Genomic DNA, 123,615 nt, shown 5'->3' with positions numbered 1-123,615 from the left:
CACTACCTTGCTAATTTCACCCTCCTCTCTCCGTCAGCTGCTACAACGTTTTCTTGGCACGACGCCTTCTTACACCTTCTTTCGGGTTTATAGTAACCATCACGAGAATCTTTAGCACCCTCAGGGTCTATCGATACTGTGCTATCAGCTATATCTCCATAGCACTTCACTATACTGCACATTATTTTCCTTCCCTCGACTTCAGTTCCTTTCCTCTTCTTTCTTCCTCCTTTCTCTCCCTTCGTTTCCTCTGTCTCTGTCTGGGAATCTCCGGGTACCTATCATTAACCACAACTTGGGTTACCAAGCACGTTACGTTGCCCCCTTATCAAGCCCCCGTCTAGGGTCAGAGAACTGGCTATCTAGGGTTAGGAGCTGGCCTCAGCTGTACGACGTAGCTGGTCCCGGTGAGGCCAACTCCCCAATCTCAACACGGAGATTTTCGCCCCTCGGCCCAAATCATAGTTAGAGCCTCGCATTCACCCACCTATCGGGTTCATAGTTAGGGCCTCACCTGACTCGGCAACACGTTTTTGGATCTTTACTGTCACCGAGAGGCCACCACCCCGCCACCACGCTAGTGGCTCGAGCCCCACGCCCAAATCATAGGTAGAGCCTCTCACCAGCCGCTTGGCTACTAGCAGGGCCTCACTTGTTGGGTAGTGAGCTTTTCGCTTCGGCACTAGTTAGCCACCCAGTTCTATTTTACTTAGCCGTATTGTTGTTGTTTGAGTTCATTGTTGTTGTCATGTTCTTTTTCAGGATGTCCTACGAAGGCTACATCGGACAAGGGATTGCAGCATTTTCGTATCTATTAGGGCCGACTAACCAAGAGTCGCTCAGTCTCGTACCTCACCCAACTCACATCTCTCAAGCATAATCCGCATTTTAGCATCCCCTTCCGGTCACTCGGCTGTTGGGGCTCGACACAAGCTATCATCTAGAACATTATTCGTTTGCTCTAGGATACATATAACAGACTCGTGACATTCTTCCTAGAATCAGTGGAGCATGACTTCCACAGGCATACTGATCACCCTGTAGTCTTTTCTACATTTTTGCCACCTTTTATTCAAACCTTCATACGCACACGGTCGCACTATTCCGAACTGACATACACGTTTCTGACAAGCCTTTCAAACCATACCCCGTTTTTTTTTTTTTACACAAGATATCAAAAGATAATTGGTTATCGCTCTACAGTAACGTACGTACACAGATGGGAATACCGGGCAGTATCAGACTCCCTAAACAGCATTCGCGCCACACAACCAGGTCTTAAATCTATGTGCCTGCAACCATACAAGGGTTCGGGAACCCTACAACTCCACGATCACAACTAATCAGACTGGTAAGTCATGTCTACCCAAGGAAATTTAAGAAGGTACAAACACTACACCGCGTCACGTCAACATTCGAACAAGACAATCAAGACACTTGACCTACTAATCATTCCCTAACTACTTCTAAATACGATTCTACATTCACACTCCTGTCATTAGAGTAAGTAGGACCACCGGCTCCTATTTTTCACATCCATTCTATAAGCACGACATCCAGTAGCAGTACGCCGGAACAAACAATTAGAGGCACTAGGAATCAGCTCTATTATACAGGAACATTCCCAACGCATGAGTAGTAAGACAACGGATTTTATATAGTGCTATAAGTGTGTTTTTCTGGCATTTCCTTTTGCCCTCTTTTTCAGGCCTACCCTCTACGTCGGTTCCAGCACACCACACCGACTTAATTCCAATCACAAGGTATTTCACTATACGATATTAACCGACCACAAGTTTAAGGCCGTAAGGCCTGTATTTGTGGGAGGAGTTAAGCGTTCCATATAAACGCTACTCCCCCCCTTCCTACCTGCCGTACGCACGCTGTTCACCCCACCCACCTCTCCCTCTTATACAATTCTTTCAGGGGGGCCCTCTTTTTCAGGCCTACCCTCTACGTCGGTTCCGGCACACCACACCGACTTAATTCCAATCACAAGGTATTTCACTATACGATATTAACCGACCACAAATATATATATACGTGTGTATATATATATATATATATATGTGTATATATATATATATGTATAGAATTTTTTACAATTATTTTTATTTATATATAGTGATATATACGTATATACTTATGTACATAGATATATATATATATTTCGTTCTACATGTATTTTGATATCAATATATATATATATATATTCATTTTAAAATACAGTTAGAACGAAATTACACATGTATATATATTTTGTATTTATTTTTTTTATTTTATTTTTTAACGTATTTACATATTTATTTATTTTTTATTATATATAAATATATATATAATTAAAATTATATATATATATTTAGTCACTATCATTGTACGTGTATTTTGATAATATATATATAATTATGTATATAATAATATTAAAATACACTTAGACAGTGTATGTGTATTTATGTGTGTGTGTGTATATATACTTAGATCATATATATAATAAATATATATATGATTTAAGTATATTTTATTTATTTTTACACTGTTTTAACATTTATTTATTTTATTTTCAGACAGCAGGGGGAGTACCTGTCATTACAGGCACTCCCCCTGCTGGCAATGCCTTGGGCGGCTATGCCCTCCATGTGATGGCGAGGTCCTCGCAAGGATGTGTCTTTCTTCAAGCTATTAATGGTAGACTGTAACGGACACCTTCCGTTGACGGATGCTCCTAGCGCTTCCTGAGGACTCCCAGCACTGCAGACAACACCACAACCACCGAGACTCCACAACCGCCGTAGCTTAACTGGAGCCGCGCCATCTTCCTTCCACCCTGAATGAACCTCCAGCATCCAGGACCGTGTGGGAAAGACCTCTCCACCAGGAGAGCGTAACAGGAACAAGAGTTAAGTGATTGAGGGTCAAGAATAACTCTGAAGTTTAATGACACACACTCTGCTTTTATGCAATTCTCCCCTGCAAGGGAGACGCCCACATCAAATTAAACATTACCCAATCACACAATGGTTACCTCCCACAGATTCCCTCCCCTTAACCTGAGAGGTAACCTAATTATAACATACAGTTTAAACATACATTTTTATACATTTTTATAACTTTAAAACTATACATCCGATATTAATAAAAACCACATATTAATAATCAGCATACTTTACTTACAAACATATCCAAAATTCAGCTAATTCCATCCAGGGGTTAAAGAGTTAGCTGGAAGTCCTTTATGACCGACCGCAAGCACATTTCCCTGCCCAAAACAGTTCCACAGATTCAGGCTGTGCGGTCGGTCTATTTCTGCCCTGAAAAGTTACAAAGTCCCATCCGAAGGCGCAGTTCGAATCGTCGAACTCACTTCGACTTTTGTCGAAGTGTCGAAGTGAAACCGGGGTTGTTTCCGTGGTGTTCTATTGTCTACCAGAGGTCTGTTTTACACCCAGAAATGACAAAGTCCCGTTCGAACGTGTGTTCGAATCTTCGAACGGGACTTAGTCTCCAGCCGCGGTGTCGAAGGGTAGGGGAAGGTACAGATCATCACGTTCGACTGGATTAAAATGGCCGCCGCCACGTGTTCGACTGTAATGGCGGCCACTTTGACGACTTCGGCACTTCAACGGCTTCGGCACTTCGACAGCTTCGGCACTTCGACTGCATTCGAAGTGCCAGTTCAAAAGTTGGAACACTGCTCCCAAGTACTTAAAGGGCCAGGAACAGCATACAAACATCCATTGGGCCCAAATACAAGTCTCAAAGGGCAATACCTTCCAAGGCCATAGTCGCAGGGCAAGAGGCTAGCAATAAGTCCTCTCCAATGCCCAGTGGCAAATGGCAGTTTGTCACACACGTCAATCTGTTTACTTCCCTGGATAAAGCACAATCCTCCATTAAGAAGGTATTTCGGCTGCAAACATCCTGGGTTTTTGGACGTGCTGGACGATAGCGGGGTCGTGTCTCCAGCCGTGGCTGGTCTTCAGGCCGCCACAGATCCCGTGGTCCTTCCTTCTTTCCGTCATACCAATCCAGAACCCCCTACGCTCAGAGGGCGGATAGAGGTTGTGGATACCGCGCCAGAGGACGGGCAAGATTTCCTACAGGTGAGTGCAACTCCTGCCACTTTCAATCACCCTACATTGCATGCGGGCAGACTGTTTCACTGCAGAGACAGGTGGCGGGAGGTGTCTTCAGATGTATGGGTCCTTCGTACGGTACGGGGTTATGTCATAGATTTCCATTCCCCTCCAATGCAGGTTGGACCCCCAAGGGTCCCCATCATCGCAAGAGAACAACAGTCCTTGATAGATACGGAAGATCGGGCACTGTTTGTCAAAGGCGCAGTTCAACGGGCCCCGGATTTGGGGGGCTTCTTCAGCTCGATTTTCCTAGTGAAGAAAAAGTCCGGAGAGTTCCGCCCAGTGATTAATTTACGAGAATTGAACACCTTTGTGGTCTACAACCACTTCAAGATGGAGGGCATTCATCTTCTTCGGGACCTTCTCCGGCCGGGAGACTGGTTCACGAGGCTGGACCTGAAGGACGCTTACCTCTCCGTCCCGGTGGACGAGGACTGTCGCAGATTCCTTCGCTTCGTCTGGAAGGGCGTTCCGTGCCAATTTACATGCCTTCCCTTCGGCCTCAGCTCGGCTCCTTGGTGCTTTAGCTCCTGAAGCCGGTGGTCGCCCGATTCAGGTCGGAGGGCGTTCGCTGCATAATATATCTGGACGACTTGCTGATCTTTTGCGAGGACCCCTCCAGGCTCAGATATCAGACTCGCTCTTCGATCTCCTTATTGGAACACCTGGGGTTCGTGGTCAATCTGAAGAAATCAGCTTTGGAGCCTTCCCAGATGGTGGAATTCTTGGGTTTCGAAGTCGATGTCCGAAGATGGACTTTACGGCAAGACCGGATTCCCTTTCGAATGTTAGCTTGTGTGGCGAAACCAACCTCGCCACTGGGCCCTGGAGAAGCCTGTTTGCTAGCCTCCTACCTGCTGACTATGGCCCCTGGGTTATTTGGGGCATATTGTACTTTATATTGCTGCTACTGGCCCTTTAAAATCAGCGATGGACATATTGGAACTTTTGGGACTACTGTCCCTTTAAGACTGTGGAGCATATTCCAGTATACTGCCTTTAATATTACATATGTATTTATGTGTTGAGTTTAACCTGGGATATGTATGCAGCATTCAACTGATTGTTCGGTAGAATCACTCCATTCATTATATTGAGTGAAACTACCGAACAACCAGACCACCCAGGAATAAGTGTGCCTCCAATTACAGTTTGCAACAATGTTGCAAACGGGTAATTGGCAATCAGTGTAATGTATTCTTTGTCCTCTGGGTGGCCGCCATTCGGGAAACAAACACGTGGCGGCGGCCATCTTAAACTACCGAACAGCGGTGTTTTGCCGTCGAGTGTCTGGAACTAAAATCGGATACTTGACTAGGCAAACACCGCTGAGACCTCCATACTTCCAGAAATTCGTATAGAAACTACCGAATGACCCGCCGTTCGGTAGAAAGAACCCCACAAACAAGGGAATTCATTCAAACCCTCTCCAGGCTCTATAACACAGGCAATTCACCTGTTTTCATTCCCTTGTTTGTGACCGACCGCAGGGCCAAAATGCATGGAACTGTTTTCGGATACTTTACCCATGCGGTCGGTCAAATCTTTGGAACCTCATATCTCCCGAACTGTTCATCCGAATGACTTGAATTTTGGATATGTTGTCCCCCTGAATAAGGGCTATCCAGCGATGCTGGATTTAAAGGTGTACCCCCGGGTTTTGGGGTACATCCAGAACTTGGCTGAAAAGGTGTACCGGATAATTGGGTTTAATGTTATCTGAGGGGAGGGGATGTGTGGGCTGAACCATGTATGTGATTGGATATTTTATGCCTCCCCCTGGGTGTGGCCTGTATGTGGATTATTGTAATAAAAGCCGGGCTGGATGAGCCAGTCCAGAGTTCCTGTTTTACCCTCAAAGTGATGTGTCGTCTCATTATTGGGGGAAGGATTTATTGCATGCTGTTCCAGTTGACTGCTAGGAGTACAAGCCTATTCGTATGGTTCCTATTCAATGGTCTACAGCATTCATATGCTTGGGAGAATTTAAAGGTTTCTCGGATTCGGTGATTGTGGTGTCTGCCAGAGTGCCCACACAGTCGGGGTGCCAGGCGATCCGTTACAGCTTGCGTGGTGGGTCTCCTCTCGGCCTCGATTCAGGCGATCTTCCCGGGCCCACTACATTACAGGGCCATGCAACGGCTGAAGGCTCATTTTCTACACAAGAGACCCTCTTACGACCAGAAGATCTCCCTGTCTCCGGACGTGAAGAACGAACTCCGCTGGTGGCTCCTGCATATGTCCGCCTGGAATGGCAAGGAGATCTTCGGACCAACCCCGGATTTCGTGCTGGAATCAGATGCGAGCCTTTGGGACTGGGGTGCCACGTGCGCGACCGGGTCCACGGGGTCCCGTAGTCGGACAAGGAATCGGAAATCCACATCAATTGCCTGGAGTTGATTGCGGGTTCATTTGCGATTCGGAGCCTGGCGAACCACCTGTCGGACTGCTGCGTCCTCCTTCGGATGGACAATGTCTCAGCGGTGCAGTACAGCAACCGCTTGGGGGGCACTCGGTCTCGAGCACTATCGAAGGTGACGAAGGAGATTTACAGTTTCTGTTTCCAACGCAACATCAACTTACAAGCGAAATATCTTCCGGGGGAGTCGAACCTGGCGGCGGATTGGTTCTCCAGACATTGGAGGGATGCCAGCGACTGGAAACTCCTTCGGACCGTCTTTCTCGGACTCGGGTATCAGAGAGGTCCATTCACAATGGATCTATTCGCCTCCAGGACAAATCACCAGACCCAGAGATACTTCAGTTGGCTCCCGGATCCAGCGTGCACAGCGGTGGACGCTTTTCTCCAGGTGTGGCCTTCGCAGGGAGCGTATGTGTTTCCTCCGTTCGCTATGATTCCCAAGGTATTGCTACAAGTTCAACGTCAGCGTGTGTTCTTGGTGTTGCTGACTCCGCTATGGCAGAGTCAAGCCTGGTTTCCGGAGCTCCTGGATCTCTCCTGTCGGGATCCTCTTCTCTTACCATCCTCTCGAATGCTCCTCTCGGACTCCCGGGGCGTCCCTCATCCCCTAGTGAGGGACGGCCACCTACTTTTGGTGACCTGGACTCTTTCAGGGGTATCTGGAATGTCGAGGCGTTATCGCAATCGGCTAGAGACCTTCTCTGGTATTCCTGGGCTCCCTGAACGAGGAGGTGCTATCTCTCAGCATGGGGTTCCTGGTGTCGCTGGTATTTGGAACGGGATACCGATCCCTTTACAGGCCCTGTAACTAGCGTGCTGAATTTCTTGTCTCACCTCTTTGACCTGGGTCGGTCATCCTGCTCGGTTAACGTGGCTAGGTCAGCTATCTCGGCGGCACATGTTCCGGTTAGAGGTTTTCCCATCGGCCAGGATCCACTGGTCTGCAGACTTCTACGTGGGATGAGGCTGGCACGTCCTCCGGCGCCTAAGTACTCTTCCCTCTGGGATGTACGTATGGTTTTAGCGTTTCTTCAAGAATGGCCAGATAATCAGGATCTTTCCCTTCGCCAGCTTTCAGCAAAATTTGCCCTCTTGTTGTGTCTGGTTTTGTTCAGATGTGTTTCTGATGTCCGGGCCTTCGACGCTTTAACGTTCTCACCAGAAGGGGTCTCCTTGAAGGTGGTTAGACGTACCAAGTTGGATTCGACGGTCGTGTCGTATCCTTACTTCGAGAATTCGCCTAAACTCTGTGTGGCGAAGACACTGGCTCGCTATGTAGCGGTTACCGCTCCACTTCGCTCTTCTCTTTCTGGACAGTTGTTAATATCGTACGTCAGACCCCACAAGGCAGTCTCGTCCCCTACCCTGGCTTGTTGGATTAGATGGTTATTGACACTGGCGGGGATGAATGCGACCTTCGGAGCGCATTTGGTTAGAGGCGCCGCAGCTTCCGGAGCTTTCTTGGCGGGCGCTTCTCTTCGGGACATTTTGCGTACGGCGGACTGGTCCCATGAGGAGACTTTTCACCAATTTTACTTTAGACCGTCGGACCATGCTTCCTTGGTTTTGCTGTCGGAGCGTTAAAACAGAAAATATGAAGCCTCCTGTCATGTTATAAAATTGTAGATTATACTAGCTTTAGTGTAACTATAATCTTAATTTTATTAATGACAGGAGGCGAATATTTCCCACCCGGTTTTCTGTCCCTCCCTTTGTTTAGATTGATTGTTTGATTGGTTTTCTGCTGGTTGTTGAGTCACCTGGGCTCGATTTGGTAGTCTGGGGTGATGTCTGGGGAAGTTAGGGGAGGTGTCTGTTATATTTGTATTGTCGGTAGTTATATACTGGGTTTTATGTTTTTGTACTATCAGTACTGTTCCGTGGGATTTATGTTTTCTCAGTACATTTCATTCACTAATCAGTGTTTTCGACTCTGTTTGTTTCGTTTCAGTGTAATGGTTCGACTACATTTCATAGAATCAACCGTTTTGCTGGATGAAGAGCAAGTTTCCTTCTGTTATTCGAAGTCTTCTTACAGACAGCATTCATCGTTGTGTTATGTTTCTTCCTTTAATTGGTTTATTGTCATTTTTGTATACCTTATGTTTTGTCGCAGCGTGAAAGAGGAAATGGTTGGTTGGGAGGAGCCTTTACAGATGCCTTATGTTTTTGTCTTTGGTGTTTTTCTCTCTATGTTAATGTGCTGCTGTGGAGTTCTATTAAAGAGAGATTTAAGCAAATATTCACCTCCTGTCATTAATAAAATTAAGATTATAGTTACACTAAAGCTAGTATAATCTACAATTGTCCATTCCCACAAGAGAGCAGGATGTTTCGCATACACAGTCTGTATGAACCATGCTTTAACAGTGTACAAACTTACTCGAAATTATATCCCTTGGGGAGATGCCAGGTTCCTATTCTGGCGTGGGGATTCTAGGAACCCGATTTACTATCATTTGGACAGAGTCGACATTTGGCAGTGTGATGTAATTCCAGTAAAATACAAGTTTAGCAGGCTAAGATTGCCACAAGGCATATGTATGTATATGTGTTTGTAGTATCAGTTAGTTAATTACACGTAGCTAAGATACTGTTATCACTGTACTGACCAGGTGCAGGAATGTAAGAACTGGAATTACGCGTCCCTCTCCTTTGTATCAGATGAGCCACGTGGTTAGACCGGATGGATGAGTTTAGACTCTATTTATTAAATAGGTTAAGGGTATGTGTGGGTGTAGTTAATTGTGGGAGGAGCTACAGTGCTATATAAGGAATGTACTCTATGTATTCAGTACTCAGACTTTGCTGTATTTTGGTGACGCTAGTCCCTCTGAGTCCCGATCGGTGATCCAATAAAGAATCTCTTCCTTCCTGAAGAAACCTGTGTCCATCTCTCTGTGCTTGGCTTCCGTCAGTTTCTCCGGTATCATTTGGTGCATTGGCCGGGAAGCTCATCGTTCAACGGTAGCTGAGAGGCAGAGGCGTGAGACGGTCTATCTTTGCCCACGTTCTCTACGGCTGCACCCCTGAACTTCTGCGTGGACCTCCCTTCGTCTCGGCGCCACTGGTCTGTTGTCCAGGAGATCATCGGCCTCTACGTGAGAAGTGCTGGGGTGTCCCCGTCGATGAGTGTGAACTCAGGTTCAGGAACGAGGAGGTAAGACAACTGCTGTTTTAGACGGCAGGACCCACTAGGGGTATACCGATTGTGCGGTAGGCCCAAAGGGGTTTTGAATCTGTGTATCTGCCCCCTCTGTCGGAGGGAAGGAGCGAAGGCGCACCGCTCGATCGAACGCTCTTTAGTCAGACCGTTTGATTTGGTTAGTCAGGCGGGGTCCTGGTGTAAATAGCCCTAGCCGGACACCGGTGTCTTGTCTAGACTAGCGTTCTAGGGTGTATATTACGTTCGCTAGGTCGGAGGGACCGGGAGACTAAGCGGCGCCTGTGTAAATTCGGTTCGCTAGTTCTCATCCTATCTGGGCTAAGTGGGAAGGCGTGTAAATTTGGAACCCACTAGACTTTTGATAGTGCGACTAAGAGGCGCCTGTGTAAATTCGGTTCTCTAGCTCGCTATATATGTGGTGATTGGGCAGTGTGGCTAACCAAAACGGGTGTATATAGTTTTAGGTAGTCCATTCAAGGTACTGGCCAATAGTTTAGTTGGGAATTGTAAATGTGTTAACGATTGTTTTAGTAAAGTGTATATCTTGTTAGATAGCGCGAGCTCAGCCGTCTAGCGAGAGTGTTAATAGTGTGTTGCTGTATTATAGTGCACGGTACCATAACCCTGTATATTTACTGACATTATATAATAAGTACTAATCATTGTCGTCCATTGCATGTTTAACACCATAACCACTAATAATTGTATTGTGACCTTAACTTGTGCTTTGACCTATGCTAACCGTACTGTAACCGCTATTTGTAAAAGACGATGTTACTGGGGTGTGTTATAGACGGGTAATTCGTATATAGAGAATTATAGCGTGGGTGACTGTATAGTTACGCCAAAGGGCATAATATTGATTATATAGTGACTGGTGTAACAGCTGTGTGTGTACGGGAATTCCCTGAGTGTTTATTGTTATTGTGTACGTTTCACTTGGTAACCGTACCACGTGGTGCTGTTGCCAGAGGAAACGGGTGTGACTGTTGAATAGTACGCGTGTATAGTATTCGTTGTCGACGACGTTCCATTGTTAAGTATGGGTGCGTCGCAGTCAACGATTCCGGATCCCTTAGGATGTATGGTTAAGAATTTTAAAAAGGGATTCAAAGTTTGTGATTTTGGGGTAAAGATGTCTCCTGTACGTTTGGTCACTTTGTGTACTAGGGAGTGGCCTACTTTGGTTGCGGCATGGCCGCCACGTGGCAGTTTGGATCCAACTCTGGTACAGCGCTTACACGTGGCTGTATCGGGTAGGCCTGAACTTTACGGCCAGTTTCCTTATATTGACTGTTGGAGACAGGCCGTAAATGACTCGCCAAAATGGCTCCAGACATGCCACGAGGAGCAGTGTCGCCTCATGGTAGCTAGGACTTGCTCGTCCACTAGGACTGGTGTTAGGCCCATTTTGGACACGCCCCCTGAGTCCGAGATCCCTTTGCCGCCCCCTTACTTTCCGTTAAGAAGAAGTGACGCAAACGCAGGAAGTCCTGCACCCCTCCCCTCATTACCCTCATCCACTTCCGCTTCCTCCTCCAGTACAGGATCCACCCCCCCTCGTACTAAATCTCCCCTTCCGGAACCAGAATCCACCCCCATTAGAAACGAATATCCTGATTTGGCGCCACTTCAGACTTCCGGTCAAGCTTCATCTAGCTCGGCTCGAAGTGTTTTATTTACGACCTTTTCCCAAAACCGACCTCCCACATCCCCATACCCTATCTCTCCCCGACCGGAACCCATGACTGACGCCTCTCTACGTAGCCCCATCCAAACCCGACAGTTGACTGGTGCCCAACAATTAAAGCACTATCAGATGCCTCTTCGTCTGAATCCCGGGTCAGCTTATATCGATGCCGCAGGTCAAATGGCACACGCTGACCCAGTCTTCGTATATGTCCCATTTACCACAACCGATCTTTTAAACTGGAAGACCCATAATTCCTCGTATACTGAGAAACCACAAGCTATGACTGATCTGTTCACCTCAATAGTACAGACGCATAATCCGACATGGGCTGATTGCCAGCAGTTACTAATGACTTTATTTAACAATGAGGAAAGGACAAGAATAAATCAAGCAGCCATTAAAGCATTAGAGGATAGAGCCCGTGCTTTGAACCAAGCCAATCCAGCAGCATGGGCCGCGACACACTATCCCAACACCGATCCCGATTGGAACGTAAATGGTGCTGATATGGTTCAACTCAGAGCCTATAGAGACGCTATAATTGCTGGCATGAAAGCCGGAGGAAAGAAAGCCATTAACATGTCGAAGACAGTTGAGGTGATCCAGAAAAGCGATGAAGCGCCCAGTGTCTTTTATGACCGATTATTGGAGGCATACCGCTTGTATACCCCCTTTAATCCGGAAGACGCAGACAATTCCCGAATGGTTAACTCCGCCTTTGTCAGCCAAGCATACGGAGATATTAAGCGCAAGCTACAAAAGTTAGAAGGGTTTGCAGGTATGTCCATCACCCAACTAATGGAGGTAGCAAATAAGGTCTATATGAACAGGGATACAGAAAGTAAGAAAGAGGAAGAGCGCAAGATGCGTAAAAAGGCTGATATGCTAGCGGTAGCGATCGCAGGCGTAGATAAACGGGGCCCAGATAGAGGCAATAATAGATGGAGTAGGGAGCCTTTGAGTAGGGATCAATGCGCGTATTGCAAGGAAGAAGGGCATTGGAGGAACGAATGTCCGCAAAGAGAGCAGTACGAGAGAGACCAACCCAGGGCAGGCTACGGAAACTTTAGAGGTAGAGCGAGAGGTAGAGGAGGCCCCGGAGGGAGTAATGGTTATAGAGGGAGTAATGGGAACAGAGGAAGTGTTAGGGAAGACAGGTATATTCCAGCAGCGCAAAGGTCCCGCGATAGAGAAGGTAGGGACTTTGTAGGATTGGCTGACACTGTCATGGAGGACTATTGATACCGACCGGGCTCCATCCCCCTTGGTCGAGCGGAGCCTATGGTCGATGTATCAATAGGGGGGAAAAGGAGTGCGTTCATGATCGACACTGGTGCTGAACATTCAGTGGTGACTAATCTAGTTGCTCCTCCATCTGGAAGGACTATTACTGTGATAGGAGCAACTGGAAGAAGTGCTGAAAAACCGGTTCTTAAAAGTCGACTCTGTACATTGGGAGGCCACGTAGTAAAACACCAATTCCTTTATATGCCTGAATGTCCAGTCCAATTGCTGGGACGTGATATGCTATCAAAATTACAAGCGCAGATTACGTTCCTACCAAATGGAACAACATCCTTAAAGTTTAATGGACCTTCAGGTATTATGACTTTATCCGTACCAAAGGAAGAAGAGTGGCGACTTTATACAGTGTTGACTAGCCAAAACCCTAGGAGTGATGAGACATTGTTTAACATACCAGGAGTTTGGGCAGAGAACAACCCACCAGGACTGGCCCGCAATATTCCACCAATAAAAATTGAACTGAAACATGGGGTTTATCCAGTGAGCCTAAGACAATATCACATTCCGCAGAAGGCTAAGAAGAACATCCAATCCTATCTGGATAAGTTCATACGGTATGGTATCCTAAAATTCTGTACTTCCCCCTGGAACACCCCATTGCTGCCTGTTCAAAAGCCCGGTACAGATGAGTATCGACCTGTACAGGACTTAAGAGCAGTCAATGATGCGGTTGTTAGCATACATCCAGTTGTACCCAATCCATATAACCTGCTTGCTTTAATTCCGGGCGGGGCTACTTACTTCACAGTCTTAGATCTCAAAGATGCCTTCTTTTGCCTCCGAATTGCCGCAGAAAGCCAATGTATTTTCGCTTTCCAATGGGAGAACGCTGTAACGGGCTCAAAACGCCAAATGACTTGGACAAGACTGCCCCAAGGGTTTAAAAATTCACCTACCCTATTTGGTTCAGCTCTAAGTCAAGATCTACTGGATTTCGAGTCTATCCCAGGAGAATGTGTATTGTTACAATATGTAGATGACTTGTTGATAGCAGCAGTTACAAAAGAAAAATGTCAGCAAGCAACGCACGATCTACTACATATTCTCTGGAAGGCAGGATACAAGGTGTCCAGGAAGAAGGCTCAGTTGTGTTTGCCAACTGTCAAGTATCTGGGATTCCATATCTCTGAAGGTCAAAGGATTATGGGGCCAGAGAGAAAAGAAGCTGTCTGCCAAATACCAATACCCAAGAATAGAAGACAAGTGCGAGAATTCTTGGGGGCAGCAGGCTTCTGTAGGATATGGATTCCCAGCTATGCGATACTGGCAAAACCTCTGTACGCAGCCATCAAAGGTACAGAGCACGACCCCTTCTTATGGACCCAAGAACAGCAAACGGCATTTGAAGATGTGAAGAAGGCTTTGATGAGTGCCCCAGCATTAGGTCTACCTGATCACACACGACCATTCTACTTATATGTACACGAGCAAAGAAGAATGGCTGTGGGAGTATTGACACAGTACTTGGGATCATGGCAAAGACCTGTTGCCTACATGTCTAAGCAACTGGATGCAGTGGCCAGCGGACTTCCACCTTGTCTAAGAGCCGTAGCTGCAGCCGCCCTGCTAGTAGCTGAAGCCGATAAACTCACTCTGGGTCAAGAACTTTATGTACGAGTCCCACATGCAGTACAGACGTTGTTGGATTACAAAGGAAATCATTGGTTTAGTAACAGCCGTATGACCAAGTATCAAGCAATGTTGTGTGAAAACCCAAGAGTGCATTTAGAGACTGTAAACACCTTAAATCCAGCTACCCTTTTGCCGCAACCTACTGAAAGTCAACATGATTGTTTGGAAGTAATGGATGAAGTATTTTCAAGTAGACCAGATCTTCGTGATTTTCCCATCCAGAACCCCGATGTTCAATATTACACCGACGGCAGTAGTTATGTGAAAGAAGGGATCCGCTATGCAGGATATGCAGTGACAACAATAGACAAGGTGATAGAAGCTCGGCCACTGGCGAAAGGAACATCAGCACAAAAGGCAGAATTAATAGCACTAACACGAGCGTTACAATTGGCTGAAGGTTTAAGAGTAAATATCTATACGGACTCTAAGTATGCGTTTTTAACCACTCATGCCCACGGAGCTTTGTATAAAGAAAGAGGACTACTGAATTCAGAAGGCAAAGAAATCAAGTACGCAGCTGAAATCCTACAACTATTGGAAGCAGTGTGGGAGCCGAAAGAAGTCGGTATCATACATTGTCGAGCGCATCTGAGAGGAGATGGTGATGTAACCAAGGGAAATCGGATGGCAGATAGTGCAGCTAAGCGTGCTGCTGAATCAGGAAGACAGGAGTATGTGGGGCATATAGCTGCTCTTATACCAACTCCACTGTCCCAATGGACTCCAGTTTATACAGCTCAAGAAGAGGAGTGGTTAAAGACTGAACCGGGAAAGTATTTGGAGAACAAGTGGTATCAGCTAGAAGATGGAAGAATAGTCATACCAGCATCACTAGCGGTAGAAATTGTCCAAAATTATCACAACGGGACACATTCTGGGAGAGACAGTACTGAAGAATCTCTCAGGAAACATTTCTACATACCAAGATTGTCCAACTTGACTCAGGCCATTGTACGCAGATGTGTAACGTGTGCTAAGAATAATGCAAGACAAGGACCAGTAAAGCCACCAGGAGTCCAGTTTATGGGGGGACTCCCCATGTCCGATCTACAAATAGACTTTACAGTAATGCCTAAATCGGGTGGACATCGTTACCTGTTGGTAATTGTGTGCACCTATTCAGGCTGGGTAGAAGCATGTCCTACTCGTACAGAGAAAGCAGGAGAAGTTGTAAGATTCCTGCTACGAGAAATAATACCCCGATATGGACTACCCTGTTCTATAGGATCGGACAATGGTCCAGCTTTTGTTCATCAGTGCCTACAACAACTGACTCATATGCTTGGTATAAAGTGGAGGCTTCATACTGCATATAGACCCCAGAGTTCTGGTAAGGTAGAGAGAATGAATAGAACTATAAAGAACCAGTTGGCTAAAATGTGTCAGGAAACCCAACTTAAGTGGAACGTTCTCTTACCCATAGCTTTATTGCGAATCCGCAGTACCCCTACCAGAAGGATGGGCCTCTCTCCTTTTGAAATCATGTATGGGCGACCACCTCCCGTACTTGGTAACTTAAGGGGGGACTTGAGTCAGTTGGGAGAAGGAATTACCCGGCAGCAGGTTGTAGAGTTGGGTAAGACTATGGAGGAGGTACAGAAATGGGTACAAGATAGATTACCTGTGAATATTTATCCCCCTGTTCATAGTTATCATCCAGGAGACCAAGTGTGGATTAAAGAGTGGAATAATGTACCGTTAGGGCCCAAGTGGAGAGGTCCTTATGTTGTTCTTTTGTCTACCCCTACAGCGATAAAAGTAGCCGAAGTAACTCCGTGGATACATCACTCCAGGGTTAAACCAGCAGCAGTCGATTCTTGGCAAATTACAGCAGATCCAGAGAATCCCTGCAAGATCCGGTTGAAACGCACTACTCAGTCGGAGTAACGAGGAATTATTGTGGATTACAAATTTTATTGTTACAGGTGTGAGTGAGAAGGCCATAATAAAGCCTGTCCGCTTACCAACACATAGTGTATAAGCCAGGAAAGTCTCGAAGGGACACCTGTGAAGACGAGCAGAACTCCATTCCCTGCAGCCCTCACATCCTGGAAGCTGAGGTTCCATCGCACGGACGAAGACTGAGGATGACGGCGAAAGATGTGCTTTTGATTGTGTTTATTTATATGTGTTTTTATATTCAGGAAGGTAGAGGTACCGACACTCCTAGCTGTGAGGTATGCATTAAGACTACGAGAACAGGTAACCATATTTCCCAAACCCTAATTTGGCATTCACAATACGAATGTAAAGGAGAGGTATCAAGATGTAGATACCTAAATATAGACTATAGTGTGTGCCATTTAGGAGTAGGAGAACCTAAGTGCTTCAGTCCAGAGTATCAACCTCGTACAATTTGGTTGACTCTCAGGAATGGAGATCCTCAGGGGACCCTAATTAATAAGACGGTGTTAGAATCCGTACATTCTTCGGGTGTTCTGCTATTTGATGCATGTAAGGCGATATCAAGTGGTAGAAAACCGTGGAATGTATGTGGGGATCTTAGATGGGAGAGGACGTATGGGTCTAATGATAAATATATTTGTCCCAGTAGTAAAAATAAATATGTGAGTCCTAGATGCCCAAATAAAGACTATAACTTTTGTCCATATTGGTCTTGTGTGGGGTGGGCGACTTGGGGACAGACAGTAGATAAAGACATGATAGTGACTAAGTTGCCGACTAGCCCTTATTGTAAGTCTATGGAATGCAACCCAGTCCATATACTTATTAATAACCCCGACAAGTTCCTAGATAAGTATGGAAATTTATTTGGGTTTCAGATATACGGGACGGGTTTAGATCCTGGGACATTATTGTTTATAGGAATAGAGACTGATACGGTATCCTCCCAGACTCATCAAGTATACCATTCCTTTTATGAAGAGATGAGTATAGATAATAAGATCCCCCATAACGCTAAAAACCTGTTCATTGACCTAGCTGAAAGTATTGCCGGTAGTCTTAATGTTACCAACTGCTATGTGTGTGGAGGTACTAACATGGGAGACCAATGGCCTTGGGAAGCAAAGGAGGTAATGTCCGGTTCTGAGGCAGTTGACCAACTAATATCTACACAAGCCGATTATCATTTGAGTGTTAGAGGTAAATCTGAGTGGAGATTAAAGACCTCCATCATAGGTTATGTTTGCATAGCAAGGAAAGGAATAATGTATAATACTTCTGTAGGAGAATTAACTTGTCTAGGGCAAAAAGCTTATGATGATGATATTAAAAATACAACTTGGTGGTCGGCTTCAAATGTCTCAGAACCATCTAACCCGTTTGCTAGATATGCCAGTTTAAAGGATGTGTGGTTTGATTTATCCATCACATCTACCTGGAGAGCCCCAGCAAATTTGTACTGGATCTGTGGTAAGAAAGCCTATTCGGAGTTGCCACAGGACTGGGAAGGGGCATGTGTGTTGGGTATGCTCAAACCATCCTTCTTCTTGTTACCGATTGAAACAGGTGAGACTTTAGGTGTTAAAGTGTATGATGTGAATCATAGGAAGAAAAGGGGACCCTTAGAGATAGGCACCTGGGAAGATAATGAATGGCCTCCCCAGCGTATCATAGATTATTATGGGCCAGCCACGTGGGCAGAAGATGGTACCTTTGGTTATAGAACCCCAATTTATATGCTCAACCGTATTATAAGATTACAGGCGGTGGTTGAGATTATTACTAATGAGACCTCACAAGCACTCAATCTTCTAGCGAAGCATAATACCAGGATGAGGACAGCAGTGTACCAAAATAGATTAGCCTTGGATTACCTTTTGGCAGTAGAGGGAGGTGTATGTGGGAAGTTTAACCTGAGCAATTGCTGTCTTCAAATAGATGACGAAGGGCAAGCAATAGCTGAGCTTACTAGCCATATGGTTAAACTAGTGCATGTGCCTACTCAGGTATGGAAAGGGTACAATCCAAGTAGTTGGTTTGGTAGCTGGTATGAGTGGTTTGGAGGGCTTAAGGCAGTGGTAGGTGGAGTCCTACTGATTTTACTGTTGTGTCTACTCCTACCGTGTCTTATACCCTTAGTAGTTAGGTCTGTGCAAAGCCTGATAGGAAGTATAGCAGAGAGGAAGGCTGCTGCACAGATAATGGCGATATATAAGTATAAGGCTCTAGATCAAGGAGAACCAATGCAGGAAGATGAGTGTTAAAAGATTCACATCATAAGATAAGTCTGGTCTGGTTCATGGTAACCTGAGGTATATGCAAACCAAGGTTAAGTGATGCCTCAAGTAATTGTGAAATATCAGAGGCATCAAAGGGGGGAATGTGATGTAATTCCAGTAAAATACAAGTTTAGCAGGCTAAGATTGCCACAAGGCATATGTATGTATATGTGTTTGTAGTATCAGTTAGTTAATTACACGTAGCTAAGATACTGTTATCACTGTACTGACCAGGTGCAGGAATGTAAGAACTGGAATTACGCGTCCCTCTCCTTTGTATCAGATGAGCCACGTGGTTAGACCGGATGGATGAGTTTAGACTCTATTTATTAAATAGGTTAAGGGTATGTGTGGGTGTAGTTAATTGTGGGAGGAGCTACAGTGCTATATAAGGAATGTACTCTATGTATTCAGTACTCAGACTTTGCTGTATTTTGGTGACGCTAGTCCCTCTGAGTCCCGATCGGTGATCCAATAAAGAATCTCTTCCTTCCTGAAGAAACCTGTGTCCATCTCTCTGTGCTTGGCTTCCGTCAGTTTCTCCGGTATCAGCAGCACATGTGAAAATAAAGAGTTTAAGTAAGAAAGTCATTGACCAGCTATAATTAATTCAGGACAACCTGATACTATTCCAGATTGATCTGTACAAGTTTATTTTTTGAGATGCTTCCGTTTTGTTGAAGAGCAGTAAAAATATCATCCAGAGAGCTTTGTGCCTCACACTTGGCATCTTTGACTCTCAATTTTGAAGTTCTTTATGGAGTTTGGGAAAGGAAGAGACGGATGTCTGTTTTATTCTTCTTAGTTGAAACTGGGATCTTGAAGTGTGCTCTAGTTGTCTAGTTTAAAGCCCAGATTAGCCATTGCCCACAGTGAACGGAGCTGTACAACAATGGATTCATTCTGACATTTTATATCGTTTTACAGGGAACCTGGATTTGGCAAGTTTTATCACCGGGAAACGTTAGAGAAGACACGCCATGGATACGTACATCTGGTGCAGGAGTTGGGGTGGGGGTCTTACTATATTTCTTTACGTAGTGGTTTCTTAACACCAGGGGACTGCGCGACCACCACATTAGTATTGGGCTGGGACATTCAGGGTCACTGATGTTCTCTGACAATTCGAGGTACAGGTTTGGGAGAGGTAATGAGAGCTAGCTCAGTTTGGAGGGGTTTGTATGGCGCTGATCTTGCTTATAGCACAGGATAATAAATGTTCTGTTTTGTTGTGTGTTTTTTTTGCCAAAATGTGAATTAGCAGGAATTGTACTTAGTGTGAATTTGAAATGTTAGGAAATAGTAGCTGCACTGAAAACATAGCAATGTTTTGCCTAAAAATTCACAATCCAACTTTAGTAAATAGCTCTGCTAGTTTATTACTCCTGAATTGGTGACACAATCTGACTTTTCTCCTTCCAATTCAGAGCTTGGTAAAGGTTTCCATGAGTTCCACGAGGCACAGAGTGATGGGTACCTGTAATAACAAACAATGCATAGTAACCTTATAGACGTGTATATCATGGGTGCGTGGCGTGTACACATATCAGCTGGTTACAGCAATGGTACCATCACTGCCTTAGAAATCCCATGTTTAGATCACCCAGGGCCGCACAAGGTGTAATGACATGGCAAGAGGGGTGCCAGGTGGCCGCACAGCTCGCACAACACAAAGGCCGGAGTTCTGACAAGTCCAGTCCCCCATTGAGATGTCATCCCCTCGCCCCGTGCTTGGCAATAATTGGCACAGTTACATGCGCCTGCCCATTTCTGCTCCCGCCCCCTCAGTCTGAATGTGTGGCTTCAATCATAACCCCTTCCACCCATAACATATTAACTCAGCCCCTGCGCACACGTCTAATACCACTGTGCCCTCGGTTTATTAGCTCCGCCTACCTACGGCTAATACGGTGTCTGTGTGTCCCTCCTGCAGCAGTTCATTAATCATTGTACAATGCGTGTTGTGTATATGTTTGACATTGTGTTTGTGTATGGGTAGCCGCGTGTTTAAGCATAGGTTAATTTGCACTTTACTTTTAATAAGTAAGAGCAGTTAGCAAAAGCAATATATAATAGTGTTATACAGTCAACGTTTAGATGTCTCTGTCCCATTACGTTGATGTATTGGGGCTGAAACGTTGGCTGCATACCTACATACAATAAAGCAGTTGTTTGGTTTATTTCAAGTTCTGATACGAGACTCGCCCAGGGGCCGTGACATCTGTTATTACTGGGCTGACCAAGCTAATTTAGACTGGAGGAAAAAAAGTGAAACAGAATACTTTTATGTTGGAATAAAGTGTTAGAAAGATTGGTAAATACACTGTATCACCTAAAAATATGGTGTATAATCAAAATGAATGGTTAGGGTCGTTATTCACACACCTGTTAGAGGGAGCACACAGAGGGTAAGACTCTGCACACAGCAACTCACAGCACTCGCCAAAAGGTGGGTGGTACCACCAGGAGCGGGTCAATGGCAGTCACAGGGGGTTCATGAGGTGGCCGGCCCTGAAATGGGAAGCAAGAGGAGGCAGCCGACAAGGGCAACGAGTGAGCGCTGATGTGTTCCCAATTCCTACCTCGTGGGCCCTCTGTAATGATGCCTGGAGACGGAATATGATGTCACTCCATCGGCATCACAACAGAGGGTGCGCGAGGAAGCAGAATGGAACTGGAAGATCCATTCCCCACTGGACCCCAGGGAAATGATACCCACTGGACCCCAGAGAGACGATCCTCACTGGACTCCAGGGAGACAATCCCCACCGGACCCCAGGGAGAAGATCCTCACTGCATCCCAGGGAGAGGCCCACACCAACTGGATGGGCCTAAAAATAAAATAAAACAAAAGGAAATATAATTAGTTTGTCTGTGTGAGTGCATTAATGTGTAAATGTGTGAGTGTGTCTGTCTGTCTGTCTGTCAGTGTGTGTGTGTGTCTGTCAATTCCGCGTTTTCCCCCGATCTCCAGACTCATCATAGGTGCGTGAAGCAAGTATTGCAAACTTTGCTTAATAACGGGCTTTATTGCAAAGTCGAGAAATGCATATTTGATCAGACAGAGGTACAGTTCTTGGGATATAATATTTTGGCCTCTGGTTTTCAAATGGACCCTTGCAAACTAGAAGCCGTTCTACACTGGCCATTACCTAACGAGTTAAAAGCCATTCAAAGGTTTATTGGGTTTGCTAACTATTAAGTAAATTCATCAAAGGTGTCCCTACTGTGATACCCCCATCACCAATATGGTTAACTGTACTATATATATATATATATACACACACACACACACACACACACACACACTCTCTCTCTCTCTCTCTCTTTACACTTTTTTAACCACCTCCCTGGGGTCCAGTCTGCTGGCTGAGGCTGTTGGGAGATAAGAGACAATCTCTCCCAGCCCGGACTCTCCTCTCCCTCCCACGCAGCTCAATCTGTTATTTGGAAGCAAGTGACAGGCACTCATTTCCTCCCAGCTCTGCGAAATGAGATATCTCACTGGTAAAGGCCCACAGATCATGACCGATCATGATCAGCCGATAGGACCCCTTAGCGTGCGGGCCCCAGTGCAGCCGCACAGGCCGAGCCGGCAGTAGTTACGTCACTCCATTTATGGTTGCAAAGGTACAAAACACAGAGTAAAAGGAATATTGTGCAAGATGGCAGGAACATGGGAAATTATTACTGCTTTATCTTTAAATTTGAAATTTGCTTAGAATTCCCAGCACTTCTCACCTCTTTTAACGGCGGGAGGTATTGGACGAGGGGGTGTGGCCATGGAGGGGCAAGGTGAAGATTTTCTCAGACGCCTAAAGGTTTGTCCTGAGAACCCCTCACCACCAGTAAGTTTCCCTGGCAAGGCGCCTAATTATATGTATCACTTACCTCACATCCTCACAGATTGCAAGCTTGTTTCTATCACTGTACAGCGCTGCACCCTATGTTGGTGCTATATAAGTGCTATCGCTTTGCTGTAATAAACGAGGATCAAGAAATAAAGAAATTAAACTCTGAGCTGAATAAGGATACTAATTATGAAGTTAGAAATGAAATACGGCTGCTCTGCATGCTGATATAATGATCCACTAAAACTAATTAAAATATTGCATAAATGCAGTAGGTGCTACATTGTGCGTACTAAACTGCGAGCATGGTGAGCAGTTTAGTTTGTATTACCGCTGACTGCCGTGAATTGGATTGTACATTTGAAATACTAATTGTAAGAATTCAGTGTACTAATTCACAGACTATGCGCATTTACTGCAAGCTCGTGTGTAAAGAATCTCTGATTCACATGTGTATTCCGCTGTCAGACCATTATACATCCCAGATATCCGGTGTGGGCTCTGCCCGAATACCTGTTATAGTTTGTGCATTTTTGGCTTTGCAGACCCCTGGACCGGAAGGTCCACAAACGATTACAGGAATGACCAAGGCAAGGCCCTTTCTACCAGATAAGGTTGCCCTGACAGTCTCCACTTTTTTGGCCAGGTCCAGTCGGGATTGTAGGAAGGGCATTGAATTTAGTCTGAACTTCGCCCAGGACAAGCTCAGTTTAAGTTCCGTTTTGGGTTTGGGTATGTCTTCTTGCTTACTTGATGATTCTATTATTTAACTTACTGCTGTTTTGCTATAATATGCATTTGGTGAATACTTGTGTTTTGCTGATTTATACGTATAGTGTTTTCTATTAGTAACTTTGTTATTTACCCTGGCTGTGACTTACAGAGTCTTCCTAAACACTTCCTGAAAAAGTCTGAATATTCCCACTTCAGTTTCATGATAGACGAGGCAAAAATGATTATTATTATTATTGCCATTTATATAGCGCCAACAGATTCCGTAGTGATTTACAATATTATGAGAGGGGATTTAACTATAAATAGGACAATTACAAATAAACTTACAGGAACAATAGGTTGAAGAGGACCCTGCTCGATCGAGCTTACAGTCTATAGGAGGTGGGGTGTAAAACACAATAGGACAGGGAATATCAATCAAATAAGGTGGGAGTGAAGCAGAGCTGGAGGAGAGAGTAGAGTGCTGCCCAGTAGGAGAGAGCAAGAGACAGCTATGTGAGGCAGAGGTTAGTCTGGGAGATTACAGCCAACCAATCGGAGCTCTCTTCTGACATTTCAGAGCATTGGAAGGCCTTTATAAAGGCTTTCCCCTCATTGAAACGACAGGCTGTGTGGAGCCCTTGCAGGGTGAAGAAGGATTATTTTTATAATGGCCCAGTTTGTATTTTTTTTCTGTGTTTCTTTTTGTGATTTGTTTCTTTTTTTTTAAATTAAAAGTAGCATTGGGATATAATGAAAAGAAGAAGGTAAGTTTGGATTTTTTTAAATTTTTACCGGTATTAGATTTATTGGCCTCCTCTAACTATCAGTATGACGAGAGTTGGGGACACCAAGTTACTGTGAGTTGGGGACACCAAGTTACTGTGACCCCATCTCTGGGGGTGAACAATGGCAATGGATGGACTCATATCATGGACGGGGTATGGATTATAGCAAGTCCACCCTTCTTTGATTAAAATATCGGCCCCAGCCACCACCCATAGGTGGGGTTGGGGGAAGACAGTTACAGTATATTAGCCGCCACCATTCTCATGAATGGTGAATGTGACCTGTCCAGCAAGCAGTAAACTGCACATTTTAAACCACACCACATGTCAACGGGTAGTGGCACAGCGAGGAGCAGTGTATTGTCCCAGCAGTATTGCAAGGGCCCCACGGTTTTATAGTTTACAAGGAGCAGCCACCCGCAGCGTGCTGGGCTCTGTTCAATGCTCCAGCTCCTTGGCTGAGATCATCAATGTGACGGTAGTCACCATCGCCTGGACCTTCAGACAGACTATTTATGTAGGTTGCAGGACTTTTCTTATATTTTAGTCACCCTGCACCCATTATAGGTGCAGGGTGTGTGTAATGTAATTGTTTAGTGTTAAATGTTAGCGTGCTCTCCTGTATTGCTAATGCTGGAAATCAACTAGGTGGATTGGGCTGTGGAGCCTGTACAGCGCCACCTGTTGGTTGCAAGGATCTAACAACTGCTGTATGCACTAGCTGAACAGCAAGGATTGCTAATTTGCATATTCAGGTAGATTTGCATATTGCTATTTCTGCTAACAGGAGAGATGTTTTGTGTTAATTATTGTCTTTCCCACCCCTTTATAAATATGTTATTATAGGTTCCTGTATGTTGTCTAATGTGATTTGAGTGTTTGTATTTTTATTGGGTTGTCACAGTAAGCCTAATGTACAAAAAAGAGAAGACCACAGGCACTCAAAATTAAAGCCGTATGCAGATTTATTGGGAAAAAAATGCAACGCCAAGCAACGTTTCGACCAACAGAGGTCTTTTTCAAGCTTGAAAAAGACCTCTGTTGGTTGAAACGTTGCTTGGCGTTGCATTTTTTCCCAATAAATCTGCATACGGCTTTAATTTGGAGTGCCTGTGGTCTTCTCTTTTTTGTACATTATCCTGGGATTGCTGGTCCTGATCCGGAGCACCCTTAGCCGTTGGGATTTAGTGCGGTTCCCACTATCCACTCTGAGTAAGCCTAATGTAATCATCATATGGGCTAGTCCCTTAAAAAAGTTTTGTATATCAGATCCTTTTGGAACGTGTGTCCTGTGTGGATTTGTAGAGATCCCAGTGACAGAGTCTTTGGACCTGTTTGTTGGTTGCAGGGTCCCTCTAGCCCTGGAATAAATTAAAAAAATCTAGGCCTGAGAGCTGCAGTTACCTTTGTAAAGGCAATAACTATAATCACTGTAAGCAGAGGGGACGATATTTGCAGCTCCGGAAGGACCCCAGTCAAGCCTCGATGACTGGGGCTGAATCGTTCCAGGGTTCCTGCAAGCAGCTAGGAAGTGGACTGGGGGGAGGTACTCGGTCGGAGTACAGGAGCTCTGTCACAATCAATTTATAGCTGCCATTGGAAAAAAATGTGGATGTTAAGAATCTGGCCCTGATTTCAGCATCTGAGTCTGGACATTCGTCAGCGTTCGGTCCAGCTGAAATCTGCTCTGTATTCAGGCTCGTTCAGAACCTGGTTTACAAATTCCAGTCATTGTTAGATCTTATAAACGTATTTACAGTGCGAATGGCCACGTACAGCACCAGATGCTTTTGCCCCATTCAGTCTTTATTGAATAAAGTTGGTATTTGGTTTAAAAATAAATTGAATGGTGATTTATTCCATCTACTATCACCACATGATAATATAATCCCATGTTAGTAGTATGATTATGGTAACTATTAACACGACACGTGGAAACCCAATAATGTATGAAAACCTGTTAAACATTCTCCCAGGTTACAGATTAAAAAGCAGCGCTGAACACATTTCTTGGCAAAAAGTTTCACTTTCTGCAATGGCACCTGATGTGTTCACCAGTTAGACAACTTGACCCCAAGAGCTTACACTTACTGTTCATTGTATATCTTCCCTTGTGTTACAAATTGCTATTTGTAACTGGCCCTTCAAATGAGATATTGCCCTGCTTCCCTGGATTGTGGAGAAGCCTGTTTGCCAGCCTCCTTCCTTTGGACTATGGCCCTGGGAGATTGGGCCCTTTAAAAACAGTATTCGGCCCTAACAGAGTGCATGTCACTCATTCTAGCCCTTTAAATACAGTGGGGTCATTCGGTACTTGCCCTGTGTGTGCGGTGATACCCCAGATAGCTATGCCATGGAGCCCATTCATATAATGAAAGACTATGGGAAAGACTTTAGCTCCATGGCAATTGAACTGTGTGAATAGGATCTGCGCGCTATTCGGTAGTTTTGTGCGCTCAGATCCCAGCTATCTGGGGATATGTGAAATGTCTGTGTGTTATGTGTAAAAGGTGACTTTATGTATTTTAAAGTGTTTTACTGTCTTTGTGTCACCATGTGCATAATGGAGTCTTGTCCCTGTCCTGGGAGGTAATTACATTACTTCTCCATTGTCTCCAGGAGAGAGGGCTCTGTAAAACCGGTCTGAGCCGGAAAGCCATGCTGGCAGGGGTTTTAAAAGATACTTTACTAACTTTTGAACCCCTGGTCTGATTCATGCCATTTTTCAATATGTTGTTCCCCTGAATGGATTGATTGTGGATATGTATTTTTATGTGAATGTGATGTATGGTTTTAGAGTTATGAAAGTTGGGTAGAAAGTATGTTTTAACTGTATGTATAATTGAGTTTCCTCTCAGGATAAGGGGAGGGAATATGTGGGATGTAACTGATGTGTGAGTGGTTGTTTTATACCTCCCTGTGGGCGGACCTGTATTTGTAACAACTGCAATAAAAACCAGGCTGGGTGTTCCAGCACCTCAGACCACTGCTTGACCCTCAACACGGAGCCTTGTCTCATTATTGGAGGGAACTGCTATATCACACTGGGGATTGCTATGCTCTGAGCTTTAATCACTTAGCTCTTTTAAGAGCTTGTTCTGGATACGCTCTCCTGGAGGAGAGGTCTTCCCCACACGGTCCTGGAGGACAGAAGCCGATCCAGGGTGGAAGGCTCCAGTTAAGCTTCGGCGGTTGTCGAGTCTGCTGTGGCTGTGGTGTCCGGTGTGGTGCTTGTGGTCCTCGGCGCAAGCTAGGAAGCGTCCATCAACGGAGGGTACTCGGTCGGAGTACACGGAGCTCCGTTACACCTTGTGTCTTTCACTAAGGCTGTTCGGATGAATAGAATTTACAGAGTTTGGTTCACCCGACCCATGGACAGCCAATCACTTTCCCGCTCACTTATGGGGAAAAAAGTGTCAGGGGTACATTAAACCAGTACCAAGCTACATGATGCATTTTCTAGAAACATTTCTAGACAAAGAGAATGTATTTAGTTTTTATCATAACCGGATTGGAGAAGAGGTTTATTTGTTGCCAATAATAAGTCATGCATGTGGTGAAGCAGCGTCAAATACCTTTATTATTGTCTATATTTATATATTAAGGGTGGTCCTTCCTGGTATAACGGACTGTGGGGAGGTGCAAACTAAATAAACAGTCCAGATAAACACAGAGAGTACTATTATTATTATTTATATAGCGCCAGCTGTACAATGTGCGGGTTATAGCGAGAGCACAGTTTGTCCTCCTTGTTTTTCGGACTGTTTTTAATGAATACTTAGGTTGCGATTGCAGGTAGCTTGCCCACAGAGTTAGGTCGAATGGCTGCTATGGGTTCCTGTGACAGGTTCAAATCTCGTAAACGTTTAATTTCTAGTCTTTGCATTTCCATAATCCGGGCTGTTTCTTCTTCAGCGTTTAATCTTAGAACTCGAGGTGAATGGCGATCGTCAGTGGAAGATCCTGTAGAGAGGGAGATGTGGTAACAGTTGGTGGATCTGGGAGTTTGGAACTTTATAGAGAAAGAACTTTGTGATGTTTCATGTTATTCCCTTATGTTAGGGTTTTTTGAATAATTCGGTTTAATCGAATTCCCTATATAACATTATTAAATGTTGTTTTTTTTACCTGATCTACATAGCTTATTTTCTGTGTAATACATCTAGATACATTGTATCCTCTTTCTAAGTCATTACAGCTAAATATTGCATTCCAATATAGAATCAATTACTTTTCATCCCAAGGAGGCTACGCTGTAAGCTGCAATTATCCATCTAAAATAGGACTTAATGCTTGATATTCAACATCTTGATTTATTGCCTCCCCCTTTTAATCTCACCTCACCTTACACTTGCTTATTCTTTACGTGTACACTTTATATGTGTAGTGTGGCGTGTTTATTTATTATTTTCTTCTATGTATTCAATAAATGAGAAAATAAAGTTAAGTTACAATTATGAATGATGTTACATTGGTGGTAATTTTCTAGAGACTGGTTTCTAGTGGGACTGTCGTCTATTGGTTTCATTTAACGTTTCATTTTGCATTGACTGCTCTATAAAGGAATGACAGATTTAAGAGTTACAATCTCCTCATTACCTTTGGAGTCTGCAAGGCTGGACTTTCTATCCTTCCGGGTTAATCCCAGAGCTTCCTCGAGGTCATGGATCTTGGAGCGACTTACTTTTAGCTCCCGGCGCAAATCATTTATCTCCTTTATCAACGTCACATTTTCCTGTGAAAACAAACACATCCTTTTACAGGCACAATATAACCTTAAGATAAAATGGACTTCCATGTTTCATTACCCCCCAGTTACCTTGAAAAAAAATAAATCTTCTTTGTAAGTGGCTGTATAAGTCAGGGTCCCAAACACTTACCTAGTATCCCGATCCTGAATGTAAGTGGCTGTATAAGTCAGGGTCCCAAACACCTACCTAGTATCCCGATCCTGAATGTAAGTGGCTGTATAATTCAGGGTCCCAAACACTTACCTAGTATCCCGATCCTGAATGTAAGTGGCTGTATAAGTCAGGGTCCCAAACACTTACCTAGTATCCTGATCCTGAATGTAAGTGGCTGTATAAGTCAGGGTCCCAAACACTTACCTAGTATCCCGATCCTGAATGTAAGTGGCTGTATAAGTCAGGGTCCCAAACACCTACCTAGTATCCCGATCCTGAATGTAAGTGGCTGTATAAGTCAGGGTCCCAAACACTTACCTAGTATCCCGATCCTGAATGTAAGTGGCTGTATAAGTCAGGGTCCCAAACACTTACCTAGTATCCTGATCCTGAATGTAAGTGGCTGTATAAGTCAGGGTCCCAAACACTTACCTAGTATCCTGATCCTGAATGTAAGTGGCTGTATAATTCAGGGTCCCAAACACTTACCTAGTATCCCGATCCTGAATGTAAGTGGCTGTATAAGTCAGGGTCCCAAACACTTACCTAGTATCCTGATCCTGAATGTAAGTGGCTGTATAACACTTACCTAGTATCCCGATCCTGAATGTAAGTGGCTGTATAATTCAGGGTCCCAAACACTTACATTCAGGATCGGGATACTAGGTAAGTGTTTGGGACCCTGAATTATACAGCCACTTACATTCAGGATCGGGATACTAGGTAAGTGTTATACAGCCACTTACATTCAGGATCGGGATTCTAGGTAAGTGGCTGTATAATTCAGGGTCCCAAACACTTACCTAGTATCCCGATCCTGAATGTAAGTGGCTGTATAACACTTACCTAGAATCCTGATCCTGCATGATTTCCAAATTCAATGCCCTAGCGTGCAGCATCATTGTCTGATTGGCTCCCCGTGTTTAGCTATTTATCTCCAGTCAGTTGTCATTTATTATCACCTTTCTTAAACAATGACTAGCTACACATTCACATGAAATACATAACGTTAATACAATCCTAAGGTTTCTGTAGATCCCACCTTTACAGGGGTCTGCAATACTTTGTTTAATCTCTGCACTCCGTACAAGTCACTGTTCATAATGTACACGGGGCAGATCTTGAAGGAGAATTTAGGAGACAAGTGTCGGCAGAGTTCAGAATCCCACCGCTCTTTCCATTAAATCCAGCTCACAATGACGTAGAATAGTATTGTGTGTTTTGTTGTGCTAATCAAAATGTGGGTAAAATGTGTCATTATTAAAACAATTTCTAAAGTCTCATGTCCCAGGGAAGGCTGTTATTGGCAGAGACTGGCAGGGTGTACATTAGCGATGGCAGACACCGAGCTTGTCCTGTTTACCATCGTTGGAGCATGAGATGTTTCATTGTATCTGAACAGGGAGCGCTGTTCATTTAAAGTGAGTTCATTGAGCAGGTCTGCAGAACACGTTATATTCATGTATGTTTTAATGGATATGATGGAATTAATACCTGCATAACCCGAACATTATCGGCACGGTGAATCTCGGTATCCTTTACAAGTTTTTTTTGTAAAGTGCTGAGACTGCGCTCAAGGTGTTCCCGCTGTTTAGCATATTCTCGTTGGATGTCAGCGTCCACGCCAACTATTTCTGCCTGAATAATAGCAATAATATGAATGGATTAGAAATTGAATTGTATACTTAAAGTGAACTTGTCAAGACAGATATAGGTTTGCAGTTTTCTAACCATCTGGCTTAACTCATGTTATACAATTAAGTGTTTTTGTCCCCTAATACTATTAAAATCTCATTTGTTAATTTATTTCCATTAACCCTGTCTCCTGCTGAAAGGCCCAATTGCTTCTTATAACAGGTTAAAAGTCCTCAACATTTTAAGATACTGAATGTAAATACAACTTATCTGTTCACTCTCTTTATTCTCAGATTGCCTTCCAAAGCTCCTGCAATAAATCATTCTGGCTGTTTCTCTCCTCTCTTGGTGATTGCTGCTGGTGCTGCTCTCAAACATAGGCTGCCACTCCTACCTCCTTGCCTTTGCAGGCATTGCTTTACCTTAGGCTGAATTCAAGCAGGAGAGACTCCCAGAGGAGGGTTCCCCTGCGAAGAGACATGCAGAGCACAGTCTTCTTATCTATGTGCTGATTGGCATAGTCTGTACTTACTTACAAAGGGTTGTTTTTTAACCTCTGATTTTATAGATATCTTGAAATGTGCTAGCAATTCAGCTAGTACAAAGTATAGGTGAAGTTCGACTCTATGTCACTCAAGATTAAGATGTCTTTGTCATGACAGGTACAAGTACACCTGTTAGCGCTATATAAATATAATATACATACACTGTATACCTACTGCACTTACTGTACCTTCCTCTACTGTAATGTAACCTGTAACGTGCTGAGTACACCTGTTAGCACTAGATAAATAAAATATACACACACTGTATATCTACTGCACTTACTGTAGCCCCATGGAGCAAAAGCACAGCTTAGCGGAAAAGGGCCTTGACAGGGGTTAGGAGGCGGGCTTAGGAGGAAGGAAGATAGGAATGGAGTTATGGGTAAGTGGGCTGTCTATTTAAATAGGCAGCCATTTTAGAGCAGTCACTTTTAATTCCTACCTGGCTAAGTTTGTGTGCACTCCTGTGCTCATAGATTTGGCCTGGTGGGTTTTCTCTTTTTTCTCCTTACTGCAGGGACATGGACGAGGTGGAGAGACTGCTGGCGGGGATCCGGTCGGCGGCCCAGAACCAGGGAGCGGATTGGTTGCGGGCCCAACTTGGACCGGCCCTGGTGTTGGTGGCGGATCCGGAGAGAGGACGTCCTGTGCGGGCCAGGAGGCCACCGAGGAGGCTGAGCCCGGGCGCTGGGCCCGGTGAAGACACCCCTGGGACCAGCGGAGCGGCTGAATCGGGCCGCGACGGGACCGGCGGCCGCATGGTTGAGGCGCTGCCTCCCAGCGCGCCGCGGGGTCCCGGGAGGATCGTCGCCCCTGACCGGGGCTCCAAGGCTAGCTGCAGCAGGTCCGGCAGCCGCATGGTCGAGGCTCAGCCTCCCCGCGCGCTGCCGGAGCCTCCGATTACCACCACGCGGCGGGCGGCAGCCAGGACTGGTGCCGGCGCGGCTCCCTCGTTAGGTGAGGCCGCGCCTGGAGCGGGGACTGCGGCTGAGGTCGGGCGGTCCCCCGGAGTACATGGAGGCATGGGCTCGCGGCCCAGGAGGGCGCCCCCTCCGACGGGAGCCGTGGATGTCGGTAGCGGAGCGGGGCCGTCGCACACTGGACCCCTGGACATGCAGGCGAGTACAGGGGGCTCCGGCAGGGGCCCTCTCGGAGGGCACGATAAAGGGGGTGCACAGCAGGGGAGCCATAGGCGGGGGGAGGGGAGAGGGGGTAGTCGGGGGCCTACTGGGGTTGTAGAAGGGGGGGGGGCGGGAATAATAAGGCCCTAGTGAATTTAAGGGGACAGGTGGCTGGGCAGACCACTCAGGAGCACGGAAAGAGGATGAGTGAGGAGTTGCAGGGTAGGGGGGGGTCCTCTTGGGGGGGTGGGGGATGGGCCAGTAAGTCACAGTCTGTCGGGTTCGCATGGGGTGGGTAGATCAACTTATAGGGCAGGGGCGTCGGGTCGGGGTGGGTCCGTTGGCCACGGGAGGAGTTCATCCTGTAGCAGTGGGCAGTTAGGGGGGTGATCCGGAGTCTAGCGGGGGTAGTATTTCTCCCGTTAGGGCTAGGGGGTCTGCGGGGGCGGGGGGTAGGCCACAGGTCAGCCGGTCCACTTCAGATAGCTCAGGCGGGGGCAGGGGAGGAGCTCCCAGACGAGGCAAACGGGGGCAGTCATCGGGTATGAATCGTAGGAGTCGTAGTCCCCGCGGCGGGGCTGCCCGTAAGGCGCGCGGCAGGAGAACCAGGCAGCGGGAGGCTTTGGTGTCCAGCAGGCGCTCCCTGGGGCGGGACGGGAGGGTGGCGCAAGGACAGTTCACCCTTCCCAGGACTTCTCCTCGTTGCAGGTCTCGGAGCCGCTCCTCCTCAGTGTTGGCGAGGCACGGGGTTGGCTCCCCGGTCGGCGGGGCATCGGCGGATGTCGCTCATCCTGGTCCAATGGCGGTGGATACTGCAGCCCCAAGGGATCCCGGAACGAGGGGCTTGGCCGGTGAGTCCTGTGAATCATTACACTCCTGCACGTTAGTTAACACACTACAAACACTTCTCCACTCACTGGGAGCGGGGGGTGGTACGGGTGGGAACGTAGGTCAGGTGTGGGCGCAAGGGGCTGTGGTCGCGGGTTCGGGGGCCGGGGTGGCTGCCGGGACCGGTTCGGGTGCGGACGTGGGGGAGGTGGCTGGATCGTCGGTCGCGGTGAGCGAGCGGGCTGAGTTGATCGGAGGTGGGGTCTCCGAGGCGGCCCGGCAACACGCCTACGTGTCGTTTGCGGGTCCGCTGGGGGTGCACCTCAAATCGGAGGTGAAGGAAAAGATCTGGAAGGGTGAATTCTGCGAGATCTTTTCCCTCCTCCCTCTGGAGGAATTTATCGACCTCAAAGAGGAAGATAAAAAAGATGAAAAGAAGGAGGAGGAGGAGAAAAGGAAACGGTATCGGAAGATACCAAAATCCTTTGGGAACTGGTTACGGGCGTTTTGCGTGCTGGCCAGTGTATTGGGCGAGAAATCCCCCAGTTTATGCTCATCCTTATTTTGCTACCTGGATGGGATCTGGGAAGCGTACCGCACCTATGGCGGATTGGCATGGTGGTGGTACGACGAGCAGTTTCGGCAGAGACTGGCGGAAAATCCGGGTATGAGGTGGGACCAAATGGACCTGCCTCTATGGATGAAACTTATGATGGCGCAAAAAGCGCAGCCCTTTCAGCAAACGGCCGGCGGAAAAGGGCAGTCCGCCTCATCGGCCGCCTTGCAAAAGGGCTTCTGCTGGCTCTACAATGAGGGCCAGTGTAAATGGGGGGCGACCTGCCGCTTCAAACACGAGTGTTCGGGCTGTGGCGGCGCCCACGGGCTCCACCGATGCTTTAAGAAGGGGAAGTCAGGGAACGCCGGAGTCCCTACTACAGCCGGTGGTGGGGGGCGTCCCCTGCCTCGGGGCTTCACTCCGGTGAAGCTCGACGCGATGGGGCCGTGGCTAAGCCGCTACGGTAACAGGGCGGACGCCACGGTGCTCAGGGACGGTTTCGAGCACGGGTTCTTCATCCCGTTCCGGGACAAGGTTGGGACGGGGGGACTGCGCAACCTAAAGTCGGTGGCAGAGTTTCCGGGGGTGGTGCGGGAGAAACTGATGAAGGAGGTGCGGTTAGGTAGGATGGCGGGACCGTTCACGGCACCGCCGTTGGAGGGTCTCAGGGTTTCCCCCTTAGGGGTGGTGCCCAAGAAGGAGCCGGGGAAGTTTAGGCTCATTCACCACCTCTCCTATCCGAAGGGAGCGTCGGTGAATGACGACATCGACAGGGAACTGTGCTCGGTCTCTTATGCATCATTCGACCGGGCGGTCGACCTGGTAAGGAGAGCCGGGCGCGGGGCACTGATGGCTAAGGTGGACATTGAAGCCGCATTTCGGCTTCTTCCGGTCTACCCGGTTTGTCATCACCTGTTGGGGAGTTTCTTTGAAGGGGGTTATTACGTGGACCTATGTCTTCCGATGGGGTGTTCCATCTTTACTTCGAGAAATTCAGTTCTTTTCTCGAATGGGTAGTGCGGGTTGAGTCGGGTAACGGTGCATTGGTGCACTACCTGGATGACTTTCTCTGCGTGGGGCCGGCAGACTCCCCGGCGTGCCTGCACATGCTCAGAACGGTCGAATGGGTGGCGGGTCATTTTGGTGTACCGCTGGCAAGGGAAAAGACGGAGGGCCCGGCAGCTTGCCTTAGTTTCCTGGGTCTTGAGATAGATTCGAGGCTCGGGGAATGTCGGCTGCCGGCTGCGAAGTTGGAAGGTTTACGGGGCGTGGTGGCTGCGGTGGCGCGGGCTCGCAAGGTGACCCTGCGGCAGCTGCAATCTCTGGTGGGAATGCTCAACTTTGCATGCTGGGTGATCCCGATGGGTCGGGTGTTTAGCCGCAGCCTATCGGCTGCGACGGCCGGGGTGCGCTCCCCACATCATTTCATCTGGGTGTCGATGGCCATGCGGGCCGACCTGGCGGTGTGGGACACCTTCCTGCGGGACTTTAATGGGACAGTGTTTTTCCGGCAGGAGGGTGTATCGGCGTCAGAGTTGGAATTGTTTACCGACGCGTCGGGTAGCGTTGGCTTTGGGGCCTATTTTGCGGGTCGGTGGTGTGCGGAGCAATGGCCAGAGGCATGGAGGTCGAGCCCCCTCATGCGTAATCTGGCTTTCTTGGAACTCTTCCCGCTGGTCGTCGCCATGGCGCTGTGGGGAGATGGGCTGCGAGATCGTAAGGTGATCTTCTTCTCAGACAACATGTCCGTGGTGCACGCGGTCAATAACCAGTCCGCAGCGTCGAAACCGGTGGTTCGGCTGCTGCGGCATCTTGTGTTGATGTGTATGTCACTAAACGTAGTCTTTCGCGCGCGCCATGTGCCGGGGTATTTGAATGAAGTGGCTGACGCTCTGTCTCGTTTTCAGTGGTCCCGATTCCGGATGGCGGCTCCGGAAGCGCTGGAAATGGACGTGCCCAGACGAGATGTGGAATCTAGGAGCGTCTTGCTTGGGGGATTAGTGAAAGCTTTGCTGGCGCCGGCCACTTGGGCCGCCTACGATAAGGTTTGGAAATCTTGGGAACGCTACGAGGGCTGGATCAGGTGTGGGTGAGAGAGTCGCGCTTGGACGCCTTTTTGTGGTTTGCCTTTCGGCTACTAGCGAAGGAAGCGTCCCCCGCGGTGGTGGATAGGGCCATGGCGGCAATGGCGTTCTGGTTCAAACTCCGGGGGGAGGAGGATCTGACCAAGTCCTTCGTTATTAGGCAAGCGCTCAAAGGGTACCGGAAGGGCCGGAGATCTCCTGATACCAGGCGCCCAGTGTCGGTGCGGGTGCTTGGGGACCTAATACGGGTCCTGCCGGAGATTTGTTTAGACGAGTTTGAGGTTTCCCTGTTCCGGGCCGCTTTCCTCCTGGCCTTTTTCGGGGCCTTCCGGGTTGGGGAGTTGGTGAGCACCAACCGAGTGGTTTCCGGAGGGTTGCAGTTTTCAGGCATCTGGGTACTGGAGAACAAGTTGGTGGTGCACCTGGCCAGGTCCAAGACGGACGTCTTGGGAAAAGGCCGGGACGTGACGCTGGGGGCCCTGTCGGGCTCCGCGCTATGCCCGCTAGCCGCAGTGGCGGGGTACTTGGCTAGGAGGCCCGCGGGGGGGGGCTCATTGTTGGTACACGCGGACGGGTCTTCACTGTCCCGGTTCCAATTTACCAAAGTCTTTCGGTCGGGCCTGGGTAAGCTGGGCCTGCAGGCGGATAGGTTTGGGACACATTCCTTCCATATCGGGGCGGCCACGGAGGCCACACGCTTGGGGTTTGGAGACGATTTAGTGAAGCGGATTGGGAGGTGGGAGTCGGTGAGGTTCCGATCCTATGTTCGCTTGGGTTTATTGGATTGAGATTTGGGGTCCCGGATGGGGACGGGGATGTCTGACAGTCTGTTTATTTCTTCCCCAGGCCGGGTCGCATGGATCGTGGGACACTCTTTTGTCGTTGGGGCTGAAAGGAGGGCCGCAGCTCGAGCTCAAGGCCAGCAGCTGGGCTTTCCAAGGGAACACCTGTTAGTGCGATGGTTTGGGTACCGGGGAGGTTGCTGGGGGGATGTCTGCGGGGTCGTGTTCGGGATGGTGGCTGGTGGGCGGAGGCCCGATTTGCTGGTCATACATGCCGGGAGCAACGACTTGGGTCTGACGCCGCAGCGTCGACTGGTGAAATGGATGAAACAGGACCTCAACAAGTTGAGGGACCTGCTTCCGGAGGTGATGCTGGTCTGGTCGGAGATGGTCCCGAGGCGGCGGTGGCGCCACGCTCGGGACCCAGGGGCCATAGATAGGTGCAGGAAAAAAGTGAACAGCTTGATGGCAAGCTTTGTTCGGAAGTTGGGGGGGGTAGTGGTGCGGCACAGTGAGTTGGAGGATGGGCTGCTAGGCTACTACCACCCAGACGGTGTTCATCTCTCGGCTGTGGGCTGGGATCTATTGAACCTGGGTTGGCAGGAGGGGATGCAGAAAGTACTTTTTCTTCCGGGTGGCGGAGCTCAGACGGCTTAAGGGGTCAAGGTCTGAGCTAGTGGCGGGATGGGGAGCTGAAGGAGAAGAAATAGGGTCCCCAGGAGGAACCGGATGGAATTGGAAAATGGTGGACATTGGTGGTTGGTAGGTTTCGAGTCCTGTCGGTGGCTCAGAACCTGGTGGGGTAGGGGTATCCGGGTATACCCCTGCCGTGGTTAATTAATGGTTTGGCACTTTAAATTGGTTCATGTTGGAATAATTTGATATGTTATGTATTTGTATATACGTGTTATTTATATTGGGGTCATTGCCTTTTATATTGACAGAAGGATACGGGTGCAAGGGCAGAGTATGGGGGGCAATGACCCATGTTTTACATGTTAAATTATTTGGTTATGTTATATTATGATATTATTATAATGGTTATTAGTTGAAATTGTTAATAAAGCTGTGGACAATTTTTCCCATATATCTCTAGTGTCAGTGCATTATTGGGTAAGGTATGTGGGTTGGTTGTCCTGGATTCCGACTGCCCATATGGCAACTATACACCGGTCATGTACCTTCCTCTACTGTAATGTAACCTGTAACGTGCTGAGTACACCCGTTAGCACTATATAAATAAACTATACATACACTGTATACCTACTGCACTTACTGTACCTCCCTCTACTGTAATGTAACCTGTAAAGTGCTGAGTACACCTGTTAGCACTATATAACTAAAATATACACACACTGTATACCTACTGTACTTACTGTACCCCCCTCTACTGTAATGTAACCTGTGAAGTGCTGAGTACACCCGTTAGCGCTATATAAATAAAATATACATACACTGTATACCTACTGCACTTACTGTACCTCCCTCTACTGTAATGTAACCTGTAACGTGCTGAGTACACCTGTTAGCGCTATATAAATATAATATACATACACTGTATACCTACTGCACTTACTGTACCTCCCTCTACTGTAATGTAACCTGTAACGTGCTGAGTACACCTGTTAGCGCTATATAAATATAATATACATACACTGTATACCTACTGCACTTACTGTACCTCCCTCTACTGTAATGTAACCTGTAAAGTGCTGAGTACACCTGTTAGCGCTATATAAATAAAATATACATACACTGTATACCTACTGCACTTACTGTACCCCCCTCTACTGTAATGTAACCTGTAACGTGCTGAGTACACCTGTTAGCGCTATATAAATATAATATACATACACTGTATACCTACTGCACTTACTGTACCTCCCTCTACTGTAATGTAACCTGTAAAGTGCTGAGTACACCTGTTAGCGCTATATAAATAAAATATACATACACTGTATACCTACTGCACTTACTGTACCTCCCTCTACTGTAATGTAACCTGTAACGTGCTGAGTACACCTGTTAGCGCTATATAAATAAAATATACATACACTGTATACCTACTGCACTTACTGTACCTCCCTCTACTGTAATGTAACCTGTAACGTGCTGAGTACACCTGTTAGCGCTATATAAATATAATATACATACACTGTATACCTACTGCACTTACTGTACCTCCCTCTACTGTAATGTAACCTGTAAAGTGCTGAGTACACCTGTTAGCGCTATATAAATAAAATATACATACACTGTATACCTACTGCACTTACTGTACCCCCCTCTACTGTAATGTAACCTGTAACGTGCTGAGTACACCTGTTAGCGCTATATAAATATAATATACATACACTGTATACCTACTGCACTTACTGTACCTCCCTCTACTGTAATGTAACCTGTAAAGTGCTGAGTACACCTGTTAGCGCTATATAAATAAAATATACATACACTGTATACCTACTGCACTTACTGTACCCCCCTCTACTGTAATGTAACCTGTAACGTGCTGAGTACACCTGTTAGCGCTATATAAATATAATATACATACACTGTATACCTACTGCACTTACTGTACCTCCCTCTACTGTAATGTAACCTGTAAAGTGCTGAGTACACCTGTTAGCGCTATATAAATAAAATATACATACACTGTATACCTACTGCACTTACTGTACCCCCCTCTACTGTAATGTAACCTGTAACGTGCTGAGTACACCTGTTAGCGCTATATAAATATAATATACATACACTGTATACCTACTGCACTTACTGTACCTCCCTCTACTGTAATGTAACCTGTAAAGTGCTGAGTACACCTGTTAGCGCTATATAAATAAAATATACATACACTGTATACCTACTGCACTTACTGCACCTCCCTCTACTGTAATGTAACCTGTAAAGTGCTGAGTACACCTGTTAGCGCTATATAAATATAATATACATACACTGTATACCTACTGCACTTACTGTACCTCCCTCTACTGTAATGTAACCTGTAACGTGCTGAGTACACCTGTTAGCGCTATATAAATAAAATATACATACACTGTATACCTACTGCACTTACTGTACCTCCCTCTACTGTAATGTAACCTGTAAAGTGCTGAGTACACCTGTTAGCGCTATATAAATAAAATATACATACACTGTATACCTACTGCACTTACTGTACCTCCCTCTACTGTAATGTAACCTGTAAAGTGCTGAGTACACCTGTTAGCGCTATATAAATAAAATATACATACACTGTATACCTACTGCACTTACTGTACCTCCCTCTACTGTAATGTAACCTGTAAAGTGCTGAGTACACCTGTTAGCGCTATATAAATATAATATACATACACTGTATACCTACCGCACTTACTGTACCTCCCTCTACTGTAATGTAACCTGTAACGTGCTGAGTACACCTGTTAGCGCTATATAAATACAATATACATACACTGTATACCTACTGCACTTACTGTATCTCCCTCTACTGTAATGTAACCTGTAACGTGCTGAGTACACCTGTTAGCGCTATATAAATAAAATATACATACACTGTATACCTACTGCACTTACTGTACCTCCCTCCACTGTAATGTAACCTGTAAAGTGCTGAGTACACCTGTTAGCGATATATAAATATAATATACATACACTGTATACCTACTGCACTTACTGTATCTCCCTCTACTGTAATGTAACCTGTAACGTGCTGAGTACACCTGTTAGCGCTATATAAATAAAATATACATACACTGTATACCTACTGCACTTACTGTACCTCCCTCTACTGTAATATAACCTGTAATGTGCTGAGTACACCTGTTAGCGCTATATAAATAAAATATACATACACTGTATACCTACTGCACTTACTGTACCTCCCTCTACTGTAATGTAACCTGTAATGTAGCCATACTGATTAATTTTACAAATAATTCCCTTTTTGCTCCCAAAAAATGATTTGAAAGAAAACATGCAACTGTAGAATTTCATTATGTAACTATTAATAAATTGATATTTCTGTTTAATTTGTTATTAGAGACACAGATACAGATGGCTGTCAAAACTTAAATAAAAAGCCACAATTCCAAAAAGATTTTAAAGATGTCAGCCATGTAGTGTGTTTAATATATAAATAATGGGAATTGTTCCAAACAGCGAGAAACGTAGGACTGCGGAGGCACTGAGCGAGTCCTGAATTAACACTTACCACGTCACTCTCCTGAACGTATTTTGAATAGAGTTCTCTAATGCTGTCTTTCAGTTTTTTGGGTTCTTGAATAAATCCCACGCAGTTATGTAAATCTGTCTTAAATCGTTTAACAACGGCTTCGATATCTCGTACCTGAGGAGAGAGATCACAGATATTTACGAACGCGTCAAAGTCAGATGCATCTAACCTTATCCCTTATTTCACAAATCATATTTATTAAGTAGTAAAAGGAAAAAAAAGAGTTGTAGCAACCCTTTAAGGTCAAAATCGAGTAATAGAAATATTATCTAGGGGGCATGGTCTGGGGTAGGAGCAAGATGGACGTGTCCGTGTAAAGCTCCGCCGGGATCGCCGGACCAACAGCTGATAAAAGCCACAAGATCGTAAGTTAATTGTTAGCTACCTGCGGGGGAACCCAAGGTGGACAAACGGGCCCCGAAAAAGCAGACGAAAAAGCACACTGAGCAGGGCACTACGGTGTCGGATCTATTCGCGGCCTCCCGTGTTATGAGGAATACCACCCAAGATTGCGGACGGGAGAGCACTGGAGGGCCTCGATCTCCGTCCAGCCCAGGCTCCAGCGTGGCACCTGGACCCCAAGAGCCGGACATTAAACAGATACTGGCAACCTTGGCGGAGGTAAGGACTTACCTGGCAACGGAAATAGCCAGGAATACCGCCGAAGTCAAGGTGGAGATTCATGCGCTGGGGACCAGAACTGCAGTCCTAGAACAATGTGTGGAGTCCACGGTGAAAGCCCACAACACGGCCGCCGCTCAAATTAACCTATTAACATCCAGGTTAGCGGTGGCTGAATCTGCGTTGGATGACCTGGGCAACCGCTCGCAACGGAATAACATCAGGCTGCGGGGTCTGCCAGAACAAGACGGGGAAGGCTCCCCGATTGAGGTGGTCTCCTCCATATTTAAACCGCTCCTCCCAAATATACCTGAAAGCCACTGGCATATTGAGAGAGCGCACTGCGCACTGCGAGCCCGCCGGGCAAATGATAACAGGCCCAGAGATGTCATCATTAAGTTTTAATTTTTTCAAACGAAGGAAGCTTTGATGAGACACGGAAGAGAAGGCCAAATTAAGTACAAAGGGGCTGAATTGGCCTTGTATCAAGACCTAACGCCAGACACCCTGAGGTAGCGGTGGGAATGGCGGCCAATAACGGAATTGCTCCAGCGGCATTCCATTAAATATGCGTGGGGACATCCGTTTCGGCTGATGGCCTTTAAGGACGGGCGCTCTAGGATCCTACACCCGGGCGGCGATCCGGTGTCATTTCTACACGAGCTAGGGGTGCAGGACACGGGAGGAATCACGGTTCCAGATGCAGCGACAGCAACAGTACATCCCCTCCCCCGAGACTGGTACACGGTGGGTGAGTGAGGTCAGAAGGGTATTCTTTTCCGTTTTGGGGCCAGTTCCTCGAGGGGATGGCACCCAAATGGGATGGCTGGCAGGGGGGTGTTCTGCATCCTGATTTTGGGAGGAGGATTTTTTTTTATATCTGCGGGCACGTTTTTCTGTTTTTGGTTTAGGGGTTCTTTTGCCCGCTGAGACCGGGTTCTTATCACTCGGCCCGAGGCTCTCTTTCGGGGGGGCTCCGATTTGTCGTGGGGAGGGTAAGGGCTTATGTCTCCTTGCGAAGCCTCCTTGTGATGAGGAGTGGGGTAGTATCCCTATTTTTGGGCCCCTTTGGGGTCATGTTTTCAGCGCTTATCCATGCCCGCACCCAGTTTATAACCGAAGCATGGTGTAGATACTAGCTTGTATGTGGATGCTTAGAATTTTGAACAGGGGCCTGGACTTAAATCTTCCAAAATAGCCGACGGGTGGCGGGAAGGTTGTTGTGGGCGGCTGGGTGGATTGCGGCGGGGAGATAAAATGTTTTTTTTTTTGTTCCACAATGTATGGTTTGCTTTTATCTCCCTAAATGTTTCTATTTTTTGAGTTTTTGCTATCAAGAGTAAGCTGAGGCTAGCTGTTGAGATATGTGGTGGTGGGTGGCTGGGGGATACCATAATCGATCTCTAGCTTTTTGTAAGCGTCACTCGCGCCACCTAGCAGAGCAATAGCTCAGAGGGCCCCTCAAACATGTTGTAAGGAGTGGGATCTGTGATTATGCGAGGGGAGGGGGGGGCCTCATGGGTCTTAGCCGTCCCACTTCCCGTTTCCGACTAAGGGGAATGTACCATACTTTATGGGCTTCACAATATTCGCAAGGTGAGAGATAGTGCTATGCCGTACGCACCATAGTTCTACTGGTCGGGCTTACTTAGACGTTTATATCACTACTATCATCTTTGGTGGAACCATTAAGCTTTCTAGGGGATCGGGACGACTAGGGAATCGTGGGATGGGCAAATTGATGGGGGATGGGGAGAGCCCGGGACGGAGTGCATGTATAATAACCCTCGGGAGATTGTAGTGGGATGTCCCTACTGGGCAACTGTACCGGCAACGGAGGCTTACGATGATGTTTTCTAGGATGCGGTCTCATTAAAAATTTGGATTGGTCTGAGTCCCTGGTCCTGTGGGACCTGTGAGGAGGGCTGGAGGGACAGGGACTCACACCCCACATAGGCCTGGCTATTGGTAAGACCAGGCACCAGTTGTATATAATATGTTTCTCAATTCTTTTCTTCCTTTTTTCCACCTTAGTCTTATTCTTTCCCCTTTGCATTTCTTACCCTATCTTTCCCTGGAGGGGGACGTGGGGGAGGTACCCCTAAGGAATGGCCGGAGATTAACTGAAGTTCACTTGAGGGATGAGCGAGTCCAATCAAGGAGAGGGAGCAGGACGACTAGTAAGAATACATTGATTGGTGCCACGTGCACTAAGCAGGCTGGAACTCGCTGGCAAAACATGTTCCTTCCACCCGCAAGAAAGGTAAATGAGGTCAATTTAGAGCGCATGCTTAACAATATGCCTTATCATAGCGAAACCAATAGGGCAGGTCCATGCCAGTGAAGATATTGTCATTGAATGTTAAGGGACTCAACGCACCCAAAAAAAGGCGCCTCATGTTTAGGGACCTCAAGAGATTAAACCCAGATATAGCTTTCCTGCAGGAGACACACATCCCGGCATCGGCGAAGTTTGCGCTTAGGGACCATGCGTACCGCACCACATATCTAGAGTCTAGAGCTCTCAATAAGAGGAATGGGGTAGCTATTTTGATACATCACAGATGCTCACTCACTGTTTCAAAGATACACACAGACTCGGGAGGCCGCTTTGTACTCCTGTCGGGAACGCTATACTCCCATAGTATACATATTCTCAATCTTTACGGCCCGAACGACCCTTCTAAGGAGTTCTGGGCGGAATTGACTCAGGTAATCAATGCATTGCCACATGGAATTGTAATAGTAGGGGGCGATTTCAATGCAGCTCCATGCCCAGCAAGAGATAGGGGACCTGGTAAAAATCTCCTATATCACACAAAAGGGGCGGGCAGGACAAATTATTACATGTTTTCATGCAAGATACAGGCATCGTTGATGTTTGGAGGGCGCAACACCCGGATGATAACGATTTTACATTTTACTCAGCACCCCATGATACCTATTCGAGAATTGATTTGTTTTTGGTTAATCCCTCCTCAGTCCCCAAGGTATCGGAGTCGACTGTAGGCTCCATCACTTGGTCGGATCACGCAGACGTTTCCCTAACACTGGATAAACTAAGTGTGGCGTCCCCGTGGTCCTGGAAATTGAATACGTCTCTGAGATCCTGAGGTTGTCGAGACGGTGAGGAGGGAATTAACTGACTATTTTGCTAGAGAAGCCGAATCAGACCTGTCAAAGGTGACGGTGTGGTCAGCTCATAAAACAGTGATTAGAGGCATTTTGATTTGTGAAGCTACATTGAAGAAAAAGCCCTATTGCTATCATCCCTTCTGGAGTCTTTGCGTAAGGCTGAACAAAGACATAAGACTGATGCTACACCCACTAATTTACAGGCGGTTCAGGACCTGAGGGCCTCGGTCAGAGGAACGCTGCTGGACGATACGGCACGGGCTATCATATGGTCTAAACAGACCTACTTTGAAAAAGCTAACAAGATGGACACCCTACTGGCGAGGTCGCTCTGACCACGACAGCAAAGGACTCACATGTCCTCGGGTCAATGCCGCACAGACCCAACAGACATAGCAACGGTATTTACAGAATTTTTCACTAAACTATACAATCATTCCACAACAGACCCAGCCAGAATACAAAGTGAAGGAGACAGAATACACGCTTTTCTTGCCGGGCTGGACTTAGCAAAACTAAATGACGTCGGAAGTTGAAAACTTGAGAAAACCAGTCTCGGCGGAGGAAGTAGATGTGGCAATCTCCACATTGAAGAGTAACAAGGCACCGGGACCAGATGGCTTTTATTATAAAACTTTTAGGGAAGAACTGGTTCCGCATATGGAAGCTTGGCTCAATGAATTACTGGATGGATGTTCTCCTGATAGAGACATGTCGCTAGCCGATATTGTCTTACTGACGAAACCGGGTCGGGATCTGTCGATCCCAGAAAACTTTCGCCCGATATCCCTTATCAACCACGATTATCCCTTATCAACCACGATTCCAAAATACTGGCGAAAATTCGGGCCACCAGGATAAACCCGATGCTGCCTCGATTGGTTCACCTGGACCAGGTGGGGTTTATACCAAATAGACAGCTTTTTGAGAATACCAGACGTAATGTAGACCTCATATGGAGACAAACCACCAGGAAAATACCGACAATGTTACTGTCGTTGGATGCCGAAAAGGCGTTTGACAGGGTTAAATGGCCTTATTTACAATGCTGGATCATTTTGGCTTCCCAGCCCAGTTTACGACGGCGGTGCGAGCCATGTATACCAACGTCAGGGCGCAGATTCGCATTTCAGGCGCAAGGATAAATCCATTCGGTCTGAGCAACGGCACTAGACAGGGCTGCCCGTCGTCACCCTTATTGTTTGCTTATCGTTAGGCAATACGCGCAGCTTCGGACATTAAAGGGGTAGATGTCGGAGGGCAAAGTGACAGCCTGTCACTTCCTCCCAGCGTCATGCAGAGGGACAGCGCGGGAGGGAGAGGAGGCAGCTGCAGCATGATGGGAGCACAAAGTGCTCAAGACCCCTTTCACTCCCCCCAGCAGGACCAGGACTCCAAGCCACCCTCCTGGACATACAAGGTAAGCTAACAGGAGGGTGTCTGGAGATATTAAAAAATAACTTGTGTGTGAGTGTTTGTATGAGTTTGAGTGTGTGTAAGTGTGCATATGAGTGTGTGTGTGTATGAGTATGTGCATGTGTGTGAGTGAGTATGGGTGTATGTGTGAAAGGGTGTTTGTGAATGTGTGTGTGTCAGGGTGTGCATCTGTGTGTATATATATGTCAGTGTGCTTCTGTGTCTGTGTGTGCGCACACATCTGTGTATGTGCCTCTGTTTCTCAGGGTGTGTGTGTTTATGTTAGTGTGTGTATTAGTATCATGGTGTGGGCATTTATCAATGTCTGTGTGTGTCGGGGTCTTTATATGCATCTGTGTGTTAATGTGCATGAATATCTGTGTAAGTATGTATGTGGTAGTGTATGTGCATACATCCAATCAGTCAAACACCAGCACAACATACAAGTACACTCCTGCAATCTAATACAAATATTACATAGAAACATAGAATGGGACGGCAGATAAGAACCATTCGGCCCATCTAGTCTGCCCAATTTTCTAAATGCTTTCATACAAACACACCCCGGCAATCAAACACAAACATTACATACAAAAACACCCCTGTATTAAAACACAATAAATGTATACAAGCACCTCTTCAAACACCAACACTGTACATTACACTATAGCGCCAGTAAATGCCGCAGCGCTGTACAGATATACAAACTAGAGATTTTGACTTGGGGTGCCTTGGGAAAATACTGAAATATTAAGGGCGCCTTGAACCTAAAAAGTTTGGGAACCACTGGACTAAGGCAAAGAGCAGTAAGAGCAATAAGGATATGGAATTCTCTGCCTGAAGAGGTGGTTTTATCAGAGTCCATACAGATGTTTAAACTGCAATCGGATAAATACTTGCAAAAACATACAACAACATAAACTTTAATTTGTGGGGTAATAGTTTCTTGATCCAAGGATCTGACTGCTATTTTGTGGTCAAAAATTATTTTTTTCCTAGTTTGTTGCAAAATTGGAAGCGCTTCAGACTGGGTTTTTTTTGCCTTTTTTTGGATCAACAGCAAAAAAAATTTAAGAAAGGCAGAACACGTCTCTTTTCAGCCTATGTAAGTAATGACTCCGAAAGTCAGCCAAAGCCAGTCTGCTGAACTAGATGATCTCACTGGCTGCCTCTCTGATTTACCTTCTGCCTCTCTCTGTGCATCTCACGATCAGTAGCTTTTAGTTTCTGTTTCAACTCAGTGATGTTTAAATCTAGTAGTGAGTTCTGCTTGTGGAAACGTTCGAGTTCAGCTTCCATCTTGAACAGAAAAAAATAAGAGAAACTTAAAGTGTTATAGAGAGAGACGAGTGGGAGCATTAATAGCAGGAAACACGATCAGATAGTAGATGAATGAGACGTACAGAGAACACAAATAGAGAGATGTGTGCTGTGGCAAGCAGAATCTCGCCACGGGCTCCAGGAGGAGCCTGCTTGCCAGCCTCCTGCCTCAGGACTATGGCCCCTGCAATATACCTTGTCTAAAACACTTTAAACGGCTCTCTTCGTGTGGTTTGGGTTATATGGTTCGAGAACCGAACAGCCACACGAACCAGAGACCACCCGGGAGCTTGTTTAGCCTAATTGACAGTTTGTAATAATTTCCTCCGCAATGTTCTAAGTGTTCCTCTGGGTGACGGCATTTCGCGAACGCAGGCAGCGGTGTTTGGGCATTGCTCTCCTGGAACTAAAATCAGACACGGAAACTTCCAAACACCGCTGGACTTCCATAATCGCCTGCATTCGGTTCTATACAACTTAGAAGGGCACTGTTCGGTAAGATCATTCGTCTGGATAAGGGGAACAAGCTCCACGGTATGAATATTGACTACGTTCGGTAGTTTGTTTGTTTTTAAACTACCAAACTTGACAGACCGTTAGCACTGATTTCATGGAACTGTTTTGGGCATAGGACCATGTGCATGGTCGGTCAAATTGTAACTTCCATGAAAATCCTGAACCCCTGAACTGATCCGGGTGATTTTTGGATATGTTGGTGACAGAATCGGGGCTATCAGGGGATGTGTAATTTTTAAAAGCACAGATTTCAATAGAAATTGTCACTTTTGTTAATTAACCTTGTTATACCCCGCCCCCAGCTGTCAAGCAGAGAACCATTCCAGTTACTTCCTGTTTTGTTTAGCTCAGTGGAGATAAAAAACGAGGCAGCACCTGCCTTGCAAAGACTTCTCATTGAGCTGCATTGGGAAGCCTGTGATAGGACAGACACCGAAAGTCTGGGCGGGGTTAGAAGTTTCTACAAGCTGTTTTAGATATATCTCCAATGCATGTTTTCATTGGGAGTACATCTATTAAACAGTATTTTTTTATTTGGACAGTGCAGGGTTAAGAGATAATGTTCACCTCCTGAATCTGCTCTTTCATCTCTTTGATTTCATTCTCTCGTGGTTCGATTTGTTTCTTTAATTCTTTGATTTTATAATCCAGAACAAACTTAAATTTCTCCAGTTCTTGGTTCTTTTTCTTCAGATCATAAATTCTCTTCTCCTGCATCGAACACAATGAAAACATTAAGTGATGCATATACAGTTCTCCCATATTTACCATACATCAAATCACACAGCAATGGACAAGCCTATAGTGAGAGCGTGAAATATTAATATTCATTAATCTCTTTAAGGATCAACAACGCTCTGCATCTTTATCACAATACTCTCCTTAAATTATCATTAAACATCCTAATGAGAAACATCAGGTCCCTTCTGCTGCTGCTAAATAAAACGGACCCTGGATGAGTGTCTTCCATTCTCTGATTGTGATGCCAGCAGAAAACGCTGTAGGGCCGTATGATGGTGGGTGCCATAGGGCGCAGTCCGTGGATACTGTGTCTGTTTGGTAACACGGAGAGCCAGTAGCAGAACTGAAATATCTGGGACAATTAGCACTGGGCGAGTGCTTGCTCATGTCCCATCACAAAGATCACAAGACACCATGTCTCTCCATGACTAGGCCCAGAGCTCACCTTGTCCTGAATAGTTTCATCTCTCTCCTGAATCTCTCTCTTAAGCCCTTGGATGTCCTTTTCCAGGGATTTGATGACTCCCTGCAGCTTCTGTTGTTCTGCCTTCATCCTATCAATGTCATTTCCACGTTCCTCGATTTCTTTTTGCAGGCTGCTGAACTACATGAGGGAATGGCATAAACATCAAAACTCAGAATACCAGAGGTTCCAGCGACACATTGAGAACATATATACAGTACAGGTAATATCACTGTCATCGGGGGGGGGGGGGTCCAATGCCAATTAAGAATGCCATGCACTCTATATCAGAACTACAGGAAAGCTGGTAAATGGGGCAAGCCAGGTAAATACATCAAACACGCAAGATAACAGGCAGGTAGGAGCCGAGAAATTTATTTCTATTCAGGAAACTGATTAAAAGCCTGAAAAAATGTAATAAGGAAGGAAAGATATCAATAAGATACGGAGCAAGTATTACTAGGAGTACAGGGATTTACCTTTTTTCTCATGATGCCAGTTTCTCCTTTCAGACGAAGCGAAGTCTCTCGCTCCTCCCTTAGACGACGCTCGTAACGGATTTTTAAATCCTGTATTTCAAGGTCTCCATCTTCCTCAATTTGTTTTTTTGTCTCCTCATACTCACGTTGATGCTGACGTGCCTCTTCTTGAGTCTGCAAGAGATTTCAATAAAGCATCTGTAGTAATTGTGTGGCTAAAGCCCTACATTGAAGACCTCCATGCCTTGAATTCATTGATAAAAAGACACGGCACAATTTCTCATCTCACAATCCCCCAATTCTAGGAGTTTCAGTTTATCATTGTGGCGAAACCGCTGCCTGTTCGTGGATTTTCCCTCTCTTTTACATGTGTTTCCCCTGTCTGTTCATTTATTGTGCCCGCTCCCCGTTCGGGAGTGCTTCCACGAAGGGAATTCATTCACTTTCCGAACGGGGACCACCCCAATAGCTCATTTAGAATGTTAGGTTAGAATGCTCACACATTGCAACATAGGTGTCAAAACTGCAAGGGAAGTAATTAATTAATACTTCCCTCCGTAGCCGCCGTTCGTATAGATGGACGGTGGCCAGGGAGAGCATTCATACCCCGAAAGGAGACGCTTCCCTTGTCTGGGTTTCACCCTAGGACCTCGCGAGCAGAGATTGGTCGGTTGAGGGACCGAGGGTCTCTGAAATTGGTGTGGGCACTTTTGGGGCACTGGCGAGTTTGGCGGGCTCTCATTAACCTGAGGGACAAAGGGACCTGCCCTTTTCCCGCGGGCGGGCTTTTTTGTGCATGGGAGACAAAGGGACAGTCTCTTTTTCCCATGCCTAGGCTCCCAGACACAGAGGCTCTTGGGAAGAAGACCCCCATGGTGGCTAGTAGGGATACCCTGTACTTTTAGTGGCGGGCTTTGGGGACAAAGGGAACAGAGTCCCTTCTCATGCTAGGGACCTCGGGAGGGGGAGGATCCTGGGAGGTGACTTTGTATGTTTGGTGTGATCCACCCCTTGTATGGTGTTATGCATTAAAGCCGTTTGTGGCCAATAAAATTGTGTTGTACCTCCAAGACTGTGTGTTGTCCAGTTACTGGGGGGAAATGGGTCTCTTTGTTCTTTACATGGATCCTCCACAGCTGAAGGAAAGCAATTAGCGGAGGTAACCAGCCGGGTTACCCTGGGTCCGCTACAATCACCAGCTTGAGGCCTTGTTATGTAACTAAAATAACAGGCGGAGAAGCTGCTGGTAAGAAAGTCCTAATACCAGCACTCAGTGCCAGCAGTAGGAGCATAGAAAGTAGATAAAGTGGTGGACACCCTCACCCATTGCAGCTGAGACATCTTGTCCTGCAGTTTGGCCTCGTAGTGTTCCGTTAGTTCCTCCAGCGCTAGTGTCTTACTTTCCTCCAACTCATGGAGCTGCTTCTCGTATTCCTCCTGCATTCGCTGTGATTTGCCTTGTAACTCTTGGTATTTCTCATATTCCAGGAGCAGCTTCTGGTTATTGGAGGTCTCTGTGCGGGATATACAATGCAGTGTTAGAAGAACAACCTACAACGCTACAAAAAACACAACAACCACTTCATGAATCAATTACCAAATCTCTAATAGCTGCTTGGGAAAAGTTATAAAACTTAGGGTCACAGCCCGGCTATTTCAGTCTAAACATCATTCGTATTTTAATTGGCTACATTTCAGAATTTAGTGAATAAACCGGATATATAACACACACAAGCTGCTACTTCGATGAATTTAATCGGTTTGTGTTTCTGTTACCAATAGTGCGGTTATTATATATACACAATTTATTACAATCACTGTATACCATACCCAGGTCCTGCACCTCTCGAACCTGCTTCTCTATTAATTCACTGATTTCATCCTGATGTTTCAAATCATTTTTCTCTTTATCAGCTTTTAAAATCTGCAAGACAACAGGACGTATACCTTCAATAACACGTGTAATAATTGTTCACAAGGATATACCGGAGTCACAGCCTCCAACTCCTCCCTTAGAACGTTATGTACAAATCGATTGCAAACTCTTACACTTTGATACCGGCTAAAAGCTCTATGCAATAAGTAGAATGACTCATAGCCCATGTATGTAATGTGATCGATCAGTTTAATCATCGCCCATGTATGCAATGTGATCGATCAGTTTAATCATAGCCCATGTATGCAATGTGATCGATCAGTTTAATCATAGCCCATGTATGTGATGTGATCGATCAGTTTAATCATCGCCCATGTATGCAATGTGATCGATCAGTTTAATCATAGCCCATGTATGCAATGTGATCGATCAGTTTAATCATAGCCCATGTATGCAATGTGATCGATCAGTTTAATCATAGCCCATGTATGTAATGTGATCGATCAGTTTAATCATAGCCCATGTATGTAATGTGATCGATTAGTTTAATCATAGATCACATTACATACATGGGCTATGATTAAACTGATCGATCACATTACATACATGGGCGATGATTAAACTGATCGATCACATTACATACATGGGCTATGATTAAACTGATCGATCACATTACATACATGGGCTATGATTAAACTGATCGATCACATTACATACATGGGCGATGATTAAACTGATCGATCACATTACATACATGGGCTATGATTAAACTGATAGATCACATTACATACATGGGCTATGATTAAACTGATAGATCACATTACATACATGGGCTATGATTAAACTGATAGATCACATTACATACATGGGCTATGATTAAACTGATCGATCACATTACATACATGGGCGATGATTAAACTGATCGATCACATTACATACATGGGCTATGATTAAACTGATCGATCACATCACATACATGGGCTATGATTAAACTGATCGATCACATTACATACATGGGCGATGATTAAACTGATCGATCACATTACATACATGGGCTATGATTAAACTGATCGATCACATCACATACATGGGCGATGATTAAACTGATCGATCACATTACATACATGGGCTATGATTAAACTGATCGATCACATCACATACATGGGCTATGATTAAACTGATCGATCACATTACATACATGGGCTATCAGTTTAATCATAGCCCATGTATGTAATGTGATCGATCAGTTTAATCATAGCCCATGTATGTAATATGATCTATCAGTTTAATCATCGCCCATGTATGTAATGTGATCTATCAGTTTAATCATAGCCCATGTATGTAATGTGATCTATCAGACGGAAGCCGACTGTCGCTGACTCTACGTTATTGGTTTTTTGCATGGAGATATTATTATTAGCAGCACTTATATAGCATCAACATATTCCACAAAGCTTTCCAATTTTAATATGAGGATATAACAGGAAATATGAAACAAGTAATAACAAATGAGGGACACGAACCCCACTCAGTGAAGATGATGTAACTGTGTCATGTTTTTATGTTATTGGTGTAAATGTTTGTTTATGTTGTATTTACTCGCTGTTCAAATCACTTTCATTTTCCTGATATCGAAGGTTTTGCTTTTTTGTACAGTATAACCCGCCCCTTAGCCACACCCCCATGAAACACCTGTGATAATCTTCCTCAATCTTCTCCAATTGCGTGTGATGTCACTCAGCGCTGGCGCATTGCGTGAGAGAGAGGAGTGCACTATACGCCGCTATTTATTACAGAAATAATTATAATATTAAGACGGAACACTTACGGACCTTGCTACGCTATAGGAAAGAACAAATAATACCTGATTTGTGGTCTTTAACACCTCCATCTCCTGGATGAATTTCTCCGTCAGTTCCTTCAGTTTTTCATTATAATTCATGTCCTTTAACCGCAGCTGATACTCGTTCTCCATTTTTAGCTCCTTGACGCGCGTCTCCAGCTCTGACATCACCTGATTCTGGAATGAATAAGATCCAAAAACAGAACAGATCAGAGTTCATGAAAAATCCATATAAACTGTCCATCACCCAGCTTAATGTGATGCCAACCTCATCAAATAAGAGGAAAATGAAAATAAAGCAAAGTGTCTAAATAGGAGACAAGAAAGATGCGGCACTGCCCAGGACAACCCTTTTCCATCGAACCGCCTGTAATGGATCACCTGGTACCCCGACTGGGTACCTCCGTTATTGGATGCTCCTAGCGCTTCCTGAGGGCTCCAAGCCGACACCATAACCACCGTAGACTCCTTCCGAGAGCAAGACAGAAACAAGGTCTTAAAAGAGCTTTGAAGTGATTATCCTTGTAATGAAATAGCAATTCCTCCAATAAGAGACAGGACTCTAGATTGAGGTTGAAGAAGAACTGTCTAAAACTTTATTTTCCTTGGACTAGCCCATATGGTCATTACATTAACATTGCTGTGAAAACTCAATAAAATTACAAACAGTCAAATCATAGCAGGCAACATACAGTGACTTATTATAACACAATGGCATATTTTTAAAGAGACAATAATTAACAGAAAATATCTCACATAGAAACATAGAAACATAGAAACATAGAATGTGACGGCAGATAAGAACCATTCGGCCCATCTAGTCTGCCCAGTTTTCTAAATACTTTCATTAGTCCCTGGCCTTATCTTATAGTAAGGATAGCCTTATGCCTATCCCACGCATGCTTAAACTCCTGCAGAACATGCCTGCAGAATTAGCAATATGCAAATCGACCCGAATATGCAAATGAACCAGTCTTGCTATTCAGGTAGTGCATATTGCTGTTGCTACCAATAGAGGGCACTAGACAAGCTCCATAGCCAAATCCACCTAGTTTGTAGCAAACCTCAGCAGTACAGGAGAGCAGGCGATACATCCAAGGGGCCATAGTCACATAGCAGGAGGCTGGCAATCAGACTTCTCCAATGCCCAGTGGCGAGGCTGTTCCGCAACACCGCCTAACTATCGAAATACTTATAAATGTTATATCATGGACTTTATCATTGTTCCAGGTGCTTGTGATTACCAACTCACCATGATTGGGAAACATTGAATAAGTAAATATCATTGCTATGAGTTACAGGAACCACCAGTAAAAAGAGTTAATTAACAGTTTTCTTTTTTAACACCATATTAATATCAAACTTCCACTGGATTTAATCTAAAGCTACGTGATTTTTAAACTTCCACTAATACGCCCCCTCCAACAAACAGTATAATTCCTCATGTTTGTTACTAAGCACTGCTTCGTCTTCTCTCCGTAACATTCTATTGTGTTTTGTCTCCATCTTATTTAATTCTTCTAACCTTCTACAACCTGTACCCCTGTACCCCTGTACCCACATCCCAAAACCCAGCAAGCTGCGTCCTTTACCTTCTCCTCCAGGTCAGACTTGGTAATCAGCACTTCCTCTGCATAAGCCAGTTCTTTGTCTCGTTTCAAGCCTCGACCCTCTTTGTCGGAGATTTTCCAAAGCATCAGACATCCATCCTCCGATATGGACAGAAGATACTGGTCATCACAAGTCACTGCTAACTGCAAGAAGGATGCAATGTGCAATATGAGGCTAAAGTTGCTTAAACTGTATGTGTATTTAATAAACACACGGCTAGAGACAAAAATACTACTTTATTTTCACTGAATGCATGTCACCCAAAATAACCTTTATCACTATTACAGCCTGGCTGTCCTAACCTGGGATTGTTTAAATACTGGCCAGGGATATTTACTAAAGAGAGAAAAATCGTCACGAAATCAAAGTGATTTGAAAATGAATTAGAAAATTAGGGCACAGTAGTGATGTGGAAGCACAGCTGATTTCAAGAATTTTTCCAGTTGGCTATTTTGACCTTATATTTAAAATCCACTTAGATTTATTATTGGACCAAAAATAATTGGACCAACAGAAAAGGATTTGCAACAAGACAAGTTGGTCGTACAGGAACGAAAAGTATTGAGGGCCCTGTTCAAACAAGCCTAAATTCTATTCAGTTTAAATACCCAACAATTATCAGTGAAGAATCTTGGCAGTGCGTAATAATGCTGTATTAACATTGGCTGGGTGTAATAATGTTGTATTGGCATTGGCTGTGTGTAATAATGCTGTATTAACATTGGCAGTAAGTAATAATGTTGTATTGACATTGGCTGTGTGTAATAATGCTGTATTGGCATTGGCAGTAAGTAATAATGTTGTATTGACATTGGTTGTGTGTAATAATGCTGTATTAACATTGGCAGGGAGTAATAATGTTGTATTGACATTGGCTGTGTGTAATAATTCTGTATTGACATTGGCTGTGTGTAATAATGCTGTATTAACATTGGCTGTGTGTAATAATGCTGTATTAACATTGGCAGTAAGTAATAATGTTGTATTGACATTGGCTGTGTGTAATAATGCCGTATTGACATTGGCTGTGTGTAATAATGCTGTATTGACATTGGCAGGGAGTAATAATGTTGTATTGACATTGGCTGGGTGTAATAATGTTGTATTGGCATTGGCTGTGTGTAATAATGCTGTATTAACATTGGCAGTAAGTAATAATGTTGTATTGACATTGGCTGTGTGTAATAATGCTGTATTAACATTGGCAGTAAGTAATAATGTTGTATTGACATTGGCTGTGTGTAATAATGCTGTATTAACATTGGCAGTAAGTAATAATGTTGTATTGACATTGGTTGTGTGTAATAATGCTGTATTAACATTGGCAGTGAGTAATAATGTTGTATTGACATTGGCTGTGTGTAATAATGCCGTATTGACATTGGCTGTGTGTAATAATGCTGTATTAACATTGGCAGTAAGTAATAATGTTGTATTGACATTGGCTGTGTGTAATAATGTTGTATTGACATTGGCTGTGTGTAATAATGCTGTATTAACATTGGCAGTAAGTAATAATGTTGTATTGACATTGGCTGTGTGTAATAATGCTGTATTAACATTGGCTGTGTGTAATAATGCTGTATTAACATTGGCAGTACCGTAAGTAATAATGTTGTATTGGCATTGGCTGTGTGTAATAATGCTGTATTAACATTGGCAGTGAGTAATAATGTTGTATTGACATTGGCTGTGTGTAATAATGCTGTATTAACATTGGCTGGGTGTAATAATGCTGTATTAACATTGGCAGTGAGTAATAACGTTGTATTGGCATTGGCTGTGTGTAATAATGCTGTATTAACATTGGCAGTGAGTAATAATGTTGTATTGACATTGGCTGTGTGTAATAATGCTCTATTGACATTGGCTGTGTGTAATAATGCTGTATTAACATTGGCTGGGTGTAATAATGCTGTATTAACATTGGCAGTGAGTAATAATGTTGTATTGACATTGGATGTGTGTAATAATGCTGTATTGACATTGGCAGGGAGTAATAATGTTGTATTGGCATTAGCTGTGTGTAATAATGCTGTATTAACATTGGCAGTGAGTAATAATGTTGTATTGACATTGGCTGTGTGTAATAATGCTGTATTGACATTGGCTGGGTGTAATAATGCTGTATTAACATTGGCAGTGAGTAATAATGTTGTATTGACATTGGCTGTGTGTAATAATGCTGTATTAACATTGGCTGTGTGTAATAATGCTGTATTAACATTGGCAGGGAGTAATAATGTTGTTTAAATATTAGCAATGTACAATACAATTTATAAAAAAAGGCAATGTGTAATAATGTATAAGTATTGGCAGTGTGTAATAATGTTTTTTAAATATTGGCAATGTATAATATTGTGTAAATGTGAGAAATAGCAGTGCAGAAACAATGTCAGTGTGTAATAAGTGTGTATAGATATTAACAATGAGTAATAAAGATGTAAAAAAATATTGGCAGTGTGTAATAGCATTGTATAAAATAATGGCAGTGGTAATAGCACTGTATAAAATAATGGCAGTGTGTAATAGCATTGTATAAAATAATGGCAGTGGTAATAGCACTGTATAAAATATTGGCAGTGTGTGATAATTATGTATAAATACTGGCAGTGTGTAATAATGGTGTAAAAATAATGGCAGTATGTAATAGCATTGTATAAAAGATTGGTGGTGTTTAATAATGCTGAATGAAGATGAATATTTTTTCTGATTAAAAATGTAAAATTGTTCTTTTTTTCTATAGCCTTTCTAGAATGTGAGTAATTATTAAACAGGAACAAGAGATAAAATCAAGAGAAATTTACTAAGTCAATATCTACTGAAAACCATTAGATTATCCCCTGAGTGGGGTGCTGAAAATTAACCTGAGCAGTTAGGGTGGGCTCTTACCCTGGTGACTGGCCCGGCGTGGCCTTGATATTCATTGTACTCCTTGTACTGGGTCACCGGGTACTTCATGGAGCGGATTGTGCCAGTGGTGGTGCCAGTGAACAGCATCCGCCCAGAGTGAGAGATGGCTACGGCTGTGTATGTCACATCAAGTGCCGGCACTTCACGGGCAATCTGCCATAAAATACAAGATAGAATTAGTGGGGAGAAAATTCCCAGATAGAGATAGCGGGGAGACAATTCCTAGATAGAGATAGCGGGGAGACAATTCCCAGAAAGAGATAGCGGGGAGACAATTCCTAGATAGAGATAGCGCGGAGACAATTCCCAGAAAGAGATAGCGGAAAGATTAATTCCCAGATAGAGATAGCGGGGAGACAATTCCTAGATAGAGATAGCGGGGAGACAATTCCCAGATAGAGATAGCGGGGAGACAGTTCCTGGATAGAGATAGCGGGGAGACAATTCCCAGATAGAGATAGCGGAGAGACAGTTCCCAGATAGAGATAGCAGGAAGACAATTCCCAGATAGAGATAGCGGAAAGATAATTCCCAGATAGAGATAGCGGGGAGACAATTCCCAGATAGAGATAGCAGAGAGATAATTCCCAGATAGAGATAGTGGGGAGATAATTCCCAGACTCGTTTTCCTGACACTATATACTCCTTAGGACCCCCCCACCCTCAGGGCCCCCCTCTCTTGGCGCTGACGGGGTTAAAAACCCCTTAAATTACTTACTTTAATACAGCACTGGGCTCCCTTGGCACTGGCGACCTCTCCTCCCCGGCCGACGTCAGCGCCCAAGTGGAGCGGAATGCGCAGCAAGAGCCGCGTGGATTCAAAGAGTCCATAGGAAAGCATTTCTCAATGCTTTTCTATGGACATTCTGCACGCTGGATGCAATTTTCGCATCCAGCGTCGCAGAAGCGACTCTAGCGGCTGTAAGAAAGACAGCCACTAGAGGCTGGATTAACCTTGCCATTTCTCTGAAACTGCTATGTTTACATCTGAAGGGTTAAAACCTGGGGGACCTGGCACCTGATTAGATTCTGCGATGATGGAAGTATACGTGAAATTCATTGATCGCCTGCATCGGTTCATTATTTCACAAGTTTATTTCTGTATGACTAAGCGTTTCACACATTTCTTTTTAGTTTTACTTGATTTGGAAGACTATTTGCTGTCCCGGTTCGGTTGGAATCCTTGTTCTGCGGGATGCTGGCTAATGAGGTCTAGTTCTATTTTGCCTGTGATGTCGCATAAAGAAAGAGGAGATGCTCGGGTTCACTGTGCCTCCTATATACATTGCTTGTTTCTGATTGTTTTTTCTATATGTTTCTTTGCTGCTATGGAGTTTTAGCCAAGGAAGCTATGCAAAACACTCGCCTCCTATCATTACTAAAATATTAGTACACTACAGTTTGCATAATCTTCAGTTTTCTACAGAAATGTGTAAGTTGTATGAGGTATCAGCGGTGCCTTGCCAATGAGATCGGAGTCACTGTACGTCGTGCACTGGGACCTACCTGGTATTTTGGTTTGGGTTTTCCCGTGAGTGGGATCAGCCTGATAAGTATTGGGGGACACTAATCTGTCTGCTCTCTGCGTCTGGTTTTATTGGCCAACACTGCTTCAGCTACGGCTGGAATGTAACCCCTCGTCTGAGAGAGCTGGGAGTTGTAGTGGTAATCCGGTGGCATGTCACATGGACACCTCTCTGATAATGAATGCCACACTCTGGTCTTTATATCAGACAAAGTCAAAGTATACTAAAAAATGCTAACAAGATGAATACAAAGGGAAAAAAGTGTTACATATAAAGGAGGTAAAGTTATTTAACAAAAACAGAGATAAACGGAAGTTGGCTTTTTATATGAATGAGTATAAAAAGGATATGACTGTATAAAGTGTTACCTGAGAATCACTGATTACTTTAAGAGTTTGGTCAGATCCAACAGCAAAGATGGTTTTGGAATCCGGTGAGAGCGACACGCACGTATAACTGCAGGATTTGAGCACGCACTCAGATTCACGCTTTCCCGAGAGTGAGTTCCACTCGTACACAGCTCCATCCTGGCCACAAGATATCAGCTTACTGTCATCCGCACTCCAGGCCACAGATCGGACCTACAAAACACAGGAAAAGTATTAGAGGAATTCATTCACAGAACAGCACAGCACAGCAAGAGGCAAACTGGGGCAGAGCACCCAGAATGAGGGGTACAAGAGGCAAACTGGGTCAGTAACACACAGAATAAGGAGTACAGGAGGCAAACTGGGGCAGTGACACAGAATGAGGGGTACAGGAGGCAAACTGGGGCAGTAACACAGAATGAGGGGTACAGGAGGCAAACTGGGACAGTGACACACAGAATGAGGGGTACAGGAGACAAACTGGGGCAGTGACACACAGAATGAGGGGTACAGGAGGCAAACTGGGGCAGTAACACAGAATGAGGGGTACAAGAGGCAAACTGGGGCAGTGACACACAGAATGAGGGGTACAAGAGGCAAACTGGGGCAGTAACACACAGAATGAGGGGTACAGGAGGCAAACTGGGGCAGTTACACACAGAATGAGGGGTACAGGAGGCAAACTGGGGCAGTTACACACAGAATGAGGGGTACAGGAGGCAAACTGGGGCAGTTACACACAGAATGAGGGGTACAGGAGGCAAACTGGGGCAGTGACACAGAATGAGGGGTACAAGAGGCAAACTGGGGCAGTGACACACAGAATGAGGGGTACAGGAGGCAAACTGGGGCAGTAACACACAGAATGAGCGGTACAGGAGACAAACTGGAGCAGTTACACACAGAATGAGAGGTACAGGAGGCAAACTGGGGCAGTAACACACAGAATGAGCGGTACAGGAAACAAACTGGGGCAGTAACACACAGAATGAGGGGTACAGGAGGCAAACTGGGGCAGTAACACACAGAATGAGGGGTACAGGAGGCAAACTGGGGCAGTGACACACAGAATGAGGGGGAGAAGAGGCAAACTGGGGCAGTGACACACAGAATGAGGGGTACAGGAGGCAAACTGGGGCAGTGACACACAGAATGAGCGGTACAGGAGACAAACTGGGGCAGTGACACACAGAATGAGCGGTACAGGAGACAAACTGGGGCAGTGACACACAGAATGAGAGGTACAGGAGGCAAACTGGGGCAGTGACACACAGAATGAGCGGTACAGGAAACAAACTGGGGCAGTAACACACAGAATGAGGGGTACAGGAGGCAAACTGGGGCAGTGACACACAGAATGAGGGGGAGAAGAGGCAAACTGGGGCAGTGACACACAGAATGAGCGGTACAGGAGACAAACTGGGGTAGTAACACACAGAATGAGAGGTACAGGAGGCAAACTGGGGCAGTAACACACAGAATGAGGGGGAGAAGAGGCCAACTGGGGCAGTAACACATGGAATGAGAAGTAACATGATAAAATAAAGTGGGACAATTAGTTTCTATCTGCAGGGATAAACAGTTTTTCTATGTAATACATATGTGTGACACTATTAATGGTAACATGCAGGTTAGTAACTCCATAACACTGACACATGTTAAGGATTAAGGGAGGTGTATATTAAACAGCTATAATTCAACATACAAATTGTCCATGGAAAAAAGGACTTCCACTGAACACAGTGAGTATTATCCTGTATTACACCGCATTGCTTGCACTATATATTAATACGCCCTCTCTCCCCAGATTCCAGGGTTAAACATGACAGGCATGGAGATCTGGGGCAATAAAACCAAGATACCATTTACCTTCCCATTGTGGCCTTTCAGATTCAAGACATTTTCGAATGTTGTTGTGGAGTAAATGTGGATGACATTGCCATTCACTGCAGCGAATAAATGCCCACCGTGGCTAAACGCACACTGAAAGAGGAAGAAGAATGGATCAATAAAACATAATATATTTCATAGTCTGTATTGGGCGTAGAATTCTTACCATCTGACTCCCAGGACACATATCTAGACACTGGGCAAGTGTTTTGTTATTTTCATTTAACCATGCCACGGGCAAGCACTAAGGTCAGTACATGGGGGCCTGAGAGAGGGGCTAGGGCCGCTCAGCTTTTACTAATAACTCAGACAGGGGCCGCCAGAATCCCCAGCCTGCGCTCTGACCTATCGCTGAGCACCAGGACCAGAAAGAGAGATTACGTGGACTGAAGGTGCAAGCGCCACCACTGGACTAGCAGGAATCAAAAAAGTAAACAGGAAAAGGGTAAAACATAGAGCATGCCCACACAGCCAGCCCACACACACCACACACAGCCAGCCCACACACACCACACACAGCCAGCCCACACACAGCACACACAGCCAGCCAGCCCACACACAGCCAGCCCACACACACCACACACAGCCAGCCCACACACCACACACAGCCAGCCCACACACACCACACAGCCAGCCCACACACACCACACACAGCCAGCCCACACACACCACACACAGCCAGCCCACACACACCACACAGAGCCAGCCCACACACCACACACAGCCAGCCCACACACACCACACAGCCAGCCCACACACAGCACACACAGCCAGCCAGCCCACACACCACACACAGCCAGCACACAAACAGTCAGCCCACACATAGTGGGCACACATCACAAACAGCCCACACACAGCCAGCCCACACACACCACACACAGCCAGCCCACACACACCACACACAGCCAGCCCACACATAGTGGGCACACATCACAAACAGCCCACACATGGTCAACACACACTGTCAGCACACACAGCCCACACACACCATAGACAGCCATCCTACACACAGTCAGCACACACTACACACAGCCACACATGGTTAGCACACACAGCCAGCCTGCACACCACACATGGTCAGCACACACACACTACACACAGCCAGCCTGCACATTACACACAGTCAGCTTACACAGCACACAGAGCCATCCCACACACAGTCAGCACACAAATCACACACTGTATTTGGGGGACAGAGGGAGACACACTGTGCCCTGCCAGGCTTCAAAAAAGGGCACTAAATTGTTTAATTGAAATCTTTATGTGTGTCAGAACAAACATTGACATGAGAGACAAGCAGATTCAGCTACTGCATTAGTCCCGTGGGCTGTTAGATTTTTTCTTTTTTAATTTCCACATCCACACGGACCATAAAATATTGCATGGAATGGAGAGATCAATGCAAGCTCACATTTTAGGGAATTTCATACAATTCTAACAGCAATAAGATTCCACAGCCTGGGCAAGTGACACACTCCCCGCACTGACACTCACCTGTACAGAGAACTGGTGGGACCATAGAAAGGCTCTATGCATTGTGGGACTAACCTCTGACACACTGACAGGGACAGTAATGCTTTAGTTCCAGTTATGTAAAAAGCATTTTATTAATGCAGATATACATGCATAGTGTGTGTACACATATATAAAAGCTTCTCGGCTTCTGTGCAGGGAGCGAAGCAATGGGTGAGGTTAAAGCATCTGAAAGCAGTAATTAGTAGGATAGTCCACATACTGTTGGCCTTATAGTGGAAAGACAGAGAGATAACATTCAGAGCTAAATGGAAATAGTGGACAAATGGGAAAGGAATCACAAATTTCAGGACAAAATAGTCGCAGGTGAAACGTTAGACAAACTGGTGACATTTTCAGATCAGCTATTTTGTCCTAAAATGTGTACTTTCCTTGTCAGTTCTCCCCAATTCCCAGTTTAGAGATGAAACCTCACTGGGCTGAGAAGGAACACAGACATACCTCACGGCAGCCACGGACGGTGAATTCCTTGAATGTGCGGATATCATCAATTAGCAGGTTCATTAAACGCAACTTGTCTGAAAATCCCACCAGAGCATAGAGTCCGGATGGATGTAACGAGACACTGTATACCTCCTCCTGGTATTCTCTGTACAGTTCTAGAGAACTTGGATTGAAGAGAAGCAGTATGAGACCCCGAGCACTTTAACCAAGTGATAGCAGGTCATTGCCATTCCAGCTGGTTTCTACCATGCAAACCTAGACATCTGGCTGGCTGGGCGTCATGAGACCCCGAGCACTTTAACCAAGTGATAGCAGGTCATTTGTAGATATTTCCATTATATATTGTTATAATACTGCACCAATATACAAAAATCAATCAATAAATAAATCACGTCTCTAAGCTTCCTTATTCCTGTGTCAAATTCCCCCAAACTCTGCATGCGGCAAGAGGACTCCACACACTGCATGCAGGAAGGGTATCTCCCCCGGAGGTTTATTAAGCATTTTCACTGAATTCAAAGTGAATTTCACATTTTAGGATAAAAAAAGTAAAAATTGAAGCGGAGCTGACTTAGAGAATGTTTCCATGTCGGCTATTTTTAACATGAAATTCACTTTAGTGAAAACCTCTGTATGTGATGAATGGAACTTGGATGGGAGACAATAGTAAGCCATAAATTCTTGCTGGGCAGGGTTTATAGGACACGATTAGACCTCACAGATCAGAATAAGAGGCATCTGACTGATACAGAAATAAAGCAATATTTTTGTGAATATTAATAATTTTTAGCTCAGCCAGTAAATGGGGAATAGGTGTAAATACTATGGGCGGGAAGAATAAAAACACATACTGACTAATAGACAATGATTATAGCTATATTAACATCCCTATATCATATTCTTCCAAAATAAAAAGTGACAATATTGATACGATAAGCAATAAGAGAATGATGGCCCTAGATGGGAGCACAGAAAACATAAAGAATAAAAAGCCAGTACTTGTTTTCATAATTCCAGATGCGAACTGACTTGTCCAGTGAACAGGTAGCGAGGAGCGGTTTACGGACACAGATACCCAGTCCTGTTATAGGGGCGGAGTGCCACTGCTCGGACAGATACTCAAAGTAAGCGTCGTCACCCTGCAACAAGGGACATCAAGGGTTAAATATTACAATAGCAACAAGGGAGAAGGGGAGGGGTTAAATATTACAATAAGCAACAAGGGAGAAGGGGAGGGGTTAAATATTACAATAAGCAACAAGGGAGAAGGGGAGGGGTTAAATATTAAATATAAGCAACAAGGGAGAAGGGGAGGAGTTAAATATTACAATAAGCAACAAGTGAGAAGGGGAGGGGATTAATATTACAATAAGCAACAAGTGAGAAGGGGAGGGGTTTAATATTACAATAAGTAACAAGTGAGAAGGGGAGGGGTTTTATATTACAATAAGCAACAAGTGAGAAGGGGAGGGGTTAAATATTACAATAAGTAACAAGTGAGAAGGGGAGGGGTTTAATATTACAATAAGTAACAAGTGAGAAGGGGAGGGGATTAATATTACAATAAGCAACAAGTGAGAAGGGGAGGGGTTAAATATTACAATAAGTAACAAGTGAGAAGGGGAGGGGTTAAATATTACAATAAGCAACAAGGGAGAAGGGGAGGGGTTTAATATTACAATAAGCAACAAGTGAGAAGGGGAGGGGTTAAATATTACAATAAGCAATAAGTGAGAAGGGGAGGGTTTTAATATTACAATAAGCAACAAGTGAGAAGGGGAGGGGTTAAATATTACAATAGCAACAAGTGAGAAGGGGAGGGGTTTAATATTACAATAAGCAACAAGGGAGAAGGGGAGGGGTTTAATATTACAATAAGCAACAAGTGAGAAGGGGAGGGGTTAAATATTACAATAAGCAACAAGTGAGAAGGGGAGGGGTTAATTATTACAATAAGTAACAAGTGAGAAGGGGAGGGGTTAAATATTACAATAAGTAACAAGTGAGAAGGGGAGGGGTTAAATATTACAATAAGCAACAAGTGAGAAGGGGAGGGGTTTAATATTACAATAAGCAACAAGTGAGAAGGGGAGGGGTTAATTATTACAATAAGTAACAAGTGAGAAGGGGAGGGGTTAAATATTACAATAAGCAACAAGTGAGAAGGGGAGGGGTTAAATATTACAATAAGTAACAAGTGAGAAGGGGAGGGGTTAAATATTACAATAAGCAACAAGTGAGAAGGGGAGGGGTTAAATATTACAATAAGCAACAAGTGAGAAGGGGAGGGGTTAAATATTACAATAAGTAACAAGTGAGAAGGGGAAGGGTTTAATATTACAATAAGCAACAAGGGAGAAGGGGAGGGGTTTATTATTACAATAAGCAACAAGGGAGAAGGGGAGGGGTTAAATATTACAATAAGTAACAAGTGAGAAGGGGAGGGGTTAAATATTACAATAAGCAACAAGGGAGAAGGGGAGGGGTTAAATATTACAATAAGCAACAAGGGAGAAGGGGAGGGGTTTAATATTACAATAAGCAACAAGTGAGAAGGGGAGGGGTTTAATATTACAATAAGCAACAAGTGAGAAGGGGAGGGGTTTAATATTACAATAAGCAACAAGGGAGAAGGGGAGGGGTTTAATATTACAATAAGTAACAAGTGAGAAGGGGAGGGGTTAAATATTACAATAAGCAACAAGTGAGAAGGGGAGGGGTTTAATATTACAATAAGCAACAAGTGAGAAGGGGAGGGGTTTAATATTACAATAAGTAACAAGTGAGAAGGGGAGGGGTTTAATATTACAATAAGCAACAAGTGAGAAGGGGAGGGGTTTAATATTACAATAAGCAACAAGTGAGAAGGGGAGGGGTTTAATATTACAATAAGCAACAAGTGAGAAGGGGAGGGGTTTAATATTACAATAAGCAATAAGTGAGAAGGGGAGGGGTTAAATATTACAATAAGTAACAAGTGAGAAGGGGAGGGGTTTAATATCACAATAACTAACAAGTGAGAAGGGGAGGGGTTTAATATTACAATAAGTAACAAGTGAGAAGGGGAGGGGTTTAATATTACAATAAGTAACAAGTGAGAAGGGGAGGGGTTTAATATTACAATAAGCAACAAGTGAGAAGGGGAGGGGTTTAATATCACAATAAGCAACAAGTGAGAAGGGGAGGGGTTTAATATCACAATAAGCAACAAGTGAGAAGGGGAGGGGTTTAATATTACAATAAGTAACAAGTGAGAAGGGGAGGGGTTAAATAATACAATAAGCAACAAGGGAGAAGGGGAGGGGTTTAATATTACAATAAGCAACAAGGGGGAAGGGGAGGGGTTTAATATTACAATAAGTAACAAGGGAGAAGGGGAGGGGTTAAATAATACAATAAGCAACAAGGGAGAAGGGGAGGGGTTTATTATTACAATAAGTAACAAGTGAGAAGGGGAGGGGTTTAATATTACAATAAGTAACAAGTGAGAAGGGGAGGGGTTAAATATTACAATAAGCAACAAGTGAGAAGGGGAGGGGTTTAATATTACAATAAGCAACAAGTGAGAAGGGGAGGGGTTTAATATCACAATAAGCAACAAATGAGAAGGGGAGGGGTTAAATAATACAATAAGCAACAAGGGAGAAGGGGAGGGGTTTAATATTACAATAAGCAACAAGGGGGAAGGGGAGGGGTTTAATATTACAATAAGTAACAAGGGAGAAGGGGAGGGGTTAAATAATACAATAAGCAACAAGGGAGAAGGGGAGGGGTTTAATATTACAAAAAGCAACAAGTGAGAAGGGGAGGGGTTTAATATTACAATAAGTAACAAGTGAGAAGGGGAGGGGTTTAATATTACAATAAGCAACAAGTGAGAAGGGGAGGGGTTTAATATTACAATAAGCAACAAGTGAGAAGGGGAGGGGTTTAATATTACAATAAGCAACAAGTGAGAAGGGGAGGGGTTTCATATTACAATAAGCAATAAGTGAGAAGGGGAGGGGTTAAATATTACAATAAGTAACAAGTGAGAAGGGGAGGGGTTAAATATTACAATAAGCATCAAGTGAGAAGGGAAGGGGTTTAATATCACAATAACTAACAAGTGAGAAGGGGAGGGGTTTAATATTACAATAAGTAACAAGTGAGAATGGGAGGGGTTTAATATTACAATAAGTAACAAGTGAGAAGGGGAGGGGTTTAATATTACAATAAGCAACAAGTGAGAAGGGGAGGGGTTTCATATTACAATAAGTAACAAGTGAGAAGGGGAGGGGTTAAATAATACAATAAGCAACAAGGGAGAAGGGGAGGGGTTTAATATTACAATAAGCAACAAGGGGGAAGGTGAGGGGTTTAATATTACAATAAGTAACAAGGGAGAAGGGGAGGGGTTAAATAATACAATAAGCAACAAGGGAGAAGGGGAAGGGTTTAATATTACAATAAGCAACAAGTGAGAAGGGGAGGGGTTAAATATTACAATAAGCAACAAGTGAGAAGGGGAGGGGTTTAATATTACAATAAGTAACAAGTGAGAAGGGGAGGGGTTAAATATTACAATAAGTAACAAGTGAGAAGGGGAGGGGTTTAATATTACAATAAGCAACAAGTGAGAAGGGGAGGGGTTTAATATTACAATAAGCAACAAGGGGGAAGGGGAGGGGTTTAATATTACAATAAGTAACAAGGGAGAAGGCGAGGGGTTAAATAATACAATAAGCAACAAGGGAGAAGGGGAGGGGTTTAATATTACAATAAGCAACAAGGGAGAAGGGGAGGGGTTAAATAATACAATAAGCAACAAGGGAGAAGGGGAGGGGTTTAATATTACAATAAGTAACAAGGGAGAAGGGGAGGGATTTAATATTACAATAAGCAACAAGTGAGAAGGGGAGGGGTTCAATATTACAATAAGCAACAAGTGAGAAGGGGAGGGGTTTAATATTACAATAAGTAACAAGTGAGAAGGGGAGGGGTTTAATATTACAATAAGTAACAAGTGAGAAGGGGAGGGGTTTAATATTACAATAAGCAATAAGTGAGAAGGGGAGGGGTTTAATATTACAATAAGTAACAAGTGAGAAGGGGAGGGGTTTTATATTACAATAAGCAACAAGTGAGAAGGGGAGGGGTTTAATATTACAATAAGCAACAAGTGAGAAGGGGAGGGGTTTAATATTACAATAAGCAACAAGTGAGAAGGGGAGGGGTTTAATATTACAATAAGTAACAAGTGAGAAGGGGAGGGGTTTAATATTACAATAAGCAACAAGTGAGAAGGGGAGGGGTTTAATATTACAATAAGTAACAAGTGAGAAGGGGAGGGGTTTTATATTACAATAAGCAACAAGTGAGAAGGGGAGGGGTTTAATATTACAATAAGCAACAAGTGAGAAGGGGAGGAGTTTAATATTACAATAAGCAACAAGTGAGAAGGGGAGGGGTTTAATATTACAATAAGTAACAAGTGAGAAGGGGAGGGGTTTAATATTACAATAAGCAACAAGTGAGAAGGGGAGGGTTTAATATTACAATAAGCAACAAGTGAGAAGGGGAGGGGTTTAATATTACAATAAGCAACAAGTGAGAAGGGGAGGGGTTTAATATTACAATAAGCAATAAGTGAGAAGGGGAGGGGTTAAATATTACAATAAGTAACAAGTGAGAAGGGGAGGGGTTTTATATTACAATAAGCAACAAGTGAGAAGGGGAGGGGTTTAATATTACAATAAGCAACAAGTGAGAAGGGGAGGGGTTTAATATTACAATAAGCAACAAGTGAGAAGGGGAGGGGTTTAATATTACAATAAGTAACAAGTGAGAAGGGGAGGGGTTTAATATTACAATAAGCAACAAGTGAGAAGGGGAGGGGTTTAATATTACAATAAGTAACAAGTGAGAAGGGGAGGGGTTTTATATTACAATAAGCAACAAGTGAGAACGGGAGGGGTTTAATATTACAATAAGCAACAAGTGAGAAGGGGAGGAGTTTAATATTACAATAAGCAACAAGTGAGAAGGGGAGGGGTTTAATATTACAATAAGTAACAAGTGAGAAGGGGAGGGGTTTAATATTACAATAAGCAACAAGTGAGAAGGGGAGGGTTTAATATTACAATAAGCAACAAGTGAGAAGGGGAGGGGTTTAATATTACAATAAGCAACAAGTGAGAAGGGGAGGGGTTTAATATTAAAATAAGCAATAAGTGAGAAGGGGAGGGGTTAAATATTACAATAAGTAACAAGTGAGAAGGGGAGGGGTTAAATATTACAATAAGCATCAAGTGAGAAGGGGAGGGGTTTAATATTACAATAAGTAACAAGTGAGAATGGGAGGGGTTTAATATTACAATAAGTAACAAGTGAGAAGGGGAGGGGTTTAATATTACAATAAGCAATAAGTGAGAAGGGGAGGGGTTTAATATTACAATAAGTAACAAGTGAGAAGGGGAGGGGTTAAATAATACAATAAGCAACAAGGGAGAAGGGGAGGGGTTTAATATTACAATAAGCAACAAGGGGGAAGGGGAGGGGTTTAATATTACAATAAGTAACAAGGGAGAAGGGGAGGGGTTAAATAATACAATAAGCAACAAGGGAGAAGGGGAGGGGTTTAATATTACAATAAGCAACAAGTGAGAAGGGGAGGGGTCAAATATTACAATAAGCAACAAGTGAGAAGGGGAGGGGTTTAATATTACAATAAGTAACAAGTGAGAAGGGGAGGGGTTAAATATTACAATAAGTAACAAGTGAGAAGGGGAGGGGTTTAATATTACAATAAGCAACAAGTGAGAAGGGGAGGGGTTTAATATTATAATAAGCAACAAGTGAGAAGGGGAGGGGTTTAATATTACAATAAGCAACAAGGGGGAAGGGGAGGGGTTTAATATTACAATAAGTAACAAGGGAGAAGGGGAGGGGTTAAATAATACAATAAGCAACAAGGGAGAAGGGGAGGGGTTTAATATTACAATAAGCAACAAGGGAGAAGGGGAGGTGTTAAATAATACAATAAGCAACAAGGGAGAAGGGGAGGGGTTTAATATTACAATAAGTAACAAGGGAGAAGGGGAGGGGTTTAATATTACAATAAGCAACAAGTGAGAAGGGGAGGGGTTCAATATTACAATAAGCAACAAGTGAGAAGGGGAGGGGTTTAATATTACAATAAGTAACAAGGGAGAAGGGGAAGGGTTTAATATTACAATAAGCAACAAGTGAGAAGGGGAGGGGTTAAATATTACAATAAGCAACAAGGGAGAAGGGGAGGGGTTTAATATTACAATAAGCAACAAGGGGGAAGGGGTTTAATATTACAATAAGTAACAAGGGAGAAGGGGAGGGGTTAAATAATACAATAAGCAACAAGGGAGAAGGGGAGGGGTTTAATATTACAATAAGTAACAAGGGAGAAGGGGAGGGGTTAAATAATGCAATAAGCAACAAGGGAGAAGGGGAGGGGTTTAATATTACAATAAGCAACAAGGGGGAAGGGGAGGGGTTAAATAATACAATAAGCAGCAAGGGAGAAGGGGAGGGGTTTAATATTACAATAAGTAACAAGGGAGAAGGGGAGGGGTTAAATAATACAATAAGCAACAAGGGAGAAGGGGAGGGGTTTAATATTACAATAAGCAACAAGGGAGAAGGGGAGGGGTTAAATAATACAATAAGCAACAACGGAGAAGGGGAGGGGTTTAATATTACAATAAGCAACAAGGGGGAAGGGGAGGGGTTAAATAATACAATAAGCAACAAGGGAGAAGGGGAGGGGTTTAATATTACAATAAGCAACAAGGGAGAAGGGGAGGGGTTAAATAATACAATAAGCAACAAGGGAGAAGGGGAGGGGTTTAATATTACAATAAGCAACAAGGTGGAAGGGGAGGGGTTAAATAATACAATAAGCAACAAGGGAGAAGGGGAGGGGTTTAATATTACAATAAGTAACAAGTGAGAAGGGGAGGGGTTTAATATTACAATAAGCAACAAGTGAGAAGGGGAGGGGTTTCATATTATAATAAGTAACAAGTGAGAAGGGGAGGGGTTAAATATTACAATAAGTAACAAGTGAGAAGGGGAGGGGTTAAATATTACAATAAGTAACAAGTGAGAAGGGGTGGGGTTTAATATTACAATAAGCAACAAGTGAGAAGGGGAGGGGTTTAATATTACAATAAGTAACAAGTGAGAAGGGGAGGGGTTTAATATTACAATAAGCAACAAGTGAGAAGGGGAGGGGTTTAATATTACAATAAGCAACAAGTGAGAAGGGGAGGGGTTCAATATTACAATAAGCAACAAGTGAGAAGGGGAGGGGTTTAATATTACAATAAGTAACAAGTGAGAAGGTTGAGGGGTTCAATATTACAATAAGCAACAAGGGAGAAGGGGAGGGGTTTAATATTACAATAGCAACAAGTGAGAAGGGGAGGGGTTTAATATTATAATAAGCAACAAGGGGGAAAGGGAGGGGTTTAATATTACAATAAGTAACAAGTGAGAAGGGGAGGGGTTTAATATTACAATAAGCAACAAGTGAGAAGGGGAGGGGTTTAATATTATAATAAGCAACAAGTGAGAAGGGGAGGGGTTCAATATTACAATAAGCAACAAAAGAGAAGGGGAGGGGTTTAATATTACAATAAGCAACAAGTGAGAAGGGGAGGGGTTAGAGCGAGAGTTAGAGCTGGAGAGGGAACACAGCGTGTGATGGGCCCTGTGTGCAGCGGCTGCCTCCTTCCACCGGACCACCAGGCGATGGGGGGGAATAAAATAAAAAAAACAAACACATAAAGTTAAAAAAATGCTTCACCCCCTTATCATCCAACACACACACACACACACACACACACACACACACACACATCATCTAGCACACACACACACAAACATCATCCAGCACACACACACCATCCAGCACACACACACATCATCCAGCACACACACACACATCATCCAGCACACACACACACAAACACCATCCAGCACACACATCATCCAGCACACACACACACATCATCCAGCACACACACACACACATCATCCAGCACGCACACACACACACACATCATCTAGCACGCACACACACACACCATCCAGCACACACACACACACCATCCAGCACACACACACATCATCCAGCACACACACACACACATCATCCAGCACACACACACATCATCCAGCACACACACACACACACACACACACATCATCCAGCACGCACACACACACACACATCATGTAGCATGCACACACACACACCATCCAGCACACACACACACACACACCATCCAGCACACACACACATCATCCAGCACACACACACACATCATCCAGCACACACACACACATCATCCAGCACGCACACACACATCATCCAGCACGCGCACACACATCATCCAGCACGCACACACACACACACACACATCATCTAGCACGCACACACACACCATCCAGCACACACACACACACACACACACACCATCCAGCACACACACACATCATCTAGCACACACACACACACACATCATCCAGCACACACACATCATCTAGCACACACACATCATCTAGCACACACACACACACACACCATCCAGCACACACACACATCATCCAGCACACACACACACATCATCCAGCACACACACAAACACCATCCAGCACACACACACCATCCAGCACACACACACCATCCAGCACACACACACATCATCCAGCACACACACACACACATCATCCAGCACACACACACACACATCATCCAACATACACACACACATCATCCAGCACACACACACACACACATCATCCAGCACACACACACACACACATCATCCAGCACCCACACACACATCATCCAGCACGCACACACACATCATCCAGCATGCACACACAATCATCCAGCACACACACACAATCATCCAGCACACACACTCACATCATCCAGCACACACACTCACATCGTCCAGCCCACACACTCACACCATCCAGCACACGCACACACATCATCCAGCATACACACACATCATCCAGCACACACACACTGCATTCATTATACACACTCTGCACTCACTACAAACACACGACATTCACTACACACACTCTGCACTCACTGCAAACACACTAAATTCACTATACACACTGCACTCAATACACACACTACATTCACTATAAACACTCTGCATTCACTACAAACACACTAGATAGACTGCATTCATTATACACACTGCATTCATTATACACACTCTGCACTCACTACAAATACACTACATTCACTATACACACTCTGCATTCATTATACACACTCTGCACTCACTACATTCACTATACACACTCTGCATTCACTACAAACACACTACATACACTGCATTCATTATACACACTCTGCAGTCACTACAAACACACTACATTCACTATACACACTACATTCACTATACACACTCTGCACTCTCTACACACTACATTCACTATACACACTCTGCATTCACTACAAACACACTACATTCATTATACACACTCTGCACTCACTACAAACTACATCCACTATACACACACTGCACTCACTACAAACACACTACATTCATTATACACACTGCACTCACTACAAAGACACTCTGAACTCACTACAAACACACTGCATTCATTATACACACTCTGCACTCACTACAAACACACTACATTCATTATACGTACACTGCACTCACTACAAACACACTACATTCATTTTACACTGCACTCACTACAAACACACTGCATTCATTATACACACTGCACTCACTACAAACACACTACATTCATTATACACACTCTGCACTCACTACAAACACATTACATTCACTATACACACTCTGCACTCACTACAAACACACTACATTCACTATACGCACTTTGCACAAATCAGATGCATCTTATAAAAGATATAAGAAAGCAAATAATGCGTGCAAAAAGGCAATTAAACTTGCTAAACTTCAAAATGAAAAAATGATAGCTAAAGAGAGCAAAACCAACCCCAAAGCATTTTTTAAGTACATAAATTCCAAAAAACCCAAAAATGAAAGTATAGGTACACTTAAAACTGAAACGGGGGTGTTGGTTAATGAAGACCAAGAAAAGGCAGGAATTCTAAATAACTATTTCTCCTCCGTATATATTAAAGAAGAACCCATGGCAATAGATGTGCAAATGATTGCTACTAAAAACTTGCAGAATAATTGTAATTGGTTAACTCAAGACAATGTGCTGCAGCAACTAAAGAAAGTTAATATAAACAAAGCTCCAGGGCCTGACGGTATCCATCCACGTGTACTTAAGGAACTAAGTGTAGAAATAAGTGAACCTCTGTTTTTAATCTTTCAAGATTCTTTTCTTTCAGGAAGTGTTCCGGAGGATTGGAGGAAGGCAGATGTGGTTCCTATATTCAAAAAGGGTTCAAAATCCTTGCCTGGAAATTATAGACCTGTGAGCTTAACTTCTGTGGCTGGTAAAATATTTGAAAGGTTATTAAGGGATAATATTCAAGAATTCCTTGAGAAGAATATGGTTATCAGCAAAAATCAGCACGGTTTTATGAAGCACAGGTCATGTCAAACTAACTTGATTGCTTTCTACGAAGAAGTAAGTAGAAGTATAGATCAGGGTGTTGCAGTGGATGTGATCTATTTGGATTTTGCCAAGGCATTTGATACAGTTCCACACAAAAGATTAGTGTTCAAACTCAAGGAAATCGGTCTCGATGAAAATGCTTGTTCTTGGGTAGAACATTGGCTTAAAAACAGAATACAAAGAGTTGTCGTTAATGGTAAATTTTCAAGCTGGACAGAGGTGGCAAGTGGTGTCCCTCAGGGGTCTGTTCTGGGACCCCTTCTATTTAACATTTTTATAAATGATCTTGAAGACAGCATTGAAAGTCATGTTTCAGTGTTTGCAGATGACACAAAACTTTGTAAAATAATACAATGTGAGCAAGATATTACTTTGCTGCAGAAGGATTTAGATAGACTGGGGGACTGGGCACTCAAATGGCAGATGAAATTTAATGTTGAAAAATGCAAAGTTATGCACTTCGGCGTAAAGAATACACAAGCAACGTATACCCTTAATGGAAGCGAATTAGGGATAACAACACACGAAAAGGACTTGGGAATTGTTATAGACAACAAACTATGCAACAATGTGCAATGTCAATCAGCAGTGGCCAAGGCCAGTAAGGTATTGTCATGCATGAAAAAGGGCATTCATTCTCGGGACGAGAATATCATTTTGCCTCTCTATAAATCACTGGTAAGACCACATATTGAATATGCTGTGCAATTTTGGGCACCTGTTCTAAAGAAGGATATCATGGCACTAGAAAAAGTGCAGAGGCGGGCTACAAAATTAATAAAAGGAATGGAACATATCAGCTATGAAGAAAGGTTAACAAATTTAAACCTATTTAGTTTAGAAAAACGTCGCCTGAGAGGGGATATGATAACATTATACAAATATATTCGGGGCCAATACAAACCATTGTGTGGAAATCTATTCACAAACCGGACTTTACATAGGACACGAGGCCATGCGTTTAGACTGGAAGAAAGAAGATTTCGTCTAAGGCAAAGGAAAGGTTTTTTTACTGTAAGAACAATCAGGATGTGGAATTCTCTGCCTGAAGAAGTGGTTTTATCAGAGTCCATACAGATGTTCAAACAGCTACTAGATGCATACTTGCAAAGACAGAATATTCAAGGATATAATCTTTCAATGTAGGGTAATAACTGCTTGATTCAAGGATAAATCTGACTGCCATTCTGGGGTCAAGAAGGAATTTTTTGTCCTAGCTTGTTGCAAAATTGTGCTTCAAACTGGGTTTTTTTCTTTTTTTTTTTTTTTTTTTTTTTTTTTCTTTTCTTTTGGATCAACAGCAAAAAACAGGTGTGAGGAAGGCTGAACTTGATGGACGCAAGTCTCTTTTCAGCTATCTAACTATGTAACTATGTAACTATGTAACTATGCACTCACTACACACTACATTCATTATACACACTGCACTCACTACAAACACTTCATTATACACAATCTGCACTCACTACAAACACACTGCATTCATTATACACACTCTGCACTTACTACAAACACACTACATTCATTATACACACACTGCACTCACAACAAACACACTACATTCATTATACACACTCTGCACTCACTACAAACACACTACATTCATTATACACTGCACTCACTACAAACACACTGCATTCATTATACACACTGCACTCACTACAAACACACTACATTCATTATACACACTCTGCACTCACTACAAACACATTACATTCACTATACACACTCTGCACTCACTACAAACACACTACATTCACTATACGCTCTTTGCACTCACTACACACTACATTCATTATACACACTACATTTATTATACACACTGCACTCACTACAAACACTTCATTATACACAATCTGCACTCACTACAAACACACTGCATTCATTATACACACTCTGCACTTACTACAAACACACTACATTCATTATACACACACTGCACTCACAACAAACACACTACATTCATTATACACACTCTGCACTCACTACAAACACACTACATTCATTATACACTGCACTCACTACAAACACACTGCATTCATTATACACACTGCACTCACTACAAACACACTACATTCATTATACACACTCTGCACTCACTACAAACACATTACATTCACTATACACACTCTGCACTCACTACAAACACACTACATTCACTATACGCACTTTGCACTCACTACACACTACATTCATTATACACACTGCACTCACTACACACACTACATTTATTATACACACTGCACTCACTACAAACACTTCATTATACACAATCTGCACTCACTACAAACACACTGCATTCATTATACACACTGCACTTACTACAAACACACTACATTCATTATACACACACTGCACTCACAACAAACACACTACATTCATTATACACACTCTGCACTCACTATAAACACACTACATTCATTATACACACTGCACTCACTACAAACACACTACATTCATTATTCATCCTCTGCATTGCACTATTTGCATAGGAGTGTAATTTTTTTTTTAAGGGGGGGGCTGGAATCTTGGGTGAGTTCCCACACTTTTTTCCCCAGGACTTGACCCCTGGCATACCCCCTTTAATTTCAGGGGTGTTAGTGGGAGTGTGGCCAGGGGCCAGGGGTGGGACTGTTCTGAGAGATTTTAGGTGACTGAGTTATAATAATTGTAATAATAACATAATGTATCTTATTTATTTACACTGATTTCTAAACACATTTAGTGTAGTTTACAGACATTACTGAGAGTATAATCACACCGCCCAACATCGGCAGAATCAGGACAGCGGTGAGAATCAGGACACTCACCCAAAAGGAGGTGGACCCACATTGCCTGACAATCATTTTAGCAGATCCACTGAGGGCTGGCCCTGTTTCAGTACTCCCTTCAGGGTCCTTTTGCCCTGAACTTGAGTTCCGGGCACTGAAGCTACGATTTAGGGACAGTTCCCAGGTGTCCCTAAAAGCGGGGCTGCAGGGAACTAACGCGGGAAGGTGAGACAGAACCCACAAATCAAGACTGTCCGCCAATATCTGTACTAGTGGGAAGCATGTATTATTGCTGTGGAGCTCTGTTATACACTCAGACACATTACTGGGAGTATTATTGCTGTGGAGCTCTGTTACACACTCAGACACATTACTGGGAGTATTATCGCTGTGGAGCTCTGTTATACACTCAGACACATTACTGGGAGTATTATTGCTGTGGAGCTCTGTTACACACTCAGACACATTACTGGGAGTATTATTGCTGTGGAGCTCTGTTATACACACAGTCACATTACTGGGAGTATTATTGCTGTGGAGCTCTGTTATACACTCAGACACATTACTGGGAGTATTATTGCTGTGGAGCTCTGTTGTACACCCAGACACATTACTGGGAGTATTATTGCTGTGGAGCTCTGTTATATACTCAGACACATAACAGGGAGTATTATTGCCGTGGAACTCTGTCATACACCCAGACACATTACTGGGAGTGTTATTACTGTGGAGCTCTGTTATACACTCAGACACATTACTGGGAGTATTATTACTGTGGAGCTCTGTTATACACTCAGACACGTTACTGGGAGTATTATTGCTGTGGAGTTCTGTTATACACTCAGTCACATTACTGGGAGTATTATTACTGTGGAGCTCTGTTATACACTCAGCCACATTACTGGGAGTATTATTGCTGTGGAGATCTGTGATACACTCAGACACATTACTAGGAGTGTTATTACTGTGGAGCTCTGTTATGCACTCAGTCACATTACTGGGAGTGTTATTGTTGTGGAGCTCTGTTATACACTCAGACACATTACTGGGAGTGTTATTACTGTGGATATTTGCTATACACTCAGACACACCAACAATATGGAGCAGCAAGAGAAGCGGGACACTTATGAAAGAAAAGAGGGACAGAGGAATTTGGGTCCAAAATAGGGACTGTCCCTCCTAAATAAAGACACTTGGGAGGTATGTTTCAAGGACATAATAGAATAAAAAAGGAACAAAGAAAGACAAACTGGAGAGATAGTGGATTCCAGAAGATGAATGAACTGACAAACTCACCTTCCCGATTTCAGCCGAGGACAGGGCGATGGTGTAAATTTGACTCTTACTGGTACTAACCAGCACTGTCTCCTCCGAGGGGCTCAGACACATGTGCAGCACCTCCTGCAGCTCGGACTGGCTGGGATCACTGCTGTGCTCGTCCTGCGGAATCTGCCAACAAGAAATATGATGAAAACTCTCCGCACCCCACGTACTGCTCCATCCACCCCCAGGAAATCGACTCACTCTGATATCGTGGCTCCTTTTGTAAAGTTCTTTGTCTTCCACCTTCTCAAACATGCAGACCTTGCCTGGACCAGCCGAGCACAGGAATCCCTTGGAATAGGGCAGGATGGCATGTATCTGGACAGAGGATAACGCACTGGCAGAAACTGACCTGTTAAAAGAAGGAAAAGCAATGAAGAATATCTAAAGAAACAATAGAAAAGAAATGGCACTGTAGGAGGGGAATGGCACCGTAGGGGGCTGGTATGAGATGTGTATGGCAAAGGAGGTGAATGGCACAGGAAGGGGTTGGTAGAAAAGGGGAATGGTACAAGAGGTGAATGGCACAGGATGGAAATGGCACAGGAGGTAAATGGCACGAAATGAGAATGGCACAGGAGGTGAATAACACAAGAAGGGGATAGTAGAGGAGGTGAATGGCACAATATGGGACTGGTAGAGGAGGTGGATGGCACAATAGGGGACTGGTAGAGGAGGTGGATGGCACAGGAGGGGAATGGCACATGAGATTAATGACACAGAAGGGGCTGGTACAGGAGGGGAATGGCACAGGAGGGTACTGGCACAAGATTTGAATGGTACAAGAGGTGGATGGCATGGGAAGGGTGCTGGCATGAGAGGTGAATGGCACAGAAGGGGGCTGGTACAGGAAAGGAATGACACAGAAGGGGGGTTGGCATGAAAGGTGAATGGCCAAGAAGGGGTCTGATACAGGAGAGGAATGACACAGAAGGGGGGTTGGCATGAAAGGTGAATGGCAAAGAAGGGGGCTGATACAGGAAAGGAATGACACAGAAAGGGGGTTGGCATGAAAGGTGAATGGCAAAGAAGGGGGCTGACACAGGAGGGAGCTGGCACTGGAGAAGGACAGCATCCCAGATTTGCTCCACTGTCTATAATGTAAAGCTGCATTGTAAAACTGGGAGATATATGGGGAGTATGTATAATGTTTTCACTGTGATTCTTCCTTTATAAATAGGTTTTAAAGCACTGAATGAGATCACTTGTTATATGTAAGCAGAATAATGTCCATATTCCACAGTCCGCCGTGATGGAAACAATTATTATTATTATATATAAAGGGCCAACAAATTCCGTAGTGCTGTACAATGTGTGGACTAACAGAAATGTAATTGTAACCAGACAAGTTGGACGCACAGGAAACTGAGGGGTTGAGGGCCTGCTCAGTGAGGTTACATGCTAGAGGGAGTGGGGTATAGTGACACAGTAACAGAGGGATTGAGGCCCTGCTCAGTGAGCTTACATGTTAGAGGGAGTGGGGTATAGTGACACAGTAACAGAGGGGTTGAGGGCCTGCTCAGTGAGCTTACATGTTAGAGAGGGTGGGGTATAGTGACACAGTAACAGAGGGATTGAGGGCCTGCTCAGTGAGTTTACATGTTAGAGGGAGTGGGGTAAAGTGACACAGTAACAGAGGGACTGAGGCCCTGCTCAGTGAGCTTACATGTTAGAGGGAGTGGGGTATAGTGACACAGTAACAGATGGATTGAGGGCCCTGCTCAGTGAGCTTACATGTTAGAGGGAGTGGGGTATAGTGACACAGTAACAGAGGGATTGAGGGCCTGCTCAGTGAGTTTACATGTTAGAGGGAGTGGGGTATAGTGACACAGTAACAGAGGGATTGAGGGCCCTGCTCAATGAGCTTACATGTTAGAGGGAGTGGGGTATAGTGACACAGTAACAGAGGGATTGAGGGCCCTGCTCAGTGAGTTTACATGTTAGAGGGAGTGGGGTATAGTGACACGGTAACAGAGGGATTGAGGGCCTGCTCAGTGAGTTTACATGCTAGAGGGAGTGGGGTATAGTGACACAGTAACAGAGGGATTGAGGGCCTGCTCAGTGAGTTTACATGCTAGAGGGAGTGGGGTATAGTGACACAGTAACAGAGGGATTGAGGGCCTGCTCAGTGAGTTTACAAGTTAGAGGGAGTGGGGTATAGTGACACAGTAACAGAGGGATTGAGGGCCCCGCTCAGTGAGCTTACATGTTAGAGGGAGTGGGGTATAGTGACACAGTAACAGAGGGATTGAGGGCCCCGCTCAGTGAGCTTACATGTTAGAGGGAGTGGGGTATAGTGACACGGTAACAGAGGGATTGAGGGCCTGCTCAGTGAGTTTACATGCTAGAGGGAGTGGGGTATAGTGACACAGTAACAGAGGGATTGAGGGCCTGCTCAGTGAGTTTACATGCTAGAGGGAGTGGGGTATAGTGACACAGTAACAGAGGGATTGAGGACCTGCTCAGTGAGTTTACAAGTTAGAGGGAGTGGGGTATAGTGACACAGTAACAGAGGGATTGAGGGCCCCGCTCAGTGAGCTTACATGTTAGAGGGAGTGGGGTATAGTGACACAGTAACAGAGGGATTGAGGGCCCCGCTCAGTGAGCTTACATGTTAGAGGGAGTGGGGTATAGTGACACGGTAACAGAGGGATTGAGGGCCTGCTCAGTGAGTTTACATGCTAGAGGGAGTGGGGTATAGTGACACAGTAACAGAGGGATTGAGGGCCTGCTCAGTGAGTTTACATGCTAGAGGGAGTGGGGTATAGTGACACAGTAACAGAGGGATTGAGGGCCTGCTCAGTGAGTTTACAAGTTAGAGGGAGTGGGGTATAGTGACACAGTAACAGAGGGATTGAGGGCCCCGCTCAGTGAGCTTACATGTTAGAGGGAGTGGGGTATAGTGACACGGTAACAGAGGGATTGAGGGCCTGCTCAGTGAGTTTACATGCTAGAGGGAGTGGGGTATAGTGACACAGTAACAGAGGGATTGAGGGCCTGCTCAGTGAGTTTACATGCTAGAGGGAGTGGGGTATAGTGACACAGTAACAGAGGGATTGAGGGCCTGCTCAGTGAGTTTACAAGTTAGAGGGAGTGGGGTATAGTGACACAGTAACAGAGGGATTGAGGGCCCCGCTCAGTGAGCTTACATGTTAGAGGGAGTGGGGTATAGTGACACAGTAACAGAGGGATTGAGGGCCCCGCTCAGTGAGCTTACATGTTAGAGGGAGTGGGGTATAGTGACACAGTAACAGAGGGATTGAGGGCCCCGCTCAGTGAGCTTATATGTTAGAGGGAGTGGGGTATAGTGACACAGTAACAGAGGGATTGAGGGCCCCGCTCAGTGAGCTTACATGTTAGAGGGAGTGGGGTATAGTGACACAAAGGGTAGAGTAGAAAAGTAGGTTGCTAGGATAATGTCAGTTTGTTTCTGCGGTTTTCTGCACTGGAAGTAACTGAATGTTTAACTTTAAAAATGCAAGTTTTAAATACAACACAAAAGTAAAGTAAATAAACAACTAAGCAAATAAGCAACTATCGTATTTGTGTAAGAAAATGACAGATATTTTTTATAAATAACTAATGTACATTCTATACAGCGAGTCACGCTACGGAGGGATAAAATGATTATATAAAATAATATTAAATAGAACAAACGCTTATTGATTTGAGATTCTCTACGTTTGAGACCTTGGATGAATTAGTATTTAAAGCAAGCACAATATTAAACTTGTTATTTGTGTGGAATTTATTTCAGGAAAATTAGATTTTTCGTTATTTCATCAACTTTTTTATTACTCTAAAGAGATAAAGAAAATAATCTGCCATGTCTGTCTCTCCTATGCTTTTTTATTCATATTTTATCGCTAATTATGCAGAAGTAATTTCTGTATTTTTACATCTAATGTTCAATGATATCTGACTCGTGCAGTCTCAACTTATTGACTACGACGCTATACGTAATCGGTCATGTTGCTGACAAATGTGACACTGTGTATTGCAGATTCCTTTAAATAAATAAAAGCTTGGAAAACAAAATAGTATAAATAAATATACCGCCCATCCACGGAATGATCATCGAATCTTTCGCCCTCCTTCAGCGCAGTTTTTCCACTGATTATATACTCCCATCGAACATCACCAGATTCCCAGAGGCAAAGCTTTCCAGTGTCCGTTCCACAGATAATTCTATCCTCGGAGAGCCATGCGTGGCACAGGAAGTTCTGAGAATCCACTTTCTGGAAGTTGGTCTGTTTGAGGTTTCCCTCTATGTAGCGAAATATCTTAAAAACCCCACGGCCTGTGGCACAGATCTGTGAGTTATCCTGGGGGTTAAAGCTCACCTAGAAGAGATATCAATAAATACTTTGTGTCATTTTACAGCCTTTTCAAGTTCTGCTCCCCCTGTATTTTCAAATGATCTAATATAGAAGTCTAGTTAGAAGTTTTTCTAACAGCATCGAATCATTTGGGAAGATTATTAAATCGAGGCCGTAGTCCAAAAGTTTTTCAACTCCTTTATTTTGACCTAGATTTTGTCAGAGGTATTGTTCACATGCAGCTCACTCTTTAGACAATAAACATTGGAATTATTTCAATATAATGTAACTGAACTGATTATTAAATAAATCTGGTTAGTCCTGCTGGTTCCCCTCACCCCCAGGTAGTTATACATGGGGAGATTCTGCTGCAACAGACTGTGTTAAAATACAGAGCATATATATCCATAACAAATCGAATGATATCCTAAAGGGACACTATAGGCATCAAAAAAAAGTTATCTTAATGAAGCAGTTTTGGTGTATAGCTCATGTCCCTGCAGTTTCACTGCTCAATTCTCTGCCATTTAGAAGATTAATCACTTTTGTTTCTGTTTATGCAGCCCTAGCCACACCTCCCCTGGCTGCGACTCACACAGCCAGCACAAAAAAAGTGTTTAATTTTCAATCAGCTGTTAACTTACTTTAGAAGTTTTTATATCCCGCTAAAAATGTAACTTTATTCACACACAGGAGGCTCCTGCAAGGTCTAGAATGCTATTAACTGATATTATATATATATATATATATATATATATATATATATATATATATATATACATACATATATATGATTTCTGATAACTGTCCATACTTTTTTGAGCAGCCTGCAATCCCACCAGATATGTAGATAACTGCCTTTTCCCGTTCCACATCTCCAGCAGCTGTGCTGTCTATCTTTATACATTTTAGCTAGTTTTACAGGGACTGTATACCACCTATTTATAAGGTTATAGAATGTTTCTACAATATTTACAGGATGTACCATTTCATTGACATTATTAATAGCCTTAATCCAATCTTCCTCTGCTATCTCTCTGTTCAGATCTTTCAATTATTCTGTGTTTTTCTTTCTTTTATCATTTCTAACCAGCTTGATTTCTAACTCAGTTTGCAGTCTTTTATTATCCTCTTTTCTATTAAACAATAGATATTTCTCTAAATGTTTTTGATTCTTAAATAGGTAAAGATTTCTCTATTTGGAAGCCTTTGCTCCTCTTGCCAGTGGCTGAAGGTTTTATTTTTTAACATATATAGTCTTTATTTTATTTTTTTCATCAGTTACACGAAAAAGACTTAACAATTTAACAAACAAACAAAGCACCAGTACAATTGGAAGAAGGTTCTACAAGAGAATGTACAGTCACAAACATGTCCATCATGCCTCGGGAAGGAATACTATATCATATACCCTCCTTACTCCTTCCCCTCTTCTTCTCCTTCTCCAAATGCACAAAATAATAACACCAAAGAAAAATAAAACAAACTCGTTGATGAAGGTTTTAATTACTACTCCGGATATGCAATCCCCTAAAATCTTGATTCCTGCTTCTGACATTTATGAGGTGTGCGAAGCCGGCCGGAGGACAGCACAGCCCGGCGGAGGAGGAAGGACGGCGGGAACGGAACAGCGCGGGCCCAAGGAGGTATGACAGCTTTCTGCCCATTGTCCAGAACACCATAAACGTATTATCACATTCTATCATTTCTTATTCTAACTCTAAAATTCTCCCTCAGAGTAATAATAGCATGGAAAATCATTATTGTCTTTTATATTTGAAATAGCTAGTCAGCTCTTCTTTGTCTGCTTTGATAGTAATTTTACATTTATTCTGGGCTTTTTTCTCTGCCACATGAATTTTGAGAAAGCTGTCTGGATCATTTTTAACCATACCGAAGGTACCTGAATTGGTATCATTCTAAATATATAATTCCATTTTGGTAAGATGTAAGATCTTATAGTATTTATACATCCTACTTTTGTTCTTATAAACTCTGTCCTCGCTGTTAACCCTATTTGTTCTTACTATTTATTTACATTCCATTTGTAATTTCAATATTTGCTATAATGATCTATTGGTTTAATTAATTTTGGTAGCGATATCCTTTGTCTCTCCAGCACGATCAATACATCGTCAACACAAAGGTTAATTTTATGCTCTCCCTTTTCCATCATCAAACCTCTTATTTTCTGATTTTCTATTATATCTGCTGCCAAGGGCTCTATTGCCAGTTTCCAATAGCAGGGGAGACAGAGGGCACCCCTGCCTTGTGCCATTGGCTATTGTAAACCATTCTGCTTTTATCCATGGACCCACTATCCTTGCTCTGAGGGTACTACATACAATGAAGTGATAGCATTGTGGATATCTCCTACTATACCATATGTCGTCAGAGTGTGGTAAAAAATCCCATCTGACCCTGTCAAAGGGAAAGGGGTAACATCAACTAGCAAGCAGCGCCTGGGTGACCAATGGTATTAGCAGAGCATCATGTGATTTGTAGTTCTACAAGATCTAAAGGTCTGTGTTAGGCACATGTTACAGCATGCCTGAGGGCTCTGCGATAAGCTAGTAAGACTTTGAATTGCTAGCGGTGACTTGCCTGGTAAATGGGATTATTCTGGCTATCAGTTCTCACGGTTGCCATTACTTTCTGCTTTTCCCACATCCAGAAGATAATTGTCCATTCTGGGGCCCCTGACTGTGCCACCAGGTACTTTGAGTCCGGGGAGAATGCAATGCTGACAAATTCGTTGGCTGTGAAGTCAGGTGCACTAAGGACTTTGCGCTTTTTGAAGGGCACAGAGGCTAGTTCGTAGATTGTGATTGTCGCCTTTTCCTGAACTTTCTCAGACATGGCGAGGTAACGGCGGTTTGGGCTGATGGCCAGGGCCTGCATTCCCAGACTCTTCTCTGATCCTGAATAAAAGAAGGGAACAGAGGGAATAATAAAGGAGAAATGGACAAGCATTACAGAACAAAAGACGACATTGATATATTTTGACTTATTAACAAAAAACATTCGTGGTAACACAACACACAGATACACAGATTTCGACACTGAGACTGGTAAAAGATATTCCACAGAATAAAGAGAATCGGTCGTGTATTGTTTTGTTACATAGGAAATGTTCAAGGAAGGAGCTCCTTTAAAGTTTCAAATCCGTGTAGTGGTGAAACAACATAAAAGATAGGAGGACAAAAACTGAATATAGTGTTGTATTTTCACTTAGAGTAAGAAGAATATCGCTTACAATTTTCTGGAGCTTATGGTCAGCTCCAGATATGTGCGCCTTGGCGATAAGATCCCTGTGGAAATGTTTCTGAGTTAGGTCCTTTATAGGAAGCTGTTCCAGACCAGATGATGATTTGTGGTGCCAAGCGTTTGCAAGGATTTTCTTGCAATAAGCAGTATTGTGGGAGTGGCAGTGAAATTTCACCAGTTATTAGAATGGAAATAAAACCAGAATATAGTGCTCTTTGACTAAGATAAAAGTAAACAAAGGAGGCATACTCACATAAGAAGAGCAAAAATAAGGTTTTGCTCAATCTCACGCGTATGTAGTATATTTACCACCAAGGAAATAACAGTGTGAATCCTCAGGATAAAATCAGAAAGGTCCAAGTTGAAAAATAAACTAGTTTTATTTAAGACAAAAACAATAAAGATACAATCACCTGTTATACAACAAATGTTGTATACCTACTTATATAACCCTGTGGATTCTATTATGTTGGACGCACAAAAAGAAAACTCCACCTTTGTCACATTCACCGACAGTACTCATCAGTCCCAGGTCCACAGCGCCCTAGAGGTCAGTCTGCAGAGATTATTGTGGCTGTGGCTGCTGCACCCTGGTCTGCATACTCTGAACCTTGATTCACAGCCAGGAAACTCAGAGTGATTGCGGAGCCAGGACAATGATGCATCTAAAATAGAGTCCCACAGTCAGTCACATTGAACTCAGGTAACCCCTCTGACAGGTGAGACCAGGTTAAGTGATTGAGCCTCTCCTTAATAAGCAGAGCACACCTTTCAGCCAGTGCTTGGTTGTTTTGTTGCCTGCCTCAGAACTCCTGGCGTTTGTTCCCCTGCGTTTCCTGTCCTTGCTGGTTTCCTGACTTTGCCTGTTCTCTGGATTTTGCTGATTCCCGCCTACCCTGACCTCTGGACCGTCTGACTCTGATTTCTGCTTGACCCTTCTTCAGATACTTTTGCCTTGGGTTTTTTCTGTTATTTTTATGAAAGCCCTCGTGCCATCATTGAACCAACAGAATCCTGTTCTCAACCTTAGGATCTCTGTGGATCGTGCTTGTAAGGGAGAGCTGTTACTGCACCTGAGGTCCAGGACTAAACACGACCCCAGTGGTTTGTTACAATGTTAGAGTGGAAGAGCATGTGCTATAAAAAAGGGTTTTAATGGACACAGTGTGTCTCAACATTTTAAAATTACATATAACGGTAAACCATATGGTCTTTTATTTTTAGGTATATGGTGATTGGAGAGGAGGGGATCAAACCAAGCAGTTAGGGAAATGTGAAATCCGATGTTCTGGTTTTATCGATATTTTTGTTTAGTCTTTTGAAAGAGTTGTGTATGCAAGATTAACAGACTTCTTCGAGTCCAACTCTCTACTTGACCCACTTCAGTGTGGATTCCGTGCTGATCACACTGTCATAATAGCTGTGACCAAAGTATCCAATGATCTAATTGATGCAAAATCTTGTGGTCACTATTCTACCCTAATTCTCCTTGACATTTCTGCTGCTTATGACACTGTTGATCACCAATAACTTCTTCTAATCCTCCATAACCTCTGTCTACGAGATGATGCTCTCTCCTGGTGCTCCTACAACCTCTCCCAGTGCTCTTTCAGTGTTTCTTTCTCTGGCTCTGCATCTTTTCCCAAGCCACTCTCTGCTGGTGTTCCCCAGGTGTCTGGCCTTAGTCTCCTATTGTTCTCAATCTATATTGCCTCACTTGGTAAACTCATCAGCTCACCATGGGCGTAGGAACCCAAAAAAATCTGGGGGGGATAGCATTTTTACTCGCCGGGTATATTCTTATTCCGTAAACTAGGAGTTGTTTATCCCATTGTACAGCGCTACGGAATTTGCAGTCGCTATATAAATGATTAAATAATAACAACATTAAAGGGTCACCACAGGGAAGGGGTTTTACTTACCCGGATACAGCGCCGGGATCCTCCTGATTAGAACCACCCCTACCCTTCCCATGAATATTAGAACCACCCCTACCCCTTCCATGCACAAAAGAACTCCACCTACCCCTTCCACGCACATTAACCCCCTACCCCTTCCATGCATATTAGTACCCCCCTAACCCCTTCCATGCATATTAGAACCCACCCTACCTCTTCCATTCATATTAGTACTCCCCTAACCCCTTCCAATAATTTTTCTACCTACCCCCTCCTCCCATCCATATTAGTAGCCCCCCTAAACCCTTCCAATTATTTTTCTACCTACCCCTCTCCCCTATCCTTATTAGTAGCCCCCCTAACCCTTTCCAATTATTTTTCTGCCATGTTAACTAACGCCAGTGCTGGAGTGCCTACATTAAAAGGCCTGCAGGGACAGGCTATAGACACCAGAACCACTACACTAAGCTGCAGTGCTTCTGGGGACTATAGTGTTTCTTTAATGTGAGGTAAATTAGAGATTAGTGCAACGAATAATATGCTAGATTGCCTACTTACAACCAGATGAGGATGATGATGGGCTCTAGCTGCAGTCTGGCTCCACTGGTCTGGTGTAGAACAGGCTCTCTGGAGGCTGTTTGTAACTGTGGTCACAAAAATCAATGTTCTGTGAGAACGGGAAGCAGCTCCATTTTTTGGGGGCCCTTTACACAGCTCAAGGTCTGGATCCCAGGGTCCACCTTCATGTTCCACCAATGAGTTTGTTCACAGGGGGTGGAGTGTGTAGGGGATGTCCTGATATGTGTGTAAGGAATGCATTGTGTGAATCTGTGTTTGTATGTGTAAGGGCTGCAAGGTGTGATTCTGTGTATGTACGGGATGCAGTGTGTGCGTCTGTAAGGGGTGCATTGAGTGTATGTACGGGGTGCATTGAGTGTGTAAGGTTGCATGATTGTGTGAGTGTGTGTGTGTGTGCACGGGGTGCATTGAGTGTGTGTAAGGATGAATTGTGTGTTTCTGTGTGTGTAAGGGTGGTATGATTGTGTGATTGTGTGTGTGTGTGTGTGTGTGTGTGTGTGTGGTGGATGTCAATCTCTCTCCCTCCCTTGTCACTCTTTCTCCCCCCCCCTCCCTGCTTCTTTCTCCCCCCCCCCTCCCTGCTTCTTTCTCCCCCCTCCCTGCTTCTTTCTCCCCCCCCTCCCTCCCTCCCTGCTTCCTTCCCCCTCCCTCCCTGCTTCCTTCTCCCCCTCCCTCCCTCCCTGCTTCTTTCTCCCCCCCCTCCCTCCCTCCCTGCTTCTTTCTCCCCCCCCTCCCTCCCTCCCTGCTTCTTTCTCCCCCCCCTCCCTCCCTCCCTGCTTCTTTCTCCCCCCCCTCCCTCCCTGCTTCTTTCTCCCCCCCCTCCCTCCCTGCTTCTTTCTCCCCCCCCTCCCTCCCTGCTTCTTTCTCCCCCCCCTCCCTCCTTCTTTCTCCCCCCTCCCTCCCTGCTTCTTTCTCCCCCCTCCCTCCCTGCTTCTTTCTCCCCCCCCTCCCTCCCTGCTTCTTTCTCCCCCCCCTCCCTCCCTGCTTCTTTCTCCCCCCCCTCCCTCCCTGCTTCTTTCTCCCCCCCCTCCCTGCTTCTTTCTCCCCCCCCTCCCTCCTTCTTTCTCCCCCCTCCCTCCCTGCTTCTTTCTCCCCCCCCTCCCTCCCTGCTTCTTTCTCCCCCCCCTCCCTCCCTGCTTCTTTCTCCCCCCCCTCCCTCCCTGCTTCTTTCTCCCCCCCCTCCCTCCCTGCTTCTTTCTCCCCCCCTTGCTGCTTCTTTCTCCCCCCCCTCCCTCCCTGCTTCTTTCTCCCCCCCTCCCTGCTTCTTTCTCCCCCCCCTCCCTCCCTGCTTCTTTCTCCCCCCCCCTCCCTGTTTCTTTATTCCCCCCCTTCCCCCCCCCTGTTTCTTTATTTCCCCTTCCTCCCTCCCTCCCTGTTTCTTTATTCCCCCTCCCTCCCTCCCTGTTTCTTTATTCCCCCCTCCCCCCCTCCCTCCCTGTTTCTTTATTCCCCCCCCCCTCCCTGTTTCTTTATTTCCCCCCCCCCTCCCCTCCCTGTTTCTTTATTTCCCCTCCCTCCCTGTTTCTTTATTTCCCCCCCCCCCTCCCTCTTCCCCCCTTCCTGTTTCTTTCTCTCCCTCCCTCCCCTACCTATGATGTAGCGTAGCCGAGCGCTGTATAGTCCGCCGGTACAGGGAGCTTTTGTTTCCTGTACCCGGCGGACTAACAGGAAGTGCACACTCAGTGTGCACTTCCTGTTAGTCCGGCCGGGTACAGGAGACAGATGCTCCCTGTACCGGCGGACTATACAGCGCTCGGCTACGCTACAGTGAGGGAGTGACAGGAGGGAGCGCTGAGCGCTTCCCTCCTGTCAGCTCCTCTCTTCATGCTGCGCCCGGGCGGTGCGCTCTCATGGACGCACCAGCCCGGGCAAAGCTGCAGCCGCCTGAGGCTCTCTGCAGAGCGCTCGGGCGGCTGCAGCATCAGGGGGGGCCGGCGGAGCTGGGGGGGATTTCCCCATACCTGTCCCCCCCGCATGATTTGCTGGGGGGGATGCGTCCCCCCCATCCCCCCCGGTTCCTACGCCCATGCAGCTCACTTGGATTCCATTATCATTTCTATACAGATAACAAGCAAATCTGTCTTCTCCTGATCTTTCTCCATCCCTCTCTGCTATTTCCAACTGGATGGCTGCTCCCTCCCTAAACTCAGCCTGTCCAAAACAGAACTTCTGGTCTTTCCTCCATGAAGTGTTGCTACTCCTGTGTCTGTCTGTCTCCAAGTCACTGGCGCTACCATCTGCTCTACCTCGCAGGTTTGTCCTTGACTACTGCAATCTGCTTCTCAGTGGTCTTCCGTGTTTCCAACTTGCCCCCTTACAGAATATAATGAATGCGACGGCAAAGCTCATCTTGTCCGGTTTGCCCCCCCATCAGTCCCTACATTGGTTACCTGTAAGATACAGGGCTACATTTTAAATTATGATACCCTACCCTGCTGACAAATCTTTAAATAATGCTGCTCCACATTACCTATCCTCACGTAGGAGACCTACGTCTATACTCTGCCTGTACTCCCACCTCTGATGCTCGCCTTCAAGACTTCTCTAGGGCTGCAATATTCCTATTGAATTCCTTCCCCTGCTCTGTTACACTTTCACCCATTCTCCATTCCCTTAAAAAATCATTTAAAACGTACTTCTTTAAGAAAGCATATTAATTAAACTGTTAACAGCATTCCCTCATTGCACCCTGATTCCTCTCCTGCAACTGTCAAATTTAACCTACTAAGCCCTCAGTGAATACTATTCTAGCAACCTACTTCTCTACTCCTCCCCTAAACGTTTGTGTCACTATACCCCACTCCCTCTAACATGTAAACTCACTGAGCAGGGCCTCAATCCCTCTGTTACTGTGTCACTATACCCCACTCCCTCTAACATGTAAACTCACTGAGCAGGCCCTCAATCCCTCTGTTACTGTGTCACTATACCCCACTCCCTCTAACATGTAAACTCACTGAGCAAGGCCCTCAATCCCTCTGTTACTGTCACTATACCCCACTCCCTCTAACATGTAAACTCACTGAGCAGGGCCTCAATCCCTCTGTTACTGTGTCACTATACCCCACTCCCTCTAACATGTAAACTCACTGAGCAGGCCCTCAATCCCTCTGTTACTGTGTCACTATACCCCACTCCCTCTAACATGTAAACTCACTGAGCGGAGCCCTCAATCCCTCTGTTACTGTGTCACTATACCCCACTCCCTCTAACATGTAAACTCACTGAGCAGGGCCCTCAATCCCTCTGTTACTGTGTCACTATACCCCACTCCCTCTAACATGTAAACTCACTGAGCAGGGCCCTCAATCCCTCTGTTACTGTGTCACTATACCCCACTCCCTCTAACATGTAACCTCACTGAGCAGGGCCCTCAATCCCTCTGTTACTGTGTCACTATACCCCACTCCCTCTAACATGTAAACTCACTGAGCAGGGCCCTCAATCCCTCTGTTACTGTGTCACTATACCCCACTCCCTCTAACTTGTAAACTCACTGAGCAGGGCCCTCAATCCCTCTGTTACTGTGTCACTATACCCCACTCCCTCTAACATGTAACCTCACTGAGCAGGGCCCTCAATCCCTCTGTTACTGTGTCACTATACCCCACTCCCTCTAACATGTAAACTCACTGAGCAGGGCACTCAATCCCTCTGTTACTGTCACTATACCCCACTCCCTCTAACATGTAACCTCACTGAGCAGGGCCCTCAATCCCTCTGTTACTGTGTCACTATACCCCACTCCCTCTAACATGTAAACTCACTGAGCAGGGCCTCAATCCCTCTGTTACTGTGTCACTATACCCCACTCCCTCTAACATGTAAACTCACTGAGCAGGGCCCTCAATTCCTCTGTTACTGTGTCACTATACCCCACTCCCTCTAACATGTAAACTCACTGAGCAAGGCACTCAATCCCTCTGTTACTGTCACTATACCCCACTCCCTCTAACATGTAAGCTCACTGAGCAGGCCCTCAATCCCTCTGTTACTGTGTCTCTATACCCCACTCCCTCTAACATGTAAACTCACTGAGCAGGGCCTCAATCCCCTCTGTTACTGTCACTATACCCCACTCCCTCTAACATGTAAGCTCACTGAGCAGGGCCTCAATCCCCTCTGTTACTGTGTCACTATACCCCACTCCCTCTAACATGTAAACTCACTGAGCAGGGCCCACAATCCCCCTGTTACTGTGTCACTATACCCCACTCCCTCTAACATGTAAACGCACTGAGCAGGCCCTCAATCCCCTCTGTTACTGTGTCACTATACCCCACTCCCTCTAAAATGTAAACTCACTGAGCAGGCCCTCAATCCCTCTGTTACTGTGTCACTATACCCCACTCCCTCTAACATGTAAACTCACTGAGCAGGGCCTCAATCCCTCTGTTACTGTGTCACTATACCCCACTCCCTCTAACATGTAAACTCACTGAGCAGGGCCTCAATCCCTCTGTTACTGTGTCACTATACCCCACTCCCTCTAACATGTAAACTCACTGAGCAGGCCCTCAATCCCTCTGTTACTGTGTCACTATACCCCACTCCCTCTAACATGTAAACTCACTGAGCAGGGCCCTCAATCCCTCTGTTACTGTCACTATACCCCACTCCCTCTAACATGTAAACTCACTGAGCAGGGCCTCAATCCCTCTGTTACTTGTCACTATACCCCACTCCCTCTAACATGTAAACTCACTGAGCAGGGCCTCAATCCCTCTGTTACTGTGTCACTATACCCCACTCCCTCTAACATGTAAACTCACTGAGCAGGCCCTCAATCCCTCTGTTACTGTGTCACTATACCCCACTCCCTCTAACATGTAAACTCACTGAGCAGGGCCCTCAATCCCTCTGTTACTGTCACTATACCCCACTCCCTCTAACATGTAAACTCACTGAGCAGGGCCTCAATCCCTCTGTTACTGTGTCACTATACCCCACTCCCTCTAACATGTAAACTCACTGAGCAGGCCCTCAATCCCTCTGTTACTGTGTCACTATACCCCACTCCCTCTAACATGTAAACTCACTGAGCGGAGCCCTCAATCCCTCTGTTACTGTGTCACTATACCCCACTCCCTCTAACATGTAAACTCACTGAGCAGGGCCCTCAATCCCTCTGTTACTGTGTCACTATACCTCACTCCCTCTAACATGTAAACTCACTGAGCAGGGCCCTCAATCCCTCTGTTACTGTGTCACTATACCCCACTCCCTCTAACATGTAACCTCACTGAGCAGGGCCCTCAATCCCTCTGTTACTGTGTCACTATACCCCACTCCCTCTAACATGTAAACTCACTGAGCAGGGCCCTCAATCCCTCTGTTACTGTGTCACTATACCCCACTCCCTCTAACTTGTAAACTCACTGAGCAGGGCCCTCAATCCCTCTGTTACTGTGTCACTATACCCCACTCCCTCTAACATGTAACCTCACTGAGCAGGGCCCTCAATCCCTCTGATACTGTGTCACTATACCCCACTCCCTCTAACATGTAAACTCACTGAGCAGGGCACTCAATCCCTCTGTTACTGTCACTATACCCCACTCCCTCTAACATGTAACCTCACTGAGCAGGGCCCTCAATCCCTCTGTTACTGTGTCACTATACCCCACTCCCTCTAACATGTAAACTCACTGAGCAGGGCCTCAATCCCTCTGTTACTGTGTCACTATACCCCACTCCCTCTAACATGTAAACTCACTGAGCAGGGCCCTCAATTCCTCTGTTACTGTGTCACTATACCCCACTCCCTCTAACATGTAAACTCACTGAGCAGGGCACTCAATCCCTCTGTTACTGTCACTATACCCCACTCCCTCTAACATGTAAGCTCACTGAGCAGGCCCTCAATCCCTCTGTTACTGTGTCTCTATACCCCACTCCCTCTAACATGTAAACTCACTGAGCAGGGCCTCAATCCCCTCTGTTACTGTCACTATACCCCACTCCCTCTAACATGTAAGCTCACTGAGCAGGGCCTCAATCCCCTCTGTTACTGTGTCACTATACCCCACTCCCTCTAACATGTAAACTCACTGAGCAGGGCCCACAATCCCTCTGTTACTGTGTCACTATACCCCACTCCCTCTAACATGTAAACTCACTGAGCAGGCCCTCAATTCCTCAGTTACTGTGTCACTATACCCCACTCCCTCTAACATGTAAACTCACTGAGCAGGCCCTCAATTCCTCAGTTACTGTGTCACTATACCCCACTCCCTCTAACATGTAAACTCACTGAGCAGGGCCCCCAATCCCTCTGTTACTGTGTCACTATACCCCACTCCCTCTAACATGTAAACTCACTGAGCAGGGCCCCCAATCCCTCTGTTACTGTGTCACTATACCCTACTCCCTCTAACATGTAAACTCACTGAGCAGGCCCTCAATTCCTAAGTTACTGTGTCACTATACCCCACTCCCTCTAACATGTAAACTCACTGAGCAGGGCCTTCAATCCCTCTGTTACTGTGTCACTATACCCCACTCCCTCTAACATGTAAACTCACTGAGCAGGCCCTCAATTCCTCAGTTACTGTGTCACTATACCCCACTCCCTCTAACATGTAAACTCACTGAGCAGGCCCTCAATTCCTCAGTTACTGTGTCACTATACCCCACTCCCTCTAACATGTAAACTCACTGAGCAGGGCCCCCAATCCCTCTGTTACTGTGTCACTATACCCCACTCCCTCTAACATGTAAACTCACTGAGCAGGCCCTCAATTCCTCAGTTACTGTGTCACTATACCCCACTCCCTCTAACATGTAAACTCACTGAGCAGGGCCCTCAATCCCTCTGTTACTGTGTCACTATACCCCACTCCCTCTAACATGTAAACTCACTGAGCAGGCCCTCAATCCCTCTGTTACTGTCACTATACCCCACTCCCTCTAACATGTAAACTCACTGAGCAGGCCTTCAATCCCTCTGTTACTGTGTCACTATATCCCACTCCCTCTAACATGTAAACTCAGTGAGCAGGGCCTTCAATCCCTCTGTTACTGTGTCACTATACCCCACTCCCTCTAACATGTAAACTCACTGAGCAGGCCTTCAATCACTCTGTTACTGTGTCACTATACCCCACTCCCTCTAACATGTAAACTCACTGAGCAGGCCCTCAATCCCTCTGTTACTGTCACTATACCCCACTCCCTCCAACATGTAAACTCACTGAGCAGGGCCCTCAATCCCTCTGTTACTGTGTCACTATACCCCACTCCCTCTAACATGTAAACTCACTGAGCAGGCCCTCAATCCCTCTGTTACTGTGTCACTATACCCCACTCCCTCTAACATGTAAACTCACTGAGCAGGGCCTTCAATCCCTCTGTTACTGTGTCACTATACCCCACTCCCTCTAACATGTAAACTCACTGAGCAGGCCCTCAATCCCTCTGTTACTGTGTCACTGTACCCCACTCCCTCTAACATGTAAACTCACTGAGCGGGGCCCTCAATCCCTCTGTTACTGTGTCACTATACCCTACTCCCTCTAACATGTAATCTCACTGAGCAGGCCCTCAATCCCTCTGTTACTGTGTCACTATACCCCACTCCCTCTGACATGTAAACCCACTGAGCAGGGCCCTCAATCCCTCTGTTACTGTGTCACTATACCCCACTCCCTCTAACATGTAACCTCACTGAGCAGGACCTCAATCCCTCTGTTACTGTGTCACTATACCCCACTCCCTCTAACATGTAAACTCACTGAGCAGGGCCCTCAATCCCTCTGTTACTGTGTCACTATACCCCACTCCCTCTAACATGTAAACTCACTGAGCAGGGCCTCAACCCCTCTATTACTGTGTCACTATACGCCACTCCTTCTAGTGTGTTAACTCACTGAGCAGGCCCTCAATCCCTCTGTTACGGTGTCACTATACCCCACTCCCTCTAGCATGTAAACTCACTGAGCAGGGCCCTCAATCCCTCTGTTACTGTGTCACTATAACCCACTCCCTCTAACATGTAAACTCACTGAGCTGGCCCTCAATCCCTCTGTTACTGTGTCACTATACTCCCCTCCATCTAACATGTAAGCTCACTCACTGAGCAGGGCCCGCAATCCCTCTGTTACTGTGTCACTCCCTCTAACATGTAAGCTCACTCACTGAGCTCCCTCTGTTACTGTGTCACTATACCCCACTCTCTCTAGCATGTAAGCTGACTGAGCAGGCCCTCAATCCCTCTGTTACTGTGTCACTATACCCCACTCCCTCTAACATGTAAACTCACTGACAAGGGCCCTCAATCCCTCTGTTACTGTGTCACTATACCCCACTCCCTCTAGCATGTAAACTCACTGAGCAGGCCCTCAATCCCTCTATTACTGTGTCACTATACCCCACTCCCTCTAACATGTAAACTCACTGAGCAGGGCCCGCAATCCCTCTGATACTGTGTCACTATACCCCACTCCCTCTAACATATAAACTCACTGAGCAGGGCCCTCAATCCCTCTGTTATTGTCACTATACCCCACTCCCTCTAACATGTAAACTCACTGAGCAGGCCCTCAATCCCTCTGTTACTGTGTGACTATACCCCACTCCCTCTAACATGTAAACTCACTGAGCCCTCAATCCCTCTGTTACTGTGTCACTATATCCCACTCCCTCTAACATGTAAACTCACTGAGCAGGGCCTCAATCCCTCTGTTACTGTGTCACTATACCCCACTTCAACTAGCATGTAAGCTCACTGAGCAGGACCTCAATCCCTCTGTTACTGTGTTACTATACCCCACTCCCTCTAGCATGTAAACTCACTGAGCAGGCCCTCAATCCCTCTATTACAGTCACTATACCCGACTCCCTCTAACATGTAAACTAACTTAGCAGGCCCTCAATCCCTCTGTTACTGTGTCACTATACCCCACTCCCTCTAACATTTAAACTCATTGAGCAGGGCCCTCAATCCCTCTGTTACTGTGTCACTATACCCCACTCCCTCTAACATGTAAACTCACTGAGCAGGCCCTCAATCCCTCTGTTTCCTGTGGGTCCAACACGTCCAGTTACAATTATGTGTCTGTAAATTCACCCATTGCTCAGCGCTGCGGAACTTGTTGGCGCCTTATAAATAATAATATATTACTAGGTCTTATAGTCTCCCTCTGTGTATATAATTATTATGGAGATATTTTAGATACACTTTTTTTTACATATATACATTTTTAAAGATATATATTTTTGGCAAACTTCCCTTGCCCGACCGCCTAGAGGAGGGAGCTCAGGCAGGGTCCATAGATCCTCATAGGGGACCAGCTAACCGAGGAAGAACGCCGACAGGCCCAGGGGATGCTGTCAGCCAGGAAGGAGACATTCTCCAACATCCAGTCACTGGTTCTCTTGGTTATGTTCACAAGACCTGTAGCCCATTTCACTCCTTACTCTGTCCTCCTTTTACCCCCTCAGTTATTTCTGCTCCTATTTCACTTTCTCCATTCGCCACTGTAAGTATTTTTAAGTCTTAATAGTTGCTGTTGAATGCTCCTCGTTAAACTTTATATTTGTCAGGAATGTTGGAGCCTGAACACACACAGAGAATCACTAAACGAAAATCCGTATACCGATCCTTAGAATGGCCGGGTTAACGAATAGAAGACAGGGAAAACGATTAAGCAAGCCGAGGTCAACGGTGTACAGAAGACAGAATAAACGTAAGACAAGAGCCAGATAATGTAACCAGATATCACAAGAGGAACGTGCTATTGGGCTACCAAAAACTACAACAGGGCAACAAGGAATAGGCATACTTCTGATTGGTCCAATTGCGCTTGGAATTAACCACTATTCGTGGAAGGTACTTGACCATCCTAACCTGACCTCCGACGTAATTTTCATGCGCCAAATTCGGTCTACCAAATTCCGCGTTCGGTGAACTCCGAATTCGGTAGTTTATCCAGGTTCATACTTATGCATGCTGCACGCAAGCGTGCAGTGTTGGACTCAATGCTGGAGGGGATTGCGGCACTTGGACCTTCTGCGGGAGGTAAGTGGGCAGGAAGCCTGACAATATGTAATTGTATATTGTATTGTTTGAATTACTACAGTTCTAAGATTTGTCACCTCCTCCCTCCCAGCCAAGCAAAACTATACCTGAAGATGTCTTAAAGTATAACTTCAACACAGGAAACATTTCAAAAAGAAGAATGGCTGATTTTAGAGCTTTCTTGCACAAAATTCCATATGTGACAGGTGTTAAAGGAGATGCTCAGCCTCGAGTATCCCTTTAAATCAAGTGGGTTTTCTTAAAGGGATCCTATAGTGCCAGGAAAACAAATCCGTTTTCCTTGCACTATAGGCCAGTCGAGTTAAAACCCCTTCAGCCACTTACCTGAATCCAGCGCAGATGTCCCTCGGCGCTTGATCAGGCACCGCCCACGCTCCGCCCTCCGCCGCGCGTTAGTCCTCTCCATAGGAAAGCATTATTCAATGCTTTCCTATGGGGAAAATCTGACGCTGGAGGTCCATGAGGATGTCTAGCGTCAGATAACGGACCAAAAGTCAGTTTGGATTCCGGAAGCCCTCTAGTGGCTGTCTGTTAGAACAATGCATCCCTAAGTGCAAAAGTGACACAGTATCCACACCACTTCAATTAGCTGAAGTGGTCTGGGTGCCTACAGTGTCCCTTTAATCTCCAAATATGAGCATGGATAGGTCAATCAATGGCTTCTTGTATGTTGCCCACAATATAATTAAAATATGAATATAAGGCACCTGTTAGACTTGACACCTCCTGCTTTCTGCCAGACACATCACTGTGCCACTCTCCTCTGAGTACCGTGCCAGGTAAACCAATCAATCAATCGATCGATCAGACTGTCAGAAAATATGATCTAGTGAGGCTTTGAAACATTACACAGCCCGAGACGTGGCTATTCGTGGTCTGGGAGATGGGCAATGCCTGCAACAATTTCCCAACATGGCCACTAATAACCGGGCTACTGGGGCATTTAAAATACATGATTAACAACAAGTGAAGACACAAAGAGAGATAAATAATAATTAGCGTTACCTGGTATGAATTGCTGCCATTTCTGGTCTACGTTATATTTGACGCAGTTATTCCCAGATGGGAAAACAATAGTCTGTTCATCGAAGTAACAAATGTTGTTATTGACTTGAGATCGGAGGCCGAAGATACAGTGAGACTGAGCCACGATTACGGACATGATGGGCAATCAGACCACTAATCTCTAGAAGAAAGAGCACAGGGTCAATTAATGATATGAGGCAAATGTTTTTTGACGGACATTGATTGTTATAATATATTCTATGTTAAATGAAGTACATGTAATAAATGATAAAATCTCATCCCTACCTTTAGTATATGACAGCATCCTTCAGCCATATACATGCACCTTGGGTCAGTGCTGGAATGTGACAGTCTCTATGGTTTCCCTGCTTCACTCCAAGCACAGCTGCAGCAAAGACCATAGAGACTAACTGCCGGTTTTCAGTCTGACCCAAGGCGGTATGTATATGGCTGAAGGGTCCCGCCATATGCTAAAGGTAGGGATGAGATTTTTCATTTTGTTTACATACACTTCATTTAACGCAGAATTTATAAATGGGAAAAACACATCCCTATCTTTAGTACATGAGTGGATCCTTCAGCCAGATACATACACCTTGGGTCAGACTGTTTAAAAACCTCTATATAGTCTCTATGGTCTTTCCTTGCACAGTGCAGTTCAGACCCATAAACCCAACCTGTCGCCCCTTTATACCCAGTAACGGACACAAACTGTACTCTCTTTATAACCAGTAACGGACACAACCTGTACTCTCTTTATAACCAGTAACGGACACAACCTGTACCCTCTTTATAACCAGTAACGGACACAACCTGTACTCTCTTTATAACCAGTAACGGACACAACCTGTACTCTCTTTATAACCAGTAACGGACACAACCTGTACTCTCTTTATAACCAGTAACGGACACAACCTGTACTCTCTTTATAACCAGTAACGGACACAACCTGTACCCTCTTTATAACCAGTAACGGACACAACCTGTACTCTCTTTATAACCAGTAACGGACACAAGCTGTACCCTCTTTATAACCAGTAACGGACACAACCTGTACTCTCTTTATAACCAGTAACGGACACAACCTGTACTCTCTTTATAACCAGAAACGGACACAACCTGTACTCTCTTTATAACCAGTAACGGACACAACCTGTACTCTCTTTATAACCAGTAACGGACACAACCTGTACCCTCTTTATAACCAGTAACGGACACAACCTGTACTCTCTTTATAACCAGTAACGGACACAACCTGTACCCTCTTTATAACCAGTAACGGACACAACCTGTACTCTCTTTATAACCAGTAACGGACACAACCTGTACTCTCTTTATAACCAGTAACGGACACAACCTGTACTCTCTTTATAACCAGTAACGGAGCCAACCTGTACCCTCTTTATAACCAGTAACGGACACAACCTGTACTCTCTTTATAACCAGTAACGGACACAACCTGTACTCTCTTTATAACCAGTAACGGACACAACCTGTACTCTCTTTATAACCAGTAACGGACACAACCTGTACTCTCTTTATAACCAGTAACGGACACAACCTGTACTCTCTTTATAACCAGTAACGGACACAACCTGTACCCTCTTTATAACCAGTAATGGACACAACCTGTACTCTCTTTATAACCAGTAACGGACACAACCTGTACTCTCTTTATAACCAGTAACGGACACAACCTGTACTCTCTTTATAACCAGTAACGGACACAACCTGTACCCTCTTTATAACCAGTAATGGACACAACCTGTACTCTCTTTATAACCAGTAACGGACACAACCTGTACTCTCTTTATAACCAGTAACGGAGCCAACCTGTACCCTCTTTATAACCAGTAATGGACACAACCTGTACTCTCTTTATAACCAGTAACGGAGCCAACCTGTACCCTCTTTATAACCAGTAATGGACACAACCTGTACTCTCTTTATAACCAGTAACGGACACAACCTGTACTCTCTTTATAACCAGTAACGGACACAACCTGTACTCTCTTTATAACCAGTAACGGAGCCAACCTGTACCCTCTTTATAACCAGTAATGGACACAACCTGTACTCTCTTTATAACCAGTAACGGACACAACCTGTACCCTCTTTATAACCAGTAACGGACACAACCTGTACTCTCTTTATAACCAGTAACGGACACAACCTGTACCCTCTTTATAACCAGTAACGGACACAACCTGTACCCTCTTTATAACCAGTAACGGACACAACCTGTACTCTCTTTATAACCAGTAACGGACACAACCTGTACTCTCTTTATAACCAGTAACGGACACAACCTGTACTCTCTTTATAACCAGTAACGGAGCCAACCTGTACCCTCTTTATAACCAGTAACGGACACAACCTGTACTCTCTTTATAACCAGTAACGGACACAACCTGTACTCTCTTTATAACCAGTAACGGACACAACCTGTACTCTCTTTATAACCAGTAACGGACACAACCTGTACTCTCTTTATAACCAGTAACGGACACAACCTGTACCCTCTTTATAACCAGTAATGGACACAACCTGTACTCTCTTTATAACCAGTAACGGACACAACCTGTACTCTCTTTATAACCAGTAACGGACACAACCTGTACTCTCTTTATAACCAGTAACGGACACAACCTGTACCCTCTTTATGACCAGTAATGGACACAACCTGTACTCTCTTTATAACCAGTAACGGACACAACCTGTACTCTCTTTATAACCAGTAACGGACACAACCTGTACTCTCTTTATAACCAGTAACGGAGCCAACCTGTACCCTCTTTATAACCAGTAATGGACACAACCTGTACTCTCTTTATAACCAGTAACGGACACAACCTGTACTCTCTTTATAACCAGTAACGGACACAACCTGTACTCTCTTTATAACCAGTAACGGAGCCAACCTGTACCCTCTTTATAACCAGTAATGGACACAACCTGTACTCTCTTTATAACCAGTAACGGAGCCAACCTGTACCCTCTTTATAACCAGTAATGGACACAACCTGTACTCTCTTTATAACCAGTAACGGACACAACCTGTACTCTCTTTATAACCAGTAACGGACACAACCTGTACTCTCTTTATAACCAGTAACGGAGCCAACCTGTACCCTCTTTATAACCAGTAATGGACACAACCTGTACTCTCTTTATAGCCGGGAATGGACCCAACCTGTACCCTCTTTATAGCCGGGAATGGACCCAACCTGTACCCTCTTTATAGCCGGAAATGGATCCAACCTGTACCCTCTTTAGATCCAGGAATGGACCCAACCTGTACCCTCTTTATAGCCGGGAATGGACCCAACCTGTACCCTCTTTATAGCCGGGAATGGACCCAACCTGTACCCTCTTTATAGCCGGAAATGGATCCAACCTGTACCCTCTTTATAGCCGGGAATGGATCCAACCTGTACCCTCTTTATAGCCGGGAATGGACCCAACCTGTAGCCTCTTTATAGCCAGGAATGGACCCAACCTGTACCCTCTTTATAGCCGGGAATGGACCCAACCTGCACCCTCTTTATAGCCGGGAATGGACCCAACCTGTACCCTCTTTATAAAAGGGAATGGACACAACCTGTACCCTCTTTATAGCCGGGAATGGACACAACCTGTACCCTCTTTATAGCCGGGAATGGATCCAACCTGCACCCTCTTTATAGCCGGGAATGGACCCAACCTGTACCCTCTTTATAAAAGGGAATGGACACAACCTGTACCCTCTTTATAGCCGGGAATGGACACAACCTGTACCCTCTTTATAGCCGGGAATGGACACATAATGCTCAGGGTGGACCCTTCCAGACCCCCCATTATGCTCAGGGTGGACCCTTCCAGACCCCCCCCCCCCATAATGCTCAGGATGGATCCTTCCATCCCCCCCCATAATGCTCAGGATGGACCCTTCCAGCCCCCCCATAATGCTCAGGATGGACCCTTCCAGCCCCCCCATAATGCTCAGGGTGGACCCTTCCATCCCCCCCATAATGCTCAGGGTGGACCCTTCCAGTCCCCCCCCCCCCATAATGCTCAGGGTGGCCCCGTCCAGCACCCCAATAATGCTCAGGGTGGACCCGTCCAGCCCCCCCATAATGCTCAGGATGGACCCTTCCAGCCCCCCCATAATTCTCAGGGTGGACCCTTCCAGCCCCCCCCCCATAATGCTCAGGGTGGACCCGTCCAGCACCCCCATAATGCTCAGGGTGGACCCGTCCAGCCCCCCCATAATGCTCAGGATGGACCCTTCCAGCCCCCCCATAATTCTCAGGGTGGACCCTTCCAGCCCCCCCCCCCCCCCATAATGCTCAGGATGGACCCTCCCAGCCCCCCCATAATGCTCAGGGTGGACCCTCCCAGCCCCCCCATAATGCTCAGGATGGACCCTCCCAGCCCCCCCATAATGCTCAGGGTGGACCCTCCCAGCCCCCCCATAATGCTCAGGATGGACCCTCCCAGCCCCCCCATAATGCTCAGGATGGACCCTCCCTGCCCCCCCATAATGCTCAGGATGGACCCTCCCAGCCCCCCCATAATGCTCAGGATGGACCCTCCCAGCCCCCCCATAATGCTCAGGGTGGACCCTTCCCAGCCCCCCCATAATGCTCAGGGTGGACCCTCCCAGCCCCCCCATAATGCTCAGGGTGGACCCTCCCTGCCCCCCCATAATGCTCAGGATGGACCCTCCCAGCCCCCCCATAATGCTCAGGATGGACCCTCCCAGCCCCCCCATAATGCTCAGGATGGACCCTCCCTGCCCCCCCCATAATGCTCAGGATGGACCCTCCCAGCCCCCCCATAATGCTCAGGATGGACCCTCCCAGCCCCCCCATAATGCTCAGGATGGACCCTCCCAGCCCCCCCATAATGCTCAGGATGGACCCTCCCAGCCCCCCCATAATGCTCAGGATGGACCCTCCCAGCCCCCCCATAATGCTCAGGGTGGACCCTCCCAGCCCCCCCATAATGCTCAGGGTGGACCCTTCCAGCCCCCCCATAATGCTCAGGATGGACCCTTCCAGCCCCCCCATAATGCTCAGGGTGGACCCTTCCAGCCCCCCCCATAATGCTCAGGATGGACCCTCCCAGCCCCCCCATAATGCTCAGGGTGGACCCTCCCAGCCCCCCCATAATGCTCAGGGTGGACCCTTCCAGCCCCCCCATAATGCTCAGGATGGACCCTTCCAGCCCCCCCATAATGCTCAGGGTGGACCCTTCCAGCCCCCCCCATAATGCTCAGGATGGACCCTCCCAGCCCCCCCATAATGCTCAGGGTGGACCCTCCCAGCCCCCCCATAATGCTCAGGATGGACCCTCCCAGCCCCCCCATAATGCTCAGGGTGGACCCTCCCAGCCCCCCCATAATGCTCAGGATGGACCCTCCCAGCCCCCCCATAATGCTCAGGATGGACCCTCCCAGCCCCCCCCCCATAATGCTCAGGATGGACCCTCCCTGCCCCCCCATAATGCTCAGGATGGACCCTCCCAGCCCCCCCATAATGCTCAGGATGGACACTCCCAGCCCCCCCATAATGCTCAGGATGGACCCTCCCAGCCCCCCATAATGCTCAGGATGGACCCTCCCAGCCCCCCCATAATGCTCAGGATGGACCCTCCCAGCCCCCCCATAATGCTCAGGATGGACCCTCCCAGCCCCCCCATAATGCTCAGGATGGACCCTTCCAGCCCCCCCATAATGCTCAGGATGGACCCTCCCAGCCCCCCCATAATGCTCAGGATTCTCACACTTTGCTCACCCGTTGCAGCTGGCAGTCTGTCTCCCTGAACTTGCTGTGGACACTGTTACCATGGAGACAGACGCTCAGCAGACAGGGGGTGCGGGGCATCACGGGACATGTAGTCCTGCCGTGGTTTCTGGCAGCCATATTGTTAGCGTCCTGTGGCACTCTGCTGTTATGTGGCCCCTCATGTTGCTAGGCATGCCGGGAAATGAAGTCCTTTCTTAACACGTGACCTGGCGGCCATCTTTAGCGGAAGTGGAACTTGTCACTTCCGGGAGGTCACACGTGGAGAGCGGTGCAAGCAGTGAGTATAGAGCTCGGGGAGGAATGGGGAATCACTCACTGAGTCTGCACTCCCCGGAGTGGGGTGTCTATAGCACAGTGTGAGTCACTCACAGAGTCTGTACTCCCCGGAGTGGGGTGTCTATAGCACAGTGTAAGAATCACTCACAGAGTCTGCACTCCCCGGAGTGGGGTGTCTATAGCACAGTGTAAGAGTCACTCACTGAGTCTGTACTCCCCGGAGTGGGGTGTCTATAGCACAGTGTAAGAATCACTCACTGAGTCTGCACTCCCCGGAGTGGGGTGTCTATAGCACAGTGTGAGGGTCACTCACTGAGTCTGTACTCCCCGGAGTGGGGTGTCTATAGCACAGTGTGAGAGTCACTCACTGAGTCTGTACTCCCCGGAGCTGGGTGTCTATAGCACAGTGTGAGGGTCACTCACAGAGTCTGTACTCCCTGGAGTGGGGTGTCTATAGCACAGTGTGAGAGTCGCTCACTGAGTCTGTACTCCCCGGAGTGGGGTGTCTATAGCACAGTGTGAGAGTCACTCACTGAGTCTGCACTCCCCGGAGTGGGGTGTCTATAGCACAGTGTAAGAGTCACTCACTGAGTCTGTACTCCCCGGAGTGGGGTGTCTATAGCACAGTGTAAGAGTCACTCACAGAGTCTGTACTCCCCGGAGTGGGGTGTCTATAGCACAGTGTGAGAGTCACTCACTGAGTCTGCACTCCCCGGAGTGGGGTGTCTATAGCACAGTGTAAGAATCACTCACTGAGTCTGCACTCCCCGGAGCTGGGTGTCTATAGCACAGTGTGAGGGTCACTCACAGAGTCTGTACTCCCTGGAGTGGGGTGTCTATAGCACAGTGTGAGAGTCACTCACTGAGTCTGTACTCCCCGGAGTGGGGTGTCTATAGCACAGTGTGAGAGTCACTCACTGAGTCTGCACTCCCCGGAGTGGGGTGTCTATAGCACAGTGTAAGAGTCACTCACTGAGTCTGTACTCCCCGGAGTGGGGTGTCTATAGCACAGTGTGAGAGTCACTCACAGAGTCTGTACTCCCCGGAGTGGGGTGTCTATAGCACAGTGTGAGAGTCACTCACAGAGTCTGTACTCCCCGGAGTGGGGTGTCTATAGCACAGTGTGAGAGTCACTCACTGAGTCTGCACTCCCCGGAGTGGGGTGTCTATAGCACAGTGTGAGAGTCACTCACTGAGTCTGTACTCCCACGATGGCCTGTCTTCTCCCAGTGCTGTCATTATTGAAGGGGCTTGATCGTGCTGTTAAATGGCCGTAGGGCACTACTTTGCCCCTGAAGACACATGGCCATCATTTTCCCCTGAGTGCATGGGTCGCCTAACGGGCAACCTCAGCGTGCGGATGTAGTTCTGCCACTGAGGAGATCTGTCATGTTACTGGAAAATACACCACTGAATCAATAATCGAAAATCACCTGTAACTTCTATTAGTGTCTTATTGATCAGGTGGTGCTCTGTGTCAAATGCCAAACCTTTAATATCCCAGGTCCGTTCTAGCACCGCGCGGCGCACAGAAAGCTTCACAATGAGAAATAGAAACATTGGGAATTCTGTTTAAATACAGTTTTATTTGTTTTACCTTTTTCCCCTTCCAGCCTACGCCATTATTATCCGACTGGGAGTTTGCTATGTATAAACCATTACATAACTCTTTTATACGGTTTTATTCTTCCAGTCCTGTCAGACAGACTGTGTTTACAGGAACAGTTTGACCATTTACCTGGGTCCTGCGAGCGGACACGGGCTGTACAGGTTATTCCAAATGGCTGAGAGTGATCAGTTGGTGCTCTAAGCCAGAGATGGGCAACCTCCAGCTCTCTAGATATTCTATGCTACATCTCCCAAAATGCTCTTATAGCCATAATACTTGCAAAGCATCAGGGTATATGTAGTCCACAATATCTGGAGTGACGAAGGTTGCTTACCTCTGCTTTAGCCACTGAGCTCCTGGCTCCATAACCACTATCGTGAGCTGTCGTTTTTACAGTGCTTGGAAAAATTGATAGATAATCCTCAAATGTACCCTTCTGTTTACCTACTTAATGTTAATGATGTACTTTGTGGAACAATACACAGCGCTCAGATTGTATGTTATGTTTATTTCCAGATTTAAGTGACCATGTCAGACTTTGAAGATGATAGTACATCCGCATCGGACTCTGACTTTGATCCATCTGAGTTGACTGATAAAGAGGTAACTGACATTTGCAAATTACTGAACCGTTTGGTCATGGGCGGTTTCTCTCTTGCTGGGGACATTGTGATATTCGTGACTGCTGATTCTCCTGTCTTGGGGAAGTGCTGTAGATATTTAGGATTCAGATCCAGGTGGTTGGATCTAATAAAACATAGCTTTTATGTAATTAATCTGAGATCTCAAGCAGTCTGAAGGCCAGTTTAAAGCCTCAGTGGGACATAGTTGACTTGCCCTATATCTAAGCAAGCAGTTTGAAACATAGAATGTGAAGAAACATAGAAACATAGAATGTGAAGGCAGTTAAGAACCATTCGGCCCATCTAGTCTGCCCAATTTTCTAAATACTTTCATTAGTCCCTGGCCTTAGTTAGGATAGCCTTATGCCTATCCCACGCATGCTTAACCCCTTAAGGACACATAACATGTGTGACATGTCATGGTTCCCTTTTTTTCCAGAAGTTTGGTCCTTAAGGGGTTAAACTCCTTTACTGTGTTAACCTCTACCACTTCAGGTGGAAGGCTATTCCATGCATCCACTACCCTCTCAGTAAAGTAATACTTCCTGATATTATTTTTAAACCTTTGTCCCTCTAATTTAAGACAATGTCCTCTTGTTGTGTTAGTTTTTCTTCTTTTAAATATAGTCTCCTCCTTTACTGTGTTGATTCCCTTTATGTATTTAAATGTTTCTATCATATCCCCCCTGTCTCGTCTTTCCTCCAAGCTATACATGTTAAGATCCTTTAACCTTTCCTGGTAAGTTTTATCCTGCAATCCATGAACCAGTTTAGTAGCCCTTCTCTGAACTCTCTGTAAGGTATTAATATTCTGTTACTAGTAGTCATGTTTACGTAGTGCACATGGTCTGTAGCAAACTGGGAGTAGATTGTGAATCGGAGCTTTGCGGTCTTTAGTCCTTTATTAACAAGTCACAATTCACTTGCAGGGTTATTCTTTGAAGTTTAAATGGTACTTGGCCTTAAATTAAAATTCACTTTGAATTTCTGACAATTCTTACGTTATTAGATTAACCTGTTGGTGTTAAACTCTGCAAGTCCCATGTGCTGAGCTGGGCTATAGATACTGTAATATTCCATTGTTTAGTTTTATATCAACGAATACATTTCGATATATCATTCATGTACATCTATACTTTCTATCCCCAGAGAACTTGCAATTTATTGCACTCGTTACTTTATTCTTAAACAGTCTGTTACTGTGATTTCAGTTCTGTCAGTTTTCTGACTCTGAAAACATCGAAAAGCTATAATTCAGCTTCGAATTCAAAAAAGTTTAGTTACATTTGTATTTATATATATATATATTTTTTTCTCTACTGTCTCTTCCAAGAGTTGAGAATGATTGCTTTATTTAACATGCAGGGCTAATTACAGCAATGTAATGCAGAAACAAAGATCCCATCACTTGTACATACAAATCTTAATATATTCTGAGTTGGATCAACATGGTAAAAATGAAATCATTAATCTCAAATGTGTGTCAGTGTAGCAAGTGGGGCCAGCAATGCGAACATTAAAATGCTGCTGTTGCATTATAGGTCACTCAGCAGTCGAGTTCTGTAAAGAGAGCGATTCTGATCAGGAAGGAGCCAGCACACACGGTCTTCATTGTGAGGTCTGGCTCCGAGGGTGCATATGGCACAGTCCTGCCCATCCAGATAGAATTTATAAATCCAACAGTCCAGCAATCCTTGCATGAAGTTTAAACACACCATATCTGTTCTCTTTTTCTCGCAGCTTCAGCAAGCATTTGCCGAGGGGAAACTGAAGCCTGGTTTAAATGTGGTACTGGAGGGTAAAAGGAAAGCTTCCAATGATATAGTAAGTAGCATCTATCTAGTGGCTTCTATAAATACCTAGTCCATCTAAGTGTGTAGTTTAAACCTTTAACCATATCTCCCTTTCTCTCTAGTCCGCTTTGAAGCAGAGTTTAATAGATCTGAAAAAAGACATGCCCTGGTTGGAACGCCTGGATGTTACCACAGCCCCCGTGTCCGAAATTCCAGAACACAATGGAGAGATGACCCCAAACTCTGACAATATTAATGCAGAGGACGACTTCCAGAGAGAGATGTGTTTGTGAGTGCATGAAATGGTGATGAGGTTGTGCTAGTTACTAAATGGTCTGGTTAAATGAATGCTTCATCGGTAACTCATAATATAAACATTATCTGAGTGGTGGTTCTTTTCTCTTAAATTATGACATGATTCGTACTTTAACTGCGCCAGCCTTTATATCAGACACCATACATCCAGCATGGTCTAACTAATCTCATGGGAAACATAGAAACATAGAATGTGACGGCAGATAAGAACCATTCGGCCCATCTAGTCTGCCCAGTTTTCTAAATACTTTCATTAGTCCCTGGCATTATCTTATAGTTAGGATAGCCTTATGTCTATCCCACGCATGCTTAAACTCCTTTACTGTGTTAACCTCTACCACTTCAGATGGAAGGCTATTCCATGCATCCACTACCCTCTCAGTAAAGTAATACTTCCTGATATTATTTTTAAACCTTTGCCCCTCTAATTTAAGACTGTCCTCTCGTTGTGGTAGTTTTTCTTCTTTTAAATATACTCACCTCTACATATAGACGTCTTTATTAAAGGTTTCACTGGAAGGCAGCCATTAGAGGTGGATTGAACCCGGCAATGGAAACCTGGTAGTTTCTACAAAATGTTGGTGTTTTACATTGTAGGGTTAAGATGACAGGACCGCTACACTCAGACATTGAGATACATAACTGAGATGAAGTGGTCTGAGGGATATTAGTGTTCCTTTAAGCAAATGCCAATCATACACTGCATTGGACTCCTGGTGCTGGATTGTCATATTAAGGATCACTAAAATCACCCAGAGCACTCCATTTCAGGACTATTGCACCCAGACTACTTTCCTTCAAGGGTTACCTACGCCTCTAGTGGCTTTTCCTACAGACGGCCACTAGAGGTGCTATCACTGCACTGACCAAGCAGCAGCTTACAGGAAAGTATTGGATTCAATGTTTTCTTATGAGACCATTGGATTGCATCATCGACTGATCAAACCATGTCTCCTTACTGAGCTCACAGGAGACAGAGTGGTGATCAGGCCAAGGGATTCTCTGCACTGGGAAGGTGGGCTGTAAATGGATAAGGACAGGTGCATTATGGCTCTTGAGTTCAGCTGTGTGTTCCTTTAAACACAATGTGATCTAATTGCATCATTCAAACTTTAAGGACATTAATCTTTTTATCTAAATGAGGAATAAACTGCTCTTCATCTAATCCAAGGCTAGGTAATCTTTGGCACACCAAATGTTGTGGGCTACCTTTCCCTCTATGCTTGTACAGCCATTATGCTGGCAAAGAATCATGGGAGGTGTAGTCCAAAACATCTGGAGTACCGAAGTTGCCTATCGCTGATCTAAACCATTCACTGTGTTAAATGGGCTTGTGCTCTCCATTTACAGGTTATGCATGTTTTGCTGATTACCTTTAGGTTGTCTGTGTGTATTTTATTTATTTTTTTATAAAGAAAATGTCAGTTTAAGGCACTGAAAATTGGACGAGCTCCTGTTTATAAAATCTTGTTAGTTATTTATTTTTCTCCGTATCTTTATTCTCAGTTACCGGCAGGCACAGGCTGCTGTGCTCTTTGCTCTTCCACGTCTCCATAAATTGAAAGTTGCCACCAAGCGACCTGATGATTACTTTGCAGAGATGGCAAAATCTGACCAGCACATGCAGAAGGTAATATTGTAACAGCTTACTGCGCTGCACTAATCTCCCATTTTATTAAGAAATGCTCTACTTGTAGAAATCATTGCATTTGGCTTCAATTTTGTTCCATTAATTCTCAGGTTCGGCACAAACTTCAAGCCAAACAGACTGCGATGGAGAAATCCGAGAAGGCTAAACAGCTGAGAGCACTGAGGAAGTACGGTAAAAAGGTAAGTTATTGCCAAGTGAAGCTGTTTTAGTGAATGATGTGTAATGCTGGATCCAGAGGATCATAGGGTGAAGGCTGAGATTGGCGGAACCCTTTAGGCTGTCTGAGCATCACAAATCTTCCAGGGTGTTTACAGTGAATTCAGGCAGTGTACCTCTCCCCTATCCCCTGGGATTCAGATGTCTCTCATTCCTTGTGGACTTGATGTTTCTGTAAACCTCTAAGCGGGTTGGATCCCAACGTACTGACTATTATTATTATTGGTATTTATATAGTGCCAGCATATTCCGTAGCACTACACAGTATTATCAAAGGGGGGAATTGAAACAATGAATGAGACCATTACAAAAACTTACAGGAACAATAGGTTAAAGAGGGCCCTGCTCAAACGAGCTTACAGTCTATATGAGGTGTGGTGTAAAATCCAACAGAACAGGAGATGGCAATCAAATAAGGCGGTAGTGAAGCAGAGTTGGAGAAGAGAGTATAGGTATGTGAGGTAGAGGCTACTCTGGGAGGCCATACGTTTTCCTAAAGAGATGGTTTTTAAGGAAATTTTTAAATGATTGAAGACTAAGGGAGAGTTTGGTGGTAGGCAGGATATTCCAAAGGAAAGGAGCCACTCGAGAGAAGTCCTGCAAGCGTGTGTTGGCAGTACGGGTGCGAGCAGCGGACAGGAGAAGGTCATGGGCAGAGCGGAGAGCCCGAGAAGGGGTATACCTGCGGATCAGTGTAGAAATATAGGAGGGGATAGATTGGTCAGTGCTTTATAGGTGTGGATTAGTACCTTGAATTAACTCTTATAGGATACAGGAAGCCTATGTAAGGACTGACAGAGGGGAGAGGAGCGACAGGAGAGGAAAATCAGTCTGGCGGCAGCATTCATTACAGACTGTAGTGGGGCAATACGACTTGTCGGAAGACCTATTAGGAGAGAGTTACTATAATTCATGCGAGAGATTTCTAGAGCATGGACAAGCTCCTTGCGCAAGAAAGGGGCAGATGCAAGCTATGTTTTTAAGGTGGAATCTACAGGATTTGGTAACAGACTGGATGTAATGCTCAAATGTGAGGCCTGAATAAAGTATAACGCAAGGATGGGCTGATGTGGGTACCACTCACTTGAAAGAAGAGTGAAAGGGGAGATAAGTATTAGGAGGAAAGACAAGGAGCTCAGTTTTAGAAAGATTCCGTTTCAGAAAGCGGGAGGACATCCAGTCAGAGATGGAAGAAAGGCAAGCAGTGACACATTGCAGGGGAGAGGTCCAGGGAAGAGAGGATATATCTGGGTGTCATCAGCGTACAGATTGTAGTGGAATCCAAGAGAGGCAGTATAAAGAGAAACTAGAAGGGGACCAAGTACAGAGCCTTGGGGGACTCCAACCGAGACAGGATGGGGGAAGGAAGTATCATTAGAAAAGGAGACACTGAATAAGTGTTGGGAGAGATAAGAGGAAAACCACAAGAAGTCAGTCACAGAGACCGAGTGATCAATGATGTCAAAGGCAGCAGAGAGGCCAAGAACAATTGGTATGGAGTAGTGGCCTTTGGATTTAACTGCGATTAAGTCTTTAGTAACTTCGATAAGCGCAGTCTCAGTAGAGTGGAGAGGGCGGAAGCCAGACTGAAGAGGGTCAAGGAGAGAGTTGGAATTGAGGAAATGAGACACACGGGTAAAGACAAGTCTTTCCAGAAGCTTTGATGAGTAAGGGAGCAGGGATATGGGACGATAGTTTTTTTTTTATGATGGGTACAACAGTAGCATATTTAAGGGCAGCAGGGACAACACCGCAAGACAGAGCAGTTGAAGATGTGCGTTAAGGAAGACACAAGACAACAGGAGTGAGATCTGATAAGGTGAGATGGGACAGGATCAAGCGGGCAAGTGGTGGGTCAAGAGGAAAGGAAGCGCATTGAAATGTTATCAGTGTAGATGGATTATAACTGCAGGTTACATGGTGCTTGGAGGATTAAGTGTTGGATTATAGTTATATTTTTTTTTTCTTACACTGGTTTCTTGTATTTGACTTTTAGGTACAAACAGAAGTCTTGCAGAAGAGACAGAAAGAAAAATCAGCAATGATGAATCAAATCAAAAAATACCAGAAAGGTAAGAATCAGGAACGTGTGAGTATAAGGGACGGCCAAAAAACTAATTCAAGATACATGTATAAAGTTAGACATTCCAGCAGCAGACATACAATTCTAAGTCTGTTTAATTATTAGGTTATACTCCTGTGCCATCTGCAGGTCATATAAATGACAAAACACCAGTTTCTAAAGCGGTTAATTCCTGAATGGCTTTTTCTCCCATGCATTTTTTTTTTGTTGTTGTCTCTCGGAGCATTTTGTCATTAAAACAAGCTTATTAAATGTCTCTCCAGGTTTCTCAGATAAATTGGACTTTCTTGAGGGTGACCAACCTCAGAAAAAAGGTGGTGAATCTGGAAAAGCACCTCTTCAGAAATCAAAGAAAGGGTAAGGAACATTTTGATCACTTTTTTTTTTTTTTTTTTTTAGCTGATTTAATGATCTGTGCCATTGTATATATTTATTATTATTATGTTGTTGTTTTCCTAGCCCGAATGCAAAACGTCGTTATAAAGATGAGAAGTTTGGCTTTGGTGGAAGGAAGAAAGGTTTGAAGAGGAATACTAAAGAGAGTGTAAATGATGTGTCCAGCTTCCGTTCCAATGTGGCCCATGGAAAAGGTCCTCACAGGCCCGGCAAGAAGGGCGGCAAAAATGCCAACGTAAGTAGGCAGAACAAGGAGGGATCGCGTTTTTAGTAGAACTTGTGCACAAAGGCATTTTTTTTTTTTCCCCAAAATTAAAATTTTGCTCAGAGTGTTAGATGCTCTTCGCGTGGTGGTTTGGTTCAACAGAACGACATTAATGAAAAACGATTTGGAAAATATTCAGAAAAAGCAAAAGGATGTGTACTGCAAAATACATAATAATATTGGTTCACAGGTCAAGAGAAAATTTAACCAACAGAGGGGGGAAAAGTGGAACAGTAAATAAAATAAAAAAATACTATCTATCAGATGTAAAAAAACAGATCAAACTCTCGGGAGAAACCTCCCTTTCTCAAGTCTGAAGCATTTCTGAGCAAGACGACACATAGAATTCAAAGTAGAGTTGTGATACAGGGGTTAAAGCGACATGGTGCAGATAAGACACAGGTTTGGTAGAAAATATACACCATTCTCGCAGAGTGTCGTAAATATCTTGTGTGAAGGTCACAGTGAGGGGGGAGAGGGAGGAGAAAAAACAAGCAAACCATGCAGAAGATGGTGCTAGAAGGGGAGAGTATTAATATTAAGAATGCATGAGTTACAGGATATGCATGAAGGCCTATATTCATCTCACACTCACGTGTACATATACACTACTTGTAAATATGTATATACATATAAATACAACCAAATGCACAAATATATGTACACATACATAAACCCATATATATTTTTATATATATATATATATATATATATATATATATTATTATAACATTTGTGCATTTGGTTGTATTTATATGTATATTGCAGTATGAACTTGTACATATACACTACGTGTGTGTGTGTTTATGCTGGATATAGGCCTTCATGCATTCTTAATATTAATACTCTCCCTTCCTAGCACCATCTTCTGCACGGTTTGCTTGGTTTTTCCTCCCCCCTCACTCTGTGATCTTCACAAGATATTTACGACCCTCTGTGAGAATGGTGTCTATTTTCTACCAAACCTGTGTCTTATCTGCACCATGTCGCTTTAACCCCTGTATCACAACTCTACTTTGAATTCTGTGTCGTCTTGCTCCGAAATGCTTTAGGCTTGAGAAAGGGAGGTTCTCCCGAAAGCTTGTCATTAATAAATTGTTAGTGCAATAAGGTATTACAGGATACGAATTTAATCTATTTTTTTATTTATTTATTTTTTTGTACATTTGCATCCCTGGGCTAATATGGCTACAATCTCTACTTAAATATACAGCATATAAATGTAGATTATTTATTTTTTTCTGCTCCTTTTTCCCCTCTGTTGGTCACTTTTCACTTGATCCATGAATAAAACCAGCATCTAGAGGTTGTCCCCTAACGATCAACCATCTCATAATTTTTTTCCGTCTTTGTTTCAGAAAAGACCCGGTAAGAAGGTCAGGCAGAAGATGAAGAGCAAAGGCAGATAATCGGTGTCTGTCTTGCGAGAGAAGCGCAGTGTTTTACCCAATTCTCTCCCTCCCCTTCACCCCATTTTATGTAACAAGCTCTCTTTGTATAAAGCACCTCAGTGAGATCCTCCTTCTCCAGCGGACAATGTCCATGTGGATGAGTGACCTGGAGATTCACACGTTCTGTTTCTTTTTACCAGCGCGTCTTTTCCTTCCATATTGGGACTGTTGCTGTCAGTCTGCCTCACTTTTACTATCAAGAAAACGTCATGCACTCACTAGTTCAGCATTGTGCATGCAGGCACGTTTTGTGTGACCGCCCATTAAAGAACAGAGATGGGCATTTGCTGTTTATTGTTTTATCAGTCGTACGCAGTGACTGGTCTGGATTCATTCCGTGTCTCTGCTCCCATATTGCCGAGCGGGGCAGCAAGCAGCGTGAAATGGATCGCTTACCATTGTGGGAGTGTGGATATGTGCAGACTCTGCAGCTAACTTCTAGTTTATTCCTCTTCCCTAATGTCAGAGACTTAAAACTAAAATGCAGCTGTCTATATTGTGACTGCAACCTGCCCGCATGTACACATTATGCGATTACTATAAAATGCCCTGCGTGCTGTATGATAGGTATACCCGGCATACTTTAATTCTTATTACATTGGTTTTTGTTTAACATGTTTTGATTCTGGAAGAAATCAGAGTAAAATAGGATAATTTCACGTTCTATGTTTATTTTTTTTATGTGTGATTGACTCCAGTAGTTTTGGTTAAATGGTAATCACTGCCATGCGAGGTAAAGTAAAACAGACTGCAAATAATTTCATTCTGGAAAATGCTTGTGTAAAGAATGCAATGAGATCTCATAATGTCAGACAGCTCTAGAATTGCCACTTCATATTAAATCGTTTTACTACAGGTTTTGTGTTTTTCATACTGTAGCAAGTTAGGTTGAGCAGTAGTTAGTCAGACAATTGTACAGCCTGACCTAACACAACTGCTCAGCAGATAAGTCACACTTGGGGGAAATTAGAAAAAAAATCGTTTATGGGGGTTCCTGTCATGGCCAATGTCCTGTGGTGTGTATATGTGTGTGTGTGATATATATATATGTCTGCCTACCAGTGTTTTACTTATCCAGACAATCTCCTGGCTTGTAGTGTGCGGCTCGGTATATATTGGTTGTTTTTAGGGCAGGATGATGAAAAATCTTTAGGAACTTCGCTGAACAAACAAAGTTAATAGACTGATCTCATGTTGCTGACATTGCCATATGTAGTGTTGGTTTATAGAGGGTACAGTGTGAGTTTGTTCTTATGTGCTTTTGGTGTATAGTGGAGGTTAGATAGCAGATGTGTATACAGTATAAGGGGGGGGGGGGGGTGTGCTACTGCCCCTGTGGTGGTTACTGTTGCAAATCATAAAATTCACAGATTCTTCTAAATTAGTTCAGCGTGTTTTTTTAGTAACAAAGTTGAGATTTTACAAAAATACCAAATCTGGTTACAGAAGATGATAATGGGGTTCGTTCTTCATTGTTGTATCTTATTGCTTAGATGTTCATGTCAGATTGTCATCATGGATGTATTGAATTTGACGTCTGCATACAATACTTTTACATGTTGTGTGCAGCTGTAAAAGTATTCTGTTTTGTTTCAACAAAAACAGAATCTGAGGACAGGTAAAAGTTTAGAGAAGTTTTGTAGCTTGCTCTTTCATTAGTCCTTGCTCAGGCCTCAAATATTTTGCAATTTGTGCCAATACAAAGGGAACTGCCGCCATTTGGATATCAGACTGATCTCACCCATAAAGGCAGTCCTGAATCAAAATGGCGGCAAGTTCTCTCTGCATGAGAGATACAGCAACCCTGGACAATCATTTCGGTCTTCTTAGGGCCTCGGCGTTGAGGTGTAGCTGGTATCCTTCTAGGCACAGGGTCCACTTTTGGATTACCATTTTAGCTTAGGGAGAGCACAAGCTAATGTACTGCAACAAAAACAGAGAATATTGGAACTCTGAGAATGGGTAAAAGCTCAGTAGCTTGCCGTTCAGTTAGTCCTCACTCAGGTCTCAAATGTATTTACAAACTAGTCTCTTAAGGCTTGCAGGACCTGTGCAGTCTTATTTCATATCAGCAAGTGTTAAAAAGAGAGCCACAGACATGTGTTTAGCCAGAATAAAACGGGATATCCATTGCAACACTGTAAATACATATTAGTATATAACAAAAAGTAATGATAAAAACAAAAGTTGGCATTTAGTGATTATCAAAAGAAAAAAAAAAACAGCGTGAGGAAGACAGACTGATCTATAAGATTAGCCTGAAAGAGGCTAAGCAAGTTTTAAGAGCTTCCAAATCACGCAGTCAGTACAAAAAAAATATAAAGGGGACAAAACATTTTTTTTTTAGATACATAAATGAGAAGTAAAGTAAAACAAGGATTAGTTTGATTAAAAACAAAAGAAGGAAGGTATGTAAGAGGAAAAGGGTCTAGCTGACTGCCTCAATGAATATTTTTGTTCGGATGAAAATGAGGGAAAGGGGCCTCAGTTACATGTTTACAGAGGAAGAGGTTCTGTTTCAACTGTCAAAAGTAAAGACAAATAAGTCAATGGGACCTGATGGAATACACTCAACGCTATTAAAAGAGCTTAGTGGTGTACTAGCGAAACCATTAACAGATTTATTTAACCAATCATTGTTAACAGGAGTAGTCCCAGAAGATTGGAAGTTAGCGAATGTTGTGCCCATTCACAAGAAAGGTAATAGGGAGGAGTCGGGCAACTATAGGCCAGTAAGCCTTACTTCAGTAGTGGGGAAAGTGATGGAAACCATGTTAAAGGTTAGGATTGTTGAACATCTAAAAACACATGTATTTCAAGATCAGAGGCAACATGGGTTTACTTCAGGGCGATCATGCCAAACTAATCTTATTGATTTTTTGATTGGGTAACTAAAATTATAGATCAGGGTGGTGCAGTAGACATTGCTTACCTAGATTTCAGTAAGGCTTTTGACACTGTTGCACATAGAAGGCTTATCAATAAACTGCAATCTTTGAGTTTGGATTCCAATATTGTTGAATGGGTAAGGCAGTGGCTGAGTGACAGGCAACAGAGGGTTGTAGTCAATGGAGTATATTCGAAGCTTGGGCTTGTCACCAGTGGGGTACCGCAGGGATCTGTACTTGGACCCATTCTCTTTTTAATATTTTTATTAGTGCTATTGCAAAAGGTCTTGATGGTAAGGTATGTATTTTTGCTGATACTAAGATATGTAACAGAGTTGATGTTCCAGGAGGGATAAGCCAAATGGCAAACGATTTAGGTAAACTAGAAAAATGGTCAGTGTTGTGGCAACTGACATTTAATGTGATACATGCGTCTTGGACATGAAAACCCAAGGGTGATAGTCCTCAACATCTGTGGAAAGGGATTTAGGGGTGATTATTTCTGATGACTTAAAGGTAGGCAGACAATGTAATAGAGCAGCAGGGAATGCTAGCAGAATGCTTGGTTGTATAGGGAGAGGCATTAGCAGTAGAAAGAGGGAAGTGCTCATGCCATTGTACAGAACACTGGTGAGACCTCACTTGGAGTATTGTATGCAGTACTGGAGACCGTATCTCCAGAAGGATATTGATACCTTAGAGAGAGTTCAGAGAAGGGCTACTAAACTGGTTCATGGATTGCAGGATAAAACTTACCAGGAAAGGTTAAAGGATCTTAACATGTATAGCTTGGAGGAAAGACGAGACAGGGGGGATATGATAGAAACACTTAAATACATAAAGGTAATCAACACAGTAAAGGAGGAGACTATATTTAAAAGAAGAAAAACTACCACAACAAGAGGACATAGTCTTAAATTAGAAGGAAACAGATTCAAAATATCAGGAAGTATTACTTTACTGAGAGGGTAGTGGGTGCATGGAATAGCCTTCCAGCTGAAGTGGTAGAGGTTAACACAGTAAAGGAGTTTAAGCATGCGTGGGATAGGCATAAGGCTATCCTAACTATAAGATAATGCCAGGGACTAATGAAAGTATTTAGAAAACTGGGCAGACTAGATGGGTCGAATGGTTCTTTTCTGCCGTCACATTCTAGGTTTCTATATTAACCTTTTCTATGCCATTAATAGGGATTATTATTGGTATTTATATAGCGCCAACTAATTCCTCTGCACTTTACAATATGATGAAAGGGGCAAATTTACAATAAATTAGACAGTGACACAGGAACAATAGGTAGATGAGGGCCCTGCTCAAACGAGCTCATAGTCTAGAGGATTACCTGGTACAGTGGCAGAACTAACACCTAGATGGCCCTGGTGCTAAACATGTATTTGTTTTGGGCCCCTTTTATTAAGCAGATTTGGTCAAAAGGTAGATCTTGCTGCTGTCCAACTCCAATGCCTTGCCAGAAGTAGATTTTATGTTTATATTTTTCATGTGTCCGCACTGTTCGATAATCTGTGTTTTGTATTCATTTTAACCCCTTAAGGACACATGACATGTGTGACATGTCATGATTCCATTTTATTCCAGAAGTTTGGTCCTTAAGGGGTTAATCTTTACACAGTGCCAATTTTCAGAAATAATGTTTTGGGGGTGCCCCGCAATTCCCATTTCATCACTGCCTGTGAATCAGTGTTGGCCTTGTAATCACGCACCTACCCCAGTGATTATTAAGGTACGCACTGCAATCACCTTGCTATCGGGTTAATCTCAAACATGCGCTCACCAACTACTTCAAACCAACAATCCTCAACTTGCTTCAGGAGAGTCCTTTATTTTCCTGTCATATAGTGGCAGTAGTAAAGTGGGATTTGAATTTTTTTTTTTAAATTAAATAGATTGAAATAATCCTTCCGTCTTGCCTTATAAAATTAGAAGCTTCACTTCTCCTTAAGTATTTTCTTGCCCCATCACTGGGATGGACGAGCGGACCACAGGAAATTAAGTTTGGTGAGGTGCATGTGTTGCTGCAAGGGGGACCTAGTCTGATAGCTCTCTAGGTGGTGAGCTGATAGACCCTGCTCTGGTGGATGTTACTGTGCAAGTAACTCTGGCTCCATTTTATGCCAATTGTGGCAACTGACATTTAATGTGGATAAGTGCAAGATAATGCATCTTGGACGTAAAAACCCAAGGGCAGAGTACAGAATATTTGATAGAGTCCTAACCTCAACATCTGAGGAAAGGGATTTAGGGGTGATTATTTCTGATGACTTAAAGGTAGGCAGACAATGTAATAGAGCAGCAGGAAATGCTAGCAGAATGCTTGGTTGTATAGGGAGAGGTATAAGCAGTAGAAAGAGGGAAGTGCTCATGCCATTGTACAGAACACTGGTGAGACCTCACTTGGAGTATTGTACACAGTACTGGAGACCGTATCATCAGAAGGATATTGATACCTTAGAGAGAGTTCAGAGAAGGGCTACTAAACTGGTTCATGGATTGCAGGATAAAACTTACCAGGAAAGGTTAAAGGATCTTAACATGTATAGCTTGGAGGAAAGACGAGACAGGGGGGATATGATAGAAACCTTTAAATACCTAAAGGGAATCAACACAGTAAAGGAGGAGACTATATTTAAAAGAAGAAAAACTACCACAACAAGAGGACATAGTCTAAAATTAGAAGGACAAAGGTTTAAAAATAATATCAGGAAGTATTACTTTACTGAGAGGGTAGTGGATGCATGGAATAGCCTTCCAGCTGAAGTGGTAGAGGTTAACACAGTAAAGGAGTTTAAGCATGCGTGGGATAGGCATAAGGCTATCCTAACTATAAGATAAGGCCAGGGACTAATGAAAGTATTTAGAAAACTGGGCAGACTAGATGGGCCGAATGGTTCTTATCTGCCGTCACATTCTATGTTTCTATAACCATTTAGGAATAATATAAACCTTTATCACATTAATCCTACCAATCCATGACATAAACATAGTATTCCATCCTTTAAGTGTATCATTCATCTCTTTCAATACGGCCATAACATTTATTTCCATTATGTTATTAACATCCGGTGAGATTTTAATTCCCAAATAATTCAATTCTATATCTGTCCATAAAAAAATCATAGTTTTGCTGCATAACTGCTTTAGATGACTCATCTAAATTGATACCCATGATCACAGTTTTATCTGTGTTTAATTTGTAGTTAGAAAATATTGAGTAAACATTAATCACTTCCATTAAGGCAGGCAGGGATTTATGAGGGTCCGTAAGTGTCACCAATATGTCATCCGCATACATACAACTCTTTATTTCTCCCTTAGAAATAGGATATCCCTGTATACTGTTACTTTCTCCTATCTTAATTGCTAATATTTCTATTGTTAAAATGTAAAGCAAAGGTGACAATGGACATCCTTGTCTGGTCCCATTACCAAGGGGAAACCAGTCAGCACAAATATGTTGTCCAATAGTTCTGGCTATAGAGGAACTATATAAAGCTTTAACTGCCCTACACAACTGTTCTCCAAAGCCATATAATTCTACGATCTGCATCAAAAAGCCCCACTCCACCCGATCAAAAGCTTTTTCTGCATCTAAGGTAAGGATAACTAATTCTTTATGTTCTTTTTTAGCCAAATCTAAGATATCAATTACTTTCCTGATGTTATTTACTGAACTACGTCCAGGGACAAATCCCACTTGGTCTTTAAAAACAACTAATTCAACAACTTTTTTGAGTCTAGCAGCAATGATGGATGAAAAAAATCTTTGTGTCTGTATTAATTAAAGATATCGGCCTATAGTTTTTTTTTACATATGAAGGAAGAATATTAGCCGCAAGAAATTCCGCTGGGCATTTGGCCAGCCTAATAAAGTTATTGAAAGCTAAAGTCAATTCCGTTACGATTTTATTCTTAAAAGTTTTATAAAAGGATTCCCTAAACCCATCGGGTCCTGGGTTTTTTTTTCTTTTCTTAAGAGCGTCAATAGCTTCTGCGACCTCTGATTTCTCAAGGGCTCTATCACTTCCTGTTGTTTTTTATTAATAGTAGGTATATTAAGACCCTTAATAAAATCTGTCAAATTCCCTAATTTAGTATTATCCGCACTATTATATAAGGCTTTGTAATA

General features: G+C 44.5%; 2 protein-coding genes across 2 annotated transcripts; one reads left to right on the top strand and one right to left on the bottom strand.

The window, feature by feature from the left end:
- Positions 1 to 27,404: 27,404 nt before the first annotated feature.
- On the bottom strand, positions 27,405 to 106,007 carry CFAP57 (cilia and flagella associated protein 57). The gene is made up of 23 exons (XM_063427649.1): positions 105,894 to 106,007; positions 100,096 to 100,276; positions 85,912 to 86,228; positions 83,045 to 83,331; positions 79,190 to 79,340; positions 78,962 to 79,114; positions 64,278 to 64,417; positions 63,276 to 63,441; positions 61,281 to 61,394; positions 59,412 to 59,624; positions 57,497 to 57,670; positions 54,586 to 54,747; positions 53,015 to 53,170; positions 51,105 to 51,198; positions 50,598 to 50,788; positions 49,275 to 49,448; positions 48,778 to 48,936; positions 48,159 to 48,302; positions 46,938 to 47,054; positions 40,563 to 40,697; positions 30,293 to 30,436; positions 28,494 to 28,629; positions 27,405 to 27,857 (listed from the first exon to the last, which is right to left on the bottom strand). The coding sequence occupies exons 2-23, from the start codon at positions 100,250 to 100,252 to the stop codon at positions 27,673 to 27,675; spliced, it is 3,669 nt and encodes a 1,222-aa protein (XP_063283719.1). The 5' UTR covers positions 100,253 to 100,276; positions 105,894 to 106,007; the 3' UTR covers positions 27,405 to 27,672.
- A 111-nt stretch (positions 106,008 to 106,118) lies between these two features.
- On the top strand, positions 106,119 to 117,240 carry EBNA1BP2 (EBNA1 binding protein 2). Its single transcript, XM_063427143.1, has 10 exons — positions 106,119 to 106,182; positions 108,307 to 108,393; positions 110,154 to 110,237; positions 110,329 to 110,495; positions 112,028 to 112,151; positions 112,262 to 112,351; positions 114,385 to 114,460; positions 114,735 to 114,828; positions 114,931 to 115,102; positions 116,491 to 117,240. The coding sequence occupies exons 2-10, from the start codon at positions 108,319 to 108,321 to the stop codon at positions 116,539 to 116,541; spliced, it is 933 nt and encodes a 310-aa protein (XP_063283213.1). The 5' UTR covers positions 106,119 to 106,182; positions 108,307 to 108,318; the 3' UTR covers positions 116,542 to 117,240.
- Positions 117,241 to 123,615: the final 6,375 nt, after the last annotated feature.

Source organism: Pelobates fuscus, chromosome 7, assembly GCF_036172605.1.
Source record: "Pelobates fuscus isolate aPelFus1 chromosome 7, aPelFus1.pri, whole genome shotgun sequence".
Lineage (NCBI taxonomy): Eukaryota > Metazoa > Chordata > Amphibia > Anura > Pelobatidae > Pelobates > Pelobates fuscus.
The sequence above is the reverse complement of the archived record's forward strand: the minus strand, read 5'-3'. Positions and strand labels throughout refer to the sequence as shown.

What these genes read in the sequence shown, in the direction of transcription:
- CFAP57 (XM_063427649.1), bottom strand. Translation starts at nt 100,252, where the DNA reads ATGTCCGTAATCGTGGCTCAGTCTCACTGTATCTTCGGCCTCCGATCT. An exon ending in CCTCGGCTGAAATCGGGAAG is followed by an intron (nt 64,418 to 78,961) that starts GTGAGTTTGTCA and finishes CCCTTGTTGCAG; the next exon opens with GGTGACGACGCTTACTTTGA. An exon ending in AGATGTCTCAGCTGCAATGG is followed by an intron (nt 49,449 to 50,597) that starts GTGAGGGTGTCC and finishes AATCTCTTGCAG; the next exon opens with ACTCAAGAAGAGGCACGTCA.
- EBNA1BP2 (XM_063427143.1), top strand. Translation starts at nt 108,319, where the DNA reads ATGTCAGACTTTGAAGATGATAGTACATCCGCATCGGACTCTGACTTT. An exon ending in CTGAGTTGACTGATAAAGAG is followed by an intron (nt 108,394 to 110,153) that starts GTAACTGACATT and finishes TTTTTCTCGCAG; the next exon opens with CTTCAGCAAGCATTTGCCGA. An exon ending in AATCAAAAAATACCAGAAAG is followed by an intron (nt 114,461 to 114,734) that starts GTAAGAATCAGG and finishes ATGTCTCTCCAG; the next exon opens with GTTTCTCAGATAAATTGGAC.